Raw genomic sequence first — 113722 nt, 5'->3', positions numbered from 1 at the left:
CCTAACTTAAAACTAATCAGGCGTCATGTATCTGAAAGTCAGATCCGTGAACCATGGAGAGAAACATGTGCAACCATATTTATTTGACTGTCCCAGGGTCACTACGTGTTGTGTGAGTGTTGAACAGAACAAACAACAGAGTGATGACGATCTGTTCTTTCCTCTGATCTTCAGTCCGACTGTTTCCTTTTCACACACAGTCTCAGAAGCTGCAGTCAATTACTGCTCATTAGTGAGCTGAGTGATTAGAGCTGCTCACTCTACAGCTTCTTCTTCTTCTTCGTTGTGTTTCACTCAGACTTCAGTGGTTTCAGCCCCGTGGCTCAATGTCAGTAACTTACATTCACCGACAGTTATTTGTCTGTTAATGAGTCTGTGGCGGAAATCACTCACTAATCTCCATATCGTCCACTGTGTAGGGAGTTCGCCATTTTGTAGCGGTGTCCAAATGTAATGCACAACCAATGATCACTCACCGTGCGATATGTACCATCATGCATTGTGCTCACGGTGGAGAGACGAGAGGAGAGAGGACGAATGTAAACATGATCAGATCACAATCTACATTTCAAGATGGTTGTTCAACATGTTTTTTTGACATTGAAGTATTGCACGTGTGAAAGGAAACTCTGGGTAAACTTCAATTCTCCTTTTACCCAGAGGTCACGTCTGAAAACACCTGTGGTTCCTTCCATCTGCTGAGCAACACTGGCGACTTCCTTCAAAAGGAAAGTAGCCGAGGTTCTCCTAAAAAGTTTATCTGCTTCAATAAGTCATGTGTCCTTTTGTTGACCAATAGTTTAACTTTTCTACAAGAAGACTGTATCTCAGGGAAACTGTCAAAACAGAAGGAGGGTAAAAATGTTTCATATCCTCAAAACCAGATGGTGGGAGAAGGCGTCGTCTTGTAATCAGGGTTCTCCTGAAATCAGGCCATGACAGTATTTAATGATATTTAATTAAAATGAAACCAACTCTTGAAGTTTAATGGTGCTTGTCTGAGAATTGAGGGTAGAAGTAAAACTATGAATATGATATCGCAGTCTGACACAGACGGTCATTAGCATGGATGTAATGGGTTTATAGGAAAGGGTTAGAAATTAACTGATTTAACTTTTGGTGATTTTAAACCCAATCCCTGTGTTTAATGTGAGGAAGATGAGGAGCAGGAACCCACCGATCTGTGTCGCAGGCAGGTGAGGATGATTTGTTGTGGCACAGAGATTTACCGGGGGTGTTACCAGGCACATGTGGCCGGATGTGGATCAGCTGCCCCCGACTGACCCGGGCACGGGAGCTGGAGTCCAGGTCGTGAGTCGCTGAGTGTAAGAAGATGCTGAGTCGGCTCCTGGTTGGTGTGTCAGCGCGGCGCTCAGGCCTCCGGAGCCTGATGGAGGTCGAAGGCTGTCCGATGTCCGACCCGTCAACACCTCCGCTTCGCCTCTGTACGTGTGAGGAGGCGACTCGCGGCTCCGTCTCGTAGCTGACGTTGAATCCTCAAAACTCAAGGACAAAACAATTGCTGCAGCTTGTTGTGTTCCTCTTTTTATACGTCTCTTTATCTCCATGTAATATCTTTTTGTCAGTTTATGCATTCATAGGTTGTTCAGTCCAAAGTTTGGTCCATGTCCCACCTGCTGACATGGAGGAGGCGTGATGGATGACCTGTACCACACCAGCCAGCAGGTGGCGATTAAAAAACGCTTTGGCTTCAGTGTTTGGGAGCAGTCATGTCGTCCATCTTTATTTTCAGTAATAAACCCTGTGATAATCATCTGTGCACATTCATAATGCTGCTGTAATGGGCTCTGCTGCCTCTAGGGGGCACTAGTGGGACTTCAGTATGATATTGTTGTGTTGTTGCTTCACCTGACTCACCGGCTGGAGTAGACGTTTGTGTGAATGAGCCCCTGCACAATGGAAAGTGAATGACACACACACACACACAGCCACACACACACACACACACACACACACACACACACACACACACACACAGATACTCTCAGACTCTTGACTAACTTCCTGCAGATGTGCGCTCAGTAAACCTCACCTCAGGCAGCTTGTGGGTCCGTGGGCGTTATCGATCGAGCCGCTTCATCACACTCAGCAACATGTTCACCAAAGGTCAACAAAGGTCACCGAGTCAGCAGTGAACCCTGGGTACTTTCTGTGTTTATTGAGTTCAACTCTTTTCTCTCACTGTTTCCACGGGAGACAGGAAATAAAGCGTTCTGTCGGAGGATCAGACTTTATGACAGGATGCCACCGTTCTGAGACGTTCCTTCCTGATGTGCTGGTTCTGCTGTGTTCAGAATCAGACCTGTAAACAGAAGCTTGTCTCAGCCTTCACAGGTGTTTCGGCTCGAGTTAGAGATTTACGTGATTTAAGATCTCACACATTTTAAACTGTTTTCAGACATGATCTCCGGGAAATTGACATTTTTCCAGACTCTGCCTTTCACATTTAAAGATCACAGCAGGAGGCCGTCATCGCCAAAAGAGTTTTGTTGTTTGTTTTCTTTTTTCTATTTTGCTTCTGTCATGTGTTAGAAACGCTCAAGTCAACACGGTGAACTTTCCGTCTTTATTCTCACATGGGCTCACTTCCATTTTCTGAACGTTTTGTGGAAAATGGGAGGATCTGACTCTGTTTTCTGGGTTCTTCTCACATGCAGGACTTCCAGATAATTTCAGGAAACTGTCAGGAGTTCAGCACATGACTTAAAAACAGCTTCAGGAACTTTAGACTGACTTGTCGACTTTGACGTGTCCTCTGTAACATCAGGCACGATTATTGTTTTGATGACTCGAATCTACCTTTGCCTTTATTTTTAAGAGCAAAGAAAAGATTTAAAATCGTCCTCTTCAAGAAGCTCTTTGGATTCATCTCCTTGGCGAGCAGCTCCTCTTCTAACACCTCGACATGTGGAACATATGGTGCTGCCACACTTTGTCTTTGTGAACAGAAGCAGCTCTCGGTATTTCAAAGTCGTCCACTGCACCAAAGATTTCGTCTTGTTCCTCAGTTTTAAGGTTTTAAGATAAAGGTAATGTTAATGTACCGGCTTTAAACCGGGTCTTTTATCTTGACTCACAACTTACGGGTCATGACGACAGTTTTATTTGAAAACAAAAACTCCGGAATAGTTTAAATGCACCAACGACCGACTATTACCTTCCTCTTCAAATGTGAAAGAGCATCAATTTGAAAGAGAAAAGAAACGTGTGATGATCGGAGGGACACATTTTTATTCATGTGCATATGTTTTACAGCTGCAGCTGAATCCCAGTGGAAAAACTGATGAATAATTTTTGTACCAAATTTCATCTTCCGAGCAGAGCTTTGATAAATGCTCGTTCGGCAGAAGAGAACAGGAGGCGTCGGTTTCAGCTCCGGGGCACGAAGCAGCATCATCACCATCCGGACGTCGTGGACTCCTGAGACGCTGAAGGAGCGAGTGGCTGCAGAGACTTCTGGGCAAAATGTAACTCGTAAACACTCAAACAGCATAATCAGGCCAGCTCCCAGGGCCGGTACACAGCAACAAGAGTTGGGCTGTTTGGAAAGAGTAATATATTTATTCATTAGCGCCTCCCTGGAAGTAGGTGAGCGTGTTTGAATGGATCCTCTGGTAAACAGGATTCAAATGTTCCAGTGGAAATGTAGAATTTACAGTTTTTTGTAAGTTGGTTAAAACCTATAAAAACCTTTTGTGTGTCATAGAAGAGGGAATGCAGGAGGATGTCAGCTGATGGTTGATTGGTTGATTGGATCAGATGATGTTGAGGATCTGAGACCAGTGGAATCCGACCAGGCCACTGGAGGCTGGAGGCTGGAGGTCACTGGGGAGGAGGAATCACTGACACGACAACTGACAGAAAGAACAGAATTACAGTTCGATGGCAACATCATAATTGGCTGATTGAGATCATGGCAAAAATGTGATTGGATTATTGTAAACACTTTGCTGATTAGAATGGGGGGGGGGAGAGAGAGAAATATGAATGGATAAAATATATTTGAATTGAGCTTCATGAGGTTTTTAACCCTTAATTTGTTTGTTTGTGAGTAAGAATACACAAAGCCACGAAATTCTGTAAATGGAGGCTAACGGATCTTTATTCGGATTTGTTTTGACTTTCTTAAACATCTTTTGAGTGTTAAAAAATATAATATTTCCACCAATTTCCCACAGAACAGTTCATGAAACCTGATCAAAACAAAATCTGAAATATTAAGGGAACTGATTTCTAAGAGTTTGTAAAGTCTGCTGCAGCTTGATTGAATTTAAACCGACTGTTTCTACTTTATGCTTATTTGTAATAAGCCATGTTCATAATTAAGTCATCATGACAACATTTATATTATGATGAAAACAATGATTGGTTGATGTAAATAACCAGTAGATCCTGTCTCTAATCTTACTGGTTCCAAATGTTGCTGCATTAATTCAGTACATGACATCCTTTCCTGTCTTCATGTTGATGTCATGATGTGCAGAAGTGATCACAGCTTATCATATGACATCATAATGATGAGGAATTATTTGCTCATCAATACAATCTTTTAATATAATAATATAAAGACGGATATTAACCAGATCGAGATATGTTTTTAACCCGAATGAGGTCATACTCCAAATGAGCATTAATCCAACTCGGACAGTGAACTGTTGGACGTATTGGGTTTGAGTTCAGAAGAACGTCAAGTTCTGAACATGTATCAGGAATATGAATGGAGTTTCTACTTGCTATTAATGTAGATATCATAGTCAGAGTAAAGTATAATATAATATAATATAATATAAAGTAAATATAGAAATCGTCACTGTCACATTATTATAAAGTTGTAGTTTGCGGCAGCTGTAGCAGCAGTGAGTCCTTGACGTCCCCCAGACTAAGTGAAGAATCTGGAGAATCTCCAGCTGAACTCTTTGTGTTATTTTGGACGTTGAATCGATGAAGTAATTGGTTGAAGAGATTTTTACAGTATCGTCTGATTTCTGGGTCACGGCCCAGACTCAGCGGTGATTAAGTCCCATCGCTGTTTATGTCACCGGCTCATTACACTGAAGGACATTTAATCTGTGAGCGAGCGACCGACAAACTCTGCTAAACATAGACGGGATTTCGTGTGATTGAGGAACGTTTGGGTCGAAAAACAGAAACCGGTGGAGCGTCGGAGCGACATCATCATTCTACATCAGGTGAGTCACTCATGGACGTAGCGAAGACAAGCCCATCAAACAACAAGCAAACAAGCTTCACTGATGGACTCCAGCGTCTTCTATTCTTCTTCTATCCCTTTGTTCTTCTTTGTTGTTCTTCAGATCTGCACAAACTGGAGCTGAACATATGATTAGGGTTGCAAAATTCCGGGAATATTCAAAGTTGGAAACTTTCCATGGGAATTAACGGGAATTAACGGGAACATACGGGAATTAACGGGAATAAACGGGAATTAACGGGAATAAACTGGAATAAACTGGAAATGTTGTGGGTAATTTATACTAACTGTATATACAGACATAAATATAAACATTTTGTTTTTTCATAGGCTGATTTGAGCCCTGAGGAAACTTTGGGCACTTGACTATATGCTTCTGCATCGTTGTGTCATTCTTAACATAGGTCTTTGCACAGTATTTGCAAATGTACACAGCCTTTCCTTCTACATTGGATGGGGTGAAATGTCTCCACACATGAGATAGTGCACGTGACATTGTTCTGTAGAATAAGATGAGAAAAAAGTTTGTAAAAAAACGCTACTGCAATGCCAGAGATTTGATGGAAAAATGAATGGAAACAGGCTAGATGAACAGATGAACAATCCTCAATCAGCATGCTAATATATTTTCCCAGTAATATCATGGAAACTTACCTGACTAGTCCTGCACTCTACAGCAGGCCTCAGTAGCCCTGCTGTAGAGTGAAGGATGCTGGGAGTTATCGGTGCATGTGATGGAAGAATGCACAGTGGAGGGTTGAAACTCAACGTTCCAAACATTTTTAAAATAGAGTTTTGAATGATGTTTTTATTGCTCACAGACTAATTTCCGTATTTTTTTTTTTTTTTCAAAATTCCCAAAATTCCCGAGCTAAACTTCCCATGGAAAGTTTCCGGAAAGTTTCCGGAAATTTACCGGAAACTTTCCGCACCTTTGCAACCCTACATATGATATCTCTGTAGGATTCAATGTGAACACCTGTGTAAATGTGATCAAGTTCAAATTCATTCTAGACACAAGGTGATAGGATATGAATTCTGTTGTGAATGGAGTCTGAGGGAGTTTTCACGGTTTCAATGGTTTTGGTTTCACATAGTAATTATTAGTTATAGAATTTAGTTTAACAAACATACTTCCTGTCGTCATCACCTCCGCTGGCTGAGTTTGTCTGTGCTTGACACTGATTGGTTTTGTGTATCAGCGTGTTGTCAGTTGGGCGGGTTGTACTCCTTCCGTTTAAATAGATAAAATAAAGGAACCAATTCATTTAGTTGATCACATTGCCACGAGATCATCATTATGGTTTAACTACCAGCGTCACCAACTTCAAACATCACGTGTGTGGAGGTAAACACTGCAGCAATCTGGCAGCTGCTTCCTCTTCTTTTTCTACTTGTTTATTGCTGACTCAACTTCCTGCCGCTGGTTTGAAAAGTGAAAAGTGTTTTCACGCTGCAAACAAACCCAACCAGGGTTCAGTTTGATTCTGTGGTCATGATGGGAGGCAACTTTCACACCTGTTTTTTCAGCTCAGACTGATCAGATCCGATGCGATGATTTGGGGGCAGCAGCTCCACAGGTGAGTCTTCATGTGTTTTTGATCAGTTTGTCTTTTAACTCTGAAACTCTGATCATCTTTATGTAACCACACGGCTTTGTGTTGTTGCCATGGCGTCAATATCTGACACTCTGCAGCAGCGCCTACATGATTTAGGTGGCACAGTCACATCTGACAAACACACACACACACACACACAGTGTTTCTGGAGTGTGTGTGTGTGTGTGTGTGTGTGCGTGTGTGAATAAAGTAAGGGAGGAAAGAGAAAAAGATTTGTTTGGTATCTGCTGCTTTTGTGAGCTGACTGCATGGTAGATGTTTGACTTAAAGTATTTTGCATGCGTACATACACACTTTTACATACACTTGCATGTATAAAATGTTGTAGATAATACAATTTTATATTTGTCCAGTTTCTGTCTTTCAAAGTGTTCCTGTTTTTATGAAACCAAAACTGTGGTTTGTGATTTTGAGATGTGTGGTTGCAGGTTGTTGTTGTGCTCGGGGCAACAGAGTTAAGTTGTAATAAAGTGAAGTGTTAAAAGTTGTGTTTTTGTCTTAGATCAAAATTATTACATCACAATTTCACTGACGCTTTTATCCAAAAGGACTCACAATGAGTTTCAACCATGAGGGTAGAAACCCACAACAACAGGAATCAAGTTAGGACAATTTTCTACAAGTGCTACAGGTAAGTTAAATATATAAGTGCAACTAAACTTTTTTTAAAATGACGACGACCCACCTGCTGTTTTAATGGAGCATGTTGCTATAGAAACAGTTTGGTCTACAGAAGCTGCATCCGAGTCATGAGCTGAGACCCCCGTCACATTCTGACATTTCATTCAGACATTCCCCCCTCCCCCCACACACACACACACACACAAACACACAGTCACACACATGCACACATACACAAAAGCAAACATGCATGTGTGCTCATAAGAAAGTCAGTTATCTTTGTGTTGTGTTTGCTCGACGTCCAGGTGTTTGTGTAGCTGAACGTATCTTCACTGTTTACCGAAGCGTTCAGGGGATAAAACACTGAAGGAGTTTAAGTATCTCGTGCTCCTTCACATGTCAAGAGGGCCGGAGGTGGTTCAGGCATCTAGTCACGATGCCTCCTGGGCGCCTTCCATTGGAGGTTCACAGGGCAACTGGAAGGAGACCCCCGGGGCGGACCCAGTTCTCACTGAGGGACTGAATATCTCATCTGGCCTGGGGACGCCTCAGGATCCTCATAGGGGAACTGAACCGTGTGGCCAGGGAGAGGGATCGACCGGGACTCTCTACCTCTGCTTCCCGATTTCAGAAAAAAATATGTTCAGAACCCAGCCCTCCAAATTTTGTTGACATCAGATTAGCAGGTTTATCATAATCCTGTGATTGTGACCTTCTCGGTGGAAGTAAAAGATCATCTCCTGCTCTGGTTCGTTGATGAAGAACCAGTGATGAAGAACAGGCTGTTTGTTTCTGGGACATCAGAGAGTGAAGTCAACTGAAAGATTATCACTGAGCAATTACACTGATGTGGTCATAATGCAATAAAGGAACACGCACTCACGCTCACTGAGACATAAAGACACGCAAACACAGAGACTCATCATCAACACTGACTGTGCCGTGTTGTCGTTCCTACCGACGCCCTGAATGTTGTGTCTCTGTAATTACACACAAACATCTGTGTGTGAGCAGAGATCGGTCCTGAGGTCACCCTCAAGTCCGCGGATTAGACACGGTTATCTTACAAGCTGCAGGATGCTCCATGTTGAACGGGTCCATTATCACTGCAGCTCATCCTGTTAGCATGGCGGCGCTCACTGGAGAGCTGTGACATTGAGGAAGAGGGTCAGGGAGACAGCTCAGCTAATCTGGTTAAATGTTTTCTCCATGGACTGTACACAAAGCGTCTCGGTCACCCCCTAGTGGCTGGCTGCAGTATCGTTCATAAACCCCGCCTTCTTCGTATGAGTGGATGGTACAAAATGCGGTTTCTGTCATTCTACACTGATGTTTGTTCAAGTGTTTCCAGTACATTTGGTCTTTTCATTGTTATATTTGATCAAAATGGGATGAAAAGCAGTGGTGGGAAGTAACGAAGTAGAAATACTTTGTTACTGTACTTAAGTAGATTTTTCACATATCTGTACTTTACTTGAGTACTTCTTTTCCTGACGACTTTTTACTTTTACTCGTTACATTTGAGCACCAATATCTGTACTTTCTACTTCTTACATTCTCAAACTGGCTCGTTACTTGAGCAGCGGAGGTTGGCGCAGCTCTCTCTCTCTCTCTCTCTCTCTCTCTCTCTCTCACTTTACATTTGTAAAATCATACATTATAAACATTGTATTCATATTGTTGCTATAATTTTGAGTCAGTTGAGATAAATCTTGAGGAGAAACATTTTGGGTTGTTTTGTGTCTGTATAGGCCTACTATAAAAAGCACTTAGCATTTTTAATTTTGGTACTTGTACTTTTACTTTTGATACTTAAGTACATTTCAACACCAGATACTTTTGATACTTAAGTACTTTTAATATGAGCTACTTTAAGACTTTTACTCAAGTCATTTTCTGACGGGTGACTTTTACTTTTACCGAAGTCACTTTCAGGTAAGATATCTGTACTTTTACTCAAGTATGGCTTTCAAGTACTTTATACACCACTGATGAAAAGTCATGATTGACAGTTGTGATATCTTGATAACGCAGCTCAATCCCCCGATCACCACTGCACAGACTGTGGCTCCAAATGTGCAAGATGGTAACGTTTGTATCTTGAATATTTTAGCTTCAACTGGTGGATAGTGGGAGGAGGTGATGAAGCATCGTCCATGTTTATATTTAGTCCATCGTTTACATCCCACAAAATAACATCAGTTGGAAAATTGCTTTTTTAAGACATGATCTCTGAACAATGTCCGGCAAATTGGGTCTGGACATTTTCATTTCACATTTGAGGAACACAGCAGGATATTGTTTGGGTCAGACGCGTTCACAACAACAGGAAAATCCAAGTTGACATCTTCATCTGCTTCTTCTACATGTAGGACACCTCTTCTTCATCCTGACATATTCGTGTGTGTCTATGTGTTTGATATGTCGTCAACACGTCCACTCACTCACGGGACATTTTCTCACTCGGGCTCGCTTGAATTGCAGAGACACGTCTGGATAACTGTGGTTTCAGACTTACAAGGCTGGGGATACTTCCTGGAAACACTCGGCTATGAACCGGTGCATAATTCATTTTTCTTCGACTCCCCATGTAGCCGCGGTGTGTAGTCAGAGTGTGTGAGGAGGTGCAGGCCGGCCCTGGTGGAGGCTGTGGTGCTGTGGAGCTGCACGGAGACACTGGGCTCTGTTGCTATGCTGCAACGCCTCATGTTCGAGTTCTAATCCAGAGAAACGCTCCGACCGAAACCGCTTGTCTGTGCTTCGGGAAGAAAAGTGAAGAAACGAGAAAGAATCCTGAACTGGTTCTGCAGAGGATCAGTGTGTGAGTGTGTGTGTGGGTGTGTGTGCGTGTGTGTGTGTGTGTGTGTGTGTTTGTGTGTGTGTGTGTGTTGTGTGTGTTTGTGTGTGTGTGTGTGTGTCACTTACTGCGTGGGTTGAATGCCAAATGTATACATCTCATTGACATGTACAAAGTGCTATTTGTTCTAATGTTGTGATATATGAACTGTACTACATGGTCAGAGCGTGATGCTGCAAGCTGTGTGTTTGCCTGTGTGTGTGTGTGTGTGTGTGTGTGTGTGTGTGTGTGTGTGTGTGTGTTTGTGTGTGGGAGCTGAGGTTGTACTGCTGTTTGAAGTGAGCGATGGGGTGCAGCGCTGCAGCTGCTGTTTGCATGCTAATGCTGTGGTAGAGCTGGAGGACGTGGGAGAGGAGGGGAAAAGGCCAGAGCCCGCCCCCACACACACAGACACACACACACACACACACACACTCACAACCTGCCATTTCACACTTCTCCTGGTGGAGAAGTGGAGAACAGGCTGGATGTGTTGACGTGTTGCTGCCTCGCTGCGGAGGATCAGGAGGTTGAAAGCCACAAACACGTCAACAGCGAAGACAGATGAACACGAGCCTCCATCAGGCGGCGTTGGACCAATGTTCATCATCTGCTGCAGAATGAACGATGAGATTTTTTTCTCATTTCAGATGTGTAAATGCAGACTTTCCTCCCGGAGACCTCGGGCCTGCTCGCTGCTGAGAAGTATGACAATATTAAATCAGCATTTTTCAAAGACAGGAACCCAAGGAATATATAATGTATTCAAATGAAAATCAATTATATTATATGAAGGACAGTTTCTGCTTTAGCCTCTGGTCCGCCCTGCAGTGATACTCAATGGTTTAAAGACAAGAAGCTTGAGTGTGAAAACATTTTACTCTCATCATCAACGTTTGCTTATTGTATTTCATGTACATTTGGTTTGAATTTGTTTGTTAGTTGTTGCTATAACGATGGGGTCAAACGGCATGATTGACAGCTGAGGCTAATCACTAATGACTCTGGCTCCACATGTGTAGGTCGCAAGTCCCTAAAGTGTTTTAATGTTCAGTTTTTGTTTAATTCGTCTCAGTGAGGTGAACATTAATAATAGAACTGATCTTAGCTAAATATAGTGTAAACTTAGCGTGTGCAGGTTTCTGCTGTGGAGCCGGTTTGACTGAGTGTGTGATTGAAACATCTGTAGTTGCTGTGTAACTTTGCCACTTCATTAGAGAAACGCCCGAGGGCTTCAGCTTCGCTCTCATATCAGTGATTCCTGCATCTGAACACGCTGCTGTTGTGACTGAGGAGACGTGAATGAAAACAATGAATGTGAAAGACGGGTTTTATTTACATAAACTGGATAATAGGACGAAGGGAATGTGAGATCAAACTGCCACACCGATCTGCAGCCATCCCCCCCCACCCGTCCTCATTAACCGCCTGTCGGACCACCTCAGCATCACCGGTGCAGCTCCTGCTTGGTTCCAGTCTCACATCTAAAACAAGAGAGTCTAAACCAGAAGCTAGGATCCTGGTGGTCCTCAGGGCTCTGTGCTTGGCCCACTCCCCTTGCCCACGACATGCTCCCACTCGGTCAGATCATCCGTCACCAGGGACTAGGGTTGCAAAGGGGTGGAAAGTTTCCGGTAAAATTCCGGAAACTTTCCGGAAACTTTCCATGGGAAGTTTAGCTCGGGAATTTTGGGAATTTTGAAAAAAATAATAATACGCAAACTAAACGCTGAGCAATAAAAACATCATTCAAAACTCTATTTTAAAGATGTATGGAACGTTGAATTTCAACCCTCCACTGTGCATTCTTCCATCGCATGCAGATAACTCCCAGCATCCTTCACTCTACAGCAGGGCTATTGAGGCCTGCTGTAGAGTGAAGGACTAGTCAGGTAAGTTTTGTTGATATTACTGGGAAAACATATTAGCATGCTGATTGAGGATTGTTCATCTGTTCATCTAGCCTATTTCCATTCATTTATCCATCAATTTTAAAAATGTTTACAGACGATTCCAATTGTTTGGCTAACTATTTATATCTCTGGCAAAGCATTAGCGTTTTTTTAAAAACTTTTTTCTCATGTTATTCTACAGAACAATGCCACATGCATTATCTCATGTGTGGAGACATTTCACCCCATCCAATGTAGAAGGAAAGGCTGTGTACATTTGCAAATACTGGACCTATGTTAAGAATGACACAACGATGCAGAAGCATATAGTCAAGTGGCCAAAGTTTCCTCAGGGCTCAAATCAGCCTATGACACAACAAAATGTTTATATTTATGTCTGTTTATGACAAAGTAAATACAGTTAGTATAAATTACCCACAACATTTCCCGTTTATTCACGTTTATTCCCGTTAATTCCCGTATATTCCCGTTTATTCCCGTTAATTCCCATTAATTCCCGTTAATTCCCATGGAAAGTTTCCAACTTTGAATATTCCCGGAATTTTGCAACCCTACCAGGGACTCAGTATCCACTGTAATACTGACAGTTTCATCCCCCAGGCCATAAAACTTTTAAACTCCTCTGAACTGCAATAACTCCACCAAACCAGCCAACCCTGGCATATTTGAATATTTGCACTACTGCACAAATTGCACTATTGTTGTTTTATTTTTCTCTTCCTCTGTAAAGATATATATTTAGATATATATATATTTTATTTTCTATTTAAAAATTGATATTCTATTTGATATTCTATTTTATTCTATTTTATACTATTCCTATTTTTATTTTATTTTGTTTTTTTGATTGTAATTACTTGAGCATTGCTTAAAGAGAGCATGGGACTCAAGTATTTCACTGCCAGCGACTGCTTCATGTTATCTCTGTGCATTTGACAATACAAATCTTGAATCTTGAATCTTGATGACACCTAGCTATATATCAGCATCAAACCTCCACCCACTTGTCACCCGCCTCTATGACACTAAATAATGGATGTCTTCCAATCTCTCAAACTCAACACATGGGTTGAGGCTACCGAGGCGTTCCTCCAGAGGGCGGGGGGGCTTACCTCTCGCTGTGGAGGGCTGTTCCATCTGCCCACCTGCTGAAGTCCGTTACCTGGGCGTTATCCTTCTGGAGACAAAGCTTTCAGTGTGGCTGCCCCCCCACCCCCCCCCACCCTCTGGATTCCTCTGCCAGCGGAGAGTCGCTCATCGCCACATTCCTCTGGACATGCTCGAGTTTCAAGAGTCGGTTGATTGAGATCAGCCTGAAGCAGCACTAGAGGGAACAGAGCAGACTCACACATGAAGGCAATAGATCCTAAGCACTAAATTAAACACCAGATTAAACATTTAAATCCACATTCCAAACACATTAGTTCACTTTCCAGTGTTAAATTGGTAACTTCACATGGACCAGTGCTCTCTGCAAACAAGCCAGTGAGCCATTGTGCTGAAACAACATGTTAATGTTTCCTAATGTCTGAGCCAAGTGTGTGACTGACCAGTTCCTGCCAAGGAGTATTCCTGTCTGTGTTAGGTCGTCATAGAAGTCGAACTTTATCAGTTCATCAGTTTAAAATGCTTTAATTGACCCGTAAACATAAAATATGAACAGAATCAATTAGCAGATAAAGAACCGTCTTAAACTATAATATCACACGGTCCCCTTATGTATAAAAGGTTCTCACAAAAACAACAAAAAGACACATAAGGGTTAATATCGATGGCCACTCAACAGCTGACCAGCAGAGTCCAACACCACAAACACACATATCAGTAAGTGCAAAACACACATTTATCAAACTACACACCAGCACTGATCTGTACACACACCAGTATTCTGGGTGTGAGCCGACACTCTGCAGAATCCTCTACGTATGAATGACCAGTAGATACTCTTCCTGCCAAGGAGTAGTTCTGTCTGTGTCAGGTCGTCATAGATGTGGAACTTTACCAGTTCATCAGTTTAAAAAGCTTTAATTGACCCTTAAACATAAACTATGAACAGAATCAATTAGCACACATAGAACCATCTTAAACTATAATATCACACAGTCCCTCTTATATATATAGGGTTCTCACAAAAATCATCAAAAACGACAAAAACAAACACAAGAGTTAATTGAGATGGCCACTCAACAGCTGAGCAACAGAGTCCAACACCACAAACACACATATCAGTAAGTGCAAAACACACATTTATCAAACTACACACCAGCACTGATCTGTACACACACCAGTATTCTGGGTGTGAGCCGACACTCTGCAGAATCCTCTACGTATGAATGACCAGTAGATACTCTTCCTGCCAAGGAGTAGTTCTGTCTGTGTCAGGTCGTCATAGATGTGGAACTTTACCAGTTCATCAGTTTAAAAAGCTTTAATTGACCCTTAAACATAAAATATGAACAGAAGCAATTAGCACACATAGAATCATCTTAGACTATAATATCACACGGTCCCTCTTATGTATAAAAGGTTCTCACAAAAACCATCAAAAACAAACATAAGGGTTAATATCGATGGCCACTCAACAGCTGACCAGCAGAGTCCAGCAGCAGAAAGACACATATCAGTAAGTGCAAAACACACATTTATCAAACTACACACCAGCACTGATCTGTACACACACCAGTATTCTGGGGGTTAGCCGACACTCAGCAGAATCCTCTACGTATGAATGACCGGTGAATATTCTTTGTTCCACACAGTAAACCAGAGAAACACACACAACCTCATATCCATCCATCATTCATCCAACAGGAGTCGGAGTGTGTAGCTTAACTCAGTTACACCAGAAAGATTTGATCATTTTAACAGACTCTGCTCTTAAATCTGATTAAATTCTTTGAGCAATTACTTTTTCATGCCCTCACGCTGTGAAACTCCAGAATATATCAGATTCTTCCAAGATGCACAAATGATGCTGCAGAGTATTTATAGTTTTTCCTGTAGCTGTGTGTGTGTGACGGGCGGTCGAAGCGTCTCCTCTGAGTTAAGAGCCCGAGCTGCTGATGAAAAGTTAATGGTATCAGTGAGCAGCCCCTCCCCCCCGGGCAGCGGTAATGACAGGGTTGGACTCCATGTCAGGGACCACCAGCAGAGCTCAAGGCCAGGAGGGAAGCCTCAGTGCCGCTGCCCAGGGCGGAGACCCCCCCCACCCCCCCCCTCCGCCCGCACGGGGATCCATCAGCTGACTGCGGGAGCCGTGGCGCCGGGGACGATGGGAGATTCTCCGAGCAGGTGACACACGGATCGATGTTCAATCTGAAACAAGATCGCCTCGTATGGATTATCTCCTGACCTTTCACCCCCGGCTGTCACAGGCTGTATTTCATTGTAGTCATCTGTGGGGTCGGTGATCAAACTGCACATATATATGAATTGACTGTGGTCACATTGAAATTATTAAAAAGTCTCAATATAACCAGAGTCGTCCATCGATGTCTGCATTGTGATTCATTTAAATATCAGCCTGGACCGTGAAGGTCTTTGGACGGGATGTCAGTCCATTCTGAAAAATGAATCAAAGAACAAAATCTAATCTTAATCTAATTTTACATATTTGGAGCTCATACACAAATCAAACAACATAAATAAATCTGCACATTACACTGTAACTTAGAACTTACAGACTTAATTAGTTATTTGATTCTATTAAAAAAAAGAGTGAAAGGTCAGGATTGACAGCTGAGGCTCATTGGGTTGATATGGACTCCAGGCTCCAGCCCAAGATGGCCGCCCCCATATCAGAGGACATGGGGGCGGCCATCTTGGTCTGCTGAGGATGTGTAGAAGCGTCGTCCATCTTTACAAGCAGACTATGGTGCAGGATCTTATATATCTTGTATAAATCTGTTTTGCAGATATGTATATATATTGTATATATTTTTGTTTTGTTTTATATACAGTTATTTATTTCTTATGTGAAGTACTTATTGTGTTTTAATGCTTTATGTTAAATGTACCTTTTACCAAAGAAAATTCCAGGTAGGTGTAAACCTACTTGGCAATAAATCCTTTCTGATTCTGATTCTGATTCTGATCCTGATGAAAGGATGGATTGTCAGGCTTCATACGGACACGTTATTAGATTGTTAGTGAATTGACAGCCTCACCCTTCAGAACACTTGCACTTGGATCCTGCACCTGCAGAGCAGAGACTAGAATGAGCTCCAGAGAACAGTGTCAACACAACCTGTGTGTGTGCATCACTTCTGTCGACACACGTGAGCTCCCGGTAGGAAGTCCTTAGTTAGCATAATGAATGTGATACAGGAAAGTCTCTGGGTCAGATGTGTTCCAAACCACCGACGTCACAAATCACACGTTTTTGTTTACAGCTCATCGACTCCGGCCCTTATCAACAAGAGAGTCTCAAATCTCACTGTCGCTCTAATGTCACATCTCAACTCAAGGGAAGGACAAAGAGGAGAGGGCAACACAGCACTTTCTACTCCAGATTAAACTAAATCAGCAACATCCGAAGTGTGTGTTGCATTTGCGTGAGTATGTCGAAGTGTAATGAACAGAGAAAATAACACAAGAGCCAGAAGCTTTTATAGCTGAGGAGCAGCAGACAGGTGAGAACAAGGTACTTCCTGTTCCCTCAAAGGGAAATACAGTCCAAACAGGAAATCAAGAGGGCTGTCACACTCATAGATATATATAAAGACTAGATGTCTCGTTCGACGGAGCCGGACGTCCGCACATGGCGGCCATCTTGCTACAGTCAGCTCGCTCACCCATAACATTGTGTTGTAGTTGTACTTACTTTTGAAATAACCATAACTTGCTCAATTTTCAACTGATTTTTAAACGGTCTGGTTTGTTATAAACATCAGAGATGTAGTTATGCCACCGCATAAATTATTCAATTTTTTAGAAAATAACATCATTATTCATAAGTATGCAGTGTCATATCTACATTTCTGACGTTTATAACAAACCAAACCGTTTAAAAATCGGTTGAAAATTGAGCAAGTTATGGTTATTTACCACTACCAACACAATGTTATGGTGAGCAAACAACCTCTGGCAAGATGGCCGCCATGTGCGGACGTTCGACTCCGTAAGCCGGCGGCAACGCAGACGAGACATCTAGTCTTTATATATATCTATGGTCAAACTCAGGTACAGATTGGTCTCCTACGTGTCTGATGCCTCTTTTTCATCATGAGATATCTGTATTCGTATATATTTGTATTTATACTCTGTGTCTCCAGATGTTTAAGGGTTTATGGGGGGAAAAGGTTCCAGAGAATATCCGGAGCAACTGACTTGGATATTTGCGTTCTCACATAAATCCCCTCCAGCTGATTTCAGGTGAATATCCAGGGTTTATTCTGTATCTGAAAGCAGCTTTTCATTCACATCTGCTGCCAAACAGATATGATGATGAATCCCTCTCTCTGTGTCTCTGAGTTTCCATCCGGTTCCTTCACATTCACTGAGACTCTGTGTACATCTCCTACATGTTAGCAGGAGGCTCGGGAGGAAAAGCAAAACAGAAAATTCTTTGTGATAAAAATAATACAGATTACGTGAGGAGGTAGCCATGGATACAACATCCAGTCACCCTTGTCAGTGCATATATGGAGAGATTTATGTGTTTCCACCTCAAGTAGTTGTCTAAATGCTGTGTTGTCAGATAGCTGCAGTGTAGGTGGATCCTGACCCCAGGAAGTCACAGCGTTACATAAGCTTGATGGAATTGAATCACAGCCTCCATTTCATAATTAACATTAATGCTGAAAAGTTCCTCTGGAAAAACAGCAGGAGAGACGATCAGTGATTTCAACATTGAATCCATGATTCTCGTTTACATTTGCACAGATATGACACACATGAGTAAAAGCCTCCAGTTTAAACAGTTTTTCTTCTACTTTTTGTCGTTTGTATCCTCTCAGAAAATATCAAACAACTTCCATCACTCACTCGTCCACTACACTCCACATAATAAAGACTCGAGAGCAGTAAACAGAGATTTTGGAAACTATGAATCATCATCGTTGCATCGTCACTGACAGAGAGAGCACGGCTCGAACCACTTTCTAGCCTCACTGTAGGGAACTCTATACTTACCTTAAATTAAACTGAGGGTAAATATAGGGAACATGATTTCAAACACAGTCTGTCTGCACAGTTTGTGAATCATTTAACTGAGTCGTTTAAATCATTCAGACATGGCTTTGAGTGATTGATAAACACGAAAATCACTACGGTACATTGAGCATTGAAATATATATGTATAATTATGCAATAGAAACATTCAGTGTATGTTTCTACTATTATTTAAGTGGACCAACAATAAGGAAACAGGACTACCTACAGTTCAGAGTCTTGCTTGAATATAGAGTAGAACTTGTGGCTCTGCAGTGATGACCTTTTCCAGGGTTGCAGTAGAGTCCACTAACCAGAAGGTCGGGGGTTTGATCCTCTGCTCCTCCACTCTGCATGCTGAAGTGTCTTTGGGCAAGACACTGCATAGAGAAGCTTTGTTTTGAACTGGTTAATTTGAACAGTCAATACTGGAAAAGTGCTCTGTGGAATATACTGGTTCACTCCTTGAGTCCAGTGATACCAAAATGTTATGTTTTTATATAATTATAAAAGAAAACGTAGTTTAGTGGCACAAATGATTTTCTCCCAAATCTAGAAACTCTAGTTTCCTTTTAAGAGTTCTATGAATCTTTTCCTTTTTGCATCGTGCATAATAAATACACCAATATCAGAGAAAGCTGGGGACATTGGATTGAATGTAAAAATGGGAAGATGAGTAAATAATCACAATATTCAGAACTCATTCATATCTACAAGAATACAAAAAAGAAATTATGCCAAGGAGAGAAACTACAACAAGAAGACAGAATCTTTTCAAGCTTTGTGATTATTATTCAGTGTGTTTAGTTAAATCTATAAACTACAAAGAATTCACAACACAATGACAGTTTACACCGATCCTGGTAACGTGACAGTGAACCTGTAAAGTTTATACGGTGAACAGCAGATCGGCTGCAGAATCATCATGGAGATTTATGGTCCTTCAGTTAGACTTTAACCTGAACTCGTGCGTTGAGTTCATCAGGGCTGAGTCAGGTTTAAATATTCTCAGTTAAAGATTGTTTCATTACATGTTCGGGGTCCAACAGGTCAGACTCACTATCAGACAGTCACCTGTGTTCAAATACATACAATTCTTATTACTTTAATACGTTTTTAGCTGAAACGGAAAGAGAGTAAATGGTTAAAACACCCAGAGCAAGAAGACTGCTTAATAAAGTTAAACAACCTTATACACAGAAACAGCTCATTTAACAAAAGGGAAGTTTTGATAATGACCAAACAAACTGTGCTCTGATACATTTTGGGAAATTTGCTTATCTCCTTCTTCCTGAGTCTGCTTGTTCGGTACGGAGCTGGACAGCATCATACATCTTTATATTCAATATATGGATGTTAATAATGTGTCAGAAATTCTCAGGCGGCATCAGGTGAAGTCAAATCCTGTCAAATGGTCGCACTCCAAGTCAAAGTTGACCCAACAACTTGATCTGTAGTTCAGCTCTCTAGTAGACTGTTGGTGATACTGAATGAAAAGTGAAGTTCATCCTCTGAAGACCTTGAACATCTTATAACAAATGCTGTGACAATCCAACATTATCGACGTGTTTTAACCCTGAACAAAAGTGCTCAGAGCCCCACGGCTAAAAATACAACGGAAACAATAAAGTCATGTTTCCATGAAGCCCAGGCCCAGCTGCTCGGAGCTGCAGGTGGAATCAGTCTCTCGTATCTGTGGAGCTTCAGGGCAGAAGCCCCAATAACCCATCACACTGTGATGTATGAGGCTATTACTCTGCAGACAACAAGATCCGTCAGCAGCCGGCTTTGCTCTGTGCTACGATAAGCTTTCTAACAAATACTGCTTGTACTGATTTCTACCATTAACATCTCTCTATAAAGAATTCATTAATGCAGGAGTGATGATGGTTATAACGTCAGTGGCGATTCTCAAGAATGTCTGAAAGCTTTCAGTTTCATTTCCACGGAAGGGCGAGAACTGAGAGTGACTTATGTATAAGAAGAAAAATGCAAAAGATGGATTAGAGCCTAACCCTAACCCATGCAGGACTGGTTGGACTGGTTTTTCATTGACTTCACCGGAAATCTTCATGTGAGAAGGAAGTGGTTTATTCTCCTCCCAGCAGGTCACATCCCATCTATCTCAGAAAATGGTTCAGAGCATCAGAGATGTTGTTGCCACTTTGGCTGGAAAAACACAATTTGGGAAAAGTTCAAGTAACCTCTATCCTTCGCCTGTGTGAGTGTGTGTGTGTGTGTGTGTGTGTGTGTGTGTGTGTGTGTGTGTGTGTGTGTGTGTGTGTGTGTGTGTGTGTGTGTGTGAGCTCCTGTTGCCTTTGCAGCCATGGACAGATGGAGCGGTGACTTTTATGCCCTAAACTGAGTCTCTCGGGATGCTCCCCCTCTCCAGGCTTTGGACTACCTCCAGAAACTAAAGAGCTGCTTTACATAATTTAGGTTATGGATCAGGCTCAACCTTGAAAACTGGTCAAGAAGGTCTCCGGGTTAGTCCCAGGTATTTAACAACCTAGTCGTTGAGCTGTAATCAAAAGAAATGCAGCTTCTGTCATCATCGTGTCAGAACTACTCAAAATAAATGAATTACAGTGTGCAGTTAGCTGACTGTCCTCTAAACGTGACCCCAGGCCGGGTCATCAGTCACTCCGTCTTTATAGGCAGCCCCTAGTGGTCATCGTCGTCATGTCAGGTGATTGTGTGTTAGTTAGCAGGATGTTGGAATGGAAGGATACTCAGCCATGCACACACTCACTGAACCACTGAAACACATTATGCAAACATTAGAGCCAGTTTGACATTCGTTCGACATTCAGACAGGAGGAGACGGGGTCAAACTACCGACCTTCCTGATTAATGGACAACCCAGGCTGCCTCCTGAGCCACGAGCCGCCCAGATGGCTGGGTTGACAAAACACAGGCCGTCCACACGGAGGCCGATGTTGGTTTTCTGGACGGGACTCCTGCTTTGTGTCCTTCTGGGCCATCAGCTGGTTTCAGGTGTAAACAAGTGAAAAACTAAGAGAGGAAAACACAAGTTGAAAAATTTAATATATATTAGCATGGTTGGTTGGTGCATTGGCACTTCAGCAAGTCCAGTGTGCTGCTGGTAATGTGCTTCATTCTGCCCGTACTTTAGAAATGCTTATGGAAAGGTTTTGGTTTTATTTGGAGAGAAGACAAAACTCATAACACCAGAGATGAATGTTCACTCAGCTCTTCACTGTGACATACAAACACTCAGTTATTGGGAGTTTTGGTTGACGTCCCTGATGTCTCTGTGTCCTCGTCCTCGTCTCAGACTCTTGTCTTTGTGCCTGTCCTGTCTCAGGCCGACTCAGCAGAATGTATTGACATTAGATACACAGGTGTGTTGTGCCAACAGCCGATCAGGAGGGGAGGGGAGGGAAGGGCAGCCAATCAGGCGACATGTGACCTTGCATGGCTCATCGTTCTGATCTGATTCACTGGAATTTACACATTAACATAACTAAACTCCATTTTCATTTGTGTTTTCAGTTTCAGTTTTCTCACTAAAATATCCTCGACTGTCCAGATTAGAGAAAGTCTGATAAAAATGTCCATAGGTTTATATTGTAACTGTACAGTCACATTAATTACTGCCAGCATTCTGATTGGTGGAAGCTTGAGACAAAGATCTGCAGACATTACACATCGGGGGCGGGGGATCTTTGACATCGTTTTGATTTACTCTTGGGAGTTCCTAATCATATTTTACAACAATAAGAGCGTCGCCCTGGATGAACGATGATATTCAGACTGTTAAACAAACATGCAGGAGAGCAGATAAAAAAGTACTTTAAAAGCATCAGCCTTTAAAAGATTTATTACAGCATTATAATAACAAAAGGAAGGCAGCTCGAGGGTAATATATTTCACATTTAATTTCCACAAACCAGCCTGATCCTCGCACTTTATTCACAACTATTAATAACCTTGTCGGCGCCTTACAAAAAGAACACAACTGCCTCGTCCCCAGATGAATGAGATCAGTTCCTTACTTTCTTTGTCATTCTTTAATAAGATAAAAAACATCACAGCTCATTTAACTTCTCCTGCAACAAAGCAGAATATTCTCATTTGAATACAGCTTTTCTCTCGTATCACCACAGGACCTTCTCGACACATCGTGCCCTCCACCCTCTGTCCGCTACATTTTTGAAAGGGACCCCAGATGCCATCGCCTGCCATTTGCTCACTATTATAAAAACCCTTCTACTCTGTGCCTGACCTCATTAAGATGGAATTTGCTCAACGCACGTTGGATCCCGGAGACATTCATAACATTCAGCTTATTTATAATTGATCATTTATTTTAAAAACACCAGCGACGAGGCTCTGAGCGAAGGGGAAAGAATGTTTTTGAGAGATTCCAGATTTCCTCGAGAGCGTTCCACATTCAGAAACAGGATTACACCAGCAGCAGATTCTGGACTCTTCTCTGAACACAAGGTTTTCATTGAGAGACTAAAGAAATGGAAATGGCTGAGAAAGTGAACGAGCAGGAATCGAGACCTTTGGAAACGATGGCTCAGACACAACAACTTGCTGATTGGGCTTTCCTCGACGATGTATAGCCTTCGCTGATTCGTCAGTCTCCGATCACATGACCCCCTCCGGAAACACAACGTGGATAATCGCTGACCCTGTTGTGTTAGCTGACAGATGTTACGCAATTAAGTGCTGTATTTAACAATCATTCAACTGCTTATGTGTAGGAGACAAGCTATACAACATGTGCACGCTTTCCTGTTTACACCCACACACGCATGCCCACTGTGCATGAGTCATGGTCATGTGATCTGTGTTTTCAGGCACGCTATTATGGACGTGGATTAAAACCTGATTCGGAGCAAAAACACTCATGATTGTTTTAATTTGATATTATCAATTTTTAAACAACAACGTAGTGGTATGGATGTAGAAAGCTTTCACAGATCAGAACTCTGACAATTGCACTTAGAACTCCGGAGCCAGATTATTGACTGAGTCCAGGAGATCGTTTCCTACCTCTCCAGTTTTAGTATCCCTGCCCTGGCTGCCATATAAATTTAGAATACATTTAAAAGTTTTATTAATTACCCTCAAAGCCATTCATGACCTGGCTCGAGTCAGGCCCCGGAGATCAGCTCGTCAAAAGCTTTTAGACGTCCCGTTGTAAACCAGGGATGACTGCAGGTTCAGTTACGGCCCCTCGGCTCTAGAACGACCTTCCCAGCAGCTTTTAAGACCCGCCTCCAAACTCAGCTTTATGGTTCTTCTTTATTATTGTATATAGACTATTTTATGGTGTTTTACTTTGTTTTATCTACTCTATTAAACCTCACTCTCTAAATGCTGCATGGTTTCACATTTCTGTGTTTGTATTTACACGCTTTCCTTTTTGATATACATTTAATTCAACTTGTGGGTTAGTTGTGGGACCCTCAGCACAGAGAGGTGATGCAATGGAAGTTAAACTTTTTATTTTTATTTTTTCAAAGCAGACTTTTCCGCCTGTCAGAGCAGGAGGAGCACAGGTGTTACTGTGAACATTAAGGATGGCTCATGATGTTCCCACAGATGATGTCTCTGGCACAGAATGCACCAGCAGCAGATCTGGTTTGTTGGCTGACATCACTCAGGTGTTGTAGAGGCACTGGTGGGAAATGTATTACTTATTTTAATAACACTGATACTGTGTGAACCTACATTCATGCAAAGGGTTGTCATATTCTATACATAAAGATGGACGACACATGTACAAGTATGAAGCCAAGATATCCCAGATACCGGTGCCACCATCTTGTACTTTTGATGTAATTTGGAGCCGCGATAATCGACCAATCATGAGTCAGTCTCAGCTGTCAATCATGACGTTTATTGTCGGCATTTTTGTAGAATCAAATGACTAAATGAAACCAAACTTATAAAAGAATAACACTTAGACATCTGTGTGATAAGAACTACCTAAAATAACAGAAAGCAGTTTTGAGTCAAACGTATCTAACGTGTGCTTTTGACTGACTTTTACATTTTATCCCATCCACTAACCTGGAGGTGGTGGGGTTTATGACCTCTAACAGAGCCAGCCACCAGAGGGCGATCAAGATGAATTTGGCTTCACTTTGGGGAAGTTGTCATATCCATAGATATCATATATAAAGGCTAGATGTCTTGTCTGTGTTGCCGGCCAACGGAAACGAACGTCCGCACATGGCGGCCATCTTGCTAGGGGGCAGCTCGCTCACCCATAACATTGTGTTGGTAGTGGTAAATAACCATAACTTGCTCAATTTTCAACCGATGTTTGGTTTGTTATAAACGCCAGTGATGTAGATATGACACTGCATACTTATGAATAATTATGTTATTTTTAAAGAAAAATGAATAATTTATGCAGTGTCATAACTACATCTCTGACGTTTATAACAAACCAGATCGTTTAAAAATAGGTTGAAAATTGAGCAAGTTATGCTTATTTAAAAAGTACGTACCACTACAACCCAATGTTATGGGTGAGCGAGCTGCCCCCTAGCAAGATGGCCGCCATGTGCGGACGTTCGACTCCATCGAATGAGACATCTAGCCTTTATATATATCTATGGTCATATCGTCCCATCTTGTCTATTGTTGTCAGACTTCATTAACTTTGTGACTCGTTATCAGTGTTGCTTCCTGCTGTAAAGTGGCCGAGACAAACTTCAGATATCATGTTTCACTTAATGGAGAAAACGTGATTTTCAGCCGGGTTAAGAACATCGTATGTTGCATTGCAGATTATATCTTTCTATCTTGTTTACTAACTGTAAAACCAGACAACGTACTGTATATACAGTAGTGCTCTGAGACCGGAGGACAAGCTGTGTCTGGTGGGGACTGATGGAGACGTTAAGGACTGATGGAGACGTTAGGGACAGATATAAGAAGCAGTCGCTCTCCCTCGGCTGCCGTCAGTGTTTTGGACTCGAACGCCGTGTTCTGTGCTGTTAATGGCGGCGTTAACCACCTCTCTGCCTCTCTGTCATTAGCATAGCGTAGGAGGCAGCGCTGATTGAGTGGCCATTTGGCAGTCAGAGGAATTTCTTTTCAGCTTCCTTGTTTCTGTTCATTTGTTTGCACAAGAACACCCCCCCGCCCATTACGTGACCACAAACAACTCTACATTATATAAAGATACCATCATCTCTGTGTTTCAAAAATACATATATGAAAGAAATATGGGCTTTAATCATATTACGGGAGAAGTAGATGTTCACCAGAGCAGCAGTTATAAAATGAAACAAAACTTCCCCACGGGAGAAGTAGATGTTCACCAGAGCAGCAGTTATAAAATAAAACAAAACTTCCCCACGTCCACTATCCCCCACAATGCATTTCAGGATCTGTTCTTCCTTGAAGGTTAAAAATGCAACAGTTCAATACATGTGACCATTTGCATGTCTGATTCAAGTGAGAGTGGAATCAAATTAAATTGGGATTCAATTAGATTTTTTTAAATTGCACATAAATCAAAGCAGTGGCGCTGAACATGGCGTCTCTCCAGGGACATGGAATACAATTATAAAAAAAAAGAAAGTATAGTTCTGCTCCTTAGATACAGATACAGACATGCAACAACTTACTTTTAATTATTGCAATTTTATACTGATAATATTGAGTTTGATGATGAACTTTACAACTTTACAATTCCTTCTTGAATTGTGTTTTTTATCTTACAATTTTACAACTTTATTCTTTTAATTAATTTGTAATTTTCTCAAAATACAAGATTCCTCATATTATTTCTATTTTACATGTAATATTTGAACGTAATTTTGATATTTCTTAGTGTATTCTGACTTAATTCTAAAATTGTTAAAGTGGGGAATTGAAAATCTTTTTTTCAGAAAACAAATTTGTGGAAATTTTGAGCTATTTCTAGATTTAGCCATCAATCAATCAATCAATCAAAATATATTTGTACAGCCCAAATTCACAAATCACAATTTGTCTCATAGGTGCTTCATCATCTTTTCATAACCCTAAAAAAAACTATTAACAGGGCAAACACGTAGAAACATCCGACACTCACATTAAGTCGATGTATTAAACTTTATTATTATAATGTATACATCCACCTAATCTAGAAATAACTTATTGGTACATAAGAGTATTTTCTAGAGAATTTTGTAAAAGAACGCTTGCTGACTTCAATGCTGCTTTCCCCTCTAACTTTATAATATTGTATTTTACAATTAAATGTAGATAGCCTGTTATATATTTGAAGACCAGTGTCGTCTGTATGAATATGAGAATGAAAAAACAAGGAAATGTTTTGGACAATCTGAAGTGGTACATAGCTGTTAATATTGAGGTGAGATAATATATAGTAATTGTTGATTTTCAATCATAAATACTGACGTCTGTGAATACACACTTAAATATATTTCCCATATTATAACACTCATTCTTGCCAGAAGTGCCTTTTGAGTACTTAATGCTTTATGTACTAATTTCTAGATTTTTTATTTTGCAATTATGACTTTTTCCTCGATGTTCTCACCATGTGTTCACTCAAGCTAAGTTTCAGTCATCACACCAGATGATGATGTGGATCCAGATGTGGATGTACCCTCAAACCGCTGGATGTTGCCCCCCCCCCCACCCCAATCAATTCATGGATCCACCTTAAAAAACAAGGTGGTGCCTCCCTCTCCCTCCTCCTCCCTCCCTCTCTCCGGGCAAACGTCTGTTCTTTTTTCTTCCTCCTGTTTGAATGAGCCGGACCCCCTCACCCTCCTCTTCCTCCTCCTCCTCCTCCTCCTCACCACCACCCCCCCACACCACCACCACCTCCTCTCCCAGTCCCACCCACACACGCACACACACTCTCACTCACACCAGTCACTTACTGGATCTGCTCTTTGTTATCGCAGCCTCGCTTGTGTGTGTGTGTGTGTGTGTGAGAGGAGAGAGAGAGAGAAAAGGAGAAACAAGAAGGAGGGAGTTTGCTGTTTTTTTTTCCTCCTCCGGATTGATTTCTGATTTCTTGATTTCTTGATTTCTTGATTTCTGACTGCACCGGGATCTGGTGAGTTTCTCTGCGGGAGGAAGAAGCTGCTGCTGCCGCTTCAGGAACCACAGCCACCGCGGCTTCCTCTCTCCACACAAACTGCCCGGAACCAGGGCGACCATAGCGGGTTCTTCCTCGTCCTCCCCTCGGTCCTCCCCTCGGTCCTCCTGGATGTCCTCCTGTCGGTCCGCGTCCCTCCAGATGGACAAACCCCTCTGAAGTGGAGCCGCTGCCCGCCTCAGCAACACAGCCGTGATTCGGACCCGGATTCCCGCAGTGGAGGTAACCGCTCTCCCCTTCTCTTCTCTCCCTCATGTTTAATAACCTTTCTTTTTCTTTTTAAAACAACTTTCCATTTCCTGTCTACCTCCACATGTGGTTAAAACACCGTTAAAGTGACACAGTCGTGCCGGGAGAAGTCCGCTTAGCATCCGGCTAACCCTCCACCTTGACACCGACTTTCTGAACCAACTACACCCGATTAGAAGGTGTCTTCCCCCCGCCACAGGTGTGACCACACGACCGGTACCGGTACCGCGAACCTCCATTTTCTTTCCACCCTTCGTTTCATTAGTCTGAACCGGGTCTGAACCGTGTCTCGACCGGGTCTGAACCGTGTCTCCTGCCGCCGACCCTCCGCCCCGAAGGCACGTTTTTTCCCCGGCTCTCCCTCGCCTCACGTCCCGGTACTTAGCTCTCCTACCCCGGGCTCTCTGGTCCTAGTCCCCCGCTGTCCAGGCTCCATCCAGACACATTTCGAGGGGAACCGACCTCACCGGTGATCCATCCGCGTTCGGATCACAACTTTTTGGACTCTAGTTTCCTGCTGTTTTCCAGCCAGGACACCGTGAGTGCACCCCGGGTTGTAAAAGTTGTCTTTTCGGCCTGATATCGTGATGTTGGTTCGGGGGGATCGAAGCCGAACTGGGGGTCGGGCTCGGTTCATTCTGGGCACATGTTTAAAATGTGTTTTAATCTCATTAATGCTTGTGTAACAAGGAGGTGTTGATAGAAATGTGTGATTCCTGGACGTGGTTTGGTGACTGGTCTCCCCCGGAGCTCCGACCTCCTGCTGCGGATGTGTCTGGAGCCAGTCTGCCCCACACAGAGGCTTCTTTCCCCCCGGGGTGACGTCCCTCCTCCTCCCCGGTGGAAGCACCAGGACCACCCGGGTGTGTGTTGTGTTGTTTCCAGGGGCCACTGGTTGCTGCTGTGGTGTGAGTCGGTGTTGAAACGTGTTACTGGTGTGACTGGCTCAGCTGGTTGGAGTGGTTTCCCCACATGCAGCAGCCAGCAGGGTCAGATGCACACTTCTGCTTTCCAGGGCTGTCACAGTGACGTCAGAGAGTGAAGGAGAGGTAGGGATACAACATCTGTATCTTATAATTTTTTTTATAATTTTTAAAAATTTCAATTAAGGGACGTGCAGCTCGAATGGAACCGTCCTTACGTCATCTGCCAAGATGGGCGGATGAGAAGCAGCAAGCAGCAGCTCCTTCTTTCCTCCTCCTCTCCTCTCATTTCATCCACCTCCTCCTCCCCTCTGCATCTGGGTGTGTCCTGCCTTATTGCGTTAGGGAGGAGGGGGGGGATCCCGCATCCCGGCTCATGGTTCCTCCTCCTCAGCTTGTGACCTCCAAACGAGGGCATTGCTCCTTCTGTTTTTCCAGGGGCTGCAGATTCCACCAAGCAGAGGAAGCATCTTCTGCAAAAAGGGAAATCAAACTTTCATGCCCCCCGGTCAGAGCAGGAGGTCTCGTGTTTAGGTGGTGGCTCTGTTTGTTGTTGATTCATTAAGGGGGGGGGGGGAATGGCTTCTTTTGTGTTTTCAGGATTCCTCCGGCTGTGAGTCCACAGGTTTCTGATTCGCTGCAAAGTCTCACAGACGCGTTAGCCCCCATTTGAAATTAGACGGAGAAAAAGCCAACGTCCAGTGATGCATTGATCTAATTTAAAGGACCCGACCAGGCTGCACCCTGCCTGTCGCCCCAATGTCGGCTGGGATTGTCTCCCGCCCCCCCCTGTCCGCCTGTGACCCTCGAAGGATACCAGATATAGATAATGGATCGACGGATGATTTATGGGATGTGTGTGGGTGCAGAGAAACGGGCAGACCCACTTAACGGCACCGTTTTTTGATTTAATTATACAAACTTCTTGCAAACCACCAGGTATTTTTTGAGGCAAAACAGGACAATGCATTAAAATGGTCCCAGTCCTGTAAGGAATCCTTCATGATCCGGTTCAGCTGACTCGGTCCGTCGCTCGGATCCTGATGCGTGTTGTCTGCTGATATAATTAGCTAATAGACGTCTGCCTGAACAGCAGCTCCACTAATGGCGTTTGCTGTGCGAGAAATAGCCCCTCTGCTGCGGCGGATCCCTGAAGGTTAACAGTTAAACGGAAGTGTATTTATATTTCCGTGAAGTCAGCCGAGGTGGTCTCCACTCGAGGCGAGGTGGTCTCCGTGTGATTTTAAACCGAAGCCAAAAAGATTAGTTGGTTAATTAAGATGGGGCAATTTTTGATAATCAGGTCATTGTTAAAATAAATTCCCTCACAAACATGTTGGGATGGGATGTCGGTGGAATAAAGCATTACATTAACATAATGACATCATATGACATGGGCTGTTTTTGCAGTTCCTCGGATAAAGCTATAGAATTACTTAATTAAGTTAAGTAGACATTTTCCAGATATGTGAGAACGTAAATGTCTGAGTCAGTCGTACATTTCTCCGCCAGCTCCTAATGTCCGAGTGAGATCATGCAAGAATACAGCGAGGAAATTTCATGGAAATTCGCAGCGAGCGAGTGGGCGAGTTAATGATGTTTCAACACGTATCAGACACAAAACTGTAAAGAAAACCAACAAGATTACAAATATCTCCGGAGGAAAGAGGTAGATGAAGATGTAAACTTGGAAAGACGATGATATTCGAGAGCTTGATGTTGATGAGGGCCGAAAACCTGATGTTCAGGACATTTCACACTTTAAATACGAGTCTGACCAAGACGATCTTTCAACCTCGAGCGATGTTATCAGGGTTCCCGCGGGGTCTTAAAAAGTCTTAAAAGGGCTTCAATTTAATAATCGAAATTTTAGGCCTTAAAAAGTCTTAAAAAGGTCTTAAATTTAATTTGGCCAGAGCTGAGAAGTTAGAGGTTTTGTAGTGCTCGATGGGATGTTTAATTTCCTTCTCTGGACATGTTCCTTTTATTTCAATTTATTTCAGCATGTTTAAAGCATGTTTAAAGCTTGTTTGACTTGTGTATTGTTATTGTTCTTATGTTGAATGGGTATACATTTACTTTGTAAGTAATTCTGTGACTTATTTCTTCTTTCATAGTAATTTTCCTTCATATTTTTTGCCAGTATGGTCGTGAAATAGGTCTTAAACTCTATTCAAAGTGGTCTTAAAGAGGTCTTAAAAAGTCTTAAATTTATCTTATTAAAACCTGTAGGAACCCTGGTTATTGACATTTTCCCGAGCTCGTGTCTGAAAAAGGTCTGAAGTCAGCTGAGCTCATGGTTTTAACTTGTTTAAGAGTTCGTCCTCCTGCTTCTCCCGATGAGAGAACACGAGTTAACAGTTAACAACGTGTTATTTTGAGGTGATAGCGTTTCGCATATTGAATTTAGCATCTGGTTGCAGGTAATTGCATCACGCCTGTGTTGGTCCGTGCTGGCCACGCCCCTTTGCTGTTATTTTCGACTACCATTTTTCGATTAGCAGTTTTATATTATACAAACAAATGAATTACAACAGAGCTGAGTGGAAGGCTGTGGTGTGCGAGTCAGAGAGGAAACCATTACAGTATGGATCCAGGAATTTCCACTTTTTAAAAAGTGGTCTGACTTGACATTTTCTTGATTGACTTTAGAAGGGGTCTCGTGCTGGTATCCACCCGACTGAGGGCCTTTCTAGTTTAACTTTCTACATTATCAAACATGTTTTTCTATTACCTGACTTAAATGATTAATGGATTGATCAATAAAATAAACTGCTGATCAATTGATGACTAAAATAATCATTGGTTGCAGCTATTATATCTAAATAAATTATGATGAGGCATATTTCCTCTGAACCCAAGAGGAATGTTTATTGATGTTCTTTTCCAATGAAGGAATTACCTGTAAAATCACTTCAGCAGATCAATGCAGAAATCCAGTAAATCTTACATGGTCATTTGGGCTCTCACAGAGAGAGTAGAAGGTTAGATAGTTTGGAACTCTACCATTTTTTGATTAACAGTTTTATATTATGTACATTTTTGAATATATACACGTCTGCCTGGTGATAGAGTGACAACCCGTCCAGGAGAACCCTACCAGGGGATTGGCTGATCCCTCATGACACCCTGTGTAGGATAATGAGTAGGTGCAGTAAATAAATGGATGCATGATGCCAGCTGCGGTCTACAGTGGGAATTATCATAATGAGTAACGTCTGAGGAGAATGCAGCTTTCATTCTGATGAATATTATCAGGAGGACACAGTCGTGTTTACCTACAGGCTGATGATGGGGGTGATGATGATGATGATGATAGGACTGCAGGCACAGACGGATGCTGACTCAGGGTTTCCTATATATTGCTATTTTTTTTCAACTTAAACAACCTCCTTTCAAATGAGTGCTTAAGATCCATATCAGGAATAATCCTCAGCCACAGTCACACACCTGAAAACACGTGACCATTCATTTACACTGGTCCTGTGTGAGCTGGTGGAAACAGTAACATGTAAGGTTGGATATCAGAACAGCTGGACTGGAATCTGTGCAAAGTGCAAACTGCTCTCCCTACAAAACAAATGTTTTTTTTATTATAGATTGTATTTCTTTGTATCAGTTTTTTGTCAACTTCATTGTAAAGCACAGATTTTTACTACATTTCCTGGAGGCCTATTCAGAAACAAGCAGGAAACAGGAGACTCCTGAGGTCTTTATATATTTATTTCCGTGTCTGTCTGGTTGTTGGAGTGTCGGGTCCTGACCGGGAGGATGATGTGTGTTTTCCTCTCCGTCCGTCACGTCTGATGTGAGGAGCTGCAGTGCATTGTGGGTAACTGAGGTAACTGTCTTATGAATAATCTTGTTGCTGGGTTTTCTCCTCCTCTCTGATGGATTCCTCCCAGCTGATTGCTGAATGTTTGTTTCAAAATGGCATCACTGCAAAATAGACCTTATTGAGATATACACACCTTTATTGAACAGTGATGTAACAGGTTTGTTGATCCAGGCCCCTGAAGTGCATGGTCACATCTGCAGTGTATAACAGCGAGCTCTTCTTCGGCTGGTTCTGTGGAGGTGGTGTCGCTCTCTAAAACTGTCTGGGCAGATTTAAGAACCGTTAACCAGACACCAGATCGAAGCAGCACACCCGAGCAGCGACGGTGTTTATTGCATATGTGTTTTAATGTGTGTGTGTTTTGACGAGTTGACACCTCAGACCAACCTGCTCCACTGACAGTCAGGCTGAGTGTCCCCCCCGAGGCTTGATTTACAGATCACAATGACCTGAGTCACCCTGCGGCAGAGGAACAGTTTCCTCCCTCTCTGCTGAACTGTCTGGACTCCAGTGTTCTGTCTATCTGTTGAATGTTGGTGATATTCAGGGAGCATATAATAGATTCTCTTTAATTAAGGCAAGTTCATATGGATTAAAATCCTCAATCACAGGAAGTTAATTTGAGAACTGTGATGTCGAGGGCTTCAGAGGTGTCAGAATTTAGACTTCGACATTAGCATGTTTTGTTAGCATGCAGAGAGCGCTTCAAAATCAGTCATAACAGAAAAAATAACATTTAATAGTTGTTAACATGGCTCCGCTATTAGAGTTTTCAGGGGACTAAACAGAACTATCCCCACATTTAAACATCTTGTCTTAGAATAACTATTCATATCTATTGTTGATGCATGATGTTGCTATCGTCAGTATTTCTCTGTTATTGTTACTGTTTCTTTCTGATGGTAATGTCCACATAATAATAATAGATTATCAAAGATGTAATGTTTTCACCCCGGACTGTTTGTTGGTTGGTTTGTAAGTTTGTTTAACTGTTTGCAAGATTGCAACCCAAAAAATACAAACAAATGAATTACAACAGAGCTGAGTGGAAGGCTGTGGTGTGAGTCAGAGAGGAAACTATTACTTTATGGATCTAGGAATTTCCACTTTTTAAAAAGTGGTCTGACTTGATATTTTCTTGATTGACTGTAGAAGGGGTCTCATGTTGGTATCCACCCAATTGAGGGCCTTTCTAGTTTGACTTTCTACATTATCAAACTTGTTTTTCTATTACCTGACCTAAATGATTAATGGATTGATCATGAAAATAAACTGCTGATCAATTGATGACTAAAATAATCATTAGTTGCAGCTATTATATCTAAATAAATTATGATGAGGCATATTTTCTCCCAACCCAAGAGGAATGTTTATTGATGTTCTTTTCCAATGAATGAATTACCTGTAAAATCACTTCAGCAGATCAATGCAGAAATCCAGTAAATCAAACCTGGTCGTTTGGGTTCTTACAGAGAGATTAAAGGTTAGATACTTTGGTATAAACAGTAAAAATCCCCCTGTATCATATCTCTGAACCCTGGTTGGTGGAACACGCCACTGGGACAGCATCATCCAGTCCTACACCAGCGTGTGGTGTCATTCACAGCCGGGACCAGCTGAACCTAAACGTCAGCTACACTGCTGAACGTGGAGGTTTTTAAAATTCAGTGAAATGTGGAAACCCCTGGGCAGACGGAATCCCTGCCTGTGAACCACATCCAGCAGCACTCACTGTCTCTTATGTAAGTCCACATCAATTATTAATGGACGCAGTGCAGCTGGGAGAAGCTGGGTCCTTTATTTAAGATATGGATGGTGTGCGCTCGGAGTAGCATCACTATTTGTGGTTATAATAGGGCTGTTAGCCTTTATAACTATTTCATAATTCTGCTGGCAGGAAAGAGTTCATCCATATCCATCCAAATACAGCTGTGTGCAATGCTGTTATTTATTCATCATTCTCTAAATTTTACTGGGAAAAGCTTCGAGTTACAGACCAACGAGACACATAAAAACACAATATGATACCACTTAGTAATTGAAGATGTTGACGTATGAATTAAATGTTTAACGTAATGACTTTGGACATTTACACGTTATATGAGATGATTCTTATCAAAGCTGCAACTAATGATTGTGATCATTATCGGCTAATTCCCTCGATTGATTAAAACAAAGGGTTTTTCTGCGGTCGACTGCCAGCTGGTTTGTGTATGAATTGGTTTCATTCATCTCTGTGCCAGTGCATTGTTACAGGCAGGTTGTTGTTTCTGATTTATTATTAAGGCTCCTCGCTGGTTCCAATCTCCTGTTTTAATTTGTTTTGAATCCAAACTATAAACTGTTCTCTTACACAAATGATTTCCTCTCGCTTCTACTTTGCTTTTTATACGTTTGCTCGTAAGCTGCTGTCAGTGAAACTCGACACGTCCACAGTTGCTGTATAATCCCTTCCTCTCCTGGTCTATCTCCTTGAATGCAGGTCTATCAAACAGCGCTTCTTATTATATACACTGAGAATATGTATATCCAGCATTACACAAAGTGTTTCAAATGTAAACTTGATGTGATAGTGTCAGGGTTTGGTGACAATAGTTTAGCACAACTGAAGTGAACACAATCAAGTTTGAGAGCAGTATTGGACTGATGGAATTTGTGCTTTGATGCATTTTAAGGCTTTTCAGGAATCTGGTTTAATACGGTTGGAGAAAATAGATTCTTCTAAATTCCTGATTGGCTGACAGGCCGGCTTAATATATCAGCAGCCTGCAGCCCAACCCAAGGTTGACTGCTTTGACAAATTAGTGCTGGTCTTTGTTTCACTCCGTCTCACACTCACCAGCGGAAGATTGCCACACGTGCAAAGTTCACGCGTGCTCGGCGTGCAGCGTATGTTAAAGTACAGGTAACCATAGCAACAGAACGGATGCTCCAGGCTCTGTGAGCAGTTAGCTGACCGGTGAAACGAACCCAACCCACGGATTAATACTGAACGCACTTTAAAGCTCAGAGGAGGATTCAAAAAACAGCTGAGCGTGGTTCCTTCGGTCAGCGGAAACGATAGAAGAAGGTATAACGGACTCTAAGATGTCCACACGGAGACGATAATGAACTCAGCGTCAGTGTTGTCCGTCTTTTCATTGGACGTAATCGTCATGGGGACACCACTTAGCTGTGGGTCCACGGGCTTCTGTAGATCTCCATGCATGTGTCGTGGAGGCGTCGGCAGGATTGACGATTATAGCTGGACCATCTGAAAGTGTCCTCCTGACACATGCTTACATAACACGTGTGTGTGTGTGTGTGTGTTGTTTGGCAGGTGTTTTGTGGGTTGGTAATGTGGGCGTTTATGTTTGTGAGCGACAGGCAGAAGGGTTTGAGCTGCAGGAGCGATATTCAGCAGCAGCATCTTCCGTAATACTTGAAGATCTGAATCAAAGAGTCTCTCACTACACTTGTAATATTACTGTGTTGATGAGAGTTCAGATTCAAAGATTCATTTTCGATTTGCGAAAACCTTTGCAGGCTGAGAAACCTTTAGGGGCCTAATTAATGGTGTCAACCCGTAACCCTGAAATGAGATGAGCAGCACATATGTATATGCATGTATGTGCATATATGCATATGAAATGTTGATTGAATATGGATCACATCCAAAAGCATTAGGTCCTCAGCTCAGCACAGACCTTTGACAAGTCTCTTTACATATATTCAAACTGCACCTAAACATTCATACTGAGGATTATGCAGATGTGTGGACCCCGGCTGCTGTCTTACCATCCTGTGCACCTTGTGTGTGTGGTTTTGTGACACGGCACAGCAGCCCTGTCTTTGTACACCACATTCAAATTTGATTTCCTGACATCCGACACAAACTGCTCAGGTCCTGAGGTGTGAACACGAGGCCCAGAATTCAAAGGGGGGGCGCAAGGATTTATCTTCAATAACAAACCAACACTTGAGGCATGTTTACAGGTTTTTACATCTATCCTCCTGGTTGCAGTGTAGACACACCATACATATTGAGGATGTAAATGAGTAAAACAATGACAAAAACCAACAAGATATACAGGTTTAAAACAAGAGGGTAAATAACGGTCGGCTTACAAGGGAAACGAAACAAACATGTAGCAGTGGAGAGTTGAATTAGAGTTGCACTGGCATCACATACATTTAAAATGTTGAATATTGATAATCTGAGATTCAAAGGGGACTCTGTCTGTTTTCGCTCCTTTTCCTTCTCACTGCTCCAACTTTAACTTTTCTCACCTCCTGAAGGTGAAGGTGCTGCTATGACACACTCAGATGTGTGTGTGTCTGTGTGTGTGTGTGTCTGTGCCCGCGTGTTAATCCTGATGAAGCCGTCCGTGCAGAGAGGTGTTGAAGCTTGTTGTGAATGTGATGAGCTGCAGTGGGCGCGTGTATGTGTGCTCTTGTACAGCTATCTTTGTGAGGACCAGTTAGAGTCTACAACCTACAGAGTGGGGACATTTTGGGAAAGTGAGGACATTTGCCGGTCCTCACTTTGTGACCCCCCCTTTAATGAGCTGATTAGGGGTTAAGACTTGGTGTTAGGGTTGGGGTTAGGGTTAGTTGAGGAAATCCCTCTAGCAGTTTGTGTGTCCTCTTGTTAACTAAAAAAAAACGCTGTAGACAACATGACCTCTTTGGGTGGAGGAAATGATCTCTTGCATTTTTCCATGTCAAGTTGAGAAACAGTTTATAAATATAGAAGAATTGTCTGTGAGCTGAAATCTGAGATAACAACCGACTCAGTGTTTCCAATGTCAGCAAACATACTTTAACACATTGAGCTGTTAAGCTGGATTTATACTTAACTCACATGCTGTAGATTGAGAGTATACTGTAGCTGCTGCAGTTGACTACTCTTCAAAAGTGTAACAAGAGATTTGTGCGACAGCGACCACAGAGATAAGAGACAACGGTGTTTCCCCTCTGACAGAGATCGGTCAGCTTGAATACAACATGAGGCACGTTGAAAAAAAAGGGCTCTTCTAGCTCATCACTCTCGATCACAGTGAATAAAATAATGAAACAGTCTCATAGTCATCACTGAAACAAAGTGGATCTGCCTCCTATCACAAAATGAATATTAGACTGTAAATACTGCAGAGAATTTAATTAAATGGATCAACCAGCGGCTGTATGATGCATTCGTTCTGTGATGTGTCGACCCGGAACTATAAATCAAACCCTCGTGCATAATGAAGTATAAATCCTCCTCCCAGCGTCAGTGCTCTGGACTTTGAGCAGGCGGCAGAAATCTGACCAACATCATGTGACATATGAACTGATCAAGCAACAAAATGATGATTTGATACTGGAAGTTTAGCTAAATGACGAACAGCTGTGAAACGACTCAGCTCCAGAGTAGTTTTATAATTTTTTATAATTTAGACTGGAGTTGTGCAGATTGTGTAGTCCACTGTGTGTGTGTGTGTGTGTTGTAAGGCTGGCAGCTCACTTGTCCCTCTGCTCTGCAGCATGTTAACAACTGATAAGATAAGAGAATAGAGAGCGGGAGCTTTTTACCAACACGCTGCCAGAACTGAAACATACAGTGCAGAGCCTCTCCGACTCAGTTGGTGGTTCATTATTTCATAAGCAGCAAGTTGTTTGAATCAAAATCAAATTTTCTTTCTCAGTGTGTGCGTGTTAAATACTTAAAAATGGTTTCCCAGTGGCATAGAAGATGGATGGATAGATGGTGTATTGGATAGATCATCTGTCATCTAAACCCCAAAACTGTTAAATAAGAACGTCTTTTCAATATTGATATGATTAAAAACGGCCTTGGAGCCTGAAGGTTCTGCAGTGCAGTATCCGAGCAGTTCCCAGGACCGTGCTCTCGATGACAGAGATCTCAGATGTTGTTCCTGGAATCTTCCAGAGCTTCTCTCTCTCCCAGTCTGTGGGTTCCAGCCCTGAGTGCTGCCAGTACCACTGTGGCCGTCAGTTTCCACATCTCCTGTCGCTCCACTTTCAGCCCCTGGTGTCTTTTTAACTTCTCGTGTTCCTTCCTTCTTCTTACTGTTGCTTGGGAACGCTACATCTATCACCACTTCCTTGCTCCACTCTTTGTCTTAGCTCGGTCGGTTCTCAACAACCTTCGAACGTGTCTTCCATTTGACCTTGGGACTTCTACTCGTTTGGTGCAGATGTTGCTGTGCACTGTGCACAAAATATAGACATTCTACATCAATCAAGAATTATACAATCACCATCAATGCATTCCATCATTGATTCATTCCATTATTTACAGTATCCTAGCACTGTCAGAGATATTTAAGGCAGAGGAACCAAATTGTGAGATGTACAGAAAAAAATCTGCTAGCTGAGAAATGATTATTGTCCTGCAGGGGACTGAAAGCAGCACATTGTCCCACCCTGTTACATCCTGGAAAATGTGACTGTTTGTGTCTTCTGACGTAAAGTAAATATGATATTTGAACACATTAAGAACTCACATTAGTGTCCACTGGCAGCACCAAGTCCTGAAGGCACTGATGTTTTTTTTAAAGTCTGCAGGGTACTCGTATGGTGTAGAGCGAGGTGTATTTTTGTGTGGTTGTGTGTGTGTGTGTGTGTGTGTGTGTGTGTGTGTTCTCTCAGAGACAGTCAGGAAGAGGCGTCAGTCAGAAGAGGAAATGAGCAGATGGAGGGCGGACGCAGAGCCAACAGGAAGTGGAGGCCTGATGGTTTCCTCATGTTGTGTTGGCAACAATCAGGATTTCACTTCCTCGTTCCCAACTCAGCCAACAGGTGCTGTGTGTGTGTGTGTGTGTGTCTGTGTGTGTGAGTGAGAGAGAAGCGTTTCAGTTCAGTTCTTCACCTCAAACGGACTCTCTGAAAAGACCTTGAGAAGTGTGATAGAGCCAGTTTCCTGGACCATGACTAATTACAGTTTAAACCCAGCAGATGTGGAGTCAGGTTTAAATTACACACGCTCTGTTCCACTGGTGCAACTATTATCTAAAGCTGTTGAGCTCCTCTGGAAGCTCTAAAATGTAGTTTTGGTAAAATATGTAAGTGGAACAAAAAAAAGACGAGTTAATTCAGTTCTTCTCCACTGAAATCCTCTTTTAAAAACAACGGCTTCTTCTTTGTCACTGAGGGAAATTTGTAAGACTCCAGGTGACTGTGAAGGAACAAAATGATCTGCTCACGTCTTGTGGTTGCCGGGGTGATAGGTTGTCTCCTGAGGACTTTTGAATATTGCTTCCTGACATATTGTGTGTGTGGCTTTGTTGAAGGGAAACATTTTAGACGACGTATACAGGAATCATCTGAATTTACGTGCTAAAAAAAGTCCTTCATACGTTTAAACATATGATCTACTAGGTCTCAAATGAGTTTAGGGTCTTGATTATGTTAACGCTCATTTGATGCGACTTCCATTACGAATTTGTAATGTCTCCATGTGTTGTAGTTCTTTCTTGGCTTGGCTTTGGGAAAAACTTTTTGCAAGATAACATGGTTTTTCAAGGGTTATACGCTGCATAGCTCATATCTTTAGTCATTATCGTCTTAAAAAGGAGAAGCTTATAGATAGATAACTTGTAGAAATTAGCAGAAACCCTACATTCATATACTTTACTTGTTTTTTTCCCTGTATTTTTTATTAAACTTGCACAAAATAACCTTTCCTAAATGCCAGATAGGCTCAGGAAGCCACAATCCTGTAATACAATGCTTGTTTTAATAATATACCTTTAAAATGTTGATTTAATCTGTTTGTATTTTAAATTCCCTGGAGATGATACTGGCCATTTAGCATTGAGGTGTCCTCCTTGGAGACTAGTTGAAGATGACCCAGTACATCGCTGCCCATGTTCAGTGTTGTTGATGCATTAATATCTCGGACAATTCTCATTCGCTACTTGAAATGAAAATTGAGGGAATATTGATTTTTTTCCTCCCAGTTTGTCAGAAGTAATTTAATTTATGACCGCGGAAAAATCTAACCTTATTGAATCAGAGTTTAATCAATATTAATATCCAGTATTATCAAATCATCTTATATTTTCAGTGTATTTCATCTATGCAAATGTATCTGTATTGTTTTTGTCTCTGCTCATAGTCCATGCATTTAGATTCCTACTCATTCCCTGATGCTGACTCATGTTCAACATATTTTTGTACATTTGTGTATTATTCAGGGAACCTCCCAGCCAACACAGAACACTCTGTTGTTTGGGCTGCGTTGCCATGGCGCCGTTTTCCTACATATTTTTAAAAGCATTGCCAAAAGCGGTCATGAGAATAGGCGGGTCGGTGTCTGTGGGGGGGAAACCCTGCTGACATTCAGTTGTGGTTCTCGTTCGGAGTGTAGACGCAGCAGAGAGTCCCCGTTGTGGTTTGTTTTCCGTCCTCGGCCTCAGTCACATGTTGAGCTGACAACATGGAACTCCTGTGACGAGCACACATTTCCAGCCCTGCCTGGGTTTTCGGAGCTGGTCTGTGCCGGGGGGGAGCGGGGTCGCTGGTATGCAGTGTTTGTGTTGTGGACGCTGGGCGTGGCTCTGTTTGGCCACGGCGACTGAACAGTCAGCACAAAGCCATTCATCACGGTGCGAGCACACAGAAACACACGCCTCGGATCCGAAACGCTCCAAACTGGGACAAGCTGAACACTTTAAAACACTTTAAAACATCAGAGGAGCAGTTTGGAAAAATTTCAACTGTTCCACTTGAGTTTCTTGAACTCTAAACGTCGTTATAAACTCGGTGGCTTGTGACCCTGAGGAGCAGAGTGAGATGTGGAGGGTGGTTCTTCTGACCTGTTATTCTGTTTGACACTCAGTGCAGCCTGAGAGCCTGTGGCCTCGGTGCTGTGAGATCATGTGCTCAGTGAAACTGAAGTGGCTTTTCATTTCAAAGTTCACCAGAGAAAAAACGAGCCATGGAGGGTGGTGTGTGTGTGTCTGTGTGTGTGTGTGTGTCCACCCAGCACGACTTCACACACCGCAAGTTTTCATGTGACTTTGAACGTGTCATATGTCGTGTTCTGCCTTTAACATTATGCACGGAGCTTGAACATTTTGAATTGATACCTCTGTGATGTCCGGACTAAAATGTGAATAAACCTGAGGCTTAGTATTCTTCAGTTTAACCATAAACTTTATTATGCATATGAAAGAACACAAAAACAACCAAATGTTTAGCACTTGAATTGAGAAAAATATTTTTTCCCCATATCTTTTTACATTGATCTGTAAAATTACAGTTTTACATAAGTGCTGATACGATTTGACTGTGAAAGAATATTATCGACTGATTTCATCAACCAACCCATAAATCAGTCGTACTTGAGTATTTCAATGTGGTTTCTAGGAGATAAAGTGGCAGAGAGCCAAATACTGAGCCTCAAACTTCTCTTGAGATGTGTGATGGTATTGAAGCTTTGGATTAAAGTGTCTTTAGCTAAATGTTTTATCGCGTCATGAACAGCTTAAGTTGAAGCACAGAAAAAAGAGGCACTTGGTGTTAAAGTGCTGAAATGAGCCTGAGAGTAATTTGAAGTACAAACACTTGAGAGGAGAAACAGAATTAAATGTAGTTCTCACTGCTCAAACCAGTTGATTAATCTAGTCATGGATTTAACTTCTTCTTTCTTGATGTGACTCAGTTACTCAAACTCTGGGCACTGATCCAACACCACAGCTTTTTGTGGAGACATTCTACATCAATAGGTTTTTGGGGTTGAGAATGTTTTTTCCATATCGGAGTGAGTGTTAATGAAAATGTGACATTTCTTTAGCAAACATCAACAGACACACTATTACAGTTTTGTCTAATCGATGTAACTGACAGTTCTGCTGTAGGTTTACTGTCACAGGCCTGACCAACGTCACTGATCAGCTGTGATTGCTGTTTTGAGGACATCTAAATTAAACTAGTTTAAGACAGTTTTACCCCAGAAGAAGTTCCTGCTCTGAAGATTCAGGAACTTTCTTTGTGGGGCTTTGTCTTTGGGGCTTTGTTGTTTGTCTTGTAGTTTTGGAAAATCATTCAACAGGATGAGGAAGCCTGAGAGATGTTTGGTCTTTGTTGATTTGAGTAGAAATTATGAGAAAGGCGATTCTGATTCATCATGAACATACAAGATTGTCTTCGCTTCCTGGGGCTTTGGCCTCAATCTGCTGGATGAACTTTATACTCTGGGAAAGTCCTTGGACCTTTTTGAAGGACAAGCATCTTCAAGTGTCGCCACAGAAACGGCGTCTCCAAGCTAATTTCCCCAAATCACTTCCCTGTTCATAATGTCCCAGACCAAATGTGACCTTTGAATTATTGCAACGCATACAAGTTATTATGGTAAAAGTCAGTTTGCGTTTACTGAGCTGCTCTAATTCATCAAACTTTGTTAATTATGTTACAACATGTATTTTTCAAAGTTTAATCAAAATCAAACCGACAAAGTGAAGAAAATATCTACTTTAAAAAGTCTTCTATATGAAACTTGATCGAACAACACACATTGTTTTCATTTCCTCTTTCTGCATGCACCACACATTGAGCTCTCACAATGGCGCCCTCCTGCTCAGCACTGGTCGGGACACTGGGACATGTGTTGTCCTTCTGTCGTCCTGCTGAGACAGAAACTGGCGACTGTGTCCTCTCTCACCTCCTCTCATTCATCCTGTGAATACGACTCTGTCACACACTCGGGCTAATCGCACCGCGAGGTTTCCTCCTCCCCAACGGTGACTTGAATGGCAGCTTGTGTTGTTTGCGTCCACACACACACACACACACACATTGTCTCCTCCCTGTCAGGCTGAACAGCAACGTTCTCATAGCACCCAGGAATGTTTGGTGTCACAATGTCCAACTGGTTTTCAGCCCAACAAACAGCAGACTGTGAGGCCCCTTTTTTTTTTCCACTTTGCTCTCGGTCACAAGATGCTCCACCAGCAGTCATCTGAGTAATGTGCCGTCTCACTGCTGACGACTGCAGGAGGCCCAGAGCTGTTTGGGTTGTTTTCTCTGCACAATAGGAGAGAAAATGTCCAAACTAATGTTGTTGTGTACAACGGAGCCAGTTAGACTCCAGACTGTGGGAGCAGACTCATACTCAGCAGAGGTTTTGTCATAAAACACCATATACACACTAACAGCTATGTAGTTATTTACTTTGTTGTTGGTTTTTACGATTTCTTAAGTAGTAATAAGTGGAGAAGGGCTAAGGCCACGTCTATGTGTACGCCTGGCGTCCTCACTACATCTGTTTTAATCTGAAAAACTCTGGGGCTGTGTTTTCAGGACGGAATCGGCTCAAATTGAGACATTCAGCAACGAGGATGTTGTCATTTCCTTCCTGATCGTTTCTAATCAGTCACGATTCAACTGCCAACACCAGAGGCTAAACCAGCCCAACACTCAAGACCCTTTCCACTGGTCAGAAAACCACTAACACCCACTAATACCTGTAATGGGAAAGGATCCAATCAGCATTCACTCTCAGGTCAATTGACTCCACAGAAGACACAGGCTTTCTTTTTCCATTGGCAGGGATGTGAAACGCCAGAGAGAGAGAGAGAGAGAGAGAGAGAGAGAGAGAGAGAGAGAGAGAGAGAGAGAGAGAGAGAGAGAGAGAGAGAGAGAGAGAGAGAGAGAGAGAGAGAGAGAGAGAGAGAGAGAGAGAGAGAGAGAGAGAGAGAGAGAGAGAGAGAGAGAGAGAGAGAGAGAGAGAGAGAGAGAGAGAGAGAGAGAGAGAGAGAGAGAGAGAGAGAGAGAGAGAGAGAGAGAGAGAGAGAGAGAGAGAGAGAGAGAGAGAGAGAGAGAGAGAGAGAGAGAGAGAGAGAGAGAGAGAGAGAGAGAGAGAGAGAGAGAGAGAGAGAGAGAGAGAGAGAGAGAGAGAGAGAGAGAGAGAGAGAGAGAGAGAGAGAGAGAGAGAGAGAGAGAGAGAATTAGTGTCGAACGAGAAGCACCAGGGGGAAAAATGAAAGAGCGGCAAACTCCTCTACTGGTAATGGGAAAGGAGTCAATCACCTTTCTTTCTTTTTATTGAGGGTTTAACCACTTTCTTTTGTCAGTAACGGTTCTTCTCTATAAGAAATCCCTTGTGTTACTTCTGTTGTTTCTGTATTTTTCTCTGTAGCTAAGCAGCTGACTGCAGAGGAGGCAATCTGCTTCCTGTTTACACTTTCACACACGCATGGCCAGTGAACGTGAATGTCAACGTGATATTTATAGTATTCATTTGCAGGGTTTCCCCCAGAAAACTTGCTAAGCCTGGTGGTAGGGCTGCTAGAAGGCACCCGCGGGGGGGGGGGGTGAATCGGATTTTGAGCTGGACACCATATATCATACCATCTTATACTCTCAACAGGTTGCACTTTGTTTAATATGCACTTGTTTATTTTGATAACGGGGTTAAATAGATACTTTGATATCTTTTTGAGTTGCACTGCTGACTTAACTTATAAGCCCTCTTTTTTATTTATTTTTATCACGTTGGAGTTGCTAGTTTAAACCTACAGTTTTGCACTTTAATGTTTGAGCCTTTGTTTACATTTTGTTTTGTGCTGCATTAACATAGCAGTCAGGCCTCTTATTTCAGAAACAATGAACCGTAACAGTTTGGTTACCAATAAAAGGTAAGCCTACTACTTCTTTGCTTTCAGCCAGCTACTCAAATATACAGCACTGGGGGAAACCCTGCATTTGTGTGTTAGTATTGACGTGGATTATTACTGATACAGTGTGGACAGAGATTGTTTTAATTTCAAAAGGCTTTTTTAAAAACATGGATGTAGGTTCCACTGGTGAAATTCTGCTTGACAGTGACGTTGGTGTTTTTCTGAATCTCTGTGCTGAGAGGACATCAAGCTAAAAGGGTTTCTCATGCCCTGTGAGGCTGCAGCAGAATCAATCAATTAGATGGATTCTCCGTCTTCTTCCAGGACTCTCCTGAGATGGAGCTGGATAGACCTCCACCGTACAGATGAATAATGGCCGTCATAATGACCCCCACACTCTGATGTAGGTCCGACTGGTCTGATTGATTTTTTCCCAACTGGTGCTTTTATATATTCCTGTGATTGATAGGGAACCACGTGGCTTTTAAGTATATTTCTCACAGCCTGCACTGCATAAAGCCAGAATTTAATCTGAATTCCATGTGAGGAGTGGACAGCTCAGAGCCCTGTGATGAAGATGATGGTGAAGGTTGTAGTGCTGGTTTCCTGGAGGCGGAATCAGCTTAGTTTAAGCCTCTGTTCAGTCCACAGTGACTTCAGAAATCTCCACAAGGAGTAAAGAAGAGTAAAGTTATTTTAAATTGATTGATTATTGTACCCAGATCTTTATGTTCACAGTGAAACCAATGACGGTTCATAAAGATGCGTGACAGCTCAAGAACAAGACTACAAAGAAAATTCATACAATGTTATTTAAAATCAAATGCCGTAAATTATATAAAATGCAGCAGATAAAATAACACTGCATAATTGAAAAGAAATGGCAACAGAAAAGTATAAAAGAAACATAAGTAATAGCATTATACAATCAGGTAAAAGCAGTTTGGTGAGACTGACTCACGACTGGTCGATGCTCTTCGGCTCCACATGACACCACCAGGGCAAGATGGCCGCAGCCGTATCCAAGATATCTTAACTTCATTAGTGGTTAGTGGCAGGAAGCGGTGAAGTGTTTTCCATCATTATTTAAAAGTGAAAACAGAAAGCTCACAGAGGAACATCATTGTAGTTGATGAATTTGGATTTGAACATCTGCCTTTGACAATACAACCTCATCAAACATCTAAAATGGTCAGATTTAAGTTTCCTGTTGTGAGTCTGTCAGTTGTGAAGATGTGTTTGGTTCTCGGTTGTTTTGTAGCGCGACTCATTTTCTATGATCAATTAAACTCGCAGTTGCCTCATGTGTCCTTCAGCAGAGAACCGCTCCTCTGTTGTTCCGTCTCTTCTGAGGTAAAACTAGATTCTTCCTCGGTGAGGAAATGGAAGATCACTGTGATGGTCTCACAATAAAGTTCTTTATCCTGTTGTTTTGACCTTTTCCAACTCGTGTTCTTCTCCGTGCGCCCGGCGGTCTCTTCTGAAACACGCTGAATACTGCTGCTGCTCTTCAGCCACCAGGGAAGAGAAAATGTGTTTCTTTACATATTTATGCAGACGTCTGACATGACATCTAAATCAATATATAATGAAATATGACTCACTGCAGTGATTCCCTGCAGGAAATAGGTCTGCAGAGGTGGAAAAGTTTTTCCAGACATCTCTCTACAAGTCAATTTTTCTCAACTGGTGACAACACTGAAGTTTTTCTTGCAACACTTTAGAATCCCTCTTATATATCTCATAAGGATCCATCTATTTATTTAAATGTTACTGGAAAAGTTTGAGCTTTTATGATGCCAGAGGCCTCATGTTGTTGGGTTATCCATCCCATGTTAGAGAACAGGATATCTCAAGAAAGCCTTTAGGGGAAAAAAATGTTGCATCTGCATCAGAAATTAAATGAGAATTTGCCCATTTCTAGGTGAACTAAATATGCAGGAGTAGTCTTACATGTCACTGTTCATAAGACTGTTCATATCCTTTGCTGGAAAGGCTGAAAAAAAGAGAATAGCCACTCCTATCTGCACCACTGGACATGATACAATGTGGGAACCCCCTTTATATAAGAAGCTGATTTCATAAAACTGATGTTAAGTTCTTGTTTTCTGGGTTAGTGTCTCTTCAGTTGTTCATGCAACACGGCTGCTTGTCTATCACGACAAACACCAGAACAATCCACGTTGACAAAGTACAATCTCAGTTGTGACCATCACGCACACAAACAGACACACACACAGACAATAACGGTTCCCTCAGCACAGCACACACGAGGAGGCGCGTTTTGTCAATTAGGTTTAGTGAAGAGGAGCACTAATCTGCTGCAGTAACTCAGCTGTGTAATAAATGACAAATTAAGAAGCTGCTTCTGAAAGCAGGAGTCACGGCAGCTGGTAGACCGTGAAACTAAGCAAAGGAGGAAGGAAACAAACTGATTGATGTTCCAACAGCCCAACACTTCCTCCTGATAAGCAGCAAAAACACAGCGACTTTAAATCTGAGCGGCTGCAGCAGTGGAACAGGAACCTGCTCATTGCTCCCAGTATCAGAGGGACTGGGAGCCTCTGGTCTCTGAATATGATGCAGGAGGTGTGTTCAGACTGTAAAGACTTGTTAAGTTGCCCTTTTAAAGATTCCAGTTATTGAGATAAAGTGCCTCCGACGGCTGTTTATGAACTGCACTGCCAACTTTATATGTAAAGCAGCTTAATGAGTCAGCCGGGATCATTTCCATATTCATTCAGGCGCTGTGTGTCCTGGTTAAAACACAAGCTTCTGTGTTCAGAAAGAGAAACTGTGTTCAAATGAACCTGTTTCCTTCATGTGGACCAGAAACACTGAGGTTGTACGTTGAAGGTAATTCAATGAAATGATTCATGATTAGTTGATTAGATTTGGTTTTGTCTTTGTCTTGGTTTGTCGTTTATTTATTTGTTTGTGAGTCGGTTTGTGAGTTAGCAGCGTTGCACAAAAACCTCAGATTGGATTACCACAAAACTTGCTGCAAGGTTGTCATATGCGTCAGGAAAGAGGCCTTCAGATTTTGGTGCAGATATAAAATGTGTATATGAGTTTATCTTTGCATTGCAGTCGTGGTATTGGGAGTGAATATGAATCAGGAAACCTCTCGCTGACGCCTGGTATCTGTTCAAATTTAAATGTCACAAACTCAGAGGTGACCTGGCATGTTTCCGATGTTTAGACACACGGTAAAATATAACATAGATGTCTAGATGTGTGTTCACACTATGTCCTGCCCTTCACAAACCGTTACACGCGACCGACCCTGAGCTTCTGTGATATCTGAGGCACATTGAGCCATGAAACCCCCGATGTCAAGAGGAAGGTGCAGGTCCTGAGGTTCCTATTGTCTCTCTGCGTCGTCTCGTCAGGATTATTTCCAGCCCCGTGCTGTCGTATTTTTGCATTTTCTTCTTCTTCTTCATTTATCTCATGAGAGAAACGCTGCCGTGTCCCACTTGGTGCGTCCTGCTTATCAACGAGTTGCAGACAGCCGCTGTTATCTAACGTGTTTGAGACGCTCTCCAAGTCTCACTGACATGCCTCGGCTTTCTGTGTCATCAATCTGCATTGTGGAGGAAAAACTAGTTTCTCTGTCGTTCTAATGTAAAGTCATTTCAGGCACATTTTTAATAGAAACAGGCCTTTGTCAGGTCGCACAATTATAATGATCACATTTAGGCCCAGAATACCCTCAGGTGTTGGTGCATTTTATTTGATGTTTAATGTAATGTCAGGTGAGTAGAATAATATTGCCTGCTACTACAGTAACTCCCAATCAAAGAAGCTTTATCTTCAAAAGAGGGTCATACTACTATTGTGTGACATTCCTATTGAGGTCTCAATTTACATGGAAACTGCTGTCATATAATTTAGGGAACTTGGACACTTTATATGACACAAATGATGTTTCCATGTATATTGTGACCTTTGGACCAAAGCCATAACACATCTTTACAACACATTTCCAGTCAAGTAGGTTTTAATAGTCAGGCAGCTTGTTGTAGGTCGGACAAATGGGTCAACCAAATATAGATAATGCTTATTTTGCTCTGAAAAATTGAAATTGAGGTGAGTGATCGCAGACAGAGTAATTACACAAAAACAGGAAGAACATGGTTGAATTCAGCCATCGTTCAGTTTTCAAATGACGTTATTATTCGTAGAAAAGAGTTGAAATTAGCCAGTTAGTTCACTGCTAATGTGACTGACTAGTTTAGCTAACGCAGAGTAACAGTGCTGGCTCTCTCCTCAAGATCTTCAGTAAGAACTGATGATCAGTCCCAACCTCTTTGATTGAAGCCGTAGAGAGTTTTCGATTTGAGGCTCCACCTGCTGGTACCCAGCCCAGGGGAGGTCGGCTGCTTCCAACCCCAGCTGCAGGTGCTGTCACCTGGGCCTTATCAAAGGCAGGTCGGCCCTCCCTCCCAGCTCCATGGAGCTCGTTAGCTGTCGGAGCTAATTAAGAGGCTCTTTATCGCCAGATGCTAACGCACTTCAAAGAGATCCCCTTCATAGAACACACAGGTCATAATGGGAATAAGTGGAAGTGAAAAATATGTATAATTTCATGTTAAATAGTTACAGAGTGTAAAGGACAGGTTGAACTACGCTAATGTTCATGGTTTTTAGTTCCTTCACTCGTCGGGTTTCAGGTTTTCCACCAGAATTTGGAACTTAACTGTATAGATTTGATCCCATTCTGCCATAAAAGCATTAAGGCCAATTCACTGTTTCCATGTTTGCTTGCAAGGGTCTATGTGATCTAAATGTTATTGTCGTCTACAAACTGTCCGCACTGTGAGCAAACTGGCTGCAGTTGTGCAAAATACTGTTCTCCTTTCGTTTTACTTTTATACTTTTTGTTGGTTCATTCAAATACAACAGCAAGGAAGTGATTGTTCCCTCTGTCAGGAGGTCAGTCATTGTATTATCAATAGAAGGCCGTCAGCTTCCATCCGAGGCCAACCTGAAACCATGAGCCGGCCTTCAGGTCCAACGTGTGATGTTGTCCTCACAGTTTGTGTTCCTCTTCATCACGTACAGTAGGTGTTGCGTGGGACTGAGATCAGGACACTGACTGGCTCATGCACACAGGCCAGTCAAGTTCTGCCCTCCTGGTTCACTGTGATCCTGTGTGTTGTAACAAGAGAGATTCAAACACAAACTGATGATAGTTGGAAGCAATCTATTGTTTAATATAATGTATTATTTTATAGTGCAGTCTTCAGGTAGAAGTGAAATGGCAGTTAAAGCTTCTTGATCTTCTGTAATGTGACCTTTATCTTAGTGAAACATGGCCTTTGGTATGATTGGATGGCTGAAAACAAGGCGTGACCTATCAAATACAGAGTGCTTAAGGATTGCAGGGAGATACAGATCTGTAGAGAACTGTTTGTCAACCTCTATTTTAGATCATTAGGAGGAGGATGGAATAAATCAGACCATGGCCCAAAATGTATGATATCAGAATACCAGCTACTACTACTACAAAATAAACTTCTGCTGTGAAAACAACGTATGGGAGAAACATAGATTGTAAATAAAGTTAGATGATACATCTCCGCTTCTTACAGTTGGAGAAAAATTGAGCCAAAATTATCTTGGATAAGGAAGCGGCCATATTGAGCTTCTCACGTAATTTGGATCCAAAGTTCAGTCACTCGCACAATCTGTCGTCTATCGTGACATTTCACCCCGTTTTTATATCATCGAATAACTTAGTAAAAAGAAACTAACTGGACATAGTGTGACAGAAACCGCCCGTCCATATTCTGTTGTCCACATCACGCACCAGTATCTCCGCCCCCTCCAGCAGTGTTTACTGTTGGAGATGAACACAAACACACATTAACGAGCAGAAACGTACATTGCGATGACTCTATCAACTCTAGCACACTCATCGTTTTGCCCGCATTCACAAAACAATACCCTCGACCTTTTTAAAACGGGGAGATGTGTTGCGGTGACTGGATCTAATGTTCCCAGCCATCGAGAAGCCGTTGTAGAGTCCAGCGATGTGTCTACAGTAAACACACGGGCCTGTTAGTGAGGGCAGGAGCCGGAGACACCTGACGCCTGATGACGCTGCTCCTCACCACACATGCTCATTAAAAACAACCACGCAACCTACATATCGTTTGTGTTGAAGATGACATTTTACACTCAAAAACAGTTGTTTCCTTTTCAGTCTGTGCAGCGACTGACACGTCTGTCACCTACATTTTGTGGACATTTTTCAGTCTGTGCTCCAGGAGCTGTGTCATTAAGCTTTCAGACACATCTTGTGGTTAATCAGTGGTCGGAGTTTGCTCAACAGCCAAAGAGATGGTTTAGATTCATTGGTTAGTCGATAAAAATCAGCTGAAATGACATAGCTGTATTATTTTTTTTTTTTTTGCAAATATGAGCCAATATGCAAAAGAGCTTAGTGAAGATATGTGTGTTTGATTTAAAGTTTATAATAAAGTAACTAACCCTGAAATATCAAGCCTATTTACAACACTGTTTAATATTTTAGACCAATATATTGGTATCGGACATAATTTATTTCCCAAAAATCCACATGGTTCACTACTAGTTTAGTTGTTACCACATGAAGTAAAGACTTATGGTTTTGTCTTAGACTAACAGCCATTTGTTCTCATCGCCATGGCAGCTGAGCAAAGTCCCCCCCCCGCTGATGAAGGCCATGAGATGTGGTTGAAAGACTTTTCTGTAAGAGTGTTTTATCCATATAGTCAGATTTTTGATAACAATCCAAACTAATTCATCATCTAAGCCTGCAGTAGGTAGATCATACAATTTCATGGAAAGCATCAACATTAAAGCATCTAAGTCTTCAGTGGTTTCGCAGTTGCAGCCCCTTTCCTTCATGTGCTGCAACAATGGAGGCTTTTTTCAGACTGTTGCTTGTCCACACGCTCACCTGGGGACCGACCAGTGTCCACACACAAACACTCACCAACACACAGAGAGAGAGAAAGGCTGCAGCAGCTCTTCCTCAGTGTGTTTGGGTTATGATCAGAGTGGATTGGGCCCCTGCAGTGATGAACAGGCTGAGCTTCAAACAGGATTATTGCATCTCTGGACGCTCTCCAGATGTTCAGATGTTGCTGCTTTGTTTGGTTCGGATCCATCTTCTTCTTCCTGGTTTGGTCTAGAACATGATGTGAAGGACACAAAGGACAACGGGCTTCATTGTCATCAAGCACTTAGACAGATTCTATAGCTTCCATTTTGGATCCAGGTCGGAGTTGGTAAAATGCCCGTGTTCATTCAGCTCCGGCACAACCCATCTCTGTCATCCTCATTCATGTTCATGACACTACGGGACCACAATTCCACTGATGGCGTGAACAAACACACGGTAGCTCAGTGACACTGTTGTGAATGACCGGTCAAAAGAGGGTGGGCCATGTAGTGTGAGCTGGTGACACACACACACACACACGCACACCCCACTCTTTGGGCGTACAATACACTGTGGGGCCTCAGCTTCTGTAAACTCATCCAGCCAGTCAGTCAGGAATCCCAGGAATGAGCTGGTTGCATGGTACAAAGGAGTGAGTGTGTGTGTGTGTGTGTGTGTTGTGACTAAGATTTAAGGGTCATGTTTCACGTTGACCTTTTTTTTTGTATATATTGTGTAAATATATATATAAACATGGATCTATTTTGTGTTTCTCAGTCCAATCTGTCTCCGTCCTTCAGTCACACATCAGCTTTTAATGGTAAACTCTGTTTGTCCCATCGATCTGTAAAGACAGCTGACCGTGTGGAAGACTCACTTTCTTAAATAAATCTGAAAGCGTCCCTCTTTCTTAAAGCCAGAGATGTTCCAACACTGATGTTCCTGATACTGATTCACATTCCTGGACTTTGCGTAAATACCGATGTGGTGTACTGATCCAATACCAGTTCAATCGTTGAATGGGCGGGTTCAGTTTAAACCCTTTGAAAAACAAGTACAAACAGAGAATGCTCAAATGCTTTATTAGATTGCTCGCGTTGTTATTGGCAACACATGTACAACCCCCTTGAAACTGAAGTCTTGTGTACACATCACTGACTTTCCAGCGTGAAAAGCTTTCAAATTGCTGACATTTGATCTAGCTTTTGCTAATGCCACACTGCTAGAAATCACTTCTACTTTCTCTTTTTTGGAGCAGTGAATATGGTTTTCCCTGCAGTTTTTTATCTGAGGATTTTTGGCAAAGTTAAAAAGCTTCAGTGATATTCCTCCTAAGTCAAACTGACTGTTATTGATGTTAAGCTACGGTGACGTAGTGTTTTTAGCTGCTTGCAGATCAGAGATTGTTTCATGGTGACGTCACAACCACAGAAATCCCAACAGATGGTTTTAAAACAGTCTCTGACACGGGTTGTGTGGATTTCTGTGTGGATTGAGCTTTTAATAAGTTAACAGTATTCACAAAGCACAGAACTGCTTTATAGATGAAGAAGAAGAATCAACCCTATGTACTATATGAGACCTTGGAAGAGAGAGAAGATTAGAGTAAATGAAGAGACATTAAGAACAAATAGCGAGTCTAAACCTGGACTGTTTTCTGTTGATGAGTCATACACCAAGTAGTTTGTGTTTGTGTGTGTGTGTTTGTGCATGAGTGAGTGTGTTTGCCATAGGCTTGTGTGCAGAATTGTAAGATGATCCTCAGTAATTGTTTCATCATCCCGGAGCATCATTAACAAACACTGAGCTGAGACAAACAGATGTGTGTGTGCATGTGTGCATGTGTGTGTGTATGTGTCATGCATGTGCGTGTGTGTGTGTGTGTGTGTATGTGTCATGCATGTGCGTGTGTGTGTGCATAAACGTCCCGGAGATGATTCCTTGTTTATTCTGGTGTTTGTGTGTGGTTGTGTGTTAGTGTGTGTGTGTGTGTGTGTGTGTGTGTGTGTGTGTGTGTGTGTGTGTGTGTGTGTGTGTGTGTGTGTGTGTGTGTGTGTGTGTGTGTGTGTGTGTGTGTGTGTGTGTGTGTGTGTGTGTGTGTGTGTGTGTGTGTGTGTGTGTGTGTGTGTGTGTGTGTGTGTGTGTGTGTGTGTGTGTGTGTGTGTGTGTGTTTGATGCTGCACAGTGAGTCCAGACCTCGTCTCTCTGCAGTGTGGGGATTTCCTTTTTCCACTCTGGTCACGTGACTGCAGATATGGGTGTGACCTCCTGCATTCCTGGCCTCACTCTTTTCCTCTCTCGATTGCTTGTTGCTCCGTCTGGCATTCTGCGACACTCTTTCTCCTCACGCACACCAGCACACAAACACACACACACACACACACAAAATGTCGTCTAGACCCAACATAGAGGCTTGGTGTCGGCTGCTGTTTGTCGTGCCCTGCATGTGAAAATGTCTGACATAATTCAGTGGTGTGTTTGTGTGTTTGTGTGTTTGTATGAGAGAGAGAGAGAGAGAGAGAGATCTGTTGCTGGGTGCAACAAGAAAAAAAGTTCCTTTCTATGTGGAGGGTGTGGCCAGCAGTGTGTGTGTCTGTGTGTGTGTGTCTTTGGAGGAGGGTGGTGCAGGCTCCTGCTTTAGTATGCAGAGCAGGTGTGTCTGCAGAGGCAGAGAACAGCGAGGCAGAAGAGGAGGGAGGGTAACAGCGGAAAAGCGGAGGGACGGTTCGATGGAGGATAATGAAAAGAGAGAAGACCCGAAACTAATTCTCTCTCTCTCTCTCTGTGCGTGTGTGTGTGTCACAGTCAGAAATAGAAACGTGACTGTTTTAGAAACGAGTTTGCTGATAAAGGTAAAAAACGACTCCTGCATGTTCCATGTTTGGTAACACTGTCACACACCAGTTGACTGAAAACTGTACCAAGTTCATTCCTCTTTTTCCGAAAATCTTTTTTCCCCTCACACTTGATATTTTCCAAACTTAAGTCATTTTAAGCTCAGCCGCTGTGAGAGCCTTAAGCTGTTTCATAGATTTTCTCATTGGTTTATTTCTGCTGCAAAGATGTCGGAAGGTACTAAGAACTTAATAATTTTTTACATAAAGCCTTCAGATACATTTTTTAATGGGCTGATCAATTCTAAGACTCACAACGGACAGACTTAAAACACTGAAGACTAAAATGTTGCTTCTCATTTTTGTCAATAGTTTCCTTTCTCTACTGAGACCTCAAGACAATTTTGATTTCACTTGACTTAGATGCTGCACAGAAAGATGCTCGGTAGCTGTGGTAATTCTACGTTTTCACCAAAACTAGCAGGTATAAATGCAGGTTTTTAAAATATGGGTAAACTTAAAAAACCCAGAGGTTATTAATTTGTGTAACCGTTGCCATTAGAGGAGTTTGTCCACATCTAAAACCTAGCGGACAATCCAGTTTTGCATCTTAGCAGTTTCACCTTGTTCCCATGATTTTATAAACAATAAGTACTCAAATGTTCATGGCTTTTTATGTGCCAGCGACCGGAGGTTCAATGCTCATCCTAACGTCATGGTGGAAAAGGTGCAACATTGGCGTCTAGACTGACAAAAATGCAGAAGAAGAACACACTGCTGCTTTTGATAAAAACACGTGTCTAAGCAACTTGATTCCAGAGTGAATGCTGATCGTATCCATTCACATTCGAGACAAAAGCCAGATGTTAGTGGGTGTTAGTGGGTTTTTTGACAAGAGGAAAAGGGGCTAAAGTCTTATAATTGCAAGAAAACCCTGAAGCTTTGATGGCTGGATATTTTTTAATATTCTAAATTGGCAGTATAACAATTGAAAGCAAATTTAAAATGATTTAATGGAATTGTTTTAAGTGTAAAGAATGAACTCAGTCCGCAGTGTTGATGCACATCTGATTTAGTAATAATTAGAACATGATGGATGTGATGATGGTCAGTGTGAGTCATTCTGATTCTTGGGTTTGTTTAGTTTGAGCTAATGTGATCCTGACAAGCGCGCGGTGGCCTCTGCCAGAAACACACTGAGACTGATTCCTTCTGAAATCTGTTTACATGCGAGAAGATGTGCCCTCGTGTTTATGTTTTCAGGTGTTTGTTCAACAAGTTCTCCGGCCAGATTGAAACCGCTAAAACAAAAGACAAAGCTTTTCCACTGGCCTCGTGCTCCGCAGAGCAAACACAGCTCTGAGAATATGGATGGAAAAATCCAAACATGCACAATTCCAATCTGCAGACACACAACTCTGCAGTCGCCTGACGACACTGAACGATCACAAGTTGTGAACATGAGAATCATTCCAGCGCTGCTATTAATCCCACTTGATATTAACACAGCACAAGACAGGATGCTTGTATATTCTGTTATTAAGACAAATGTTTTAAAACACAATACACTTGCACAAAGACACACGCAGGCTTATGGCATCACACACAGACACACACACACACTCATAAGCTGAGTGGTTGGCTACATGGAGGCTGCAGCCTAATTTCATCTCGAGTCAATAACAAACAGATAAGATGGACAAAGAACAGACACAGTGTCTCTCGCACACAAACACACACACAATGGCCACATTGATCGTCTATATATAGGGACGTTTTAATGTCCTGACGTCACTTCCTGTCCAGCTCTCACTGAGGGTTTCATGACCAGCTACACACTGTAGTACACACATGCACACACCAGGGCCACAGTGTTTCAGCAGATTCAGTGTTTTCTGTGGAGCATTTGGGGATTTTTAACTTTTGCCGAACTTTACAAACACAAAACACCAGTTAAAACACTAGAGGACAGAAAAACAACACACGTCTCCTTTAAAACTCAAAAGTGATCATGTTGATTTGGCTTTCTATTGAGAATTTAATTTAATTCATTAAAAGGTTAATTTGTAAAATAACGAGTGTTTTAATGACTGTTTGTTTCAGCTCATCCCTTACAAACCTGTTTCTGAGAAAATTGAATTTCTATAGAACTTAATTGGAGCAGCTAATATGCTTTGTAGGAAACGTAATTACAACTGATTAAGTTTCCTATTAACGGAATGTGGATATGTTGTTAATTCCCATCTGGTATTTCACAGTTACATACTGAGGCTGAATATCTCAGATGTTTGTCAGGGTTGGTTTTCCGTGGAGACAACATGTAAATGAATAAGGAGTGTTTCTTCTTTGTGCTGCAGTTTGGATGAGATCATGATAGATTGAGCTGGTTTTGTCAGATCTCCCAGTGAACGCACCAGTTTAGCAGCAAATCAAAATGTGCAAACAGCAGCAGAAGTGTAAATAGTCGTGATCACACTTGTGACATCACTCGGTGGCACCTGCTCTGTTTCACTCACCTGTCAATCAAAGAGTTGAACCTTTGGCTTCTTTCTTTTGGGTTTTTCGTCTTATTTAGAAATAAAGAAGCATTTTTTTTAGCAAGAAAAACCAAAGTCCTCAGCTGTTGTTGAGATTTTATGAACAGTATATTTCTGTTGTGGTTGTATGTAATCTATTACATTGTGAGTATTAGTGATGGAATTGTTGAGTGCAGCTTTAGGAGTCTCCTAATCTGTGTGTGTGTGGGGGATGCAGCTCATTAACATCACATCGACTTTACGGAAGACTTGTCTGGGGGGGGGGGGGTTTAACTGAATCACTGCTCATCCATTCTGAATGGGATGACGTCTTGCGTTGCCAAACCTCGTTGTGGTTCTCTTGCGATCGATGTCGGTTGAACAGAAACTTGATTTTCATGCGGCAGCCGATCAAATCCTGCTCAAAGAAACATTCAACTTTCTGTGGTTTATCAAGAAATCAGCCATCACGTTAATGTGGGTGAGGAGAGAGAAGCTGCTCCCGGCTCCTCCCTGTTCATTTGCTATTAACACAACGCTGTTAACAACACAATGCACACGTGTGAGTCCTGCGTTAATCGCTCTAACAAACTCTGCACCGACCAACGCATGTCTGAATCATTAGGTCTCAGGTTGAATCTGACAGGAGGGAAAATGGTCTCAAATAAAACCATTTTAAATTGGAGGCAGAAATTTCAGTATACGAGACTCACACATTTAACACACACACACACACACACACGCACACCCTGTGTTATTGTCTCTATAGAAATCTAATGCTACACTTTGAACAAAGCGCTAAATGACTGTGTGGTAAAGCTGCTGGAGTGTGTCCATTATCTGTGTGTCATTAGTCCACGTTAATCAAACACTCGCTTGTTAAAGGATAACAGCCACACACACACACACTTAGTCACATGACAAGCAAGGAGAGGCAAATGTGTGTGTTATCCCTTTGTGTGTGTGTGTGTGTATGTGTGTGTCAGCAGGTGTGTCGTTAAGGTATAAAAAAAGGAATGCCTACCTTTGGACTGAAATGGGTGTGGTGCTGTAGTTACCTGATGATAAAGGTGTGTGTGTCTTTGTGTGTGAGTGTGAAGCTACGCTCGATGAACCCATTGTGTATTTTCTCTCGCTCGCCCAGCCTTTTTCCTTCTCTCTCGCAGCTCATTGTAAAGATGTGCATGAATCAAATGATCCCTCTTCGATTATTGTGGCCACACACATCACAGTAAACGGTATTATCACCGTCGTAAAACTCTCCTGTAATAACACAATCTGACTTTAAACTCCGATCGCTGTGGATTCAATCAAAGCTAACGAGTTGAACTGTGAGCTGCATATTGAAGCTTTGTTGGAATCGGCAAACAAACACAATTAGCAGAAGCAGGTTGAGGCTAAAACGATTTTTAAATGCAGCGTTTCTGAATGAGATCTATACCAATTTGATTTGAGTGTGATTCGCTGAGCTCTAAACTCCAGCACATTGTCGAACACTTCTCGCTTTATTCTTCTTGATTTGATAAAAGGAACATTGTACTTTTCACTTGCTTGTTCTTTCTTCAGTAAACGTACGAGTCCAGTCCTGATGCACCAGCCGCACCTCAGCTGGTCCACTAGTTGGTACAAGTCGAGCCGGATCTAGAGTTAGACAGACCTGAGCCAGACCAGAAGCAATGTGCTGTGTAAATAGTGTCTTGTGAAAATAGCGATAATCACGGTAATAGAAATTAGTGGTGTTGTTTTACTCAGAATGTGGTGTTTAGTAGGACTGGTTAAATGGGACTTGTCGATTCTGTTGTGTGTCTCTCCTGGTTTCACATGTGTTCTCTTCCAGCTCTGACTAATACACACAAATGGTCACTTTCTCCTTCTAGTCACATTTTGGCTCAATTTGTTACCACTTCTTTGTCCTATCAGAGTAAAGACTAACAAGCTCATGAATAGTGGAGACCACATTAACCACTGCTTGATGTTATTAGGGCCCGAGCACGGACATCGAAGGTCAGGTGAGGCCCTATTGAAATTGTAAGGATTATTATTATTCAGGCAAATGAATTGGCTTTTTGAGGGCTTTACCATGCTCAAATTCTTACCAATTTGCAGAAAGATAGAAAGTGGTGAAAAATTAAGTATTCTGAAGGAATTTTCAATGGGCGTCGCAAAATGGCTCAACGGGGCCCCCCGAGACCCCCGGAACGTGTTCACATTGACCGGTCTTCACAAAAATCGATATACAGGTGTATCATGACCAGACAAACAAAAAAGTCTTTAGGAGCAATTGGAAAAACGCAACAGGAAGCCTGCTATTTTGCATTTAGTGGCCATTTTGGCCATATTCCACATTTTTAATTTGATGTACTTGTACCAGGGCTTTAATCAGATCAACTTAAATTGAGATGAGTGTCATCACAACAAGACGGAGATTCAAAGCTATTCACAGATAGATTTTTCGTCACACTGTGTGACCGTGGCGTGACGTCAAAGTTTGATTACACGCCAATAAAACACGATGTTCTGTAACACGGACATACATGGACCATGAATCCTTTGATCCTGAGCCGTTAACAAACAACTCCACTCCTGCAGTGACAGTGGTCAAAGATCAAAGGAATCTTTATGTCTTGCAAAGGTTACGTCTCTCTTTCATATTGTGATGGTCTCCGTATAGTGACATTCAGGTAAGACAAAAACAAATCATAGTTTAAAGAGAAGCCAGAAAACTGCACATGACATGAAATTAAATGTCTGTTAATAGATCTCTGTACACTCAATACTCTCGAGTACTTTTTAGTACTAACTATCTCCATGAATGATCTGAACTGATTCTGTGACTTCAAAGTTAATCTGAATATTTTAATGTAGAATTATGTGACATTTCGGCCGGTCCTAATGAACTAGTTGTTCATTTTCTCTGTTTATAGGCCGTGTAATTTACTCATCTCATTATCTGAAATTAACTTGTTCCATCATTATGACATCACCAGCTATTTGTGTATTTAACAGCAGCATCATACATGAATGAGATGAGGTCTGCAGGCAGATAAATTCATTTCATTCCTCTGTTGTTTTATTGAACTAATGACTCGACTTCTGGTCAGTGCACAGACGGATAATTAGTGGACAGTGAGACGGCATCTGTCCTGCTCTGTCTAAAGATCACACACACACACACACACACACACCGACACACCGACACACACACACACGTAAGGGTAGATCACTCTGATGTTAGGAAGATTAAAAAACATCAAAAAGACTCTGTGAAACAGAAGATAAAGGCTGGAGGTTTAAAAAGATCCTATTTCTGGGGAAAAAATGAATAAGTAATGACTGAAATCATATACAATCTTTCACGGTTGCATTAGAAACTTTCCTAAAACACGAAACTTTAACCCAAGTCTGACAGAGACAAATTACACGAATGTTATTTTAATATCTGATGAAGATACGAAACAGTTTCTCACTTAAGAATTGAAAAGAAAAGAAGCTGATTAGCTAATTGAATATGAGACACCTGAAACAAGGGAACTTCTCACTTCAGATTAATGAAAATGACACATTATTATTATTATGCAATGTAACCGGGGCAACGCAGGTAAAATAATAATAGAATCCAGACCTGTCTCCCATGTTACTGTTGTTTCATTACTAAGTATCAGCAGACATACACTGTACAATACATAAAGCATGTGAGCAAGGAGGAATTTAAGGACACTCCGACACCACATCTTGTTATTCCTCACACATCTACACTCCTCTTTCTGTATGTGATGAAACTGAGAAGCGGATGGAGAGCTTCCCTTGTGTTACATGAGAGGAAAGATTAGACACGGCGGTGGATGTGCGAGGCAGGAGTTGCTCAGGGACGTCCCCGGGCCAGAGAATCACTCTGCACCTACAGTTTGCTACATGCTGCGTTTGAGGTGGAGCTCTGCCTCCGGTGGTATCAGTGTGGTGGAGGTAAATCTGAATCATTGACTTGCAGCTCCTATAATGTACAAAGTCGGAGCTCCCAGACCGGAGCATGCATGAATTTAGAACAGCACTTGAACTTATAAACTCCTCTGAATGATGAGGCTCCATCGGTGTATATATATTAGAAAACTAGCCCGGCTCCACAGACTTCCACACAAGGACGGGTGCAGTATGAACGTATGGATTTGAATGACATTGATAAGCACCGGGGATTTACTCAATGTCAACATGAGGGTGATTGATGAATCATTTGCAACTCTTGAAATGGAGAGTTTTCTTAGTTTGGTAGGAAGTTTACCGACCTGGGCAGTAAAACAATATAATTTATTAGCACAATATAATTTCCATCAATAGCAGTATAACAAAGGTTCAATATATATAAATACAACAATATATTGTGTAGGGCTTAGTGGAAACACAATTAAACGTACTCAGTATCTGCAAAGAGCCTCAGACTCTGCTCTTAAACTGGCTCAGTGCTTCGCCCAGTGTGAGAACCACTGACCGAGGCCGTCACCTGTGTCACCACCACTCAGGAGAGCACACATGTAGCACCATCACTGTGTGTTACTGTGTGTGTGTGTGTGTGTGTCCACAACACAACACTAAACGGTGAAAAACGGAGGACAGCCTTTGATGTGCACTTACATAATCTGTGATGATGGGCTGGAATGCCACACTTTGGCCGCTAACACACACACACACAAGCACGCACACACACACACACACACACACACACACACACACACACACACACACACACACAGACACACAAACTGGAGAGCTGCCATGCTCTGACCCTGGTTCTTCGCCAGCAGGACAAAGTGAATCCAGTTTCATTCTCTCTGTTTTTAATCTTGATCACGATAACTAATATTTTCCTGACCTGTGATCAAACGTCTCTTCCTGTGTTTAGCCCCCCCCCCCCCCCCTTGGTGTTACTGAGGCAGTAGGTTGATGCAGAGGTGACTCATCCATGTACAGGAGAATAGACACAATTTTTAGCTTTTGAATAAAGAACTCATACTGCTGTTCCTGTTTCTGTCGTTAACTCAGGGCGGACAGTTCAAGCAGAGCAGATATGATCATGTGTCTCAGAGGGCGGCACAAACCAATAATCGGTTTATATCCTAACGACCTTGGTGGTTCAGGGTTTCTCCTTTAATGATGTCGGATGAGGAACTCTTGTCTAATTGGCCCAGTTAGTCTCTGTGCTATTTATTAGTAAAAATCCAAGGCACTGATCTTTCGGCTGGTGATGACGTTTGTCTGCTTCGCCCTCGGACTGCTTCCTGTCTGGATCCGGTTTATAACAATCTCTTTTCCTGTCTCTGTTTTTCTCCAGAGGAAGATGTTTACCACCCTGTTCCCATGGTAACCCAGAGGAGCATACTACACTACCCACAACGCTTGGGAACTGACGGCCCAAACTGACGTTGAGATCGGTTTGACAAAAGACACTCAGAGGAACAACAACTACAACAACACAACTACACTTCTGTGAAGAGGACCAATATGGCCAACAACACGGCGGATCACCCTCCGGGGAATTCGGTTGCCGAGGGCAACCATGACGGGGACTTTGGGATGGCGGTGACGGATCTGAGGGACCTGATGGAGCTGCGGAGCGCCGAGGCCGTCACCTTGATCCAGGACACGTACGGGGACGTGCAGGGAATCTGCCGGCGCCTGAAAACATCTCCGATAGAAGGTAAGACACATCCAGCAGAACAGGTTAAAGCTTAATGAGAATTAAACTGTTGCATTTCCCCAGGGAAGAACTCGTCTGGAGCCACTGAGATTTCAAAGTTCAAATGTTTTAAGGCTCATTTATGTATCAAACAATGTCCCTGCCAACATACCTTTATGTTAGCAGGGTCGTTAATCAATACATTCACTAGGGGGCAGCGCAGAGTCCCACAGTTTGGGATAATAATAACAAACGTGGCCAAATATGGATGAAATGAACGAAGAGTACGGACACAAGACTCCTGTTGTTGTGAGTGCAACAGGGAGTGGCCAAAACCAAAGAAACAGCAAAGACAGTTCAAGGTCATAACCATAAACTCAACCGATGACAGTTGTTAAATTATTATTCACGTCTATTAATTTTCTGCAGAATCATTTTCCTCTTGGCCCATTAGCAAAGCTTCTCTTGTCCACTGGCCTGGCGACATGGAACCTCTGCGTTGAATGATAATGAATTAATCAGAATTAATGAGGATGATTTAAATCATCTGTCAATGAGCTGCAGATCAAACTCGCTCTGCTGAGTCATGGTCAGTGCTGATTTACCAACGACCCTAGTGGTCACTGTTGTAAAAGCTGCTTCTTGGTGTTTGATCTATTCTAATTCTGTATCACTCATGTACAGAATAAACAGATGAAGGTGCTGCAATCAGATCTAATCTCATGAGCCTCTTGTCTCGTTGATTAAATCAGATTTGAACTCCTGAACGAACAGTAAATGTGTCTCAAAATGACCGATCTGTACACGTGACCACAGTGGAATTAGAGGAAGTTGGTTTCTACACACCCCAACACTCACAGCTCACAACGTCTGAACTGGATACGACCTCGGCTCCGGTTACTCTGTGGTCAGCGTGATCAAAACATCCGCCGAGGAGAGACTCTGGACACTCGACTGCGTTCGATCTCATTCCTGAACCGCGACACAACAGCAGTCTTTGAGTTTTGGGACCTTTTATGAATCTTAAGTTGGGCCTGATGAAATGGATACAAATTGTAGCAAGATAAAAGTTTTCATATCAGTCTTTATCAATAATTATCACATAAATATCACATTATTATTTCTGTTCATATTTAAGACTGATTTGAGCTGTTTTATTACCCAGCCATAACCAATGTTTTCAAATTACAAAGTTATTGTTCAGGTTTAGGTCGTAATTCTTCTAATTCCAGGTTATTTGTATTGATGACAATGCATCAGTAAATTATCTGATTAATTAATAACATTTTAAGAAATAAATATATTTGCTTAGGAGGCAGCATGATGGTGCACTGTTCTTCAGGGTATTCCTGTTCTCCTATGTCCTTGTGGGTTATTCTCCAGCCTCCTCTCATAGAAGGACATTTGCATTCTTGCTCTATTGACACATACACGCCCATGATTCCATTCACACTAAAAGGAGAGTCTGCGTCAGCCTGGCGTTCCACGTAGTCCTACTTGATTCCATTTAGGCTAATTGGAGATTATAATTGCCTGTTGGTGTGAATGTTTGTTTCTGTTCCTGTGATACGCCCGCGACCGGTCCAGGGTGTTCCCACCTCTCGCCCAATGTCAATGAAATAGTGGATGGATATTTATACAGTTAACCTAAATTAGTCACTGAACTACTAAACAGACCTGGGATTTAACCCGAACAAACATATGTGTCAGTCCTGGAACATGAGTTCATAGAAACAGACAACCTCTCTGGTGGATTCACTTCTTCTTCTGTGGTGAGAGATAATCAGGTTGGATTTCAGTCAGAGCTTCATGAGAGGCCAGAAAATGGCTGACAAGCTGCTGTTTGTTATTTCTCTCTCCTTGTCTCATTGTTTGGTCCCGCTGTGTGTAAGTGTGTGTGTGTGTGTGTGTGTGTATATGTGTGTGTGTGTGTGTTCGCAGCCATCGGTCCATTCCAGGATTGAAATTAGTTCCAGCCCGTTCCCCTAATAGCTCCATAGATCATTGCTCTGTTCCATTTAGTAATCAGAGGACAGCTGTAGTCGCGTCCTCCACGCAAGAAATTACTCACTATAATGAAGAAAGTGTAATTATATTTTCTCTAGTGAGGGAGAGAGGGAGAGAGAGAGAGAGAGAGAGAGAGAGAGAGAGAGAGAGAGAGAGAGAAAACAATCGGGGAAGCCTAAAAGGAAGATTGAGGTTACACACACACACACACACACAGTGATTGACTGTTACAGTTAACTAGGTTGGACCGGTGTCAATCCAGATACCGATTTCTGTCTGTCGCTCCTTATCAGTAATATCAGGTTGTACTTCACCGCTGCTTATTCTCATGTGTGAACACCAGTGTAGTTCTCCAGGGATTCAGTTTGTCACGTCCTTAAAGCAGCGCTGTAATAAAGCTGGAGAGGCAGAGGCCAAGATATTCTGACTAGATGCTGCATTTACACCACGTCAGCCTAGAACAATACAAAAAACATACAATCAATGCACAACAGAAGAAGAATTGGTGTCTCAGATTGCAGTGCAACAAAGCTTACGCCCAGGACGTTATGTTGACAACCCTGTTTGTGTGTTTGTTAGTTAGTTTGTTGGTTTGTCAGCAGGATTAAGCAGCAACTACTTAACCAAATTCCAAGAATGATCAATATTCCAGATTGATGTGTGGAAAAACACAACTTCACACCTGCAGATCAGTTCTGTGTCCCGGTGGCAGATGGAAAACCTGCAGGTGTTTCGATGCTGAACTGAAACTGACTCGGCTCGTGTGCAGTTCAACACTAAGCTCACCTCACGCTCCCAGTAACAGAGTCATGGTGATGGCAGTCAGAGACACAGTTATATTTAACTCTGTTTGTGTAGCACATCACTGCTCTGACTGTGATAATGAGATGTTTCTTCTTCAGCTGCTTTTACTTTCATCTGCAAAATCAGCTGCTGATTGGACACAGAGAAGACTGGCATTGTTAGTGATACACACACACAAACACACACACACACACACACACAATCAAGGCTCAGCTGCTGCTCTGTATCCTGCTGGTTAATGTGTATTGATGAATCAGTCAGTGGCCTCTCTGGAGGTCATTGATCGTCCTTCTCATCATATTACAAAATCAGAGTGTATTTCGTGTGGAGAGGACTTTCAGCCTCCGAGCACGAGACACAGTTGTATTTTACTTTATTGAAACAGGACTTGGGTCACAAAAAAACGTATAAACCTAAAAATAAACAGCTATTTTAAGGAAAATGCTAATGAACCTCAGCACGTTCTGTCACCACTCAGGTGAGAAGCAGACGAGATGGTTTCTTTTTTGTCTCTGTAGCTTTTTACTTTGGTGTCTTCATGGAAAGAGTCAGTCTCTTTAAATAAACCTCCAGGCCTGAGAAACTGATGAATAACAAATGGATTTAAACAGTAACCGACTGTCATCAGCTGATGATCAAATGTTCAGTTTTATGCAGATTTCAACCACAAGCAGCTTGTGCTCTTTCTCTTCATCTGCTCTTCAGATGAGATCCACAGAAAACATGTGATCAGATCAAACTGAGCTATTTTAGGTTTCTGATTTAGACATAACTGACTCTTTTCTTTAGCTATTAATTATTTGTATTTATCAGTCAAAAGTCAAAAGAGATTTTCTGCAGTTTGAGAGACACACACACACATACACACGAACACACACACACACACACACACACACGAGCACACACACACACACACACTCACACTATTGGTTATAGTGTAGGTTCAGAGTTTTTCCTCAGCCTGCTGCCGTGTCAGATCTTTTTGAGCTCCGTGGTGTGAGAAGTCAGCGACCAATCTGAGATTCAGCTCCCTGCGTGACCCGAGTCCTATTTACTGTAATGAACGCACACACAGACACACACACACACACAGACACACACACTGACACACAGAGCCTCAGGTCATCCTTGTCTGTGCCAGTCGAAGCAGAATGCTCTTCTAAGTGATAACCGAGACATGCAATGCTCTATACATCTTTATCAGGTTTTACATACTCTCACATCTTCTGTAATAAACTAAAAGAAGCTGGTATCTAAAGGCATCATGTTGCTTTAAATTCTTTTTCCCGACTTTAAAAGATCTGAAAACCGCTGAGAAATCCAAAAAGAAAAAAGACGCTCTTTTTGTTTCAGTGGCGTGAAGAGTCTGAAGATTCATAAAACTCCTTCATTGCGTCATTCTGCTGCAGAGGATGCGAGTGTCTGTTTAATGGCCGGTTTATTTCCTGCAGACTCTGGTCTGTGGAGACTAAACATAGAACAGGATCTGCGTTAGCCTGTTAATTAATTTTTTCTGTTAAATCTGATTTTCTTGTCTTATGTCCTACACAACAAATCATAAAAATCCTCCAGCATTATATTACTTTTAAATATTGAAACTTAATCGTAAGTTAATCGTGTCAGATGCTGTTACGGGCAGATGATAACTTTTTTTGTTTGTTTAAGATGTACAGTGTTTTTATTTAGTCACTTGAATAGGTTGCATGTGTGTATATATTAAGATGTTACAGTGATGGAGCTACAAACTTGGAGAACTATTTATTTTATTTTTATTATCGAGCGGAAATGTTGTTTGGTCGATTACCTTGAGATCCCTGATGCACTTCAGCCCTGTTTACTCTGGCCCGTGGTGTATTCTATAGCCCCAGTTCCTGCCTCAACTGTATTAATATTACATTGGAGTTACACGGCCGAGCATCTGGTTTTCTGAAAAATAAATGTCCAGTGATCTTTGAAAAACCCAGAAGGTCATATAATAGCTCTCAGAGGTATTTCCAGAATCCTCAAAGACTATTGGAACCATCTGGATGAGTAAACATTAAGCTGGCTCTCAGGCACATGTATGTATACGTGCCTTCACTATGTTCTGTCGCGTGATATTAAGTCACGCATCTTCATGTGTTTATAAGCACGGTGAAAGAGCTTCTGTAGAGAAAGACCAAAGGAAAAAACTGGAAGCTACTGTTGCTTATCATTAAGTTATATTGACATGCCGTGCATTTATATTATTATTAAAAAACCCTTCTGTAAATCTGTACCGTAGATTTTCGCTGCTCACCAAATCATAGAAAGTTGCAGCAGAAGAAACGTGTGTGATAATAATTAGAATGCCTGTTAGCTAACAGTGTTTTCATAAAGGGTGTTAGCCAGCTGAGAGGACGGCTTCTGTAGGTGTTACCGTGGCAACTGTGCACATGGTCATATGTCACACAGTTAATAAAAAGGCATTCAGACCTCAGATCCACTTCTTTCTATTTGAGAGAAAAGGGAAGAGAACACTTAGTGGAGGAAGTTGATATATTATGCCGTAAATATATAGCTTCACATTTCATAAGTGTTTGATGTGTTGGAGTTGAGCAATTGCCTTTTTAAGAATATATAATCTGGGCACTATATCAATGTCCCGAAGTGTTTTACCCGTATGAGTCATCATCCGCCTCGTCCATGTCAATTGAAGACCAAGCAAAAAAAAATAGAAGAACATGTCAAATAAATGTGTCTCAACGATGTTTCTTGTCATTTTAGAGTTCTTATCCCACTGATGTTTGGTTTTAATTAGATATTTGATGTTGAAAATGGGCTGAAATGTCATGATTGACAGCTGAGAGTGACTCACAGTGGGTGTAGCGCCGGCTTCACCAAACATGCAAGACAGCAGCGTTCATATCCAGGATAGCCGAACAGTTTCAGATACACTTTATTGCTTCAAGCAGCTGAAACTGCAGCATGACCCGAGCATCCCTTCTGTATGTGGTCCACTCGGGGACAGTCCGTCCAGCCGGGGGACAACAGTGAAAGAGTAAAGCTCTGCAGGGTGACAACAGGAAAAATTGCAGACAAAGACGGAGCTGGCGTGTGACCTGCAGAGATGATGAATGAAACCGGTCCTCTGTTTGTGTAGTGGACATTAACAAGTCCGAACAATGAGAGCAGACATTAATACAAGCTGCCGTAGTTTAATCTGACAGAGGGAGGATGGATGAAAGTGAGAAACGATGAAGCTGCACGTTGGCTGATGAGGCTGTAAATTGGAAGAGACCTCTTTTTGGACCAATGAAGTCCATTTCTTGCAGGAAGCTGAAATCCATAAACAGCTGTGACAGGCGAGCGTGCGGCTCGGCTCGTCTCCGCGGGGAATCGGCGGGACGATGCCAGATACCAGATGAAACCCGCTGTCACAACCACGACGCTACGCCAGAAAAAAACAGACTTGTATCGATCAAGCAGCCGGCAAAGTTCCCGAAAACACTTTATTTTAGTGTGTCGGGAGCTTTCAGCATCAGACACCGACTTCAAAATGATCAAACAAAACTTTGAACTAAACCACGGTGTGATGAAACATGGCTGATGAAGAATTTTGACAACCGGTTTATTTTTAAAATCTCTGTTTGTGCAGCAGCTCATCACGAAGCTCTTTCTTCTTCTTCTTCTTCTTCTTCTTCTTCTTCTTCTTCTTCTTCTTCTTCTTCTTCTTCTTCTTCTTCTTCTTCTTCTTCTTCTTCTTCTTCTTCTTCTTCTTCTTCTTCTTCTTCTTCTTCTTCTTCTTCTTCTTCTTCTTCTTCTTCTTCTTCTTCTTCTTCTTCTTCTTCTTCTTCTTCTTCTTCTTCTTCTTCTTCTTCTTCTTCTTCTTCTTCTTCTTCTTCTTCTTCTTCTTCTTCTTCTTCTTCTTCTTCTTCTTCTTCTTCTTCTTCTTCTTCTTCTTCTTCAGCTCCGAACCACAGAGACGCTCAGGCAGACATGTTGGGAAGCTGTACACTCAGGAAATGAGCCGAGTTATGTTCATGTTGTGGAATGTAATCTTCTATTATGTTAAAGGGTTCCCGCGGGGTCTTAAAAAGTCTTAAAAGGTCTTAAATTTAATAATCAAAATTTTAGGCCTTAAAAAGTCTTAAAAATGTCTTAAATTTGATTCGGCCAGAGCTGAGAAGTTAGAGGTTTTGTAGTGTTCGATAGGATGTTTAATTTCCTTCTCTGGACATGTTTTATGGAACATCCTTTTATTTCAATTTATTTCAGCATGTTTAAAGCATGTTTAAAGCTTGTTTGACTTGTGTATTGTTATTGTTCTTATGTTGAATGGGTATAAATTGACTTTGTAAGTAATTCTGTGACTTATTTCTTTTTTCATAGTAATTTTCCTTCATACTTTTTGCCAGTATGGTCGTGAAATAGGTCTTAAATTCTATTCAAAGTGGTCTTAAAAAGGTCTTAAAAAGTCTTAAATTTATCTTGTTAAAACCTGTAGGAACCCTGTGTTAATTCAAGCTTTTAATTTAGATTTTCTTTTAAATATTCAACTCCCATCTTATGTCACCTTGTCTCATTTCTTCTTCGGCCTCATCTCATCACTTTCTTCACAACACCATACCTCATTGCACATCTCTTGATCTCTTCCCATGTCACCTCCTCTCACTTTATCCTGCCTCATCTCACCTTGTCTTATCTCTTCTCACCCATGACTGGAGCGACTTCTGTGGAGCCCCAGGGGGAAATACTCCTTGTCACCGTTAACCCTCACTGTACGTGTCAGTTTGAGGGACACAGTAACCAGAAGGGCTCCAGAGCTGAAACCACGAGCTGATTGAGAGAAAATTAAACCACTGCTTTTGATAATCGACCTTTGAAAACGCTGATCATTCAGATTTTGGTTTGACCGTCGGTATCAGTTCCACCTCGGTGTCACTCCAAGCTGAGAAACAACCTGGAAACCTGGTCTTAGGTTTTTGTTTTACTCGTACTCTTCTAATCAGTAGAATTATCTGCAGCTAAGCAACCAACTGCAGAGAAGATAATCTGCTTCCTGTTTATGCCGCCACACACCAGTGGGGCAGCTTTGACCCAGTGGGTAGAATGAGTCACCCACTCAGGTCGGTGGTTCGATCCCTGGCTTCTGCATTCCTCGGGCAGGATTCTGAATCCCATATTGCCTCTGTGTGACAGACAAAGTGCTGTGTATAGATTTCGCTGTATGAATTATTGCATGACTTGGTGAATGGGACTTGTACTTTTAAGTGCTTTGGGTCTTTAAGACTGTAAAAACACAATATAAATGCAATTCATTCACCATTAGACCTGTGACCATCTCATGACTCATCTTATTTCTCTTCCGTCCTGTGATCTCATGTTGCCTCATCTTATTTCACCTCATCTCAATCTCATTTTAAAGCTCCAAACTCCTCTCCCTCCCCCTCACGCCTCTTCCTCTGCTCTCATCGCTTCGTCTTCTTCACTTTAGCCGGCCTCCTCTCATCCCCTCATCTGCATAATATCATCCCTCATCTCAGTCAGGCTTACGTTTAAATCGCTGAATAATTCTGCCGTTGAAGCCACCAAGTTACAGTCATGAGACATTAATGGTGAGGAAACCGCAAAATGGTCAGAAAATACAGTGTAATGAGCTAATTTTTAACAGAGCACTGCATCCAGAGACAAGAGACGGATGGAAAGAGGTCCTGATGAAGAGGAGGGGGAGCGGATCTCTCCATTCAGCCTGTCTGCAGAGAATAGTCAGATTGAATAAGCGGCCATTATTAAAACATATACAGACAGAAACGTGCCTGAGCGCTTGTTGGTGCCGACTTACAGAGTCGTCCTCCGTGAGAGATCCTGGCAGTGCGAGAGTGTTGAAATTCAGAGCACGTTCCACTGCACATCTCCCAACTCCACCACGAGTCCACAGCTGCCATGTTTCTGCCCACTCATCCGCGCAGAGCAACTCACAGATCCTCAGGTTTCTACTGAAAAACACCAGATTACCGAGAATCATCAGGGACGAGGCCGATCGTTTTAAACCTGACTTCATTCAGACTCGTCTCCGTGCAGCTGCAGATAAAACCTGTTTAGTGAAGTTAAAGTTAACGATTCCTGCTCATTTCACCTCATTAGTTGATATGGCACAATAAATAAGCTGGGAATTGTGTCTTAATGAAAAGATGTAGATGCTCGACCCCCAATTTAAGCATCAGATTTGAATGAGAACTCTTTCTAATTGTCTTTATATGGAGATTGTATGAAGGGTTGGAAATGAGTCACTGCTGGAAAGTTACAGTCACAGCCCCGGAATCAGAATCTCATAGATATCGTTTGGTCCTCAGCAAACAGACAATTGTAAGAGATCTTTCAGAACAGGAAACATCACGCATTTTTTGATAATGAACCAACTGAATCGGTTCGTTGTATCTGTCTTGTGACTGATATCTGACGAAGCCTGGAGGCGAGGGTGATGCTAAACTTCAGAGCTCAGTTTTATTTATTCAAACCTTATCTTAATTCACTTTTATTGATTTTGTTTGATTTTTGGTTTTCAGAATGTAGGGCTGCAGCTAATAATTAGGGCCCGAACACTGACAGGCACTGACAGATGAGGCCCTATTGAAATTGTAAGGATTATTATTATTATTATTATTCAGGCAAATTAATTGGCTTTTTGAGGGCTTTAACATGTTGAAATTCTTACCAAAATTTGCAGAAAGTTAGAAAGTGGTGAAAATGTACGTATTCTGGAGGAATTTTCATTATTTCTACCTTTGATTGATCTATTTAAAAACAAATTTTGTGTTGATTCTTCATCAGCTCCGTGTGAAGCAGCTGATTCAGGCCGGGTGTCTCTGGTGTTTTACTGACACGGAGCAGTTTGGCTCTGGTGCAGCAGCAGATTGTTTGTACAGCAGGGGGGGGGGGGGGGGGGTTCAGATCAACTCAGGCTGCCATGATTACAACACACACAAACACACACCTATTGTCCCCAACACAGGGCGGGGACACACGCTAGGGGCCAAAGGTTCAACCTGAAGGATTGCAGGATGATTCACAAGAATCCAGAGAAAACATTCCTCTGGTATCTTAAGTTAAATCTTATTCTTCAGGCTTTCCTCTAATATTTACTTTATTATCCTGTGGATTATCATTCGCGCTCAGCAGCCTATAAAAGTTATTACCAATAAAATGTTTTCTCATTGGTTAAGCTGATTGCAAACCGACAAATGGAGGAGGGGTCAGAAGTTACAAATGTTTGGAAACTATTTCTACATACAACAAACGGGCATTAGAAAACCAGGAAACTACTATTTATTTATATATTTAAAATCAGATTGGAGGGCAGCAGGATGCAGTGGTTAGCTTCAGATATACAAGGTTCCGGTTTGAATCCCAGTTTTTTTCCAACCAAATCTCCGGACACAAAACAGGAAATGATAAATAGAAAAATGCTTAATTTTTCTGGGCAGGACAAACCTGTTTTTGGGGATTCACAAAATAAAACAGTATTTGGAAAAAGCTTGTTCTCTCCCTGCAACAGAAGTAGGTCACGTTTCTAAACTACAGCTCGTAAAAGTTGTTATCACTGTGGTGCATCTTCTGTCCTGACTTTGTTTGTAGTTCACAGGAGAAAAGACAAGCTCATAAAAGTATCATCAGTTAAAGATCAGCCGTAAATCCCTAATGATCTTATGTAGCCCAGTTCTTTGTTTGTTCCACTTCTGGTTTTAACTCTTGCTTTTGATGTTTATTGTAAGAATCATAGGGTTTTCTGTATTGATGTGAATATGAACCTGTTTGTGTGTCTGCAGGTCTGTCTGGTAACCCCGTGGATCTGGAGAAACGTCACACGTCGTTTGGCAAAAATTTCATCCCCCCCAAGAAGGCCAAGTCGTTCCTGGCGCTGGTGTGGGAGGCTCTGCAAGACGTCACGCTCATCATCCTGGAAATCGCTGCCATCATCTCACTTGTCCTGTCCCTCTACCATCCACCAGGGGGCGACAGTGAAGGTCAGTGCGGTTAAGCTTCTCTCTGAACATTTTAAATCAAAGACAGGGGTGTAGATATCCTTTGGGACACTTTGCTAAAAATCACTCATGTCCTGAACCCTCGACAGCATGCGGCAAGGTAGCAGGAGGCGTGGAGGACGAGGGCGAGTCCCAGGCCGGCTGGATCGAAGGTGTTGCCATCCTGTTCTCCGTCGCCATCGTGGTGCTGGTGACGGCCTTCAACGACTGGTCCAAGGAGAAGCAGTTCCGTGGGCTGCAGAGTCGCATCGAGCAGGAACAAAAGTTCACTGTCATCCGCAAAGGCCAGGTCATCCAGATCCCCGTGGCTGAACTGGTGGTGGGAGACATCGCTCAGATCAAATACGGTACGAGGACACACACGTCCGACTGAGCATCAAACCTGGGACGTCAATTAAAGCCTCTTTGGACACAAACTCCATTTACTTAATTTGGCCTTCGAGTTTATCCCAAATGTGTTGAATGGGGTTGAGGGGTCAGGGTTCAAACTCGTGAAAGAGATCCTGATACGCTGTCACATTAAGGTTCTAGAAAAAAAACAGAAACACACCCAGGTGACAAACACTACACAAAAGAAATTAAACAGCATTTTCCAGTTGACCATATAATGTGAAGCTGATCGAGATCTTCGCGAGCATGAAAGTGATCGACTTCACGTTTCAGGGATGATGGGTGTGAGACCCCTCTGACCTTTGAACTTGCAGGTGACCTTCTGCCTGCTGATGGGATCCTGATCCAAGGAAATGACCTGAAGATTGACGAAAGCTCTCTGACCGGAGAATCCGACCAGGTCCGCAAATCTCTGGAGAAAGACCCCATGCTGCTGTCCGGTGAGTGCCTGTTCACAGGTCCATGACAACTCGAGGGAGGAAAGTCGATGATCGAAAGTACGAGCTGACCTACTGACCTCAAAACTTATCAAAGTTATTAGGCCCAGAGTTAAATATAGAAAGCTTCCTGTTTCAAACTTTAATAAACAGAACGATTAAATTACGATAACACGAACAAACTTCTTATTTAACTTTGTGAATCAGTTATTTCACAATAATCTAAAATGAGGAGAAGTTACCATAATGAAAAAACTCAAACCTGGTGTCAGTTGTGACTCGTAGTTTTTTAAAATCTTTCCTCAGGAACCCACGTGATGGAAGGATCCGGCCGGATGGTGGTGTCAGCCGTCGGCCTCAACTCTCAAACCGGCATCATCTTCACTCTCCTGGGAGCGAGTGAGCACGACGAAGAGAAGAAGGTCAAGAAAAGTAAGACATGAGACGAAACCTGTGACAACACCTCTGAGAGAAAAACGCTACTTATGTCGAAGAGTCGAAGGTCGGACGACGACAGTAATTGTGTTAAGTGTTTAGAGGGAAGTCTGACAAGAAAGACGATCTGTGACGGTCTCTGAATATTTCTACTCTGCTGTTTGAACGGTGCAGATTGGAGATATTTGCACATTCTTATCAGGTGTTGTTGTGTTTTGAAGTTTCTCGTGTCCCACTCGCTGGCTCTGTCAGCAGGTAGACTTCATCCAGTCTGGGCTGACAACAGCAGAGCTGTTTGAAGGGTCTAACTGTAGCGTTTTCACTTTATTCAGCTTCAATCGGAACATGAGAGAACTGTTAGTGAATAAATGAGACCACGGATGAGGGGACCTGTCGTGAGGATGTCGCTTCACACTGTGATCTCTGAGCTGAACAACAGCTCAACACAACGGATGTGGGATTAGAACACGGCTGAAAAGGGATGTGATGTGTTCACCGGCAACAAGTTCACAAGTGGACTTCACTAACACACCTTAGCAACAGTAACAAGGCATGGCAGATCTGTCAGTGTCAGGTTTCTCCAACGTAGCTGCTCCCATCAGGCTGCGTCTGAGAGATTCAATCATGCTTTTGTTTTTGTTATACTGAACTATGTAGATACTATAGGAATTACGTCTTTAACATTAATCAGCTTTCAAAGTTTTGTGACCTTGCAGACAGCATTTTTAAGAATAGGTTTAGGAGAGATAGAGAGATAGATTGATAGAAAGATAGATATATGGATAAATGAATAGATAGGTATATGGATAGATACGATTTTTCTTTCTGAGATAATCGTTTCAATAACTATCCAAGAATCTTGATGGTAAATCTCCCAGCTATAGGTGAATACGTGTCAGGACCCAGGTACACACACGTGAATGCAGACGGATGTTCACAAAAGTCAACGCAGATTTGCTTCACCAAGCAAAGGTTTTATTCGCTGCCTCACTTGCACAAATTGAAAGTGAATGGGATGCAAAGGTTCTCCGGTGCCACTGGTGTGTGTGTGTGTGTTAACCTCTGAAGCTTGACAGGTGGCAGTTGCCATTTTCTGAAATGTGTACACTTGCCGATGAAGGCATCATATTTCCCTCAGCCCACAGTTTGAACCTTTCCCACGCAGACCTTAACCAAATGAGTACTACATCCTGGTCTCCTTTATTCGTGGTAGTTTCTGGCCATTATCCTGAGTTTTTGATTTGACACGGATGTAATGTTGGTTAAAATGGGAATCGTAACCTTCCCCCTGTAGACAAAACAGCTTGTTTTTAAGTGGAACCCTTCAAAAGCCCGAGTGCAGATGATGCTCGTACTGTTACAGAGCAGTTTGGTGTAAACCAACAGGCTTCTGCAGTCGGTCTCTATTGCTTTTGATTTGCTTGTGATCACGCTAACCCCCTTTTACTCATGTCTTTTTTCTTTAGTTTGTTTTTTGTCTGATCATTTGTTTTATTTGCTAAAGTTTTGAGTTTGTCAGGCATTCATTGTGAACTGGCTGAATGAACCAGCTCAGTGGAGAGAGACGCTCAGGTCACTGATTTAAAAACAAAAACAAATCCTCTTTAGGAAAACTGCAAAGATTCCACACTCATCTGAAATTAATACTGTATTTAGATTCGCATCTCCCACACTGTGATGTTACACTTCATTCCTCCTTGACATAATACATTCCCTAGTCTCATTGTCGTAGCCTAATGTAAAACTAATCAAAACCATAAATTAAATATCAAACCTGGAACATCAGAAGTAACAACTGGACAAAATGGCCCCAAAACACTTTCCAACATTGTCTTCATTTTCCAAAACTGCCCTTGTTTCCCAGAAGTGTCCACACCCTCTGAATCTGACACTCTAACAGGGTCTCACAAAACACAAGTACACAAACACACACACACACATTCACACAGGCTCCGTTGTGTGTCCCTTGTGTGACAGCAGATTCTACAGTCACACATGGCTGCGGCAACTCGCCACTCACACACCCATGCATTCATTAATTTCCAGTCACACCCAATGGTTATCTTGCTGCACTCGATATGTGCAAACACACACACGCACACACTTGCAGCAGTTCAGTCTCAGTCATCACTTACTACACACCAGCTGAATAATAAAGAGCTGTGCGTGTGTGTGTGTGTGTGTGTGCGTGTGTGTGTTGGATTTGACCTTGCCGATCCTCCTTTCACAAATAAAGCAGAGCACTATAGAGCAGCAGGAAGTTAATGTCCTCATGAAGAAACACTTGAACAACCTACACACACACACACACACACACACACACACACACACACACACACTCACATGTCTGATCAATATAAGATTGCAAGGCGTTACCTACAGCTGACAAAGATCAATAACAGATGTTCAGATCCACATCAAAATATGTAAAAATGACATAATGTCCACATCTGTGCAGTGGAGAAAAATATCAGTATCCATCGGTCACAGAAAAACAGATGATAGAAATGAAATGATAGAGAGATGAGGATCAGCGTTTGATGACGGTTCCTTGTCGGGGACGAATCAACGTCACAACACAAAGTGAAATAGAAACCAAACAGAAACACGAGGTAATAATTAAAAGTACATCTGACTGATGTGTCCTTTTGGAGGATAACAACAATATTAGGTGTAAAAAAGGTCTGATATCGATATAATGGCCAATTGATCTAATTAAAAAAATTTCATTGAACCCATTTGATAAAGAAATGTAAATTAGGCTTAAGGTAACCATTAATGTTCAGTATAAATAACTATGTGTAAAAAAAAAAACCCACAAACAACCAAACATAAAACATAATTTTTTTTATACATAAAATGCCAAGATAAATGCAATCATTTTTAAATTCTGTAAAATAAAACGTTTCAATTTCGACAAACATAACAGCATATTATTACCAGCCAACCAATATATAAATTGGGCTCATAATATACACGATATATATATTCACATTATTGTAACATTCCATTGATATGAGTGATATACTGATCACTTGATTAGTTGGGCTGTCAAAATGGCGGCGGTTGGTTCTCCACAGCAGGAGTCATGTGTCTCTCTCCTCTGATTGGTCCATTCCTGCCCACAACACACACACACACACACACGCCACACACACACAAACACACACCTGTGGGTTTCTATCAGTTTGAACCTTTGTGTTTTCCCTCAGTTTGTTTTGATCTTATTTTTCCTTTGAACCATCTTATCAGCATTCCGCCCTCTCTCTCTGTCCGAACAGGTAAAAAACAAGGACCCCCCGAAAATCGCAACAAAGGTAACCCCTCCATTCATCCATCTGTCCCTCTCTGTCCCTCCGTCCTCCCTGTTGCTCACCCTCCTCCTCACCCTCCACCCAGCGGCAGGAGGGGAGTGTCTCGTCCATCTCTTTCTCTCTGTCTCTCTCTCTCCTTCTCTCTCTCTGCTGTAAAAAGGGGGACGTTCTCTCGCCTTGCTTTACCTGTCAAAGGGTGCAACTCTCAACCGTCAAGTCTTTGACGGCCAATCACATCGTCCGCAGTCGTCATGGGTGACTGGACTTATATTTCTGACTCGGTTCTAAATGCAGGATGAGACAATTTGAACATAGGAGATTTTTGTTTGTTTTTGCAAGAACATGAATTATAACTTGTAGGTGTTGATCAATCAATGAATGATTTGCTCTTAGAGAACAAACACATATGTTGTTGTGTTGTATCACATTAATGTGTAATAACCTCCCTCACTCTGTTTTACTCATTAGCTCTCTAAGCTAATTAGCTGTACTGATGGTGACGAGCACACAACCTAGGATCTGAAATCATTGATGAATCATAAGGGCCTTTATCTTATTGTCTGTTTGACAGAGTTCATATTTATTCAAGAAAATAATCACATGCTAATCTAAATTAATGTATCACAAATTAGTAATGAAAACAATCATTGGTAAGTGAGATAGCTCCAGTATGTTTGGACTTAAATATGTGGAGATGCAGTTTAACTTTTTTTAGGGGAACTACATCTCTTGACTGTTTTACTTGTGATGATCAAGCTACATAACTAGTTTCACCAGTTGCATGTTATCTGGATCAGTTTGGCTACTTAGATGAGACGTAAACGTGAGCTATTGAGTAAAACCCAGTGTTGAGAGGTTTAATGTCCATGTTTCTGTTATAATTTATTTAGTGCTATTAGTTTCTCTACAAAGAGTAAAGTGTGTGTTGTTTGTTCTCTGTCCTCAAAATGTCAGATTTCACAGTAAGAACTGAGACATGAATACAAGTCCATCAGTGCTGGCTCACTTCACGCACTGGTCTGACCTCTGAGGTGTCCCTGTGTTGACATCGAGTGCTCATTTTAGTGCCTTTTAAATATTCAACATCTGATGGATATGCGTTTGTGTGTGTGTGCGTTTGTCTGTGTGTGTGTGTGTGTGTTGATGATATCATTGCTCCAACCTCCAAACTTGACCAGCCAACAGTCCTCAATGTCCTGCGTGATCCAACACATGTCCAACGTCCTTTCCCAAGCTGTCTCAAGTCAACACACACATGCACACACAAATACACAAACACACAGCGTTCCCCTCCTCCCAACCTCCCATGGTTTGAGCATCTGCTGTACACACACACACACACACACACACACACACACACACACACACACACACACTCAATGCTCTTGGACGGTCATCACAGTTTTGCGAACAGAAATAAAGCACAGATGGAGCTGCAGTCACAGATGACCTCCACTAAAACACACATCACGAACTAGACACCTTCGGTCACATCCTCACCAGCTCTGCAGCTCCCATGAGAGGTTGAGCCTCTTTTAACTCGTAGCTGTGGTTTTCTGACAGATCACCTGTTTGCAGCTGTCTCCACACGACTCCTAAGAGAATTAAGGACCTCTATCACAGCTAAATGTGGAAATAGGCCGTTTTTTTAACTTGTTAGAGCTGTTGGAGGAGTTATTTTGCCCCTAGTGGTCTAAAATCAAGTTACACATCTTTAAAGTCCCTTAGTTGGCGTTAAATATACATCAAGGTATTTATTTTGCCTTCAAAACTGTTTATGTTTTTCTTGTCACGTTAACGCTCCTAAATTTAACACTTCCCACTAAAATCCATGTTTCTGGTAGGTTTGGATTTAATTAGCAATTTGATTTGAAACTAAGTGTTAAGATTGACAGCTGAGACTGACTCGTGATTGGTCGAATGTATGTCATTAGGACTTTCATCCTGTGTCTCCACTCGAGTGTTGCTACTGCGCAGGTGGTGTCTCCAAACTACAATGAAAAGATAAAAGATGGAGGCGTCTGCATCAGAGATATCTGAGCTCAGTCGCTGGGTTTCTATCATCTGCTGAATTAAACGGGAGCAGAGTAGAACTGAGCTCTCTCACTTCATCTTTTTAACATTTAAACTTTTCATTCACTGATCAATCCACTTACTTTTACTAAAGACTTCCTGCAGATGTCACAATAAATAACACATTTGTGCTTTTTCAAGTCATTTTATTTGGTCACATGAGAAGTTTTTCCCACCACATTTGTTCAATACATTGATTCTGCTCTAACGACTTTCTGTTGACACCAGTGAGGAGAACCAGCCGCTCTGTGCAGTGCCGTGATGTTTTTGGCTGTTTTCCAGGCTCTGAGTGTGTGTGGGAGTTGCACCCTTGCAGTATTAGTGGGCTGTGGGCTGTCGTCTGCTCTGTTTATGTATCCTCAGTTTCTTTTATTTCTTCCTCTTTTATGTTTGGCCTTTGATTCCTCTCACTTCTCTCACTGTTGCCTCTTTGCAGGGTGTTGCTCAGGACTCCATGTTGTCTTGTAATCACTGTTTGACTCTCTCCCTCCTCCTCTCTGTTCCTCTTCTGTCTTGCTGACGTCTCCTGCAGCCTCCACAGCTCTGCAGCCTCCACTTCCTCCTCTTGTCTCTCTCTGTTGTGGTTCTGCATCGCTGTGGTCTTTCTTTTCTTTTCTGCTTTACTTTGTTGAGGTGATCCTTTGAGTTTGTCCTCTGTTCGTTGACTTGCTTTCTTTCTTTTTGATTGTCAGACACCCTCTTCCCTCTGCCCGCCATGCGTTCTCCCATGGTTCAGTGCTGCGCCTGTTTACAGTTCTGTGGTTGGTCAGTGGGTCTCAGTCCTGTTCGTGTACAGCTGTGTCAGTTAGTTCTATGTTGTGGCTTGTCTTCAGACTAGACCATGTGCATAAAGCTCCACAGCTTCCTGGTTTGACACGACTCAGCCCCACATTCAGAATGTCTAAATGTTGAGGTCGTAATGTTCAGAAACTCATTTGGGGAGCTAACTTTCATTCTGAGGAAGGAGTTGTTTGGGATTAAAGCGTCTTAAAAAACACACATGGCTGCAAATCAAAAGATACACTCTCTGATTTCGTGCCACCGTCATGAAGGTCCCCGAGCTCACTGTGGATGTTTTCTACAAAATACCAACAATGAGCCAGGAGGAAATGTCTTCTTTTTTTATTTTTTATTTTTACAGACACTGAGCCTCGTGCAAGAATGTTCTCATTTCATTTTCTCAGATCTTATTCCATCAACTTTGCTTGTACAAGTTTACAGACTTGTGGTAAACTGCTCGTTGTTGCATCTGTGGAGACGTTTTATCCACACACAAAAGGTCCCAAGAGTAAATAACTTAAAACTGCAAAAATCAGCTGAGAAAACAAACACACAAATTGAGCTGTAGTGTGAACACTGAACCCAGAGATTGAACAACATCGTTCCATTACATCACCATGATGTCACACATGACGACAGGGAGTTACACAGAGAGCCACATCTTTAAATGTGATATATGATGCTTGTTCTAATACTTACTTATGTTAACCCTCTTCATCCCCAGTAAATAGACAAGTCCACACTGAATAACTTCACAATGCAATCAAGCAACAATCTCCAGTATGATTAGAACAAGTAGGTTGTTATGCTGTTTAATTACAATGCATCAGCTTTATTACAATAGTCTCATTTAAAACAGGGACACGTCTCCATTTCTCCATCAGCTCATTTAAACTCCAATTAAACAGTAAGAACATCATCAGTAACATTGTTATAAACAATATTATGATGATGAAGTATGTTATAAATAAATATAAGCATTTAAACTTTATTTATACAGAACGTTTTTAAACAAGTGCTTTATAAGACTATTAAACTATTTATAAGCAATTAAAAAGAGTTTAAAGTCAAGCAATCATAAAACAAGGCCAAATAAATAAAATGGAACAATGATTTATAAACCATGAAATACAATATAGTTAACAACAATGCTTTTGTGTCAAAATATATGTTGAAAAATAACTTACAGAAAATTCTTCTACCACCGTAACTCTCATTGCATCCACACCATCAGCCTGTATTATGTTTTTCTAACAGACTACATGTTATGAGTGTTTTTCCCCTGTGGAGAAATACAAACCATCTCTACACGATTAGTCATGTTTAACTAAATCAGTCAGTGAATCAACTCCTTTAAATCACTTGTGTTTGTTCGACTGCTTCTTACACGAGGCTCGACCAGTGTTGTTTTCATAGATTTGAACTTTCCGCTGCCGAGACGTCCCAGAAGAGAACTGAATGTAATGTTTTGCTCTACTCTCCCAAACACTGCAGATTACAACCCTCAGTTTTATTAATATTGACTTGTTTTGCTTTCGGACGCCTCCAGTGAAAGTTTCTCCGGCGGAAAAGCCGGACTAGATTTGATCGAATCAGTCGTCTTCACTGACCCAAAAGGCTTCATTATCTGACACCTAGTAGATCATAGAAATAGGACAAAAGGAACCAGTTTTCCCACATTCATGTTCCCCCATTGATTTTGAATGTAATTTGAATGTTTTTAAATCGCCTGGTTTGATTTTGGAGAACCTGGGCACCCTTTGTTACTGGTCATCCAGGAATCTAACCCTGCTTTATGTCCATGATCTGTTGGTATTGTTGGTTCCAGAAGTGATGTGGATATTGTTACCAGCCCAGTTAGCTGATAGATGGCGTTTGAGTATTTGTGTGTTTAAATATATTAAATGGCCCAATCATACATTTCCAATATTTAACGATAATTGAACAATTAGAAGACAAAAACAAGATCCCAGTTTCACTCAGCGTTGTCGGCTCAGTTGTTCACGAGGACAAACCTGCACATCAAACCTCAGATTGTCGGAGGAGGTGTAGATCGGTTCTGTTTCCATTCATCACCTGCTTCCGTTTCTTTTCTGTTTCAAATATAACCAACAGCGCTGCAAGGAGCTAGTGCAGCTGAATACAGTGTAAGCTCTTCAGCAGATATCAAACAGAATCAAAAAAAAAAGCTGCGTGTACAGTACTACAGTCCAAACAGGATCACAGCTGATGAAGTGAAATGTAAATACACTGTTTGTTCATGCAAATGCGGATCGGAGCTGCCGAGCAGGACGTGAAAGCCGACGCCATGTCCGACTTCAGAGCCTCGTTCCAAACGCTGAGCTCTGATGAGGAAGCGTGTGTGTCTGTGTGTGTGTGTGTGTGTGATTGACAGCCCCCTGTTAAATCCTCTCTGTTGTATCTGCTGTCCTCTGTTCTGTCTGCTGCTCTTCATTATGACCTGCTGCTCCCAACTTGTCTGTGACTCTCTCTGAAAGCTACCTGGACCTTCCTCATGAATGTTCTGTGATCATAAAAAGGACGACATGCTCCCGGCTCTCTGCATTCAGACAAAGGGTCACCGTGTTAATGAGAAAGAGTCGGGGGGGTCTCCTCTGATCTCTGAGAGAAACTCGTCCGGTCGTTTTTCCGACCTTCCGTCCGACTGAATCCGTAACGTTTTCTCTGCCTCTCTACCCTTTATCCCCACACCACTCCTGAACCCTCCTCCCTTCTTACTTTTGTTTTACAATTTATTATTTTATTGATTTAATTCATTCACCTGTCAACCCGTCCTGCCTCCTCTCATGCTTTCCATTTCTCTCCATCTTCATTCCTAAAAAAAAAACAACCCACCCCCTTTTTTTCACCATCCATCCTCTTCATCCCATCCATCACTCTGTCTCATAACTCCCTCTCTCATCTCTCTCTTTAACCAACCTTTCCCCTTCCTCATTTACCTCTTACAACCTGCTCCCTCCTCCTCCTCCTCCTCCTTTGACCCCTCAACCACTACCTTATCCCCTCCTCACCCCTCCTCCTCCTCCTTCAGCCAAGACGCAGGATGGCATCGCCCTGGAGATCCAGCCCCTGAAGAGCGAGGAGGCCGCCGAGTCGGAGGAGAAGGAGGAGGTCAAACCTGTGAAGAAGGTCAACGTGACCAAGAAGGAGAAGTCGGTGCTGCAGGGAAAACTGACCAAACTGGCTGTGCAGATCGGGAAGGCTGGTGAGGAGCAAACACACACACACACACACACACACACACATGAAGGATAACAATGTTTCACATGGACACTGTGTCCAAGAGACAAATAATAAAGGGTAAATAAGATTGTGGGAGAATATCAAAGTAACCATGTGGTCATTAATGATCACAGGGACTTAAATGTATCTATAACACATCACTTCCTTCCACCACTTTTCTCGGAAATTAGTTTGAATGTTTTTGCCGTAGTGCCTCTAACAAACCAACAACCAAATCAACCAATGGACCAAACTCATAACATGAGACGGTTTGCCTTTCGAAACAAGACGAAGGGAACTTTGAACACGTTCTAAAGACTCTGATAAACAATAAGTATACATATCAATAAGACAAGACACTAACATCTCAAAGATCAAATCCACAATCTGAGCCTGGTCAGTGTGTAATCAAAAAATGAGGCCGGATCATGATCTTGCAGAGTCACTGGACACGCCCTCATTGATCTGCTCTATACTGAGATAATAAACTATTATAGAATCAAACTCACAACAGTCTCTGATGTCTTCATCTTTTTCGTGGCTTGTTGAGACAGTTCCATTTCCATAAATGTGGGCCTGCTCCTTTAAAAGCACCCAGAGTGCTCAGGGGGGGGGGCTCGGAACGCACTCACTTTTATTGGATGGATGTTTTATTAGTTCATCCCGGAATTGAAGGTATTTTCTGTGTCGTTTCAATTGACCTTAATACACTGAGGGGCTTTCAGGACGCTGTGGGTGGGGGGGGACCAGCTTCAGTAATAAACTGCCCCTCATTACGGGACAGAATTAGAATTTGGGCTAAAACACTTTTAGGGGTTGAGTGTGAGTGACAGGAAACATTTATTTTCAGTGTGAGTTGATGTCGCAGGTCGTCGTCAATTTGCTGAAATATAAAATAACGCTTAATTAGCTGTAAGTTTCATTAGACTGATATATTCTAAACTGAATTCACAAATCAATCAAGTAAAATATTGCAGGATAAATTCTGCCAAGAGCATAAAACTTTAACCTTTTCAACAATTTAAAAACTTCTATTAGAGACGGACAGAAATCAGAGTGGGAGGATTTTAGCTGTTTGCGTTGTGATTTCTGAATTCAGGTTTCCATCACAAGTTCACATTTTGTTTAAGCAAACTACTGTTCACTGGATATCCTGGAGCTTTGTGTTAACATTGCGAGAACATAGTCTTTTGCAGCATTTTGGAAATTTTATTATTAATGGATTTTGATGAACAGAATCTCTCATATTTAGCAGATGGGTATCTATGAGTGTATTCAATTTGGTGCAAATCGGAATAATAATCAGGATAAGAAAGAAAGTCTTCCCTCAGTCTCTCTGGCAAATAAATACAATAATCTTATCACTGGAAAGGAATAACAACATTATGTTATTTGTATAAGGATAAAGGATAAAGAATCTTAAACGTATAAACTGTGAGTGGATTTAAACATAACTCATCTCTGCTTATTCCTCCCAGGTCTGATCATGTCGGCTCTGACCGTCATCATCCTCATCCTCTTCTTCGTGATCGACACCTTTGCGATCCAGGGTCGCACCTGGTTGTCCGAGTGCATCCCCATCTACATCCAGTACTTTGTCAAGTTCTTCATTATTGGTGTGACAGTGCTGGTGGTGGCCGTCCCCGAGGGGCTGCCGCTTGCTGTCACCATCTCTCTGGCCTACTCTGTCAAGGTAAGCAGGACGGGAAGTGAAGGGGATCCTGGGGGATTTTTTTTTACTCCTTTCAGAGTCATGTTTTTTGAGGATTTTAAAAAACGACCCCTATCGAACGTGTCATCAACTCTGAGGCCTGCTCACGGCGCTTTCAAACCTTGCTCTCCGTCTTTTAGAAAATGATGAAGGACAACAACCTGGTGCGTCACTTGGATGCCTGCGAAACCATGGGCAACGCCACGGCCATCTGCTCAGACAAGACGGGCACGCTGACCATGAACCGGATGACCGTGGTGCAGGCGTACATCGGGGACACGCACTACAGAACCGTCCCCGAACCGGACGCCATCAAACCAGAGACTCTGGAAACGTTGGTCAACAGCATCTCCATCAACTCAGCGTACACAACCAAGATCCTGGTGAGAGCTTCACCGTCAGAGCTGCAACAACAACACAATCCTTAACACAAACACACACACACAGTATTATATTACATCAAAGCTCTTTATTGGAAGCTCTGTCCCACTTTTCAATGCACAAAGGAAATTGAGGAGTTGCTATCAGCCAGAAAATATTGAAATAACTTGGCGGTGAGACGGCTCCGTGGAGACATTGTCAAAGTATTAAATCTCAAGAAAATGTTTTCCAAGCAACACAGGTTGGATTTTTTATATTTATTTTCAAACCTCATATTTAACATGACTCTGAGGATAAGAAGTAACAGAAGATGAAGGGAAATGTAACATTTTCTCAGGTAGTAACAAATTTTGTTTGTGTTAACAGAGCATCTCTCTTACGTCAGACTTCAACATGTGAAATACAAAGACTGACACTCTGGTGGATAACTGGACATTTCTAATTGTAATGTACAATAGCTGTAGTTAATGTTATTGGAGTTTTCTGGAAGCTGGTGAAAGGAGAACTCCGACAGCAGCTGATGTCTCATTCAGGAAAATTTAATGTAGACTTGATGCATCAAGGAAACCAGAAGGTGAAACAATATACAAAGGTGCCAAGACTGAAGGTGTCTCCCACAGCATCCCAGTATATCTCCCTCTACTTGCGTCACCCATTCTAAAAGCACATTCATGAAAGACTAGAATTGCTGTCACTCTCTAAGTTACATGTGGGTGTTCGCATCCTATTGGATAGTTAAACCTAAAGTCTGCATTCCTAAATCACATTGTGTCCGTACGTCTGATCACTGGTGAAATAAGCAGAAGTCTGTTTAGAACATCTGGGTTAGATGTGAAAGTCCCTGAGTGTAGACACTACAATGTACTGTTGGTTGGTTCTTTATCTATAACCTGACCTTGGTTCTGCTAAGAGAGAGAAAGGAGTATCTGTGGAATTAGACAGGCACTATTCTCCTGTATAGATATAATGTGCAATGTACACTATACATAAAATATAGTGGCATATACAGTAATGTGTGAGGATGGTGAAAAATTCCTCACCAGTTAATAAAATCAACTGTGAGCATATATTCGATTCGGGAAAACCAGCCTACAAAACCTGTTTTTGGTCTCTTGAACATGAAACCTCAAATCTTCCTCAAAACTTTGACCACTTCTCATTTTGACTCAAAGAGAAACTGGTGAGATTTTAGTTTTTTAAAGGTCAAAGGTTACTTCATGTAGACAGAAACTGCAGGAACAAACCTGCAGGGTGGAGATTCTAGTTTCCTGAGAAACAAGACGAAGGCAGAAGACAAAGTAAATAACGACAGGACAAATGATCAAAAGAATAATATTAATACAGTAACAGCATAAAGTAGCAAAGCAGTGTCGTGGAATTTAACCAATAGTCAAGCACAAGTCATCACAATTGTTCTTTCTGGAAGTTTAATTCTACATCTGCAGATGGGCATCACAGTACAAACCATGGCAAAGATTTCATACAATGAGCAGTGATACACAAGACACACAGCACTCTTATACGTGTTCAAGCTCCTCCTGGAGAGGAACACATGTTATCAATTAACCACTTTGATCTTTAGAAATAGGTGATCAGTATCCTGTCTTCTACTCGGTCTTAAGCTCCTTGAGTGAACCATCTGTTTTTAAGGATCTCTTATCAGTGTTTTACAACCCCCTCACATCCCCTTTCCTGTGAGGTCATGGTTAGGTGACCCTGTAACTAAGGAAGTCATATAACACCAGTTGCTTGAGCAAGACCCTGATACCTAAGGAAATCCTTTTGCTCATCTTTCTATACATCAAAGTGGTTCCTTCCATCAATCAATGCCCAAATTGTAAAATTCCCGCCACAGCAGTAACTGTAGAGCAGTTGTTTATGTGATGATACGATGAGAGTCGAGCACGTTAGATCGAGATGAACGTGCATCACATCCAAACTTTCCCTCCGCTCAGCCTCCAGAGAAAGAGGGCGGGCTTCCGCGCCACGTGGGCAACAAGACCGAGTGCGCTCTGCTGGGCCTGGTGCTGGAACTGAAGAGGGACTATCAGCCAATCAGAGAGGAGATCCCCGAAGAGAAGCTCTACAAGGTCTACACCTTCAACTCCTCCCGCAAGTCCATGAGCACGGTGCTGAAGAACGCCGACGGAGGCTACCGCATGTACAGCAAAGGAGCGTCCGAGATCGTCCTGAGGAAGTAAGACATGAGAGAGAATGATAGCTGGATGGATAAAGTGATGGATGGAGCATTACTTACTTGATTATTAACGTATAATCTCCCTCCATCTCTCTCTCTTCTCTCCTCTCATAGATGCTCTCGTATCCTGGACACCCAGGGACAACCTCGCAACTTCAAGCCCAAGGACCGCGACGAGATGGTGCGCAAGGTGATCGAGCCGATGGCGTGCGAAGGGCTGAGGACCATCTGCGTGGCCTTCAGAGACTTCCCAGCCGAGGGTGGAGAGCCCAACTGGGAGGTGGAGAACGACATCCTGAACGAGCTCACCTGCATCGCGGTGGTCGGCATCGAGGATCCCGTCCGACACGAGGTACGGTTCACACGGACATCAGGAGCCTGGAAACACTTCCTGTGCTCGAGTTAGTGATCAGAAGACTCTGATCAGTCAACAGCTTTAAATTCATTGGTTGAATGGCACAAATGTAGAAGATAATAATAGTTTGATGCAGTGACCGTACATGTAATTTACCAACTAAAATATTGATATTATATTCTGTGAGAGGAGAAGAGTTTTTATCTATTTAACAAGGAAAACATTGTAATTTCTGTCATTTATGTTTTCTCACATATGAAGCTCAATATCCCAGTGTGTCAGACAGAAACTATATTTTAAAAATACATAAGACCATTTCTTTTTTTTTACGAATATGTTTATTGAGCTTTTTATATATTGACATAACAACAATAAAACAACACTCAGTACAACATTGGTCTAGACAGTCTATACAAACTTACAACTCACATTCACCCAATCAGTGCAATGACAACAAGATAAAGATAAAGAGATAAGGCTAGCCAAGGACAACATTCGAGAGCACTGAAGCCACTGTAGAGCTGGAAAAGTGAAGATATGGAGTCCAAATGTTCATAAACTGTCCCTCTGAAGAGTGAAGCAGACAGGTCAGGTACTCAAGGGGAAAACATTCCATAATTATCTTGTGCCAGTTCGATTTAGTGGGGGGTTTGTCGCTTATCCAAGACAAAAAGATATTCTTCCTTGCTGCATATGTGAGGATATTATACAGTCTGGCAGCGTTGGCATACACAATTAGGGTTGCAAAATTCCGGGAATATTCAAAGTTGGAAACTTTCCATGGGAATATACGGGAATTAACGGGAATAAACGGGAATAAACTGGAAATGTTGTGGGTAATTTATACTAACTGTATTTACCTTTTCATATACTGACATAAATATAAACATTTTGTTGTGTCATAGGCTGATTTGAGCCCTGAGGAAACTTTGGGCACTTGACTATATGCTTCTGCATCGTTGTGTCATTCTTAACATAGGTCTTTGCACAGTATTTGCAAATGTACACAGCCTTTCCTTCTACATTGGATGAGGTGAAATGTCTCCACACATGAGATAGTGCACGTGGCATTGTTCTGTAGAATAAGATGAGAAAAAAGTTTGTAAAAAAACACTAATGCAATGCCAGAGATATAAATAGTTAGCCAAACAATTGGAATCGTCTGTAAAAATATTTTACAATTGATGGCTAAATGAATGGAAATAGGCTAGATGAACAGATGAACAATCCTCAATCAGCATGCTAATATGTTTCCCCAGTAATATCATAGAAACTTACCTGACTAGTCCTGCACTCTACAGCAGGCCTCAATAGCCCTGCTGTAGAGTGAAGGATGCTGGGAGTTATCTGTGCATGTGATGGAAGAATGCACAGTGGAGGGTTGAAACTCAACATGCAGTGTGTGCTGGATTCCATACATCTTTAAAATAGAGTTTTCAAATGATGTTTTTATTGCTCAGCGTTTAATTTGCGTATTTTTTTTTTTTTCAAAATTCCCGAGCTAAAGTTCCCATGGAAAGTTTCCGGAAAGTTTCCGGAAATTTACCGGAAACTTTCCACCCCTTTGCAACCCTATACACAATAGTAAATATTTTTTCCAAATCTTGCAAAACACCCATCCAATATGCTTGTATTTTAGGACATGACCAGATACAATGAGTATAGGTGCCAACTGAGATTTTACATTTTAAACATGCAGGTGAGAGTTGAGAGTTCATTTTATGTCTTTTGTTAGGAGAGATTTGTAAACGCTGCACAATCTTAAATTGCAGCAATCTGGCACGGTTACACAAAGATATTTTCTTTGTTTGAGTCCATATCTTAGTCCACTTATCCCCATCAATATCTATACCAAGTTCACCTTGCCACTTCTGCATAACATCCTGTACATTTATCACATAATTTCTACTTTTTTCAAGAAGACACTACAGAGCTGTCTTCATCATAAACTGACGCCGCTTCAAAGACAATTCAGACAAAGAAGACTTAAGTGTTTGTAGATTTACGCTGTTTTCACTAATACTAAAATTAGCTTCACTCCCTTTGAAATGTTCTGCGAGCGCTGCTGGAATTCAGCAAAGTCAGTGAAGTTCAGTTTTATTCCTCAAAGATCACGAGAGAACAAAGAGGAACGGGAGATCGGGATGGAAGAAAGTAACCGAACTGATCTGACAGGCGTCTTCTGATCATCATATTTGTGCCGTGAGGAAACATAATCCAACAATCAGTCGTGTGTAACCGTGCAGCGATGAATCCTTTCTCCCGACACAGAGAGCGAAGCGAGTCCTGCTCAGGTGCGTCGGAGTCGGACGCGTTTGAAGTGTTAAACGAAGCCTGTAATGAAGCAGAGAAAGCGTCGGTGCTGCCGCCTGCTGCTTTAATGTCAGAGCACGAAGATCACAGACCGGATGGAAATAACCGGAGAGCAGCAGGAGACGGTCGGCAGCTCATCATTTGTCTCCACGCAACCTGTGATAGACCCGAGAATGTTTCAGACTTTAGCTCAGAATCAGTTTGTCGGTTCATGTCCAGGCACATGAAACACGTGTGTGACCGGGGACATGGAGTCTGCTGCTGTGTGACTTTGTGTAACAGACATTTGGCTCCAGATAATTGGGTCTGGATGTTTTCACAAATGAGGAACCCAGCAGGATGTTGTCCGGAGCATTCAGACCTGGATAGAGCCTGAGATGTTTAAATTAGACACAACACATTGACACCAGCGTCAGTTTCTATCACCGAAAGTTGACGAATCTCTCTCGTCTCCTCCGTGTTCTCTTCTTTTCTTCCTGAGATGCTTTGACAGGCAGGAAAAACTCTGAAGAATGTCCAGAGCAACTGACTCTGACATGTATTACAGCCCCTCCAGATATTTCCAGGGTAATGTCTGGAGTTCAGTGCTTGTCTAAAAGCAGCATTCAAGTGCAAAGCTCACTGGGTGAAACGCTGGTTACTCAGTTTTCAGTGAATCACATAAGAAAATCAAAACTACTCGATGACTCGTTCTATTCTCTCTCTCGTCTTCTTTTCTTTACAGCGGTACAGTCACAACCTCATTGTGCTCTTTAAACAATGGCTCTTTGATTTCAGACACAAGTCAACGATAGCAGCTTCTCATTTTTAGTCAGGAACCATCGCTTGCTTCAGAATTAGCTGCTGTCACTGGAGGATTTGATCAGTTGCAGCTAAACGGCACTTGAACGTTTGTCAAAGCTGAAAACTCTGTGTGGACCAATTCTTCAAATGAGAAACTTGCATAAGGGTTTTTTCTGTAAGCACATCATGTTTGTGGTATCAAGCTGAACTCATGCTACAGCTAATGAGGCCCACTTCCTCGACAGTTAAATATTAATGGAGAGTATGAGGACATTCAATTAAAGGAGCAACATTCGTCATGTATTGCAGGGAAGAGCTAGTTAGCGCTAGTAGCACCTTGTTAACTCAGATTAAATGAAACGGTATTTCATGCTAACATAACACCTTTGAATCTTTAACGATGTGAGAAGACTTATTATTTAACATAGTTCTGCCTAATGACTTGGCCTCTAAGGTAAAGCAAGGCTGCTACTACAGGATCTATGGTATTTATCTGGACATGCTAATGGTAGCATTTGACAACGCCACTACCTCTTGTAGTTTTATTTATGGTTCTGGTAAAAAGGAAGGTAATAAAAAATCGTATCTCTCTTCTTACTCGTTTACACTTCATCTTAAGATCTGCTGTTTATAAGCCAAAGCATCTCAATCTCCATCTGACAGCTGGCTGCAGCACAGGGCACACATCCTGCCTCCTCCATGGAAGTGGATGGGACATGGACCAAACTAAAAAGACACAATACACATTAAAGAATTGATCTCAAAGATGGATTCTGTATTTTTTAGGTAGTTATTTTTCTCACAGATGTTTCTTCAAGTGCAAATTTTTCTGGCAAGTTACAAAAACATCATGATTGACAGCTGAGACTGACTCCTGATTGGTCGAACGCGTGTATGGATGGGACCTTGCTACCGCCGGTTCCGTATTTCCGTATATTTGTGTCGTGAAAGAAAGTGAAGAAGCGTCGTCCATCTTTATTTACCGTCTCTGCTACTTACAGTTAAAAGCTACGATTCCAAAAACACTGTTTGGTGCTTTAAGAACTCTTCACAGTGTTTGTGAGTGCAATCAAGGATTTTGCATGTTTATCATAACAATCAGCCCCCCCCACACACACACACTCAAATCAAGGCTCTTGTGTGCATGAATCCGAGGTATGAAGTGTGTGTACATGTTTGTAAGCAACCACACAGGAGCCCTGTGATCAGCGGAAAGCTCCTGATGAGCAGCGGAAGCTTCCAGCTGCTTTCTGGTTTCCATCTGACCAGAACACCAGCGTGGATTCCTCTGAGACTTCTCTCTGTCCCTGTGTGTTAACTCACTCATCCCTGACAGATTGAACTCTGGGTCCTCTGGTGCAACCTACTGCTGTTTTTCACAGAATGAGGTTTATTTAACATGACTTCTGCAGAATAAAGTGAAACAGGTGATGGCAGAGAACGTTTCACTTGGATTGAAGATGAGTGAGCGTCCAACAGGCTCAAAAATCGTTTGCTCTCCTTCTGGACTTGTTGAAATCTGTGTTTATCTTTTCCGGTTTCCGGTTACTGAAACGTACACATTTATCTTTTCTGTCACTCATCCAGGTTCCTGAGGCTATTGCGAAGTGTCAGCGCGCAGGCATCACTGTACGCATGGTTACCGGAGATAACATCAACACCGCACGTGCTATTGCTACCAAGTGTGGCATCCTGCTGCCTGGGGAGGACTTCCTGTGTATGGAGGGGAAGGAGTTCAACCAGCAGATCAGAAATGACCAAGGAGAGGTGAGACCAGCACTAAAATGTTGTCTTGATAATGCTCCCATGATATAGCAGGGAAATACTTCTCCTGTCATGCCAAGTTATTGTTAATCATCTTTAAAAACACAACTATCTTCAGAGGTAATGCTCAAGGTTTCCTTTCAAAGGCAGGGATTTTATTATTTCTATATTAAACCCTTAATGTTTATTAAAACTGCTAAAACTATTGTTCTTTTTTTACTTTTTTAAGGTGGAACAAGAGCGTCTGGACAAAGTTTGGCCCAAACTCCGTGTCTTGGCTCGTTCTTCACCCACAGACAAACACACTCTGGTTAAAGGTGGGTTCATTCTAACAGGGATTCACTAATATAGCACAGGATGTGGAATTTAAATCTAAATTATCAGGAATACGTGTCTTTTTAATCCAGATATCATGCAAACTGAGAACAATCAAAGCAGTGAAACCTAAACAATAACAAAGGGATCTTTCCTCAAATATTCCTGCACACATTGAGATGGAGAATTGTCTCCTTGTTGCGTCCTGTTGCTCAGGAATCATCGACAGCACGGTGCTGGAGACCCGGCAGGTCGTGGCCGTGACGGGAGACGGCACCAACGACGGCCCCGCCCTCAAGAAGGCTGATGTTGGCTTTGCCATGGTAACCATTTCTTTCACCTTTTTTTTATTTTTCCTCCTGCCGTCTTTGTTCGACAGCTCTTCACTCATCTACTGTTTCAGTTTGCTCTGCATCATTAACAAAATCCTTTAAGTTAATTACGTTTTGAATTCAGCCGTGAAAGAAGTATTTTCTCTAAACGTATATCCACAGTAACGATTGAGCTGAATGTCACAGATTCATTAAGAAAGCTGTGAAATGGAAAAGTTAATCTATAAATGTTGAGCATGGATGACTCGGCCCATCCACAGAGGATCCTTCTCCTCTGACATGTGGAGCACCAACACAAATAGAGGGAGAATAATGTTGTCTTATTGCTGTATTTACATTACAGTAAATAATGTATCAGGCTTTTTATATCATTGACTCTAATCACACTTATACATGTACTTTATGTGTTTACTTCAAACAGCAAATAAGTATAGATGTTCAGATGTTTCTTTCCCATCATTTAACAGTTTGAATTTATATCATAGCGAACATCATGTCTACATTCGTTTTTTTAAATGTAAATATTATAAATGTTTAAGCTGTAAAAAAATATGATGTCACCAGTTGCTCCCAGAAAATGAGTGAAAAATACATCTGAATATCTAAAACATGTATCGTATGCAAAGGAAAGTATTTCATTTATTCTTTTTTTTTCGTTTATATTATTTGTAGTTAAGTAGCTCAAACATATATAAGCCCGATATACAACATTGACTGCTCTTTATAGTATTATTAACTGCTGATTCAGACTCTGATGTTTATATATTTATATCCAGAACAAATGAGCAGACTGAGCTGAAAATAGACAAATCAGTGAAGTTTACGTTTTTTTCTTAAGCAGATGAACTCAAAAGAAAATATTTTTAGATTCTTTCCTTAGTGTCCTAGATTTAAGTCTGACTGAGCTGGCGTATAAAGTCTTTACAATATGAATGCTGAAGGCAGATATTTGACATGTGACGAACAAACAAATGTTAAATGTTAAATAGAACCAACAGGGAATTAATCTCCTGATAAATTATGCAAAGAGACTGATTCCAGTTGTTTGTTGTTGGGGAATTTTAATGAATCAGGAAAGATTCATAATGAGACGTTTCTCTGAGTTGACATCAGAACACAAAGACCTGCTCAGAACAACGAGCAGCTGAAGACACGCTGGATTCTTATCATTGAGACGTGAGTGGAGATGAGCTCAGCAACATCAGCCGAGCTCTGTGTGTTGTTGTGACCTTTATTTACTGAACTCCAGTGTCTCCAGCTGGAAGCTCAGCGGCCGCCAGGCTGTCTAACAGCTCCCCAGCAATCGTTCCTGTTCTTAAACACAACACAGGGACACCCGGGGGACTTCAAACAGTGACCTTCAAGTCCTAATGTGTCCCAGGTGGAATGTTTTCAGTTAGCACAGAGTCTCCCTGTTCAATTATCGCCCTGTTCAGCCGGAGAACAGAGAGCGATCTACCTCCGTCTGTTTGTGAAGAGCCTGCAGAGAGGAACCGGCTCCACAGGGTCTTCATGGTTACTGTTAACATGAGACTCATTGTCCTGCTTTAGTTTTACCTCTGTGTCAGTTGACTGAGTAAACCTGCTCTCAGTTGAAGCCTCGAACAGTTTAGCTGCATGGTCCCACAACAGTACATTTTAGAGAAATGAATCTGATTGGCTGGAAACAGCAGCTAATTTCCTGCATGAAACAAGAAACAGTCACATTCAACTTTCTTTTACGTTTCCAACTGTCGTCATGTGTCACAGCTGTTGGTCTTTTTAACTCCTGGCGTCCGTGACCGTTGAGGTGAAGCATTTTTTATTTAGAAACAAGAGTTCAGCTCTTACAGACGAACCCGGAAATAGTAATTGTCCACTCCAGAATGTAGTATCATATGTGCTATATATGCTTTTCAGAGAGGATGGTGTATAATGTATGTGAATAGGGAGAGTTGACAGATAACCTCTCAACCAGAGGCCCAGAGCGAGATTAATTAGTGACCCTCATTGTATTAATAACGCAGAGACAGGACCCCATCGTTTAGTAAAGATAGACTTTTGGAGCCTTAATGAATATGTGATTTGCTCCATTTGGTAGATGTCCCATCTGAAGGGTTATTTTGAACGTTCATCTAAAATCCTAAACTGTGATTTGACATGTCCCTCTGCTTCCCATCAGGGAATCGCTGGCACAGACGTGGCGAAGGAGGCGTCCGACATCATCCTGACCGACGACAACTTCACCAGCATCGTGAAGGCCGTGATGTGGGGGAGGAACGTCTACGACAGCATCTCCAAGTTCCTGCAGTTCCAGCTGACCGTCAACGTGGTGGCTGTGATCGTGGCGTTCACCGGTGCCTGCATCACACAGGTCGGCTGCTTACTACACTGTTATTTCTCAGAATAATTCATGGATCTTGATGAAAAATGTGATAAATATTTATTGCAAATCTGGATCTAATGAATTTAAATGTGGTTTCATAAGCGGCCTGCTGGGCCTCGGCAGGCGTAAATACTCTGAGTGCCCTCGAGGTTTACATTTCAGACATGAAGAAAAAGTTGAATTTTATCTCCACAGTCGTACGGCTTTAATATCAGTTTTAAATATTTAATCTCCCCATATCAGTTGCAAGCTGATGCTGTTTTGAGTATTTACTTCAGCTCCTAGTAGATATATTTCTACATTTTACCTGTTGATTTGTGTTTGATGGATGAACCTGAAGAGAAGCCTGAGTTTTGTTGGTCTAATTTAAGTTTTGAGTCTTTCTCTTGTGTTTGTTGCATCTGCTCTCACACTCTGTGAACATCTGCAAATCTCTCTCTGGTCAAATATCCGCAGAAAGAGGAAAAGAAAGCAAATCTTCTGTGGCTTTAATGCAACAGTGTCGGTGCAGTGAGGAGGCGACCGTGTCACATTTTTTTTTTGTTTCATAATGTGTCTCTCATCATGAAAGTGAACTCCTGACACAATAAAAAGAAGTAACTTGCGGCTGTGTATTAATTGAAAGGCTCACAGCTGGCAGGACCGATAACTAACTCGTCTCCGGAGCGGAGAACAGAAAGTAGGCTAAGATACAGCCTGAAACCATGGCAACACGTCACCATCATAATCCTGAAATATAACATGGACTCAGCAGGTCTGCGGTCTCTGTGCTGCGTTCATGCTCACTGATCATCTAGCGCCTGGCTGCTGATTGGCCGCTGAACCGTTGGCACAGATCATTAAAGGATGATAAACTGATTTATGTCGTTATCGTTTACACAGAGGACAGACTCGGGCTAGAAGGTTGTTAGTGTGTGTGTTTGTAAATGCACATTTACATTGTGAAGAATAGGATAATAAGGGCTTATTTGAATAGGATGACTCTCGCGCTGGAGGTCAGGATGATTAACTTTAAATTAGGGCTGGGCAAGTTAACTCGTTTTAATCGAGTTAACTCAAGTGATGAGTTAACTCGATTAATTATTTTATCTCGCATTAACTCAGGTTTGATTATTTATTGTTTTATTGTGAAAGTCAGGCTTTTATTTTGTGAAAGTCTGTTGCTGACTGCTGCAGAACAGGAAAAAAGAAAATAATTGGCGGATAAACAATCGAGTTAACTCATCACTTGAGTTAACTCAATTAAAACGAGTTAACTTGCCCAGCCCTACTTTAAATCATTTTATCATGTTTACACTTCAGTTTTTACTTCTGGTCAAAACAAGATGGCCGGAGGCAGTATGTTTTCGGGTTGACAATCAATCCTGTACTTGAGAACACGATATCTCAACACTGTCCTGAGGGAATTTCTTGATTGATTAGAATTTGGTGGTCAAAGTTCTGTCCTCTTGAACATGACATCTCAAGTCTGCCCTGGTTGGTGGACACATTCAACCACAAGGCGGTGACTTCGGTTTATTATTTACTGTTGTTTGTTTAACATTCATATTTAAATCCCTTCTTCCTGCAGGATTCTCCTCTGAAGGCCGTGCAGATGCTGTGGGTGAACCTCATCATGGACACTCTGGCGTCTCTGGCTCTAGCCACCGAACCCCCCACCGAGTCTCTGCTGCTGCGCAAACCTTACGGCCGCAACAAGCCTCTCATCTCCCGGACCATGATGAAGAACATTCTGGGCCACGCCGTGTACCAGCTCGTCATCATCTTCACTCTGCTCTTCGCTGGTGAGTGATGCAACAAACATCACACTGGCTGTGGAAACCAGACGAGCCATTCAACCAGCCTCTTCCCCAGCTCACCTACAGTTACTTATCGTTTCTTGATCTCCTGTGTTGTCGTTTCTCAGGTGAGAAGATTTTCGACATCGACAGCGGCCGCAACACTCCCCTGCACTCACCGCCGTCCGAGCACTACACCATCGTGTTCAACGTGTTCGTCATGATGCAGCTGTTCAATGAAATCAACGCCAGGAAGATCCACGGAGAGAGGAACGTGTTCGAAGGCATCTACAAGAATCCCATCTTCTGCAGCGTGGTCCTGGGGACCTTCGTCCTGCAGGTAACGCATCATTATCCTCATCTAAACCTTTTCTTTCATGGATCAATTCCAATTCAAAATTGATTATGTGAAATTATTAATATCAAGGGAGGTTGGAGGAGGTTCTGAATAACGTGCATTAAGACCGAGACAATAAAGGTCTGTCTACACAAGTCATTAGGGACGTCACTGATTTATTCACATTTGCTTCTCTGAGTATTTGGGGCAGCAGGAACAGTGACTGTAGGATTGAATATTAATAACCTACAGTGTGTGTTCATGGTTATAACGGAACTTGTCATTGCTTTTTACAACAATGGAGCAGGATGGAATAAAAGAGAGAGAAAATATCTCCGGCTTCTGGGGACACAGACAATACGACTTAGGAGGATCAGTTCAGAAAAGTACTGACGTCAGAGTTCATGCAGCTCACACGTCCTTCATTTCTTCTCCTCCTCAGATCGTCATCGTCCAGTTCGGGGGGAAGCCGTTCTCCTGCACAGCTCTGACCATCGACCTGTGGCTGTGGTGCGTCTTCATCGGAGTGGGAGAGCTGCTGTGGGGTCAGGTGAGAACCAGAAACCCAACCACGGCTGTTTATTTTCTCATCAGACGGCGTCAGAACTGGATCAATCCCCCTGAGATCTGACAGTGATAAATATACACTGAGGCGAGAGTGAGGAGGTGGATTCATGAGGTTTGTGGCAGCAAACTGTTGCCTGTCACACTTGTGCCGCTGCAGCGTTGCCATCACGACCATCGCCATGGTAATGAGCTCCGCACATGAAAGCAGCGCGACTCCTGCATATGAGCACTGAGCGAAAACAAACCCAGCGTGTCAGTCCCTCTGTGCATTCACACACACGCACACTCCCACACGCGTGGTGCGGTTCACATGTACGCACACACAAACACACACAGGCTTGGAAAGCATATGTTAAATGGGAAAAAGAAAGTTGTCAGGAGCGTGGTGGGTTCAGTCGGAGGGCAGAGACAGAAAGATGCTGACAGAAACCGAGCGATCTGAGGTGTGTGAGTTAGAGGTAAAACACCTTCTGTTTTGAACAGAGAGAGAAAGAGAAAGGGAGGGAGAGAGAGGGAGGGAGGGGAAGGCAACAGAAATATAAAAAGCTGATGTGCAGCAGGAGGCTGGGTGTCTCTCTCCTGCCTTTTGTATTAGTACAATGAACAAACAAGTCAGGAGCGGTAAAACAATACAGGTAACACGATATGATATAAAGCCAACACCTCCATGTCGGGCTTCACACAAATTAAACGTGTCAACAGGATCTTTTAAAAGTCGAACTTAAGGAATGTTTCCTTGTTATAAAGAATTTAGCAGCAAAATAGTTCAATAATTGTTGATTTATTACACAAATAACTTAGAGATCATTAGTCTTTTTTATGAAAAATTAATTTGTCGAACCTCGAACATATTTCAGGGTTGTTTTTGTTTTTTTCGTTTCATGAGATTGCCACAATTATTATAAATTATTTTCTTTCTTTCACATTTTGAGATAGGTAATAATTCATGTCTTGATTAAAAAAAGAATTTTAACTCTTCTGAGTACTATTCTAGTCTATTATTACACCTATATCAAACTGAGGGACTCGTTAAAGACTAAAAACATTGAAAGATAACATGCATCCAAACGCTTTAGGCTGTGGTTTGTATGAGACTCCAAAACAGGTAGTGTCCCAAATATATAATTATACATAGAAATGGCTAAACGTATATTATATAGATAAGTCTTCCTACTAAGGATTCGTGACATAGTCATGTGGAAAAATTGCAATGGGTGTTACAGAAACTCTGCAACACCCATATCAAGATTTGTCTGTAATTTACTGACTGAGTAAAACAAAACTTCTTTTTTTGTCACACTCAGCTGATCTCGGCGATCCCCACCCACCACCTGAAGTTCCTGATGGAGGCCGGTCACGGCACCACGAAGGAGGAGATGCACCCGGAGGAGCTGCAGGAGAACGACGACGAGATCGACCACGCCGAGATGGAGCTGAGGAGAGGCCAGATCCTCTGGTTCAGAGGTCTGAACCGCATCCAGACCCAGGTACGACCCCAGGACCCGGCCAGGTCCAACTTATTCACTTTAAGATAATGTATAATTATTCAATTTTCTGTTCTGTCAGTGCTGCAGAAAAGTATCAGTTGCCACGGAAACACTGGACTCGGGATACTAACCCACACAATGTATTCTCTCGCCCTTTACTGTAATATCTGACCTTAAACCCTCAAACCAACCTTAACCCCCCCCATCTGCCCCCAGGCGGGATGTAAGTCTTTGTCTCCACGGTGACACAAGTCCACATGAGTCAGTGTGTGTTCAGGTTCCCGTCGGAATTCAAAAATCAAAAACAAGCCCATGCATCAACACAAAAACTATATTTTAAAACGCTGATATTCATGGTTTTGTGTTTTCCCGTAAGAAGCTTCGAACATTCAGTCTCAGGCCTGGAACATTTTCTGACATCCCCCCAAAAATATGTTTTTAAGTAAATCATTCAATGCTACAACGACTAACTAGTCGATAAGAAAATCTTTGGTTAGCAGCCGTCCCTGAGTAGAGGAACCCTCCCATCACATCTCTCTCTTCTCTAGTGACTCATTGCTAGATGTGTGTGTGTGTGTTACCATCCTCCTACAGGATAGAACAACATGCACCGAGCATTAGCTTGTCCACAAGCAGTCCCATTCAGTCCCTATGGGCTTCGTTAGCCTCGATGCTAACACCCACCTGAAGGAACAGCAGCCAACGCTGTGCTCCCACACACACACACACAAACACACACACACACAGAGGTCAGGTGTCTTCCTCTCAGAGCTGCTCCAACTTCTGCTTATTGCGGCCAGAGGCTTAACACATCTGAATTATTAATAACAAATATATTCTTCTGCTGCGTCCTCCTGAGTTTTTTTCAGTTTGACCTCTGCTGCAGCGTCTCCACTCACTGAAAAGTCCCGAAGACTCAAACTAACAGACAAAACATCAGCTGAAGGTTTCCTTTCCACAAACAATGAACACTATCTCAGGATCTTATATTGTCTACTAAATCACATTCCTGCAACAATTATATTTATGGATTTTAATATTATTATATGTAAAAATGATTCTCTCATCTTGAAAGTCGTCTATGAGCCAGAAGTTTATTTGCAAACTGTCACTTGGAACAGTTGATTTCTAGTGTAGGCCACGATTATAGGATTAACATTGTTTGACGCGGGACAGTTTGAAAATATGACTTTATAAATATGTCCACTGACTGTTGTTCACATAATTTACATGGTTCTGATATTAGAAAGTTCTCACCGTGGTTGACATCTTGTTGTAGAAGAGGCAGCGAAAACAAGATCTGTTTTCTGGAATGCTAATGATTCTCATCAGGAGAACCTGTGGAAGCTCTCTCTGCTTTCTCTTCAAGTATCTGTTATATCGGTCTGTCGTCCTTTTGGGATGGGAGGATGAGGGGATGGAGGGGGAGTCGACGAAAGGCTGCAAGCTAATTAGGTTCTTATCTCTCCGTGCTCCTCTTCCTGTCCTCCTCCTCCTCCTCCTCCTCTCTAATCCTGGTGGGCAGCGTTGTGCCGCTCAACGCCTCGACAGTCAAACACAGTGGGGGAATAATTGGTACAAGCGGCACTCACTGCTGAAACTTTATCAGTCGTTCCAAGTGACACAGTTTCTCCTCTTTCTCCAGCCTCCACTCCTTTCAGCCGGATTCACAAAGCTTTTCTTCCTTGCTCTGTTTCCTCTTTTCATCCCTCCCTCCTATCTGAGCTTCCTCTGGATGCTCACGTTTTTTGTCTGCGACTCAGTAATTGACAGCTTTCTCTCTCTTACTGCGTTTTCCTCTCAATCTTTCCTCCTCCTTCTCCTCACTTTTTAAAACCTTTATCCTTATCACTCCATCATCCTCTTCCTGGTTTTGTTCCTGTCTCACGTTCTTTTGTCTCTCCATCTTCTTTGTCAGCTCGATACTTTCTTTCAGCTGCAGAACAGATCGCCACTGTTGCCCAAGATTGGATTAAAGAAAATGTGATTTTGTATTTTTCAGTAAATGGGTTAGAATATGGAGAAACAATCCACTGGTACCTTGACAGAAGTAAGAATCTATTTGTTTGGATTTTCTGCTTCAGGCCACAATCAGAAGCTGATGAAGCCGTCTGACTTGTAGAAACTGGAGGGTGAAACCAAGGTCGGGGAACATGGGGAAGTTTCTTTACACCGGCAAAAATATAGAACGCTCACAAGACCCTTATTTCTATTTCAGAAAATAAATCAAATGTTTGCATATTTAAAAGAAAAAGGACAAATAAGTATAAGTGCCCTTGTGATATCAAATGCAAGTTTATATAAGAAAGTAATGAAGTGCTGATGGAAATGTTTCACAAATGTGTCATCAGGCAAGGGCAACAAGAGGAGAGATATATAAATACACCACTGACAATGGAAACCAGACCAGCACTAGTTCTCGAAATCCTTTCCACTGTTTAATCTTCTCTTCTCAACATTAGCATAGTTAGCCCGGGTACTGGAACGTGTGTCCTTCTGGTGAACGACCCTGATTCAAGTCATAGCGATGCCTCGAGAATAGAAGCATTTGACCCGAGACACTTCTGTGCCTAATTAATTTGTGTATTAAGATCCAATTACCACACAGGGAGAGTTGAGATAGCGGCGGATCACAGGTTTGTACCAGATGGAGATGAGGTCTGTGAGAGACTCTGACCTCGGAGACGACGTTTAATCGAGCAAAGACGAGTTCAACTTACACATGCTGAGGTTTATTATCCCGACTCGGAGAAAGAGATTTGGGTGAAATGAGAGTTTTGGTGACCTGGGAAGAAACAACATTATCAACAGCCATTGTTTTCCTATTCAAGTTAATGGATTGATTAACTCTCTGGGTCATGCTCCTGCCGTCAATTCTCCTGGAAAACAGCACCTGAATCCCGTTCCCTCTGGAGGAACATCTCATCACCTGGGTTTCTTCTTCTGTCTGTCTGCTGCTTGTTTCACTTTAGACAATAACTATAATAACTATGACAACTTCACCTTCCAGCCTTTTTAAAACCTTCTGTAACCTTTCTACAAGTGTCTCCTTCCTTCTGGTGTCCTGTCTCCTCTCTCTCTCTCTGTCTCTGCTCTCTAACTGTGTGCTGTGGCTGTCCTTCCTTCAGATGGATGTGGTCTATACCTTCCAGACGGGCCAGGCGGCGGTGCCAGGCGCCCTGCGCCGCCAGCCGTCCGTCGTCAGCCAGCACAATGATGCCACTGCCGCCAAAACTCTCTCTAGCCCCACCCACGTAGGGCTTAGCTCCTCCTCCTCTCTCACCAACTCGGCCGGGGCTCCACCCCCTGCTGCTTCCTCCTCCACTGCAGGCAGTGAGTCGGTGCCCGGAGGCCAGCTAACCTCTCGCTTCACCCGGCTGGACTCTGTTTCTCCTTTCTCTCTGTGTGCACTGCATGAAACTCTGACTTCTGCTCTGTCATCACCGGGTGTCTGCACGTCCTGAACTAATCTGACATCTCCTAGTAGTTACAACAACTCAGTGGTTAAAGAAAAACACGATAGGAACTCACATGAAGTTGGACCTGATGATGAGGTGGAGGGAACGTGTGACCTTCACAGTCAGAGATGCTGACAAGGAGTTGTTGCATCCTGATTCAAAATAATTTCATCAGTACAAAGATGCTCCAGATGTCACTGCTTTATATTTTCTGTAATGAGAGGATCCTCATTTGACTACAAATATGCTGCTGAGAAAAATCTCCTAACAGAGGAAATGTCAGTGTCCACTCAGTTGTATTTGTCTGCAGCTACTTCACAATAAAAGCACGTCTGATGTTTCCTGTGAAACTTTTTAATGTGAAGCTGAAGAAGCAGAAAACAGAAAACAAGTGAAGCAGAGGAGTGAACCCCTAATATGCATCTGTACCAACATTTATGGGATTTTTTCCCAGGCTCCATTCCTTCAGCCAAGTTTAGTGGAAATCCGTTTTTTTCGTAATCCTGCTTAAAAAAAAAAGACGGCAACTCAGTAAAGCAACAACAGTTCCATTACATTCAATCCAGCTGCAACACAACACAAAGACTTATAGATATCTGTTCTCTCAATGATTCATTAATTATTCTAATGGAAATCTGTGTAAATGTAAAAAAACACATATTCTCACTCGGGTAGAGAAAGTGAAAAAGTGAATTCCTTCTAGTTGAACTTGCAGACAACCTGTTCCCATCTCTTGCTCTGATTCCATCCCTCTCTACTTCCTCTTCACCTCCTGTGCCTGTCGCTCTCTCCATCCTAATCCCTGTGTGTGTTTGATACTCGTCATCACTTCCTCTCCGCCTGCTGCTCGCCCTCCTGCATGTGGACTTGTGACCCTGATGCGACTTGAGGAGTCAGTGACAGATCACAACTGTTGGCACATGTGGCCAATGAGACAAAGATAATGTGAAATCTTCAGATTCGTGTCAGTGAGAAGAAGGAGAAAAAAAAAATCCTCTGTCCTATTTCTTTTGTTGTTTTTCCTTTCTTCTTTTCTTCTTGGAGGCGACAGCCTGGGCACCAAGATAATTTTATGGGTTAATCCTGTGCAGGGTTAAATCTGTCAGGCTCAGCAAGTCTCTCATGGTTTAACAGCCGAGAGCTTTTTAACTTGTGAGTGTGTGTGTGTGTGTGTACGTGTGCATGTGTGTGCATGTGTGTGTGTGTGTGTGTGTGTGTGTGTGTGTCTGTGTACGTGTGTGTGTGTGTGTGTGTGTGTGTGATGGTTGCATGTATGCTCTAAGCTGCAGTGCTCAGCCTGCAGCTCTCCTGTGGTTCGGTAATAGAGAGCTTTGAACTGCAGGATTATTAATTATAATGAAGAGTGTGTGCTGGTGTGTGTGAATCAGTGTGATCAGCTGCAGCCTCGCTGGATTCATCAGAGGCGGCGACTTTAGGCAGCGAGCGGAGAGAGAGAAAGAGAGAAAGAGAGAGTGAGACAGAGAGAGAGAAAGAGAGAGAGAGAGAGCAGCCAGAGGACAAAACGTTTCTGGCTCTGAATGTGATTATAAATGCTTAACAGTGTGCATGTGTTTGTCGCTTTTCCCGAGCGTGTGTGTGTGTTTGTGTGTGTGTGTGTTGTTTGTGTGTGTTGTTTGTGTGTGTGTGTGTGTTGTTTGCTGGGACTGGGTTTCGTTTGAAATGCTGATGACACTGCTGAGGCTGAGTTCCCACTCGTTACCAGGAGTCATAACTCCCCTGTATGTCAGTCGTTTTCTTTCATTTATTTTGTTTATTTTTAATTAATATTATTTAATATTAAATTTGACTTTAAGCTATTTTATATTTATTATTGTTGCACCACTTAAGTAAGATAAACCCACAGAGGATCCTGGTCCATCAGACTCCTGCAGAACGAGCTGTTTACCTGTTTATTCAAAGTTCAGTGAACTAACAGAACCTCGAACCTTGTGTTCATCACATTCTCGAGAGACGTATCATTCAATCAAACTTTATTTGTATAGCCCATATTCACAAATCACAATTTGTCTCATAGGGCTTTAACAGGATGTCTCTCATCTGAGAGAACATGAGTATCCTAACTCATGTTCTCTCAGGTATTGAAAAACCCAAAAACAATGCTATTTTCTTATATTTGATGAAATGTTATAAAATGTAAAACATCCTCTGAAGACAACGCAGCAGAAGCAGCAGATTGTGTTAATGTCAGACTTGTGTGATATATTATGTGTGTGTTTGATGTCCCTCCACATTCCTCCACATCCACCTGCCTGGTTTTTTGTTACAGTTTATTTTTCAGTTGCCTCTTTTGTTTTGTACTTATTGTGTTGATGTGCCGTGAATATTCCTCACTCCACCTCCATGTTCTCATCCAGCCGACTTCAGTTTGCCCTTGTGCTTCGTGGTTTTGCTCCTCCCCTTCCCCCCAGATACATCATCCACCACGTGTCCCATCTGCCCCCCCCCCAACCATAGGGTCTCTGCTTATCGTCCTGCTCGACCTCTGACCTTTCCTCTCTCTCCTTGTTCCAGATTAAGGTGGTGAACGCGTTCCGCAGCTCCCTGCGGCTGGAGAGCCCAGAGTCCCGTAGCTCCATCCACAGCTTCATGGCCCACCCCGAGTTCGTGCCCCTGTCCGAGGAGGAGGCGCGCTGCCCCCCCATCGAGGAGAGCGGCGACGAGATCGAGTCCCTTCCCAGCGCCTCCTCTGGGGCGACGGGAGGAGGAGGAGAGCCGCCCAGCGCCCTCCCCCCCCGCAGCCACGAGCCATCCATCTGAGCTCCTCCTCCTCCTCCTCCCACCTCCTCCCTCCTCTTCATCAGCATCACGTGTCATCCCACCAACTGAACTGTCGCTCTGAGGAGGGAAGTCATCGCTCCGCTCATTCCGTCATTCTGCACGCGCACACGCTTCACGTCGTCTTCACCCCCACCCCCACCCCCCCCCCCGCCCCCTCCCACCCACCACACACGCCAATCAGTGGAGGGTGGAGTCTCCTCCGCAGCGGAAGGCTTGTCGTCCTGTCGTCCATTCATGTATTTTTTTTTACCTGATGATCCTTTTGGAAAAAGCTTTTAAACACGTTGGTTTCGATCGGGACTCGCAGCAGCTTCTCGTGTTTCTGCTCTCGCTTCATTTTCCCGCTTTTTACGCTTTCTCGCGACAAACGGCACCGAACTTTTCAACGCGTGCAGTGGTTCTCATGTACATACGCTTCCGCTCTTCCACACAGCTAACAGCCGGTGTTTGGTGATCAGAAGATTTTTAGGCAGAAAATGTGCAAAAAAAATGTAACCTTTTTAATTTTATTTTTGATTTAAACGTTTTTTTATTTTTTAGAACGTGAGCATTTTGTTTGTTCTTTGAAAACCTCTAAACGAATGTTGATCGATGGTTGATTCCAACTCCTGAGAATGTCTTGTGAGTGTGACACTACAGTCGTCAAGGTTCAGCTGTTTAAAAGATGTTCCTCCCTTTATCGTGTCTGTACGTGTTTGGTTCTTTTTCTTTTTTTCGCTGCTGTTGCATGTGGAGAAACCGAATGTTTTATTACCCAAAAATATCGAAAAACCACGGCGTCTGACCTCATCTCATCCAGTCAGGGTCCTGGTTCTCTCTGCCCCTCCCTTTCCCGCCCTTAGTAGATCCACAGCGCTGATAGGACACAGCCGCGTGGATCACCCCCCCCCTTCTAGTACGATGCATGTTCTGCTTCATTCGTGTTGAGTCGCATGATAACTTGGAATGAATAGTTGGGATTCTGTTTAGTCGACCATCTGTGTGTTAGTCTGCAGCAGCATCTGTTCGGAGAACTTCTGTCGGACCGAACTTCCTGTTTCCACCACAGCTCAAGAACAGACTCATCGATACTCAGCTACAGCCTCCTCACGCCCGACAGCAGGACGGTGGGTGTCTCCGGACCTTCTCCACACGCCCGCTCACTTGTAGGCGAAGTGCAATCTGTGTAGAGTCCACGTGGTCCAGAGGAAAGTGATTCACCAGTGCCGGGTTGGAAGCTGCCAGAACACATCACAGCCCACATTGGGCGAAAGCTGGGTTCGCCCCAGTCTGCTCTGCTGCTCCTCTCAACCCGTTTTCACACCGGTCACAGAAAACCCACCAACGTCTGGCTGCTGTGTGAGAAATGTGAGAATTACAAATACAGCGACAGAAACGTGTCTGAAATCTGATTTATCATCTTTTCTCCATCTCGGTCTGTTAAATTTCGTACATTAAGTCGTTGGTGAGAGGCCCGATGACCCACTGTTTCGTCCTCTTTAGATTTCTTCAGATCACAAAAACGCAGAGATTTAAATTTGGTGTCAAACGAGAACATTTCCGTTGAAAGTATCGATGAGTCTGATTGGCTCGGCGCTGCAGGTCGTCCTGTTCGACAGACACAATATATTCTCATATCTCCGAACAGGTTCTGGACTGTGTGTCTGTGTCTAAGACCAATCCTAGTACGGCATCCCATGTTTCCCTCGTTTGTCCGATTTTACTAACAGAAACTAAATTGGCTGTCAGTGACCTCCCACAGCCGCAGCAGAGGAGGAGGAGTCTGATCCTCATCATCATCTTCATCCCTCCCTGCTGCCGCTGGGTCGGAGTGACAGACGTCAGTGTGGCGGCCCGATGAGGTTAATGGAAGTCGTGATGATTTCAGCCTGTAGAGTTAAATCCACTGTGTGACCTGGCTGCCGCTCTGTACTTCCTGCCCGTTGTCCGCAGATTAAAAGAAGAAGGAATCATCCTCCAATCAGAAGCAGCCAAGCGTCTAACCCCCCTCTTAGTCCGACCAGCGGCCATCAGCCGGTGTGCGACCCGTTACCGTGGTGACGAGCTACTACTGCCATATTCCCACTTTTTGTCACGACTAGGTTCTTCCCCCCCCCGCTGACGAGCTTTTTCTATGTAACTCAGAGCCATATTTTATAGGTTGTCTGTATTGTTTTTTATCTCCATTGTTCTCGAGGTTTCCTTTGGACTTTCTCACCCACGACTCCCCCCCCCCCTCTTCCCCCCTCCCGGCCCTTTACTCCAAACATGACCAAAAAGCAAGGAGCAAATCTTCAGTCGTCACTGCCGAATCCAAGATTAAAGGACCTCTACAATGTTTACATGAAAAGCGAGTGGGCGGCAGTTCGCCTGCGCTTCTCTCATCCGACCACTTCCCTTTCATTCCCTTGCTTTCCAGAATCTTAAAGTTACTATTTAACTAAATGGGGAATCTTTCTTGCATGGTTTTCATATAAAAATTCAATGTTTTGCTCATTTTTTACAATTCTTCTGTATTTTTATATTAAGTACTTTTTAATATTTTGGAGATATATGAATATATATGTATAGGCTGACGAGTTTGGTGACAGTACAGTACATGAATGAGATGAATCTACCGTGGACTCTTTTTACAGCTCGCTAAATATTTATGCCACGTGTGTCGTCTTGGTCACATGATGTTAGGGCTCAGAAATCTGCAGTGACTTGTTTACTTCCTGTCGGCCGCTCAATTGGAATCTCTACAATCTATTCTCATCAGCCCCCTTTTCCCACTTGATCTAAATGTTGTGACACACTACACGCGATGTGATTTCAAAGTTATCCGACTCCATTAGACTTCAGCAAATGCAACATGAAGAATACAGCTAACTGTATCCACCATTAAATGGGAGTGTATCATTATTTATCCAACCTATGGATTTCCTTGTTTTCTTTAAGCTACGACAACTTTCTTCGAATCAATGATGTTTTTCCGTCTTGCCGGAGTCGGAGATGACGACTTTAGAGACGATCGGAGCTTGTGTCCCACTTCAGGCTCCGCCCCCACCTCCTAATGGGCCAGTCCCATGAAGTCCTGTCCGCACCTCAGACACGACAAAAGTGAGACATAATCATAAAATAGCCAAAAGTTGTTGTTTGGATCCCGGGATGTTTTTCAAATAAATCCAAGAAAATAAAAACACCCTGATTCTGTATTATTACTTTTTTAGAGACCTGGGCCTTGTTCTCTAAAACCATCTGAAAGCTTCTCAATAGTAAAGTCCAGAGAGAACAAATGAAGCCTGAACTTAACCCGACGCATGTTATCACAATGCAAGATACACCAACCAACTTTTTAGACTAAACTTATAAAAAAATAGTTGTGTTAAAAGGTAGATTTAGCAAACAGGTACATTCCTACAAACATCTCTTGACCTAAAAGGTTAACGCTGAGGTTAGTGAACGTGGACCTCGATTCATAAAGTTGACCCAACTATGTCTGACTGGTCCTTGAGGGGGGCGGAGCCTGTGGCGGGACACAGCTTCAGCAGTAAACGTCGTCACCGTTTCAAACGACTCTCTCGGCGTTAGAAAAGCGTTTGTGACATCACTGTGGGCGTGTCCACGAGACGCAGCTTCCAGAACGTTTCCTCTTTGTTTCTGTTGCTCGGCTGAATCTGACTACGATCAGTGCAATGTAAATATAGTCGTGTAAGTGAAGGAGTGGGGGGGCAATCAGCCAATCATCACCCAGCAAAGCTTTAAGAGTGTTCTGCCAAAGCCGTTTTCTCATCGCGTTCCTTCTTCTGCGCAAATCTGTGTGGACGCTTTGTGGTCACGTGATTCCCCCTGGCCCCTCCCACCACCCCGCCCCCCCGCCCCGCCCCTCAGCCTGGATAAGATTGTCCCTCTGCTCTTGCCATGACCTCGGTGTGGCGGTGGTGGTCGTCTGTTGGACTGGTCGCCCTCACATCTCACGCCAGGCGCACAGTGCAGCCCCCCCCCCCTCCGGCCCATCAGAGACCCCCCCTTTCTTTGTGTTTCTGGTTTCAGCCACGTCACAAATCAAATCAAAAGGACGAAGCAGGACGAGACTCAGCAGCAGACTGAAGGTCTTCACCTGGTTTTAGTTTTCTGAAGGTTTCGCTTGTGGACATCAGAGCTCAGTTTGCCGTTAGGACGTCTGTACGGAGAAGGAACTCTCGCTTCTGATCCGCTCATCGTTTGGTTCTTCTTCCAGTCGCTGGACTCTAAAGGAAATCTCTGGAGAACCTTCACATCCACTTCAGAATTCACAAATCAAAAAAAAGAACTGGAATATCTCACCGGGAAAAAGTCATAACCACCCAACATATATATCTATATATTTATATGATTTAACTATATATCTATATCTAATATATATATTAGATATGAATACATTGGTAGGTATATATTAGATATAAATAAATAGATATATACATATATATATGGTTTCTCAGTTGAACTTTATTGCAAAAAAAGACTGAAAATGATTTGTTTTCTGTAATTACTATGATACACAGTAATAGGCGTTGGTGTTATTTTTGTATAAACATAATATCATCTATGTGGCATGCATGACATATATACAAATTTGGTGGTTTAAAGCAATATGTCCAACCTGGTGCGATTGGTTCCGTCGTGTTCTGTGTAGCCTAAAGCCACTCTGTACGAAAAGAGATAAAAAAAAAAGAGTAACTGCATTTGGATAAAACTAACTGTTCAGTATCTGTGTTCAATGTTCTGTGTTCTGCATGTTTTAGTATGGAATGAAACATCACAAATGTTTGACTTGTTTTCAGAATGAATCTCAAACACATGCCCCAGACACACACACACACACACACACACACACGCTCACACACACGCTCACACACATGTATTTGCACTGTGAGGTGAAACACACTGAGGAAAATTAAAAACTGTGATTTCTGATGGATGGATTGATGAAAGATGAAGATTCGTCTTTTTGTTTCCATCGTCTCATTTATCCAGAAACGGAACAGCTAGAAGATCTGTCTGCTCATCCACTGTTCCAACCCCCCCGTCCAACCACACACACACACACACAGACACACACACACACACTCACACTCACAGAAACACTCTGATCTACATGTTGTCCTGAACTCATCACCTACTCGTGTGTGCAGTGAGAGGAGGAGGGAGACAGTTCACAGTAACGTCGTCATCACGTCACCAATCACATCCATCCACACATTATCCTCCTGCCGCCCCCTAGTGGCCAGGTGGGGGATAATGTGGCTCACCTGTGAAACGTCTGTGTTGATGTCAGAGGCTGATTGATATGTCGATATTTAACAGAAATGATCATGAAGAAACTTATTTTGTCTCATATAATACTATAAAAACGTAGGGCTGCAACTAAGGAGTATTTGTATTTGATTAATCCTTATTGTTATAATGTTTTTTATTGATCAATATATTGTTTTGTGCTTAAAATAATCAGAAAATAGTGAGAAACTCCAAAAGTTTGTTTAAAAAAAGCCAAAGATTTTCGTTCAATCTTCACAAATTAGGAAGAAAAGACCAAATTCTGAAATTGTCCGATGTTTTATAATTTATTATATAAATAGTCACAGATTAATTAATCAAGAGGAAATTAAATGACTTTTCTCACCAGTTATTTAAGCTTCAGTTAAATATCCAGATTGTTGCTCAAAGCTGTGACTCAACTTGTGGGTTTATGGACAGAACGTGTTAATGTTGAAACACAAACATTTTATTTCCGTATCAGTCGGCTTCACTTCGCTTCAGTGTCAGCCTGATGTTTGACAGGCGTCCGGTTGTCATGGTGATGACTTGTGGTTACCTGGTAACCTTTTAAACTGGTTGAAATCGCTGCCATAAAAAGACTCAAAAGACCAAAAGGAACTAAACCCAGCTCCATGTGTTTCCTCTGTAGTTTTCTGAAGAGGATCTGTATCTGCACTCGATCGTTAAACCAGATGTGATTCAGGTTTAAAGTTGATGGTGGATTATTCCTCTGTTTCACACTTTTAGGCTAAAATAAGATCTGAGTTCAAACCAGAAAATCAGGAGAATTTCATAAAATGTCTTTGTGATAATGTACTAATTTATAATTTACACAACTGCTCACTGACTAGGGTTTAATATGTGATTCCCTAAAGATTAAAGGGTTTAAAATGTCATCGCTACACAACTGAACACACGCTTCACATTGTGTTTCTGCGTAAACTTTAGTATTAATCTGACTGATGGACGTGGATGTTTGACTCTGTC

General features: G+C 42.3%; 1 protein-coding gene across 1 annotated transcript; it reads left to right on the top strand.

Annotated features, from left to right (window-relative positions):
* Nucleotides 1–27278: 27278 nt before the first annotated feature.
* LOC133000524 (plasma membrane calcium-transporting ATPase 1-like) lies at nt 27279–107590 on the top strand. The gene is made up of 21 exons (XM_061070469.1): nt 27279–27703; nt 62704–63069; nt 73647–73844; nt 73952–74209; nt 74567–74692; nt 74996–75121; nt 78406–78441; nt 84344–84517; nt 86013–86227; nt 86386–86628; nt 88582–88823; nt 88938–89175; nt 93862–94041; nt 94268–94355; nt 94570–94676; nt 96847–97038; nt 98621–98834; nt 98957–99168; nt 99608–99715; nt 101037–101219; nt 107210–107590. The coding sequence occupies exons 2-21, from the start codon at nt 62874–62876 to the stop codon at nt 107453–107455; spliced, it is 3582 nt and encodes a 1193-aa protein (XP_060926452.1). The 5' UTR covers nt 27279–27703; nt 62704–62873; the 3' UTR covers nt 107456–107590.
* Nucleotides 107591–113722: the final 6132 nt, after the last annotated feature.

This window comes from Limanda limanda, chromosome 4 (assembly GCF_963576545.1).
Source record: "Limanda limanda chromosome 4, fLimLim1.1, whole genome shotgun sequence".
In the NCBI taxonomy this organism is placed as follows: Eukaryota; Metazoa; Chordata; class Actinopteri; order Pleuronectiformes; family Pleuronectidae; genus Limanda; species Limanda limanda.
Note: the sequence above shows the minus strand (reverse complement) of the source record. Positions and strands in the feature narration are given on the sequence as shown.

Coding starts and splice junctions, on each gene's coding strand:
- LOC133000524 (XM_061070469.1), top strand. CDS start 62,874: ATGGCCAACAACACGGCGGATCACCCTCCGGGGAATTCGGTTGCCGAG. Junction 94,042..94,267: donor TCAGAAATGACCAAGGAGAG/GTGAGACCAGCA, acceptor TACTTTTTTAAG/GTGGAACAAGAGCGTCTGGA. Junction 97,039..98,620: donor CCGGTGCCTGCATCACACAG/GTCGGCTGCTTA, acceptor TTCTTCCTGCAG/GATTCTCCTCTGAAGGCCGT.